This window comes from Acanthochromis polyacanthus, chromosome 21 (genome assembly GCF_021347895.1).
Source record: "Acanthochromis polyacanthus isolate Apoly-LR-REF ecotype Palm Island chromosome 21, KAUST_Apoly_ChrSc, whole genome shotgun sequence".
Lineage (NCBI taxonomy): Eukaryota > Metazoa > Chordata > Actinopteri > Pomacentridae > Acanthochromis > Acanthochromis polyacanthus.
The window spans coordinates 2,160,205-2,302,518 of record NC_067133.1 but is presented as its reverse complement, the minus strand read 5'-3'; the positions used below and the strand labels follow the sequence as shown (position 1 = coordinate 2,302,518).

Here is a 142,314-nt window from a genome sequence, read left to right as displayed (position 1 = left end):
CAAATCAAAATGTATCTGAGTCTCAGCCTGAGATTCAAACAAGCAGCAGCATCTACATTAAAGACGTCTCATGTGCTTTATTGATATTTATTGCTGTTTGTGTGACCAGCAGTGCTATAGCTTCGGGCAGCCGGTTAAATTAGCTCCTGTTTCCAATTAGCACACCTTACCCTGCTTAGCACACAGTGCAGTGACATTATTACGTTTACTGTCTGATTTACGGAGCAAATCAACTTGATTCGTGCATTTTCATAAATTAAAGCTTGTAATTCTAACACTGCAGCCTTCTTGATCAGCTCGTGAAGACTTTCTTTCCATTTGTTTGTGATTAAAAGCAGGCTGATGTCTTCTCACACCACACTACGCATCAACGTATAGCAGTCATATTAAATCTGTGCTATTTTATTCTGATATTTGCATCTTATGTCTTCAGTCCATTTAGCAGAAAATACTAAGTAAAATCAACCTTTTCTGCCAGAAGTGACATTCCTATATAACCGAACTGCATTCATGTCATGAAAAGAAAGCATTTTTTAATCTCCAAACACCCCCCCCCCCCCCCCCCCCCCCGAAAGGTAAGACTGTGATGTAGAAGAAAGTCCGCATAAAGAGGATGGAGCAATTTCACCCAAAGGACTTTCCAATTTTTACTCGCCGTTCGGTCAGATTCAAGGAAATATCACAGTTTGGGTTCAAATACGAGCCTTTCACTGCAGCTTTTTCTTTGTTTTCTGGGTTTCCGAGGCAACAAGTAAGCGCTCCATGTAATAATTTATATATTTAGTTGGCCGAAAAGGAGGCAATAAAGTGATATATGAGAATGCAGTGTGGTTGTACAGGAATACTAAAATATATCGTACGCTGAATTGACTTTTAGTTCTCGTGGAATATTTTCACACACTGCTGCTGTTGCTACCTCAACCGAAGAACTTCTCCCACCTCTGTCTGGATCGCATCGCTAATTGAATCATGTTTTCAGAGCTGAAATGTCTGTTAAGTGCACTCATTTAAAAAAAAAAAAAAAGAAGAAAGAAAAAACTGCCCCTCCTTTAATAGTATTTGTCATTTCTGTGATTGACTTGCCCCGGCGCTGGGACCGTGTGGGGAGGTCAAATTGTCAATTTCCCCCACTCCAGTATAGTTTGCGGGGCATTGGATCATATTAGTGTTATTGTAATGGGGTGTAATAAGATTATTCAAATCCCTCTATTTCACATTGGGCGAATGTGATGCTGGGGCTTATCCATGTAAAGGGCCCTTTGACAGAAACTGTGTCTGTGTGCTAAACCCTGGAAATTCCCAGCCAAGAGGATTCTCCACGCCACTCCCTAGAGACTCCACTCACATCAGCGCCACTGTCTCTCTGTGTCACCGTGTGTGTGTGTGTGTGTGTGTGTGTGTGTGTGTGTGTGTTCGAGTGCAATTTTTCTGTCTCTTCTTCCACACAGCAATTAAAGATCCAATTGATTTCCCTGCCTACACTGATTACCTGCTTCACTAGTTTGGTTTTTCTATGATATCTGATTAATTCCGGGACTTTATACGGGGGGCTGGAAGAATAAAATGAGCACCTTATATTAAAGCAATAATCATTTATAGAGCCGAAAAAGTAGTGGTTTAAAATGAGTATCCGCAAAATGTGTAATGCAGCACTCTGGATAGCAATTAACAGTTTATATGGAATATGTAATGGAACATTTCAAATGATTCCTTCATCATATATGACAGTTAATGAATTTATTTGGGTTTACGTTATCTTTTTAACGTATTTTAGGGAAAAATCTTATTAATTTGGGGGTATTTTATGGATATATAATGGACAGGAGTAATATTTGTGTAGCAATAAACTGGTACTGATGATAAAGATGTCAATAATACACACATTATAATATCTTAAATAACATAGGAACAACACACCATTATGCACTCATATTTTGAGTGCCTAAAAAGAGTCAAACCACACAATAAACAAAGACAAAGTTGACTGACAGATTTTTTTAAAAATTTCTATATATTGTCATTTGTATTTTTTTGGCCACAAAATTAAATTAAAACCTGTTGTGCCAGCTCTTATGGGTATTCAGATGAAACAGTAATGAGAATTCTCATTAACTTTACTGTGTTTTACCTTTTCCGAGTCTTTTTAATTAGATTGCACTATTTTGCATTTAAATCTACTGTGTCCACTTCGTGTACGTTTAAATGCATTAGAACGTAAAGCCAGCATTTTCTGTGTAATGGTGGCATGACTTTATGCAGCGAATCACCTTAGTTTGTCATTCCTCTTACAGGTATGTCATAAACCAAGTCAGATTTGGGTCGTCAAGTTATCACAATTCATCCTGGAAGGGATATTGTGTGAAATGTCATGACAGTCTACCTAATATATCTCAGGATATTTCACCAAAAAGCCCAAATGTCAACATCATGGTGGCTCTGGAGGGGGAAAAAAAAAAAGGAAGAATCACCAAAGACTGGAGGATTTGTCCTTTGGGGATCAACAAATTAATTCACTAAATATTGAGATACTTCACAAGATAAGGAAGAACTTGGACCTGAAACTTAGAGGAAAGTTTCAAACCAACTCCCACGCGTTGTCTATTTTGTAAAGACACATTCACACGCGACCTTTCGGTGCTTCATCAGGCACCCACTGGTTTGTGGAATGTCGTTTCGTGTTTGGAATCTTAATGCCATCGTCAGACATAACAAACAGATGTGGGTCTGACTGAAAACTCAAAGACACGACACTCCAACACATTAGCAAAGTAAAACATACCCTGCTTTATTGTCTGTTTCACCCAAAATGAGACCATAATTTACAAAATAAACAACATGCTGTGTTGAAAGTGGCTTGAAACTGGCAATTAAGACCGTAAACTCGTTAGGAGAGTGTTCACTGAGGTAATAGATCAATGGAGAAGTTCTCATTGGCTTCTATGTAATTAGACTCCTTTTTGCAACCACAGGAGTCGCCCCCTGCTGGCTGCTAGAAAGAATGCAGGTTTATGGCATTTTCGCCTGTACGATACAGCCATCTTTTACAGTTGATGAGTAAAAGCACAAATGAAAATGTTAAACTTGTGGTGACATCAGAGGGATTCATCTTCTCCAGATCATGTTTTTCAATCAGTGCATCGAGGAATTAAAGTATTTCAACCAAAATCGTGGACTAACTGACCAACAGAGCGCTGCTGTTACCCCTAGATCCACGGCTTTAGCATGGGTAAGAAGTTAAGATGCAGTATCAGAGTAATGATCTGTATCCAGTATTTCCACAGATCTCGCTATAACTCCGCTGCCTACACTGTGTATCTATAGTGCTGTATAATCAGCCACACTGCCTACACGCCCAACACTCAAATCACCCCGATTTCATCATTCTTCACTTTCTATCGCCGCTCTGACGACGAGGAACGTGATTAATCTGTTGTTTGTGCCTTACAATATCAAGCCGCCTCTCGACGGGAACGAAATGTGGCCAGCAAACGGTCTCGCGTGTTTTATCTGCGGGGAAAGCAACCCCCCCCCCCCCCCCCCGTCAGAATCAAACCGGTCAGCTGAAGCCACCGACCCACCATCTTCTCTCTCCCCTTCCACGCAAGCCGTCGCCGCTATACTTCTCTCCGTAATGAGCGCAGAAATAAAGCAAACAGAGACAATAGACTCTGAATGAATAAGTATGTCTTGGATTCGGCCACGCGGTGATAGCGGTAATTTCCTCCTCGATGGGTCACTCCATTACAATTACCCTGTAATATTTATCCAGACAAACAAAAGGCCTGGTGCTTGCAGGAGTGGCTGCAGGGATCAGACGGATAGATGGAGGGGAGAGAGAGAGAGAGAGAGGAGGAGATGATGTAGGTATAGAAGGATGGATGTGGAGGAGAGAGGAGAGGAGAGGATGGGGGGAGGTGGAGGGACAGAGGGAGGAAATCACAGTGCAATAAGAGCCCTCTCATTAGGGCCTGTCTTTATCACTGTGCCGCTCCTATGAGACGTGGCAGATGAGAGGAGGGAACAGAAGGCCAGGAGGAGAGCAGGGCTCAGATTAGGATCCTTATTGCTATGATAATCACTGTTTGTCATCCAGTGCGCACGTTTCACACCTGTGGTAAATGCAGATGGGTTAGTTAGTTAGCGGCGGGGTCGCATCGGCCGTGTGTGGCGCGTGTTTGTGGAAAAAAAAAAGGGAAAAAAGATAACGGTTTGCGTTCGTGTGCACGTGAGAGCGAAAGAAAAGAGTGTGAGATGAACAGCGATAACTACGAGCGTGCGTGTGTGTGTGTGTGTTTGTGGCGCATGGAGGGGCAGCGCACGTGAACGCAGAGCGTGGACGCATTTAGAATGAACAAATAGATAAAGATAGAATTAAATAAATAAGTAACAATCACATGCATTGCTCTCGGTGCCTGGCAACCGGATCTCTACCGTTGCCTTGGAAACAGTTGCTACAGAATGTGAGGTGATTGGCAACCGTGACAACGAGGAGGGAATAACATTTGACCCCGCTTGCCGACGAGGGGAGGCAAGTTGAGGGGTGGGGAGGGAGGTGGAGGTGGAGACGGTGGGGGAGGCAGAGGAGGGGAGGGGGGGAGGAGGAAAAAGGGGAGACGCAGGGAGAAAGAGAGAGAATAGCGGACGGAAAAGATGGTATCAGATATGAAGCGCGTTTAGAAATTCATCCTGTGAAGCCGCCTCACTCCTTCTTTAACGCACACAACCTCGTCCCCCCTGGCTCACACACACTCACTGATACTGTAACACCATGCATTCAGACACACACACACACACACACACACACACACACACACACACACACACACACACACACTCGATGCTTTAACATACCAGCACTTGTGCCAACCCAAACTCACACTCTGCCACCCACCACCATCACACACACACACACACACACACACACACACACACACACACACACACACATTGCTGTCTGCAGGACTCAACACACTACATTCCACATCTACACTTCCCCTATCACATGTAGCATCTGCATGGGGTGTGTTTGAAATTGACACACACACAGCTCTTTAAGTACAAATATAACCCCCACACTATACAGCACGGACACGTATTAATCAGGGAAGCATTGTTTTGCTCCTGAAGCCACGCTATGTGAAACAGAAGGCAATGTGAAATCACAGCCGACTCCGCTGCCAAGAAGAAAACCTCTCTCTTCCCCTTCTTCTTCTTCTATCTTTTCCTGCTCCTCGGCTTCCCATCCGATCGCGCTTCCCGTCTTTCCATCCCTCTCCTCACTCTTCCCCTCTCTCTGCCTGGCTAAACTAATAAGGGTGTGATTAATGGTCTGCTAATTGCTGTAATCTCAGTTAATTAGAGTGGAGATTCTTCAGTGGTGGAGTGCTTAGGGAGAGATGCATGTTGCACTGATCTGGAGGTACAGAACTGGCAACGCTCCACGTAGACGGAAAAAGAGACGCACTCGCAGGCTCAGCGACGCCGAATAGTGTCGTACTGTAGTACTATCTCACTCCCAGGCTGCTTTTTTACACATCCAGCCATGCACGCGAGGGATGGCTTTTAATACAGAGAACAGAGGCGTAAGATAAATCACCATTTTGATTACAAAAGCTGTCCCCGCTCCTTCATCTCTATTATCAATTTATCAGCTGATTATTTTCTTACATATTGAATTTTTACAAGAGATAAAACCCCACACCTCATTTCATTTCCCCAGAGCCCAGGTGGACATCGTTATATCCTAATAGTGGTCTTTAAGACGCAGAGGTTTGGCTTTATTTCACAGGAGACTTGCAGCAACCATTTTGTGCAATTAATCCATACCTGAATAGCAGCCGTATGCAAACTAAATGTTCCAGTTCTAGACAGCATTCAGACTGATTTATACGTGTCTCGTCAGTGCAAGCCGATCTAAGGTGTTATCTTTTGCGAGTTTCTTCGTGAATTCACAGTTTTACATTTTCTGACGTATATTTTGTGATACTGGCCTCTATTGTTTCTGCTCATCTTTAACACTCCTCACGAAGACATTTTACACGAAATCACATCAAGCTTTTGCTCAAACAATGAAAGTTAAGGGGCTGTGTAGAAATTATTTGGAAGTTTATAAAAAACATTACATGTTTTGCAGCCCTGTCTCGAAAAAAACAACTGCTTTCTAAATTACATTTCAAGGGGAACTTATTTGTAAGTTTCCAGTCTTTGCGGTTCATGGTGCTGTTTCACTGCCGCTCCTTTTCAGCCAATCAAGCGTGTATTCGATGACGTGGGAGGAGCTTCAAAGTGTTTTGTAAAATTGTCGTATTTTCACAGAAAGTGTGATATTCTCCTAAACCTAAACAAGTAGTTTTGGTACCTAAACCGAAACAAACAGCTTGGGAAAACTGCCAGTAAATGGTGAAACAACAACCTTTATCCTCCTTTATGTTTCCTTCAAGCTGGAAGCCTCTTCCATCATATTACAGTCTTACTTCTTAGAGAGAAAAAACATTTAGTTTAGAACAGAAATGTGGTATAGATGTGGTGAAAAATAATTTTGTAGAAGACAAGTTGTTGTTGAAACATTTTGACTGATGCCTTGACACGTTTCGATATAAACATTTAAGACTTTGAGAACAATGGAAAAACAGTTTTTGAAGCAGTTATTAGATTTTTTATGACAATAATCTGGATTGAGAGATAGTTTATAGATAATCCCCCTGCTTGGATGTCCAGATAGCTGAGCAGGCGACTCATAAACAGGAGCTATAGTCTCGGACGCAGCAATCACGGGTTCGAATCCAGTCCATGGCCATTTACTGCATGTCGTTACACCACTCTTCTATCCACATTTCCTGTCTGTCTCTCTCCACTGCTCTATATAATAAAGGCAAAAAGGGCCCCAAAAAACATTAAAAACAAAAAGATGCCCCTCCAGATGATTCCCTGCTCTCCTGTGTCTGAAAAACATCCTTCACCATAAAAGAAACGGGAGCCTACACTGAACAAACGCACTCGGTGACACATACACCAGTCAGCTACAACATGAAAGCCGCTGAAAGGTGAAGTGAATAACATCGATTATCTCATTACAACAGCACCTGTGAAGAGGTGGGATATATGAGGCAGCAAGCGAAGAGTCAAGTGTTGAAGTTAATGTAACGGAAGCATGAAAAATGGTAAGGATCTAAACAACTCCGGTAAGGATTAAATTGTGACAGTTTGATGACTAAGTTTAGAGCGTCTCCACAATGACAGGTAATGTGAGGGGGTTAGTAACTACCAAAAGTGGTCCGAGGAAGAGGAATCAGTGAATGACGAAGTGGAAGAAGGTGGCCTGATCTGATAAAAGGCATTTTCTTCCACAAAAACGTGTGTGTGTGTGTTCTTTAATTGGATAAGAGACGGTGGCAGGATGTAATATAGGAAGAGGTCAAGCCGGTAGATTCAGCGTGATGCTCTGAGTCCTGGCATTTATGTGGAGGTTATTTTGACACCTGAACATTGTTGCAGACAAAATACACCCCCTCATGGCAGTGGGATTCCCTGGGGGCAGTTTTACGAGAAACTGTGAGATGTGCTGGGAAAAATACAGTGAGTTCATGAAGGCTCCACCTTCAACTTCCAGGACTTCCATGATCTGTTGCTAACTCACTGGTGCCTGTTTTGGTGGCACGGAGTGAACTTAGAGAATATTAGGTAGCTTGATTTACTGCTGTATTCAAAAAATGAGATATTCTTCAACTCGTTTTATTCTTGTTACACACATATGCGGCACAATAATATATATATCATACAAAATTGATATTCTCCTCTACTACCATACAGTTCATAAAAATGTTTGGAAAATGCCTGTTTCATACTCATCCAGATATTATTTAAAGATGTATTTTTTTGTTCAGATTCTGTGGTTAAATTTTAGTGCTGTCATACGATTAAACATTTTAATTAGACTAACCATAGGGTTGCTGTGGATTAATTTTGATTAATCACGATTAAATATGACTTTTTAATCTATAATTAATCGATTTGTTTTTGCATGAGCAGACTGAAGAATATATGTATATATATATATATATTTACCACCAAGACGGCCAGCGTGCTGTTTAGCATCTTCCATTTTTAGTTCTTTGGTTCTGCCTCTACCAGATCAATGCATGTGTGACAGTAAGTCTACTTGGACAAACTGACGTTACAGGGATTCATTCTGCACTGCAGATGGGTTAATTGCATTAAAACTTTTTTGCAGATTAATCATGAGGATGGATTAATCCATGTTATCATGTTAATTTTGACAGCCCTATTAAATATATATGTGCTCGCGACTATGGAAACGTGCCAAAAATCATGCACAAGACATCTACAGTTTCTGTTTAAAGTCAAAGATGCCTCAGGTTTGAAACTGTAAATACTTTACTGAGGGGGGAATATTTACATATATATGAATAAATATTGACTGAATATATTATATTTGGTTTTGCACAAGAATGAGGAGATCAAGAATATAAAGCATCTCAGAGATCGTGATGTTCAGGGCGCAGGAATTTTTAGTTAAGGTCAAATTTGAGGAAAATAACGAGAGCTCATCTGGTTCAAATCTCACCACAGCTGTCTTTAAAGAAAATTAAGACATTACAGGATCTACAATTTACATTTTGTTGGCTCGTCTTAAATGTATTTCCTCATGTATGCTACATTTTTGAAAGGGTAAGCTTGGAAATCTTTCTTTTGAAGCAGTCTTTGACCCACATACACTGTCTGGCTACAGTGCCTGGTGTGTCTTTCTGGGTGTGTTTTTAACTGAGAGGTGTGAAGACTGGAGCCTCAGCCCCGAGGACATACATGTACCCAGTGTCACACACACACACACATTCTCTCTTGCACACAGACACATATGCATACATGCTCCGTTAAGCATACCCAGTCTCCCTCACACACACAAGCACAGCAGATGCGGCAGTGTGGATGCACATGCAGCCAGCGTCTCGCGTCTTGGCGGTGAGGTGGGCTCCAGGTAACCCGGAGTGACAGCTAGGTGTCTGCAGGACGCTGTCCAGACGTGTGAAGAGCGGGACAGCTGGACTGCCTCCCAGATGTGGCAGGATTTGTCAAACGCACACCCGTAAACACGCGGACACACACGCCAGATGTGGCAGCGGGAGTCATAACACAGAAGGCCCCAGCTGTTCACATGTCAAGAAAAAACAGGAGCACCAGCTCCCCTCGTCTGATGGCGCTCGTCAAACTTCCCTGGATGGAGGACAAGCGGGGTTAAATCATACTGACAATAGTTGCCAGGCTGCGTAAGGAATGGCAGGTGCATATGAAATTGTCTCTGCCTTTGTGTGTGTGTTGTTTACTCTTGAAAAGCCTTTCTCCTGCATTTTTTGTTACCAGTAGTTAGTTTGGTTGTGTGGGTGTAGAATGGAATAGATTGCGCATGGCACCACACAAACTTATGGCACCCTTCTTCTTCCCCCCTCCCTTCCCGACGCCTCCGCACACACCCCCACACACATACTGGGCCCTGGCATAGGCTGCGCTGCTACCCATTCGACTCTAACTGCTTTACATTAGTACCACCAATATTATGTAATGTGGCGCTAAGCAAATGTTAAAATTCAGCCTTGCAGGAGATGGGTTCCGTCCGCCGGGATTTGGAAGTTTTTAAGATTATTTGCTCACTCTCTCCTCTCTACTTTCTAATAAATGCAGCCCGTTGTTTGGAGTAGTGCAGTGATGTAACAGCCGCTGAATGAAAAGGAAAGCCACCCCTCTGTGGGCCCTCGGAAGGACTGGAGGATAGCATCAACTGTGCCATCTTGTGTTCATTATGAGAACAGCAGCAGCCTCAAACCCATGATGGAAAATTGCAGCCACCTTTCATAATCACACGGTGTTCTCGTCACTATTCAGTGTGTAATTGCTGCACGGTTGCACTCTTGAACTTGCAGGCTGTGTGAAAATTATTATGCAGAAAGGGGTGGCGGAGGAGTTTCACCTGTTCTTTCTTTTCCCATATTTAGGTTTTAGATCATCCTTTGTGAGATATAATGCATGAAGTAGAGGTCTTAGCGTTTGAGTGCAGACTCTCAAAGCTTCATTTATATATACATATACATGATTCAATAAACCTCTTATGCCAGTTGTGTCAAACATGCGGCACATGGGCCAAAACTGGCCTTCTCGAGGGTCCAATCCGTCTCTCAAAGTGTAAAAATTACAGAGAAGACATTAACTGCAGATTGCAGATTTGTAAAACTATAAATTTAAAATCATTTCTAGACCATGACAAGTTGTTTTTCATCATAAAGTGAAATACTAGATTGTTCATTTGTCATTTTTTGTAATATTTTGTCTTGTTTTTGTTGTTTTTTTGTCTGACTTTTGTCGTTAGTCTCATGTTTTTGTCATTTTGTTTCTCATTTTTGTCATTTTGCGTTTCGCTCTATTCGATGTTTTTGTCGTTTTGTGTTGTTCTGTTTCTCGCGTTTGTCATTTTTGGTTTTGTTTGTGTCATTTGTTTGGTCTCATTTTGTTGTTTGTCTATATTTTTGTCTAATTTTTGTCTCTTTTTTTGTTTTGTTTCATGCTTTTACAAGTCTTTTTGGGCCTCGCTTTTGTCATTTCTGATTTTTGAAATATTTTGTCTTGTTTTTGTTGGTTTTTTTTGTCTGACGTTTGTCATTTTATCGTTCAGTTCCAGATAGCTAGCTGTGACTAAATGTTTTACTTGTCCTTGTTTTAGGCAGGAACAAGTCCAGCTTGCATACATAGTGGAAATGCATTGTTTATGTCTGCATGCCTCGTCTTAAAATCTTTATTTTATTGTTGTTTTTTTTATAAATAAAGGAATTGTTCTGACTTAATTTTGTAATATAAGTGATGGGAGTTGCAGGAATTGTGTTACAGTGGTTCAGCTCAAACCTGCTGCTTCTGTGTGGACTTTGCATGTTCTCCCTGTGGGTGGCTTTCCTCTGAGCACTCCAGCTTCCTCCCCTGGGCCAAAGACATGCATGTTAGGCTAATGGGTGAGTCCAAATTGGCTGTGAGTGCGAGCGTACATGGTTGTCTGTCTTTTTGTGTTAGCTCTGTCATGAACTGGCGTCCTGTCCAGGAGTCAGCTGGGATGCTCTGCAGCCTCCAGAGAACCTCTACAAGATACAGAGGGTACGGCTAGAGACAAATAATAAATAGACACAATGTCTAAGTTTGCAAAAAAGTAAATGATTCAAAAATTTTTCCACAGTCCCTTACTCTTTTTGGGTACTTTACTTTGACTTTGAGCAGGAATCATCATTTAAATTCCAAGTTCACCACAATTCCAAGCAATGAAAATGAGTATGAAGAACAAATTCTGCTTTATCCATATATTCTGATTCAGCCGTGCGGCTATTTCATGAAGCACTTTGTATTACTCATGCACCATTAGTCGTAGAAACACTTTTACATCCTGGATTCTCTGGACCAAGAGAAATCTGTTAGTGTAACTCGAAGTCATTTGCATTTTTTTCCATTGTAATTTCAAATCCCATCTTGACAGAGTTCTCCGAATATCGTGATTATCTGAACCTTTGTAATGTGTTACATCTGTGGGGAGCTGAGAGTGCTGTAGTTGAACTTAAAACCTAAAAATCAGAACAGTGGGATGACTTGCTATAATTTGACTTTGGAAATACAAAGGGTGTAAATTCATTTGTCAACTAGCCGCGGCACGCGTTAGCAGGTCTGCTGCAGAAGTCAGATATTCTGGGAGCTGCTGTAACACTCAGTATGAGCTTCCTGACAGAGATATTGTATCCGGCAAATCGCTCAGAAGAGGCTCCGTTAAATTCATCATCACGTAGACGTGGCTGAATAGCACACGGGGGATTTTCTCGGCCCTTTTGGCTGCAGCTCTGTTGCTGCGTCTTGACCTTCTGTCACAGTGGGAACGCAACAATTAAACTTAAGACGGATTTAAATTGCATGTTTGTTTGTTTGAATAATAGCTGTTCTTGACTCACTACCTGCAACAAAGTGCTAATTAGTCTCCTCCTGAGATAATTAAATATTTGGAGCCTTGGTAAGTTCAAACATTGCTCAGAGGACCCAAGGGAGGTTAATAATTATTGTAATTGCGTAAAGACTGCAGCATAATGATTTATTCTGCCAAGTGGGATGGTTTTTTTTGGTTTTTTTTGTTTTTTTTTTGGTATTGCACTTGATTTTATTGTGTTAAAATGCAACAAACTCTTCTCAGAGTGGAGGAAGAAAACAGCATTCATGTATTAATAATTCGCTTTGGATGCTATTTGCATTATACTTCCATGCAGATGAAGATGCATGCGTGTTTCTGCTCACATTTACACACTGTCATACTAATAATTCATGGTGAAAACATGGAACAAATATGTATGTTCATGCTTCACAGATACAGCTACTTTGTTAAAATATTTAGTTTTCTGCTGCAGGCGTTTCTGCGTTGCCTGTTCTCAAACATTCTGATACTGTCTTCCTCTTGGAGCAGATGGCTCAGTGTTTCCTCATCATTCAGTATGTTCATCCATGTCAAACGTGCTTCTCGGTAAACCTTCATCACTTCTGTTTTTTTTTTTTTTTTTACTCCTCCTTTTGTGTTTTATGCGTGCTATCCACATAATTTCATTATCCTTTGTGGCCTTCTCCCTCTGCCTGATTGTGTTTTATAGGTTAGCCGAGAAAAGATCCAATCAAGGCTCCAAATGCCCCTGACCTCGGGGCAAAGCCGTTGACATTTCCTGTGAGTCCGGAGCTGTTTCTCATGACTGTGTCTGTTTCGGTGAGAAAAGACAGCGTCTGCTGCTCTGCCTCTGCTCTGCTTTTGTCCATTTCCATTTCCAGTGAAGAAAAAGAGCAAAGACTTAAGACATTATTTAACAGCGTTGCATCAGACGCAAGGATTGAATCCCCAAGTACCTTTATGCATGAGCTTTGCAGTGCAGAGTAAAGGGTCATATAGAATCAGCGTTCATGCAGAAACTGTAGGATTTTAGAAAAGCTGAGGACAGTTCTGCTCCAGCAGTCCCCATCCACTTAGAAAATATTACTTTTAATCTTATTTTCTCTTGTTTTACCCCATGTTTATCTTCTACTTCATTCTACTCAATTAAAAATCCTATTTATATGTGTCATTGCCTTGCAATTTACGCCGCATGCAGGGCAAATTGAATTGCATCGTTGAAAGGTGCAATACAAATAAACTTATCTTTACCAAACACAAATAGAAAGAGCTGCACATTGTTTCATTTATTTGGATTTAGATTTTTCATTTTGTCTTAATAACATAAGAATTACGGAGTCCTTTTCTTGTTTGTTTACTGGCCTGAAGCAGTGCAGGGAGAGAGGGAGAGCGTGGAATCCCAGAGTCAGGTAAGTTTTGTTTAAAAATGCAACATCACCTGTAACTCCACAGAAGGATGTGTGTGATGCTGGCTCTAGAGGAAACAAATTCTTCTGTTTTTTGCAGTTGTGTATTTGTTGCACGACAGTTTAAAGTGCAAAAGAATGACTTCAGAGTTAGATCAGCCTTTCTATGTGATGACGGTGGATGTCAGCTTTCTTTGTTTACCAGGTTTTCTTCCTCGTGGCCTGTAGATGCTTTTATAAAAGGAAGTGTTTGTTGTGTCATTTTACTCCTCTTCAACATAAAATGGACCAAATATGTTTTATCTACTCCAGTCTGGAGGAGCAGGTTGATGTAGTGGAGCACTGTGAGGAATATTGAATATTCTCAGTAATAAATACCAGCAGACTAATCAATTTTTTAATCTTTGTTTTATGAGCTGCAATGCCAACAGTGTAAAACAGACTTGGAAGCAAATCGGCACCAAGCATAAAAAACATTTCTGCATTTTCTGCATCTCCAGCTGAACGTATTAAGGTTCCTGTAGCAATGGTACAGTTTTCCTACTGTAACTGCACGGCTTTGTTTCATGGGATTAGTAATGTACAGCTCTGCAGATTTGCAGACACTCACTCAGCTGAAAATCTGCATTGCTTAAAGATAATATGACCAGAAAAATAATTGGTGGAAAGGTGATGCTTCTAACAGCCAATTTAAATCCAGAACCAGCTCCGGAGCAGGTTAGCGGTGCTGCATCAGTTACCATGGTGATCGAACCGGGTATAAGGAGAGACACTGAGAACCTTAGTGTTCTTTCATTGGCTTTTGTGGGGAAAAAAATACGCATATTCCTGGTGTTTCTGTTTGTATTATAAGATAAACCACCACCCACTGTAGTAGTTTCCATAAGAAACCGATGTGTTGTTGACAAAGTTAAATACAGCAGCTTCCATGAAGGCGTTTTTTCTCCTTTAGCTGAGATTTTGACCCAGCTATCAAAAATAGCAGCCACCACAGTTACTGTTCACCTCCTGCAGTCTTTTTCCAGCGATGTCGATGCACAAGACTCTGCAGGCTGTTTGTTCACTTCACTGCATCTTCTCCTGCTGCTCAGACAAGTGTTTTACCAGCTCACCTCGCCGTACGCGAGCCCATAACTGAGCCGCTCCCACACTTGATATTTTAATTTTATATATATCTTGCCCTGCTCGGCATATGGACATCCGCTGTAGGGCTACCGTAAACCAATTGCCTCTTTGTCCTGGGCGACAAGCCAACCACCTTTCTCCTTCCAGCAAACACCCTCAAGGTTGAATTTTTAAAAAATCCACTTCAGCCAGACTTTATGCTTGGACTAAACAGAACCAACAGGGATGGCGTCGGTCCAAACACTCAGCTGACCTGCTGGTTTCTTCGCCGCCATGCTGTGACCTGCCCTTCGTCCTCTTACACCTTGATGAGAGCGGCCCTCTGGCCTGCGGTGAGATGAAGTAGCCCGCTGCATTAAATTGCATCCCTAATATAATAAACAGTGTCACCGTTGTTCTCATTATCATCATCATTACAGGTTAATTACACTAAGTCATCGGGGACATGAAATTTCCATGCTCGAAAATGTAAATCACGGATTTGTTTAGTGAGTCTGACTAAATTAATTAAATCCATCAGATAACTAAAGCTTTCAAAAAGAAGAAAAACCTTGAGAGGTTTTCCTGAATTCAGAGGAGAGACGTTCTGGCTTTGTTTGCTGATTATTAACAGCCAACTTGTACCTGTACCGATTCGGCATCAAAGTGCAGTGAAGAATTTCAATTACCATCCAATTCGCACCCAGTTATGAGTCACTCTCACCAATTTCACACCAAAACTGAGAATCAGTGTTTCGCACACAACAACTCAACAGGAGTACACACACATATGGAAAATGTATTATTGTTTATTTGCTTTATTTGATAGGGACAGTGCACATTAATGAACGTCTATTTAGACAGCAATAGACGTAAATATGAAGGATTATAGCAACAATACTAATTTACATCCGCAGTCCCGAGGCAGGTAGACGCAGGAACAGTCAGCTGATCAGTTTCATGTTGTCTTTACTGAGCTCAAACATCATCAGCAGCAGCTTCAGTACTCGGATACTGTCAGTAGTAAGAGATTACTTCTCTCAGGACTCCTGATCAATCGATTAGCTGTCGACGGCTAAATTCATCAATTTATCAGTCGACTAATCAATCAGTGATATTTCATAAACAGCCGGAATACTAAATAATCAGTGAAGATGTTGAAAAGAAAGTGCAAATATACACTTTTTTATTCATCATAACCACCACAGTGGCGGCACCTGTTCCTGCACACAACACTGTTGTCAGTGAGGGGCGCTGTGGTTCACACAGCCAGGTTTTTATTCCTCGAGGATTTGGCTATTTGACAGCGGGGGTCTTTACCACCATTGAAAACTGCCCTGCTTTTCCAAATTTACATTCTGCCCAAAACACCAACACTTGTTCTGTTTTTATTCTTGAGGTTTCTCGTGATTTTTTGACTTGTTGGTGTGTATTTGCTTTATTTTACAGAATAAACAAATAGTGTATTACAATTAAAAGTCCAGCATGATATATCAAATTTAAGGAATACTTAAAAAATATTATAAGCACCAAACTAAAAGTACTGATTTTGTCCACAGACTGATATATTAAAATACAAAACATCGTCAGATTTTTAATAGTGAAGCATCAGTGTGTCGGCACCATGTTACTGTCATACCTGCTGCAGGTGGAGCTGGTTAGAACTACTTTATGTCCAGTTTTATGTCCAGAGACAGCAGATAAATCTGAGTTCTTCTCACTTGGTTAATGAGAGAAAAAAAGAAGGAAAAACAAAATTCTGGTGCACAAATCTGCTTTCAGCTTTTTTTCTCGAATGTTTGATTTTTTTTAGTGAGATATTGGATCATTTGAATATTTATTGAAATGAAATCATGTGTAGACTTTACAGGAGAAAATCAATCAAACGTGGGGCCGACAACACACTGAAAAACGTACTGCTTTAATCTTGAATAATGTGTTGGAAAAGTAACTAAAACTACCATGTTAAATGTAATAGATCCGAAAGTACAACATTTCCCTTCGAAATGCAGTGGGCTGGAATGGAGTATGGAGTAACATTAAATGGAAATACTCGAGCAAAGTACCTCCAAAATGTACTTAAATACAACTGAGGATCAAATGTACTTAGTTATTTACTGTCAGTGGAGCTACATGAGACAACTGATGCAACTCCTACGTCCATACACTAAAGCTTTTTGTGTGTTGGTAGACAGACTTTGTGATTATTTAGCTACTAAACTAGAACCAGATGAGCTGTGTACCTGAGTTTCAAGCCTCAGATAACTAAGCAGGTGCTGGCTGTAACATTAGAACTGAAAGATATCAATTTTTGCCAGTAAACTTGAGATAAAATAACGCTAACATGCACTAAACAGGTTCAATAGACCCATATTACACAATCTAATCGTAGTTGTTGAGGCTGTGAGATATCTAGCTCTGAGATTTCTGCTTGTATCGTAATACAATGACAACAGTGAGAATATTTTTTGTGGCATGCACAAAACACCGACAACAGCCTCCATGGGGACTTTTTCGTAGAAGCTACTCCTACTGAAAACTTCTCACTGTAAGATGTGTGGATTTTGTGTAGTAACAAGGATGATTTCTGTGAAAAGCGATGCTGTTGACCAAGCTACGAGTGTTTATCTCAACTGTGCTACTGTATCTCAACAACTACTAGAGGGATGGTGGACTTGTATATTTCCCAGAACATGTATCCAGCTGATTTTGCTGATCTCCTGACCTTTGCCAAATTTTGCTTTTTAGATAAATGTCTCAACAGTTAATTTTGGTTTAGACATTCATATGTCCCTGAATATGTGCTGTTACTTTGGTGATTCACTCACGTTTTGAGCCTGTCCAATGTTTTAATTTATAATCAAATACCTGCAAAACTGATAATATTTTTCAGCATCAGCTACAGTTGTGAAAAAATAAGAACATCCAATGGAAACTGTTGGCTTTCTTGACATATTTGGACAAGTAAACATTTGGACTCCGTTTCTTTAGATACAGGTGTTATACTTCAACAACACATCAAGGAAATGAGCCTTTTCCGTTATTTATTCAATAAAAATGTTAGTAGATGAAATGTTCTAGTGTGGAAGAAGATGCTTGAGGGATTTCTTGCACATGCTGCCAGTTTCAAAACCTCCACGCAACATTTCGTGCGATTCAAACCTGTCCACTCCTTAGTGGATTTGCTGTTTGCTTAAAGGGCTACTTCGGGTTCACCTTCAACTTTTGGACAGATGGCCTGACAATATGTTCAGACTTTTTGATTTGATGCAAGATTCCAGGTTGAATACAGAACTGCAAGCTGCCCAGTCCCTGAGGCAGTAAAGCAAACCCCAAACCATAACCACCACCACGCTTCACAGTATGAGGTCCTTCTCCTGTCTGCTGGTACTGTGGCCAAACAGCTCTATCTTTGATCAGTCTCTCTAGAACATATTATTCCAAAAAGGCCTGTTCTTTGCCTGCATGTTCATTGGCAAACTGTGGTTTTAATATTTCTTTGAGGAGCAAAGACTCATTTACTGGCATACCTCCCATACAGGTCAAATTTTGCCAGTCTCTTTCCAATTGTAGACACAGCACTTTAACACCAACAGCTGAAATAGTTACCTGCTGTGAGGAAATTTTGGGCTGCTCGGAGGCTCCTTTTCACATCGGTCTGCTTTTAGGCTGGACAAATTGGCAGTCATTTGAAATCTACACTGCAGATTGTAGATGATTTTCCTCACAGTGGAATGGTTTATTTCAAATCATTTGGACATCTTTTTAAATCCCTCACAGACTCAGAGGCTTCCACAACCTTTTTTTCTGAAAGCCTCAGAGAGCTCTTTAGAGCTTGGTATGAAGACCCGGCACACTTCAATAGCAAAGAGAACACTAGATTAGAGTCAGAGGTTTAAATAAGACAGGTTCCGCTTGTCACTCTCCAAGGAGGTCCTAATCATTGGCATCTAATCTGGAACCTCTGATTCTAATTTACTGGATCTGATTGGAGATAAATGAAGGGTTGTGGGGTAAATGTGGGTTAGAAGAGGGTCATATAGAGGGTTATCCATTAGTTTGAACACAACATAACAAAAGCCTTTTCTGTAATATGGGAAAATGTAAGAGGAGGAGTTTTAAGGGAAGGCACTTCATGGGCATCAATGATTTTCAGTACTGCAGTCTGGCGAATGTAGGATTTTTGATAAATTATGCACACTATCATCTAACACAATAACATGACTACCAGTACTCTAGTAAATTAATACAAAAATGTGATAACTGACAGTAAATTAGTTATTAGTAAACTAGTAAACTAATACAATAAAATGATGGCTAACTAGCAGTACACTAGTTAACGGTAAACTAGTAAATTAATACAACAACATGATACCTAACTGGCAGTACACTATTTAATAGGCTAGTAAACTGATACAACATGATAGCTAGCTAGCAGTAAGCTTCTTAATAGTAAACTAGTAAACTAATACAACAACATGATAGCTAACTAGCAGTACACTACTTAATAGTACACTGTTAAATTCATACAATAACATGATAGCTAACTAGCAGTACATTAGTTAATAGTAAACTAATACAACAACATGATAGCTAGCTAGCAGTAGGCTTCTTAATAGTAAACTAGTAAAGTAATACAACAACATGATAGCTAACTGGCAGTATGCGACTTAATAGTACACTGTTAAATTCATACAATAACATGATAGCTAACTAGCAGTGTAAACTAATACAACAACATGATAGCTAGCTAGCAGTAGGCTACTTAATAGTAAACCAGTAAACTAATACAACAACACGATAGCTAACAAGTGGTAAACAAATGTATCATCATCTGTCTAAATCACCTATTAAATGACTTTATGTTATGCTAAATCATTATGGCATATTAGCTTGTTGTAGCACTAGTTACAACGCTTGAATTCTTCACTACTGTAGGTTAAACTTCTCTAGTTGTGTTTTGTAAATTGGCATTATGATGTCAGGAAAGTCGTAATAAATTTAACAGCATTACATTTATCAGAGCAACATTAAAAAAATTAAAATCTAAAATTAAGCTAATATTATGTTAAAGTAGCAAATTTCTGACCACCTTTTTCTTGATTTTGATTATTACTGTTTTCATTTTTGTTCAAATCTGTCAAAAATGTCAACATTTTTCCCTACTTTTTTGTGACTGCTGGCTACATACATTGTGTTCTGTGCTAAATGTTAACATGCTAACTTGTTTAACTGAAATGGTGAACATATTGACCATTATACTGTATGTGCTTCATGTTAGTGTTGCTGTTGCAAGCATGCTGACATCAGCAGTCACCTGCAACCATGACGCACGGTCCCACAAGGCCACTGGAGCAGCTGCAGACTCTTAGTCCAGTTTATTTGTCATTTGCTTTGAGAACCACACACAAATTCCTTTCACTGCCATTATAATGGTGTGGAGACAGAAAACTGGATTTTCTGGTAATAGCACTGAGTCTTTATTACCTAATTCAACTGGGAACTAATGGCACATCAGCCACTGCACGCATGCTTGCTTCTGTCATAATGTTTGACATTGTGCTGTGTTACTTTTCCCACATCTCTTTAATTCACTGTGTTGCTCCCATGATTGGCATCTGATCTGCTCTAATTGCCAGCTGATGTTTAGTAAATCTGTGAAGCTCTTTATTGTTAGAGTAGGGATTAGCTTCATCCTGTCTCGACACACTCTTTCAGTCGACACAAATATCATTTATCCATCTCTGTGTGCTTTCTCTCAGGCTCGCTCTCTCAGTCAGCTATGCCTTTTGTTTCCTCTCTGCTAAACTGAAAACTGAATTTTTTCATTCAATTAGAATTCTCTTTCAATTTATATTGCATCATGTCACAAACTAATTTAGTGCTTTCTGGCCATAATCAACATATAATACCTGAATTTTTTGGGATTCCACCTAAATACACAGCCTATAAGTCTTCATAAGCCTTCATAAATCTGTCTCTAACACTGCCTCAGGCAATGTCTTACAATCCAATTCTAATTCCCTCTTGTTTTTGCTGGAATTAACCCAAAGCTGAGTCATTTTTAACACTTATTCAATAAAATAGAACCTTTTAAGCTATCTTATGTCAAATGTGCCACAGAATGTAGGCCTAAGGCTTTCCACTAAACACACCGAACAGGTCAGCATGCAAGTGTGAGAAGAAAAATCCTTATATGGGTGTGTGTGTGTGTGTGTGGGCTGGCATTACTCATGTTGTGTGTTTACACGATCACATTATGATAACTTATCTTTCTTATGGGGGCAAAAATCAAGTCTCCGTAACGTAAATCAAATCAAATTTTAGGGTGAAGACATATTTTAAGGTGGTAGTTATGGAGAAAGTTAGAGTAGGTCTCCAAGAAATGATTGCATGTCCAAGTAATGTCTTCTGAAGTCACAGTAAAATGACTCTGTGTGCGTGCGTGCGTGCGTGCGTGCGTGCGTGCGTGCGTGCGTGCGTGCGTGCGTGCGTGCGTGCGTGCGTGCGTGCGTGCGTGCGTGCGTGCGTGCGTGCGTGCGTGGTGGAACCAGACAGACAACTTGACTCATCGTTGTCACTCTGCACAGTGACTCAGAGACCGACAGAACAAAGAGGTCAAACAGTCAAACGGTTGCTATGACTAATGCAACCCACTGCGAAATATAAACAACTTATTAGCAGGCTGTAATGACCCCATGTCAGCTCTGTCAGGACTATTACGACTCAGTGTACAGTGCGAGGGTCTGCAATTGATTATTTTGCCCGCACTATGTTGACGTTACTCATGAATCCACGTTTCCCTGCAGGTGTTCCTATTTCTTTCAACATTCTTGAGTGTAATGGTGACTGAAGCTGTTTCCCTGTTGTCTGTGCAGCATGCTGGGGTAAGTTAAATCCAATGAGACTTTCAAGATGTAATAAAATTCCTGTCTGCTGCAGGATGGTTATACTCCCATTTAAAAGAACCATGAGGGTATTGTGCATAGCTTCACAATCTCAGATGTATTTATCGTTTTATTATGTTTCCTGGCAGCCCTTGGCTATCAGTCATTGCGCTCTGAAATGAGTATCAAATATCAGCCCGAAGAGACACGCTAAAACTTGCTCGAGCTAATCAATCACCTGCATTTGTTTTAGTCAGTTACATAATCGTTTGATGCCCTTCCGTAGCAGATTGATCTGAAAATCCTGCATTGCGTTTCCTCATAATGATAATAAAAACTGACAGAAATGAATGCTTGCAGACTCAAAGAACATCTCAGCTGAAGATCAAGCTTCTTACCTTGTGAATATGTGCACATGGTGTTTTTATATTCTGGAAGACACATCATAAGAGAAATAAGAGGTCACCGTGGCTGAGCATTTCCACCTTGAAAAACACTCTCAGACTTCTGGGGTGTGACTTGGCACTTTTTACAGGATATAGCCATTAGTTATAAATTGGGTTGCAGAACTGTGTAAATAGTATTATTTCTGGGGTGACCACAATAGGCGGACATAGCACAGGATTTCTGGAGAATTTAGAAGCTGTTTTGAGTAAAGTATCTCCGAAGTCTGGCACTGACTTCTCCAATTACACCTCTTTTACGTCTAAATGTCTCCACAGAAGGCAGTTTGACTTACTTTTGGCTATTTCAAGAGCGTAAAAGAAGTCCGGCTGTCTTCCACTGAGGCATTAAAATTACCATGACTTGGGTGACAGAGATTCTAGACAGACAACTCTTTTAATGATCTATTATAAAGGTGTGGGTGACCCAGAATCTTCTTATATGGTCTGTCCTTGAAACAAGCATTTCTTCTAAGAAGTAGTCTTTTTGACATAGTTTTTGGTGTCTATCATTCTATTGTTCTGTTTTTCTATCTATCTATCTATCTATCTATCTATCTATCTATCTATCTATCTATCTATCTATCTATCTATCTATCTATCTATCTATCTATCTATCTATCTATCTAGAGCTGCACACAGACATCTGCAGTAAGGTTCAAGCAGACGCTTATTGGTTTGGGTGGATGATGAAATGCATGTCATGCATATCCTAGCAGCCACACGGAAACCATGAGGTGACCTTAAGGCTGGTGTTATATTTTCCATTTTATAAGGATGACGGTGTGCATACTTGGTCGTAGTGTGCATGCATGGAGTACTTTAACATGACCCATGTGCATTTATGCAGCACAGATTTTCAGCTTGGACACCTGTGGACAATAAAAGTTGTATGAAGCCAGTGTTATAGCTTTTACATCTGCAAGTATGTGAAAGTCCATGTCTGAAAAAATCCACACAGACCCTGCACATATATTTGTGTGCAGCCAAAATTTGTGTCCACAGGGAACGACGCTACGCTGCAGTGGCAATAGTGTACATGCTTGGCAGTGGTGTGCACGCCTTGATACAACATACTGCATACTGGCACGTGTCAACAGGGCAGTTATTGACGTCAGAGGGTTGCTTGCCACTTCCCAGCATTAGTCGTCGAATAGGCGACAGATGACTGGCATATGCTCTCCTACAGTAAACCATGACGGACTGCACCTTCTGCAAACACTGGCTTCACCTGATTGAACAAACACTCCAGGTGTAAGCTGTCTGCTCCTGGATTTCAAACTGGACCAGCATGGTGGCTCATTTGCTAATCTCTCAGCATAATGTCCATCCATCCATTATCTATACACCGCTTAATCCTCATTAGAGCCGCAGGGGGCTGGAGTCTATCCCAGCTGACTTAAAGCAAAGGCAGGGTACACCTTGGACAAGTCGCCAGTCTATCACAGGGCTACACATAGAGGCAACACCTACGATTTAGAGTTACCAATTAACCTGAGCATATTTTTGGACTGTGGGAGGAAGCTGGAGGCAACCCAGGCATGTACAGGGAAAACATCAAACTCCATGTCGAAAGATCCTAGGAAGGTGGGGACGCAAACTAGGGATCTTCTAACCAACAAGCAAAAGCAAAATGTGTTCTCTATAAACATATTTGGCAATGCAGCTGTTGGATCTGTCTTCACTTAAGACTAATTTTAAAAGTTTTTCTGGAGGTCTGGTGGGTGGACGCACTTGATTCGTATAAAGTGACCAACACCTCAACTTTATGGGCATGCGGAGTGGCCAAGAGTACATCATGACACCACCAGAGAGCATTGCATAAGTGCTTAAATACAGTAGATGATGTCTGGGAAACACTGAAATGACAGATTCTGTTGACGCATGCTGTACAGAGTCAGCCAAAATAACACGTACACACATCAGGAAAAGAAAAAACTTGCATAAATGCTTAATTTGCATATGTACTTCTATACATATAGATGCCTCTTTAGAAGTTTGATCAAATTACAATGACACTGTGTATTGTTGTACGATGTTTTTTCCCAACAGATGGCATTACCCTCATGGATGTAGCATCAACAAGTGACGTCTACCACATAACATAAATGTCTGGAAGCCAATGGCCACCACTTTGAACACCTCTTGTATTAATCTCGTGATGTCTTAATAAATTTGGTATTGAAATATTTATACAAGTTTTTCTTTTCTTGATATGTGTAAACATTATTTTGGCTGACTGTATATATGGAATGGAGTCTCTCATGGAATAGAAAAGTAGTATAAGAGCTATATCTATGTGTGTATGTGCACATCTACAACAGAGTATTATCAAGGCTACAACCATTTTAAGACAGGAAGGGATTAATATTACACACAGTCTACAAATTTTGATACACAGAGATAAGTTTTGAGTCTGTAAATCAACAATGTATGCTCATTGATAATCACTGTGTGATAAAACACACACACATTTCTGGCATGCTGGCTTCTGGAATGATTAACTATCAGGTTAACCCTTGTGTTGTCCTGCGGGCCAAAATTTACCCATTTTAAAGTTTGAAAATTTGGGGGGGAAAAAAACCCTTTTCACAGTGAAACTTCTGATGTCCACATTTTCAACATTTTAGGGAAATCTTTCAACATTTTTTTGGTGGAAAAAAAATAAATGTTAAAAATGTTTGTTAAGAACATTCACATAAAATCAACCAAAATCCAGCAAATGTTCTTAAAGAAAATATTAGAAGTTGACTTTAGATATTTTTTGGATTTTTTAAAAATATTTTTACTCATTTTTGGAAAATATTTACAAGAATTTTCTTGCCAAATTTGGGGAATTTTTAAAAAAAACTTTTAAGGGAAACTTTTAAGGAATTATTGGAATTTTTCTTCTTAAAGGTTTTGCACATTTTCAAAAATTTGGGAATTTTTTTTGCTGATTTTTTTTTTTTTTTTTTTTTTTACAGACAAGGAAATAATATTTTTGGTGCCTGTAAATGAAGACAGCAGGAAGGTTAAGACGTAAAAAAAAATAACCCACAGTCCTCTCCCCTTTAGGTATCCACTCCGCTGCAGCAGATCATCATTAATCATATTGCAATGTGGCCTTTGTTTCCTCGTGGGTGTAGCCCCGTGTGGCGGGGGGCGTGTGCACGCGGGGGCGGGTACGTGCCGACGTCACACGGCTCTGTCTTCACTGTCAACGCCAAAATAAAACGAGTAAAAACTTTTTCGTGTCGGACTCGTAAGGTTACAAACACATGGCAGCTGGGGCTACGGGGCTGGAAGGGGAGCCGTTGTTCTCCCGGCTGTAATGGTTGTTCGAGCCGGGCTCTGTGCGCCTAGCAGAGGAGGCTGTTGTTTTCTCTCTCTTTCCTGGGGTCTCACGGGGAGAGCCAGCGGGCTGGAGCAGTTTAGCCGACTTGCTAGCTTAACGTCAAGTTGGAAGAAAGTGGAGAAGACGCCGGCCAGACGGGAGCTTAACCGCCTACACAGACCTATGCGACGGACAGCAGGTAACACAGCTCACTCCAGCACACCTAACACAATGCGGGCTAACGCTTGGTTGTCTTTCTCTCCCAACAGTTTAGACGTTTTTCTTCAGTCTGCTGCCTGCCCATGTCTTTCTGTCTGTCTGTCTTTCTGTGGCAGCGACGTAGCTCCGCGTTACTGAGCAACTTTGCCGTTTAAATCCAAAAGGTTCAGACTTTGGCCGCTGGCTCGGCTTGTTCCAACTCGTCCAACACCTGCCTGCTTTGTACTGGGTGGCGGAAAGAAGCAGTGTTGCACTGTGATAATATCCAACGTCGTTCCCATTAGCTGTCTGCGGTGCTTTATTTGTACCTCCACCGCTCAGCACAGTGGACTTCCCAAGGAGCGGATCGCTGCTGCCACATACGTGCTCCACTTGTGAAGGTGGCTTTTGTGTCGGCTTTTTAAATAACGGGACGTTATTTTATTTATCAGCATTCATGTCATGATCCAACCTGCCTGTGCAGATCGGTGTGATCAAGGATTGCGCCTTTGAACGGAGCGAGTCAGACCGATTGGTGTGGTGTAGCAATGCGGTACACAGGGTTTAGATTTCCAAACGAACAGGGGTTGGTGGAGGTGGGCGGTGGGGGGGAAATTGAACCGCTATTATTTATGTTTTGGTCGATATGTCACGGGGTCACGATTTGCTGACAGCAGCAGGATAGTCCGGCGGAACAAGGTCAAACGTGGAAGGCAGGGAGCAGCTCTCCTGTCCGGTGCTGTCAACCGCAGTGAGGAGGCTGCCTCTCTCTCTCCCCCCACGGGGCAGCATGAACCAGCCTGCCAGGTGAAGAATGACAATGAATTATTCAGGCACATGCTGCATATGATCAAACCAGGAATGTGCAGAGCTACTCCTGCTGCTGCTGGGGACAATAGGAGTCTCTCAGGGTGGTTGTGGTTCCTCTCAACAAGAATGGCCTGCCTCAGCTTCCCTTCTTGATCATGCCAGATTTTTTAGAGAATGGAGCTCAGATGAGTAGGAGTTTGCACTTCTCGCAGTAGTGGCATCCTGTCCATTCTGATGTGTTTTGAAGTTTATTCCACCCTTGCTCCTGAAGCCGGAGTGGAAAATTGTTCAGAAGATTACCTCTGGTGGCTCCGAGCAAAGCTGTAATCTTCGTGGCAGCATTTAAATTGATGGGTTTTTTTGCTTGTGGCACTTTGTCCTGAGGTGCTTTTGTTTTCCTCAGTAGCTCGTGCTTGTGCTCCCTTTCCTCCTGCTTTTGCTGGACAGTACGTATGCACGACATTGGGCATTTTAAAGTAAAAATAGAACTTAATGTCGGGTACATGCCTGCAGTGTCATGTGCTGCACGGAGGAGGCTAAACTACTTAGGCCGCCTTGCAAACAGGATGATTTGGCAAAAATATATGGCTGCATTATATTGTTGTGCCACTCAGTAGTAATCTTGGCTTTGTGCAATACAATTTGTGACTAATAAGTACTTTCATAAACAGCTTGCTTTGTTTTCTGTGGTTAAATCCATGTTGCAGGGCATTCGTCAGACCAGAGTCCAGACCAACGCTGGCACAGTATGTGGCAATAGCTGATGTTACTATAGAGCAAGTGAGAGGTCAGTATGATAATACACAGTAGTATCCAGTTTTCTCTGTGACCTTCTTTTTGAGCTCAGGTACATTGGGAATTGTGCTGTAATTGCAGTTTTATAAGGTGAACGGGGTGAAGCGAAGAAACAAAATCAGCCGATGATTTTTGCGGGCAGTAAATAAATAATGGGAACAAGGAAGGCTGAGAAGTTGCTAGTACTGTCAGGGGTTTTTTTAGTGCAAGTTGATGACTCCATGTTTTGTCTATCAGATTAAGTAAACCAGGTTAAGAGTCAGATAGTTGTTGAGCCAATCCTGTAACTTCCTGTGGGGCAGAACGGAGTCTGAAGATTTAGTTCTGTAGCATCAGCAAGTGTGGAAAACTGATAAGATAACTGCCTGAGCGGTAACATCAGCCTGTAATGAATGAGGACTCAGGGTTTGATTTCTTTTCTGTTTTCATTTGGTTCGTTCTTGTGTCCGTCTTCACTGATAACCTGTGATTTGTCAGCCTGAGTGAAAGCAAACAGATCTCTTCAGCCGGTCTCTAATGTACACAGTTTGTGTTAATTAGTTTGCTTGAGGTTTAGTTTTGCTTCGCCGTTTAAGCAATGAAGAATCAAACCAAATACCACAGACATGCAGCTGATTCAAACGCACATACAGGAATAATAAAGAGTATTGTTCAGGTAAAATAGAGCATAAACACTTCTTATGAGCTGAACCTGTTGCTTCATCGTGAAAATCCTCTTTTCTTTCCTTGCTCAGGCTTTGTTTTCGTCTTAGGGATTTTTTGTGTGTGTCCTAAACAACTCGCTGTAATCTTCTTGCAAAAATGCATAATAATGGAGACCTTGTGCTGCAAATCTTAACGCTCTGCTACATACATAGTCACCTCTAGAAAGTTTGCATCTATTTCTGCTTGTCTTTTCTTTCCCTCTGATGCCCTTAACCTAACTCTTCTGCCTCTCATGTGTTGTTCATCCTCTCTTCCCCTTCTATGCCCTGCTTGGCTAAAGCTCTCATGTCACTTACATTAGACAGCCCTCGTCTTCGGCTTATTTTTTTTTCCTCCCTACTGTCTCTTTCTCTTTCTTCTTTCCTCTGCTGACCGGATGAACCACTCAGGATCCCGCTTCACCCTCTCACCACCGCTGCCACTTCAGTTTCTCTTCTGCTGTTGCCCAGGATGACTGACAGTCATCGATTGAACCTGTCCATGTGTATCACTCTCCCTGTATCTCTTTCCCCCGGCCTCCTTGTGTTTAGGTAAGTGATGGAGACGAGAGAGTTGAGCGTGGTAGCTGGCAGCTTCGTGGGATTCCAGCTTTTCTTCTCAGTGGCCAGCCCGCGGCTCTCCTCCGCCTTCGCACCGGGTTATGGACGACTGCCTCCAGCGAAGCTCACCGAGTGGAACTCCAGGTGTGTTACAGGAAACTCTGCTCTCCCACCATGCACAGACGTCTTCTTGTCCATCCTGTAAATGTGTTTTCATCTACGTGGAAGCCGGAGCTGGACCTTTTCCCCACACGTATTGGGTGGTGCATACTTCACTCTGATTCAACAGTTTGACTTTTACTGTACAGTTATTCAAAAAGAATGAACCGATTTCATTTCACAATATTTTAATAAAGAAAAGCAATAGAAAAATCCAGCTAAGTCGCAGGTATTCTAATCACAATCAACTTTTATTTCCTGTCTTCTGACATTAATGCAGTAAGAGAATTCCTCCCAAACGTGTATCAGCATATCACCATCCACTGAGTCGATCGCTGTTGTTATTCAATGTCATTTGATGACCTTAAACATCAAATAAAAGTTGATTGTGAGTAGAATACTTGTGACTTGGCTGGAGTTTTTTTATTGCTTTTCATTATTAAAATATTGCGTAATGAAATCGGTTCATTATTTTTTGAATAACCCTGTATATTCGTGAAAAATGCGCATTAATAAAATTATACCAAAAACCCACCGAGACTAGGCCTGCAACTAATGATTATTTTTAGGGATGTTCGATGATATCGGCCCACCAATATCATTGACCCGATATTGGCGTACAAATACAGTATCGATCAATATCATTATTGGTTTTTTGCCGATAAATAATGCCTGGATTTTGTTGGGATTTACTGGACTGATAGAGGAAGGGAGAGAGGGAGAGTGTGAACTGTTATTTGAGACAATTTTTTTTAAAAAAAGGCGTACATGTGGCATTTTTTCCGTAACTCAAGTTGAGGTAGTTTTCTGATTTTGCGCAGACAATGTTTACATTTGGAAAGCCTTGCTGCATTTCAGAATGCATCCAATGGAGCCTCACAAAAAAATCAGACATGATGCGTTAATTCCATGACAGGAGATATGTTTAATGTGACCTAAAATTAGCTGAATAGCCCACATATATCAGTATCGGTTGATATCGGAATCGGAAATTGAGAGTTGGTCGATATCGACACATCGTTTGTTGGCAAAAAAAAGCCAATATCGGGCATCCCTAATTTTTTTCTTTGTAGGTTAATCATTTGATAATGTCTCAATAAATTGATTAGTTTGCTCTGGGAAATGGTGGAAAATGGTAAAAAAACGTTCATCAGTGTTTCCAAAAGTCCAACACAACAAATGTTTTGTTTTGTCCACGACCTAAAGATATCCTGGAGGATGGGAACCTGAAGATATTTTCAGAAGCTGGAGGAGATTGGAGAACGTCTACTTTCTTCTTACAAAATTACTCGGACCCATTAATCTATTATTGAAATACACTACCAGTCAAAAGTTTGGACACACCTTCTCATTCAGTGCTTTTTATTTATTTGTATTATTTTCTACATTGTCGATTGATACTTTTTTGCTTACAGCATAATTCCATATGTATTCTTTTATAGTCTTGATGTCTTTAGTATTAATCTACAATGTATAAAATAATTAAATAGAAACCATTGAATGAGAAGGTGTCTCCAAACTTGTGACTTGTTACCAGATCATTTAAAGGTCCCATATTGTGTCCACTTTCAGCAAATTAATCAAAGTGTCACATGTTCCCACATTCAAGTTTTTCATGTTAAAATGCTGCAAATATGGTTCATTTCATCGTGACTGTATAACCCCCGGTTTTAGGGATTTTCTAAACTAGCTGTTTAGCTCTAAACATGACAAAATGCTGCTCTTCCCACTCCCTTCCAGAAGAACACACAGTCTGGAGCTGTCAGCCACAGTTTAAGCTGGACGGCTATTGGTTGCGTGTATAGCACCTGGTTTGAATTCTTACTGGCTCGTAGTTGAGGGGGAGACTTGAGGAATGGCAGAAGCAAATATCTTCATTTCTTGTCAGCTTTTTTTTTTTTTTTTAATCCTCCAACTTTACAACAAACACAAAACACGCTAAAAATTGAGTTTTAGTAGTCGACAACACTTACTGAGAATGCTGCTGTTGTATACATGCTGACCAGACTGACCTCTGTTTGGCCAGCATGAGTGTTTTTGGTGATGCTTTTCTTTGACATGGACCCTGATGAGCCTCAGGCCAACTCATCCTTCTGCACGACTACAGCTGTGCTCTAAACGGCTGGTGGAGCACAGAGTGGTTTAAAGTTTCAAGCAGAAACCTCGGGGGTGAAGTTCAGAGGGCAATAATTTGTACTTGCGTAACGCCTTTCACTGACTATGTCGTACATGTTCTCTCCCTCTCATCTGTTTGTCGTCCACCAGTACTCCAAGATAACCCTTCTTTCATTGAGCCGGAGTTTACATTCGCCTGTTTGTTCGTAATTGAAAGAATGGAGTGCATTGACCAAGGAGCCCAAAACAAGTCAAAGGCAAAGCACTGATGGTTCACTTTAGAGTGGTCCAGTGTTGCATAACAGCCGGCTCTTCAGTATGTCAGTGTGTTGTTTATGTAACCACAACTTAAGTGCAAGGAGAGGAGGGAGAAAGCATTTCCAAAGAAAGAGCAGTCTACGGTTGACAAAGCAGCATAAACTACAAGACTAATGTTACGGTCCCTTTCAGTCTGTCTGCCTCGTGTTTTCTTTGTATTGTCTGCCCTCTTCCCACTAATTGTTCATCCCTTTGTTGTTATGAATATAAGTAGTCACTTTTCTTTATAATAAGAACCAGAGGGAGGCTGCGGGATTTATAGCGTATCCTACACAGATGGCTAAATTGGCAATCGGGTTCACAAACTTCATAGTTAGATACTTCATATTAGACTCGTATAGTAGTCTGTCTGGCAGGCCGGTTTGGGCCAGCGCTCATTCCTGCAGCTGGACAGGGACTGCTGTGCACCAGAGGTTGTACAGTGACGGTGGAGAAACTGATTCTGGTGGAGGGGAGATAAGAGCCACTGGAGCTCTGGAGTATCTCTTCAGTGGTCCAGATAACCACTCCAAAGGTCAGGGTGATGCTGTCCAAGGTCCGATAAAAAGAATTTACACTCACTTGGACACGGAGGACAAAACGGATGTAATTACGTACTGTATGCAAGCATGAACACACACGTAATAAAACAGACTAAAAATGACTTCCAGTGACTGACCGTAGAGCTATTAATCTGTCATCACGGTTACCGATTTGATCTGATCTGTGTGTGTGTCCGTCCACAGGTTGGTGTCTACCGTGCACGCCTTGATTGTGGGCTTGTTCTGTTTGTACATCCTGTGGTTCGATGATGTGGTCAACGCCAACCCTGTCTGGTGAGTGGAACAGAAAGAAAAGCTAATTCGTTAACGGCATACCCGTCACTGTCCATCACTGTTGTAGTACCGGTGAAATGCGACGAGACAGTTTGTAAATAAGGATGTTGTGAGAACTGATATCTCATTATTAAATCAATACCAGCGTTTTAAAATCATAATGGAATCTGTTTTTTTTGTGCAAAAACTGCTGAAAATACCGCTACTTTAGTTTGTGGTTTCTCCGGGATAGCATTAGCAATTACAGATCTGCTGTGGAAAAAACAACTTAAATGTCGTGTATGGAGATATGGGTTTTAGTTGACTATCGGGGACCAGTTAAAGACGAGCAAAATTCAGAATGCAAACGGCGTAAAGTTTGAAACGAGTGTGGAAGCCCCTCAAACTGATCTAAGCAGCTCAAAGACAGACATCCAGATCTGAAGACAGAATTGAAGCTCAGAGTTTCTTTGTATTTACAATGTCTTGTTGCAGTGTTCACATCCTAAAATGTTACTGTCTGTGAACTGTAGCAGCTGAATTTGTTGTAACAGTGTTCCACACGCAACTTTGACAAAGGCTGGCAGTAGTTTGACGCTACCAGTCAAAAGTTTTCATGTTTTTTCTTTATTCTCATGACTATTGACATTGTAGATTGTCACTGAAGGCATCAAAGCTGATTGGATGATTGGTTCTTGTCATAATATGGATTATGGACAACACAACTGATGGTCCCAGCCCCATTAAGAAGGCAAGAATTTCCACAAGTGAACCTTGACAAGGCACACCTGTGAAGTGAAAAACATTTCAGGAGACTACCTCATAAAGCTCATGGAGAGAAGAAGAGTGTGCAAAGGATGGCTGTTTTGAAGAATCTAAAATACAAAACACTTAATTCACATGTTTTGTTTTGTTTTTTTTGCTACATGATTCCATATGTGTTCATTCATGGTTTCGATTAGCCTAGCCACGCTAGACAACCCACGGCAACGAATTTAATTCTCTGCCAGGGTGGGTCTAGTTACCCTCCATAAGGCTCGAGGCTGGATTCTCCTAAAACTGGCCGGACCAATCACCATGAAGTGTAGAGTCAGAAGGTGGGCGTAACGAAGTGACGACAGAGGCGTGACGATTCTGACAGAAACAACCGGCGCACAATAAACAGTTATCTTTAGACTCGGCTTTGGCCACAGCCCTTAAAGATTTGAAGCTAAAATTCAACTTGAAAGATAAACAAAGGACGGCACTGAAGTGTTTCATTGAGAAGAAAGACGTATTTGGACTTATGCCGACGGGATATGGCAAATCCTTAATATACCAGTTGGCTCCGCTGGTTGGGAAGCTAATGGGACTTAGCCACAATCCGCCGGTGCTCTCGGAACTACGTCAGCCTATTCGTTGCGTTGATTGGTTGTATACCTACCCAATTGCTGCAGAGTGATTTGATAGACAACCTTTTAGCCCGCCTCCCTCCCTGTCGAGCTTCCCTAGACCTTTGTGCCGTCAGAAACATGGGTATAGCGTGGCTAGGCTCGGTTTCGATGCCTTCAGTGAGAATCTACAGTGTAATTTATTAGTCATGAAAATAAAGAGAAACCATTAACTGGAAAGACGTGTCCAAACTTTTGACTGGTCGTCAGTGTGATCTGGGTGCTGCTGATAATGTGAGCAGGCTACATATATCTGTGTGTGTGTTTGCAGAAGCTTCTGTGGTTTTTCTAATGATCTGTTCACAACTTTAGCGTGAGGAGGATGTAAGGCAGGAAAGACAAACACACACAAAGCTGACCCTATCTAAAGCTTTTCCTACAAAAGATGTCAAAAAACTCACATCAAAGTCCTCACAAAGAAACTGGAAGAGTGAGTTTTAGAGCACAGTGCTGTTTGTTTTAATATACTTGAAGGCTACATTCAGCTCGTATATTGTTTGTAACGGGGCTATTTATTATTTGCATGTTTTCATAATATACCAGGCAACTGTGTGCTGCAGTAAAAAACATGTTGTGCTACATAAAGTGTGTTGACTGCTATATTTTTTTGCTGTTTGCTTTATCAAACTTGACATAAAGAATCATAGAATTCCACTGGTACCAACTTTCAAATTTCTGGTATCATGTCGTCCCTATTTGTAAGAATCAACTCATATATATATATATACACTACAAAACAGTATATTGTTTTGTTTACTCGCTTTAAAAGGCAAAATGATGATATTTGTCATTTAGGCAGGATAAAACCAAAGCGGTGTGAATGCTCAGGGCGCTTTTAGGAGAAACCCGTGTTCTCGCATCTGCCTTTTCAAACTGGCAGCCTCAACTAGCTCGCATGGGAAGGATATAAACGCACGAAGGAGCGATGATGGGACGTAGGGATTTGTGAAGAATCGTCAGGGTTGGTAGGTAATACCTTTTGGAGTGACAAAGATGGCGCTCCCCTTTATCAGAAAGAAAGTGGGAAGGCAAGAGGATGGATCCAGCGTGTCAGAGGAGTCTCCAGAGATTTGTAGATTCAGTGGATTTAGCCTTTGATTTTTGTCTTCACTGTCTTCTCTCTGTTTCTGTCTTCCACTCTCTCTGCTACTGCTGACTGTGTTGTTTGCGTCAGTGAGTCCTGAAAAAGAGTCATGCTAATTTCTCTCCCTATTTCCAATATCTCAATCAGTCTTCTGAAACATTTTCGCTCTCTTTCGTTTCCCTCTCTCCGCCCCTGTATTCTTACAACACTTCCTCCTCTTCTCTCTCCTCTTTTCCCTTCTGTTTCGCTTCCTCTTTGGCTGTCTAGCGGACTAGAATCTCACCAACAAGACTCCTTTTCACAGCAAACAACAGCAGCCTAGTCTTCTGCCCAACCCCCTTCCCCTCGCCTCCCCCGTACCAGCAGCCCTCGTGAGCCCCCCCCCCGCCTCTCGCTGTCCGTTGTACCCCCACATTTCTGGCTGTCGAATCGAAGCAGCACACCTCCCTCGCTTTTATCTGTCTGTCGGCTCTAGCCGGCTTCGCTGATGGAGCAAAAAAAAAAACGGGGAGAGAAAAGAAAGTAGGGGTGGTTAGGGGGTAGTCTAGAGGGAGGGAGGGTAGAGCGGGTGAAGGATGGGGGCTTCTCTGCCTCCTCCTGCTACCAATCTTCATCTGCTGAGTGTTCAGGTGCTCCATATCTGAGCCCTCCTGTCCAACACTCTTTGTCTTTGAACAGTTTTCGGGACAGGACTTTTTTCTGTCACATAATTTCCCCCTCAGGAGAAGTCGATTCTTTTTTTGAAGCAGTTTCTGTCTTGGCCTTTTCAATCTTATTCCCTCACCTTTTTTGTTGAATTTCTCACCCCGTCATCTTCACCCAGCAGTACCGTAATGCTTTAAAGCTCGTCTCGTTGCAACACGGAGTGGTGCAAGCTTTAATTCTCCAGTCAATCTGATTGTATTACAGCATCATTAAGACCCGTCACACAGCGGCATTGTTCCCTCTGTGCTGTTCTCAGTAGCGCTTGAGTGGCCAGAGCCGCACTGTTCGGCCCGGCATTGTTTTCAGCTGCTGCTCAGCCTCTTTCAGGGTGTCACTCCGGCTGGCAGCGCGGCCCTCGGCTCTTATCATAATCCATTCACTTAACAAGCACCGTGTCTGACGGCCTGGCGTCTGCGCCATTTCTTGATTAGCTTATCTGGAGTTGAACTTCACATGTGCACAGCGCTGTGAGAGGAGTACAGGACTAGGTTTCAGGGTTGAGTTAATCTGAGGTCAACCTGGTGGAAATGTGTTATGTAACTTATTATCCCACCTTCCACGTTGACACTGAAGACAGTGAATGTCACACAAGAACATTTTCATTATCTTATCTTAACCCTCCTGTTGTCCTCATTGACAGGCACCAAAAAATATTGTTTCCTTGTCTGAAAAAAAGTCAAATTCAGCCAAAAAAAATCCCTAAATTTCTGAAAATTTGCAAAAACTTCTGGAAGAAAATGCCAGTAATTCCTTAAGTTTCTCTCAAAAGTTTTATTTTTAAAAAATCCCTCAAATTTGGCAAGAAACTTCTTCCAAAAAAAAATCCTAAAAATGTCTAAGTTAAACTTCTAATATTTTCTTTAAGAACATTCACAAAAAAATCAACCAAAATCCAGTGAAATTCGCTGGATTTTGGTTGATTTTTTGTGTGTGTGTGTGTGAATGTTCTTAAGAAACATTTTTAACATTTTTTTCCCCACTAAAAAATTGAAAGATTTCCCAAAAATGTTGAAAATGTGGACATCAGAATTTTCACTGTGAATTTTCTTTTCTTTCCACATTTTCAAACTTTAGACGGGTCAGTTTTGACTCGCAGGACGACACAAGGGTTAAAAATCTCATACTCTTCTTTGGGCTCTTCACTTGATTCACTGGATTGAGAAAGCTCACTTAACTGTAAATGTGTCATAAATTGCTCACTTGAACTTGACGCTTGCCATCTGTTCATGAGTAGGTGAGAGTGTTTATGAGCATTTATCATCAGCATAGTTGACACCCACAAATACTATATGATTTGCTCCATTTGTGTGCAGGTTTGATTCACAAAACAGGGTTTTTCATGGCTCAGATTGGGCCTTTAGCGGGGTGACTATGCAAAACAATAATCATGATCAGTTTGTGTGCAGTAAACAATATGCATCTGCTACCATATTTGATAGAAATTTGTGCATTTTCATGACATTTTCCATCATTTCATGAACAAAAATATCTATTACGCTTGAGTAACTGAATCATTCTGGTGTATGTGATCTTACTTCGAAATTCTTCAATGCAGTAAAAAACAGACTGCAATGTACCCCAGAAGCTAAAAATATGACTTTCATGCCACAAAGCTGAAATTGTCGCTGTTAGAAATCAGCTGACTTGTAGGAGTTACAGCGGGGGGGGGCTTGTGAAAACGTGGTGGTGACAGATGAGGTCGGATAGCCAAACGGGTCTTAGTAAAGGTGCCTGTGTCAAACTGTGGGATGTAAATGTAAGATATGCCGGGTTATGTAGCAGAAAGAGCCTGCTAAAACATAGTGCTAGGATTTAAGGACAAAAAATATGAACCTCTGCAGGGCTGTTCCCAAAGACTGTATGTAAAAGATGGAAGTAGCTTTGTTATGTCTGGTTTTAAAAGGGCAAAACGACGATGGCCAAATTCAAAATTAAAGACTTAAAAACGGTAGAAGTGACGTTGCAGTTGCTGCATCCATTTTTTATATACAATCTTTGGTTTGTCCTCCATAATTTTGGTTTCTGTGTCTGTACTTTGCCCCTTAACTTCATTCAGATGTGTTTATGTAGTAGCCAGTGTATTCAGTGACTTTAGATGTTTTATTCTGAGTAGTTTGTAGACCTACATGTAGACGTAACGGTCGGCTTTTGGTGAACGTAACATGCGTCAGATCACGCATGATATTTAGATGAGAACAGTCGAAGGTGTACAGCTGTTGCAGAGATGAATGACAGATGTCGCACTCTCGCGTGAAACAAAGACGTTCCACTGAACAACCCGCATGAAGACGAAGGCGATTATTTTCCTACACGCTACTGAATCGCAACTATGATGCTAAAATATTAACGCTCATAAAATTTTAAAAGCCAAAGTAAACTGGCAAACCGCGATGCACACGAAGCCGACATGGCTAACTGGATATGAACTTTGTATTAAAGTTTTAGTTTGTCTCATCCAGTTTTGTTAACTCTGGAGATTCAGATTCCAGGCTTATCATCTGTAAAAAGAAAAGTTATATGTTTTTAATAACAGGCCACAAAGTTTAAGCATGAAGGAAGTGGTGAAATTCTGTTAAATATCTTATCCTCTGTGGGACTGAATTCCAGCCTCTTAGCCGTACATTAAGAAAAGACTATGGGTTTCTGTACATTTCATAAATGGAAGTTGGATCACACTAATACGATTATGGAGAATACTTTGGACTCTGAGACGGCAGCCTGGAGACTCTCCCACTATCACACTATCACTTAGGTTGGGTGTTATCAAACCTGATATTTGCTCGGTGCATTTCTGTCTGAGTGCAGCTGGTAAAGTGATACAGCTGGTCGGTTAACAGGGGGAGCGCTCCATGCGAAACAAACATTAGATGAGATTCATAAAGAAACCGAATGCATCATCGACAGCATGACCAAGCTGCTGAGAAATTGCTGATTAAGTTATGGACGAAGTTGCTTGTTCGAGATGCCTCAAGCGATGAAAGAAAAGAAGCATTTATGTCGCATGCCTATAATGCAGTGGGAACATTTTCATATGTACGCAAAGTACTTGGAGCGACTTATTATGGAAATTGTGGTTGAAATATGTCGGATAAACTTTGCCCGTGGTGATCCCAGGGTGATGCCGTGGATAAGTCGAGCTGTCGTACAGTAGCTTGTGTGTGCGTGTTTATACTAAACGTGTGTCGGGAGGTCTTGTTACACGAGCGGTCAGCCAGTCATTTGCTACACGATACCTGTGACTGATACCAGAATCGGATGTCCATTGAAGCAGGGACACCTCCATTGTTATTTTGAACAGAGGTTATTTGCAAGGACACCTAACGGTCACCGGAGCAGGTCGGGGCTTTCTGTTCGTTGGCCGACTGATTCCTGTTTATTCAGAGATGCTGTCAAAGTAGGGAAACAAACGCAGCCGGTAATGGAGGCTCCTCCTTCTCAGAGAGCCGTTTGTCATGTTACGGACTCACCATAAAAACAGTTCTTCTTCAGCCTTATCAACATGCTGTTCTTTCTAATCAAGACCTCACCACATACAGCAAGCTCATTAACGTTACCCAATCAACCTTGAGTGACCTTTCCGCATGATTCGTGATTAGCGTGTTAGCCGTGTTATGTTAATTAGTCCGCAAAATGACATCACGTTTTCTTTGCAGAAGTCGATTATCGATCAGAGGAGGACTTTTTTCTAGAATGCTAACCAGCTTCCACCCTCTGGCTTGTCTGCCTTGAATGTGATAGACTTACAGCCGTGTTGAAAGCGCTGTTACACCGTGTTCTTTGCTGTTCCCACAGGGGTGACCCCTATCTTGTCAAACTAAATGTAGCCATAACCTGTGGCTACCTCCTTTACGGTGAGTCTGCTTTTTGTTTTCCCTTTAATTCTTGTTTGGTGTTTTTTCTCACACACAAACTGTGATAATCATTTTATTTCCTGTAAACACACAAGTCAAAGGACGAGGAGGTAGAAATGTAAAGAGCTCCTTCCTTGTCAACTAATTTAGCCCTCCCAGTTCATGTCATGGTATTTATTGGAAAAAATGTTGTGAAGTTAATGGGACCTCACAAAATCCTAAAGCTCGATTACAAAAATGTGTGGCAGAGCTGTTGTGCTGCGTTGCATAGATCAAAGAATTATACTTGGGTCGATCTATAAATGAGGTACTTTTGGAGTCCTTCCATACATTGTCATAAAAAGTAAAACAACTAATGTTTTGCATGCTTATTCCATAATTATTTATTATGGAAACAATCACTTATCAATAAAAAATGACCGGATATCACTAAAATGTCAACTAAATAATCATCCCAATTTAATAACAACCACCTTCTAATTAGCTAAACAATAATAAAATGAGTTTATTCAGAATTTGTCTTTATGGAGTTCTTCTTATTAAGTTGAGATAATCATGACAGATATTGCTTTTTTGGCGATATATCAAATTTAATATGGAAAATAACTAACCGTATCTGTGTCTGAGAAATTCCTCATGACAAAAACTCCTCTCCAGGAAGTGTGTTAATTCCAGATCACATGACCTGCTCCACATGATGTCATTTCCTCCTGAAGAAAAGACTGGAAAGACTCCAAGGCTTTCTGAGTTATTTCATATAAATATAAAGCAGTCAACAGGTTTACTACAATATCTTTATAAATAACTTTTAATTTAAATTGTATATATAATATTTAGAAGAATCTTTGTGTAAAAATGCCATGTGGTGTTTGCTTATAGGTTGATTTTAGGCCTGAAAACAGCAAAAATGTCGACTATGATGCAGAAAGTCCCACAATTATATATATTGGCTCACTTATAGAATTATATGATTAGAGTGGCTGGTAAGTGAAAGTATTGCAGAGATTAAAAACAAACCTTGAAGTCAGCACAGTACAAATACACGCAGTACCTAGAAAACAAACAAATCACTGGATGCAGTGTTAAAGTCAATAAAAGTAATAAGTAATCATTTAATAAGCTATTAAGTGATTAAGCAGTAATATACTCTGTTATCATAATTAACTCGTTACAATATAAAAGTTGGATTGCTGTTGCAGTAAAGTGAATTTTAAATAATCTTTCAGAAATGTGCAGTCAGAATATCTTTAAAGGTCTCTGCTCAGAAGCAACGTTTAGCAAGATCTGTGGAAATTAGTTTTCCAAGCAGGACCAGTTACCTTCCAAAATTTGGGTGCAGCAAAATGAAATGGAGTGCAGATTTACTTTTTTTTCAAATTATTGTTCAGTGCTCATTTGGTTACAGTAAAATATTCAGCTACAACTGTTTAGTTGCAAATTACTGTCAGGGTTTTGAGGATTTTCTGCATAAATTTCAACCCAATCCAATCAAAATTAAAAGATTAATGAGGCCGAGGAGGAATCGCTGTCAGGACTTAGCTTTGAAAATGTGTAGCTAAAAAACTGTGGAACAGAGCTGTGAGATTTTACAAGATCACCTGAACTTAATGGCAGATTTCATAGGATCTTCTTTTAGGAAATTTCAGCGGATGAACTGGGAGGGCAAAGTGAGCTGGCCTAAAGGCAGCGCTGGTCGTTTTCGCTGCCACTTTAAAAGGTCTATTTTCACTTTGATATGTAGATTTACAGCTGCACTAATAAAATGAAATGCTACAAAATGAATCGCACAGTCAATTTCATGTTCATGGGTATTTTTTCATCCCATGTACATTAGAACTGCCACGTTGTCTTCCACAATATTCTGTGTGTTCTCTCTCTTTTATTTTCAGATTCAATTCTGGTGCGTTTGGTGATTTACAGTGTTTATTATTAATTATATAATGTACAAAGTTTTGGATTCAATGCATTACCAACAGTGAATGAGTCTACACTGAAGTGAATAATAGGAATCAGAAATTCCTGTTCGTGGAGCCTCTAAATTCTGCTCTCACTGGTTTGGAAATTAAAGGGTGTGACTCCAGTTAAGATGTCAGATTACATGATTTGTCTGCCCTAATGTTTTATGTATTGTATCAAAAAATAGCAGCACAGCGGCACCAAACTGATGGTTCCTTGCTCTTCTTTATCATTGGTGAAGCCGCTCTTTTGTTGCCTTTAAAAAACCAATGAACAGGATCATTCTTTTCGACCAGGGGTGTCAAACATATGGCCTGCGTGCCAAAACCGGCCCACCAGAGGGTCCAGTCTGGCCCGTGGGATGACTTTGCAAAGTGTAAAATTTACAGAGAAGGGGCAACCCATTAATAAGGGCTGTAGTCCCCTGATGCTGCGGTCATGAGTTCAAAGCCAGCTCATGGTTTTTTGCTGCAGATCCTTCCTCAATTCTTCTTCCCACTCTTTTGCCTCTCTGTCTTGAAAAAGGCCCCAAAAAAAAGCCCTTAAAAAGATTGAAAAAAGTTACTGACATCAACTGCAAACTGTAAATTTGCATATAGGTAAAAAAAAAAAAGACCTTGACAAGTTGTTTTGATCACAAAGTAAAATACTAGATTGTTCCGTTCCAGATAGCTGCGACTGAATGTTGTGTTCCTGTCGATAAACTGTGATCTGTAAGTTGTAATGTGTAAATGATAAACTGAGGCAGAATGCTGTTGAAATTTAACTTGTTTTTCTGAAGAAATTCCAGGTTGTTCATGATGTTTTGTAGGAAGATGTGAACACTTTCAGAATGTACTTTGTTGCACTAAAACAAAGGGAAACACGAGGAGTTGTGGTTGTTTATAGGTTATTGTGCTGTGATTTTACTGGTCAATGAGGTCAGACTGGGCTGAATGTGGAACTAAAATGAGTCTCACACCCCTGTCTTAGACTTTAATGCCACCTGTGTGACCACAATGTTTGCCTCTTCTCTAGACCTCGTGCTGCTAGCATGTAACTGGAGCACGATGGGAGACAGCTTTTTTGTCTGCCACCACTTGGCGGCGCTCTACGCCTATGGATATGTGTTGGTGAGTCTGTCATTGTTCAAATCCCAGCATGGACATAGGTTTATTATTATATTATATTCACTGTTCCTCCTGTTTTGTGTCATTCTGCTGCCTGAGTTTCTGATAATCTGTGCATTCGGTCCTTACAGACACGTGGCGTGCTTCCCTACTTTGCCAATTTTCGTCTCATTTCAGAATTATCCACGCCGTTTGTGAACCAAAGGTGAGTCATTCTCTATTAGTCAGCACTTTTCCCAGGATTCACATCACACTCATTTGACTTTTCTTTCTCACAATTTCTTTCCAGGTGGTTCTTCGAGGCATTAAAGTACCCCCGCTCACACCGGTTGGTGGTGCTGAACGGCGTTGCCATGTCGGTAGTGTTCTTTCTCGTGCGCATCGCCGTCATGCCGTCCTACTGGGCCAGTGTTTTCGCCACTTTCGGCACTCCAGAGTTCGATCGGCTGGGTTTGGGCGCTCAGGTGGCCTGGATCACCTCCTGCATCGCCCTGGATATCTTGAACACTATCTGGATGTATAAGATCACCCGCGGCTGCTACAAAGTCCTGACCGGGAGAGGAGGGCGAAAGGCGAAGGAAGGGGCGGAGGCGTCGTCTTCCTCGGACAAGAAGCACGTCAACAACCACACAGACTGAAGAGATTTAGAGCAGAAAGGAAATGAAGACAGAGACCTGAGCAGGGAGGGAGGCTGGACACCCAGGAACCTCACAGCCTCTCTCTTTTGCTGCAGCCTCGACGTCCCTCCCACACCCACCCTCAGTCTCTGCCCTTGATCTCCTTGAAGTCGGATAGCAGACCGGGCAAAGAGTTCTCAGGTTCTGACCCCGACACGGTACGAGGAGACTGCTCTTTGACTCAATCAAGCACCAGCGCTCGCAGCCTCAGTGTTCTCACTGACTGATTAGCATCCTGCTGTGTGATAGCTTTCAGACGACAAGGTACAGCTCACAAGCACACTTTTACCGCCATCTGTTACTCTCCTCTTCTGTCACTACTCACCATTCCTCTGTCACCTCCTCTTAGTCCACTTCAGCCAAAGCCCAATCCTCTGAAGTGCCTGTGAAACACAGGAAAGCAATAACAGTGGAGGAGTAGGATCACTAACAGAGTTTAGCCCCTTCAGAAGATCTCCCTCATTGTCACCCCCCGAACCCCTCTCGCTCATTCTGCACCCACACCTGAGGAGACGTTGCCTACAGAGGGAAGAACTCTCACATCCGACCCATACAGTGTTTGTGAATCTATAGGGCTCTTGTCTTAAACTCATCAAACCTCACAAAAAGAGACAGAAAAACACCATAATGCCTCTTCTACAGTATCACCTGCTGTGGCCTCCTTGTAACAAGTGGCGCCTACCTATATCACCAGCCATGCCCCTCCAACCTCTTTATAATTTGGATTTTTTTTAATTCAAAACACCAAGAATATGCATGCAGGGGAGAGACAGACACACTCTCCAGCATCCTTAGCTTCTCACAGGACGGCTTTGTGTTGTCAGTATTCATCGTGGTGGCATCACTGTGTTTTTTTTGTTTGTTTGTTAGTCGTCTAAGATGGTCTGTAGTAATTTCAGTAGTCTATCTTTCATTGCAAACCTCTGCCTCACTGGGTAGGACTCCACTGTCCAACTTGAACGTTTTTGTTCTACCTCTGCCTTACAAAGACGCTGTCAGTCGACTCCTCGTGAGTTAATCTGTTGGGTTTTTTCTTCTTTTCACTGTAAAAAAACGTGACTTTATGCTTCAAAACATGATCCATTGTGATATCACTGGCTCAGAGGTACTTCTCCCTCCCCTCGTCCTCTTCCCTGTAGCCGTCTTCAGAGCTTATTCCAGCCAATGCAGTGAAACAGAGCAGCATCACTTTCCTCACAAACTCTGTCCAAGTCGGCGCAGTCTGGCTTCTTCTTCCATGTTTCTCCTCTGTTCTCGGTGACTCGGAGAACCTAATTGATGGAGGGAGTAGGAAAAGTTCACACGCGTGCTCCACTTCTTTTCATTTTTTCTTCTTTCCTCAAACTTGCACATGCACAGGTAGCGTGCAATCAAAACACTGTATTTGGTGCCCTTTTAAAACGCCAACGTGGTGCTCGTCCTTTTGCAGAATGTCAGCGATGGGAATGCTAGCAATATGCCTTTTTTTTTTTTTTTTTAAATTCTCTATCGAATAATCGGATTCGTTTGGATGTGCCCGACATGTGATAACGATACGCTGTCGAAAAGCAACGTGGCAATCTGCATGTTTGTTTTTATTTTTCTGTATAAACTGTAAATCATCACTGTAGAGCATGGTAAGGTTGACATATTTCTGTGATGCCTTAGAGAATAGTAGATGAGCAACATCTAAATATTAATTGCATTAATCCAATGCTAAAAAAGGGGTTTGTCTTCCAAAAATGTTTCTCCCTCTCAGAGCATACTCAAAGCATGGACGTGTAGTATTTTGGATTATTTCCTCCTCTCCCTGCATGTCTGTACAGTATATTCACATACAGGAGCTATGCAGGCGCCTCCTGCACACTGTATGTCTAACTCACTAAATGTTAACACATTCTCTGTACGCCAGTCGGCTTTACGTAGTTTCACAAACTCATCACTTCTTCTTGTCGTACAGTCTGCCATCGGCGGACTCTAATAACTACATAGCTGATACCAAGACGGACAGAAACACAGGAGGCGGCTCAGGTTTGCCTCACATGTAGAAATAGATGACCAGGAATGAGATCTACAAAGAAGACGTTCGTACTTGCAGGTTTACTCGTGTTTCTGCCAGAGAACTCCATCAGTTTAGCATCACACTCTCATAACGCTGTCAGACTCTTACTGGACGGTTTTTAAATGGGCATTAATTTGTATTTCCATTTTTGCTTTGCTGTAGTGGGATCGCACATAGATCAGAGGTGTCAAACTCGTTTTAGTTCAGGTTCCACATTCACCCCATTTTGATCTTCAGTGGCCAGTAACATCACAACATGTTAGCCTATACACAACGACAACTCCAAATTTTTCCTTTGTTTTAGCACAAAAATGGTACGTTTTGAAAGTGTGCGCATTTAAGGAGTCATCTTTTTACAAAACATCATGAACATCCTGAAATTCTGAAATTTCTTAAGAGAAATAAGTTCAGTTTCCACAGTATGCCTCATTTTACTAGTTACACATTACAACCTACAAATCATAGGAACACAGCATTTAGTCACAGCTATCTGGAACTGAATGACATAGTGTTTTACTTTATGATCAAAATGACAAAAGTCAGACAAAAAAAGACAAAATGCAACAAAAACAAGACAAAACATTGCAAAAACGAGACGCAAAACAACAAAAAAATAGGTAAATGACACGAAAAAAAAGACAAAAAATTACACAAAAAGTTACAAAGCGACAAAAAATGGACAAACAACACAAGCGAGACAAAACGACACGATGAAAACGGGACAAAAAAACTACACAAATGACAAAAACAAGAAACAAAATGACGACAAAAACAAGAAACAAAATGACGACAAAAACAAGAAACAAAATGACGACAAAAGTCAGACAAATAACAAAAAGAAGACAAAATAGTACAAAATGACAAAAGAACCATGGAAAATATAGATCTATAAATTATTTTAAATTTATAGTTTTACAAAATTACAGTTTGCAGTTAATGTCTTCTCTGTAATTTCTACACTTTACAAAGTCGTCCTGCGGGCCGGATTGGACCCTCTGGAGGACCGCTTTTGGCCCACGGGCCTCATGTTTGACACCGCTGACATAGATCAAGTGTGCAGGACGCAACAAGGAGTCAAACAGTGGAAAACCTCATGAAAATATGGCGTTTTTATTTGTGTCATCATGACTTCACAAAAATTAGATGTTTACGTCTCTGCGGCGGAAGTCTCAGCGGTTCCCAAAATGGGGGTTAGGACCTTCTCAGAGGTCACCAGACGCTGAGTAGGACCACAAAAAGATTTCCAGAAATTATGTAAAATAGAAAATGTGTATTCTGGCCATTAAACTTCATAATTGTTGCAAGAAGATAAAAAACTAGTAGTTGTGGCTGAACAATTAGTCAGTTTTCAAATCAAAATCACAAAATCCTGCAAATTAAGACAAACATTTTTCAGTCCGTCTGATCCATAGTTTAAACTGTTGTCAGTGCTTTATATAAATTCCTGGCGTCTCATGTAGTGACGCTCCATCATTAAGCTTCACTTTTAAAAAAAAAATATTAAAAATCAAACTCTTCTAACTTCAAACATCCATTTTTGTTGTGTTTGTTTAAATTCTCTCCTACGGCTTAGTGCAGCTGTTTTTTCCACATTTACAGACTTTGGCGTGCTGGACTGGTGGAGTTTGTGCGTTTGTGGCCGAACAGATCGTTAAAATAGTGTGAGAATGCGTGGGTCGGTGCCGTCACTGTGGAAATCTAAAGCACACTCCCTGTGGAGCCGTTACTGTGATCTTCTGTGTTTCTGTCTGTCGCCACAAAAGGAGGGGCTACAGTATCTTGTGCCTTTTACATAAACGGTGGATGTGATGCAGTGAGATTTGGATTAGCATGAACTTTCTAATGTAATATCAAGTGATTATCTCCTCTGTATTCCTTGCGTATACTCTGTGTATATATTTTTATAACCTGCCTGCACAATGATTAATCCGGCCAAGTATTATAATCCAAAGCTGATCCCTCCTGGGGGAGCCTGTTTTGTGTTGAGTTTTTGTGCTCTCCTGAGTAGAGGGGTGTGTCTCTGAATGTCGTGATGGGTTATTTAGTGGCATTAGGATGATCTCACATTTGTCCGAGGTGTTGAGAAATGGAAATCAAACTATATTTTTTTGACGTAAACTCTATAAGCTATACAGGTAGTCGACGGGAAGGCTAACATCTCATTTCTCTGGCCTCCTAAACTCGAAGCTGTGAATATTCAGAGCGTGGGAGACTTTGCTGAGCCCGATGCACTTCTCATAGCGGCGTCCTGTGCTTCCTGGTTGTCTTTGAGTTTAGACCGAGACCGCGCCGTTGGCGAAGGTCTCACGCACAAAGTAGAAAGTACACATCTAAGAAGTACGTGGCCTGGTTGTCTGCAGACTGGACAGACAGAGTTTTTGTACTCGTCAGGGTTTTCTACAGAGTATATTTCCAGAGCAGGTATCTGTGCTCGATCTCACACCCTGGGGCTGTTTGGAAATTGACAGTAGAGTTAATGTTGAGTTTCATTTGGCTGCTATTAAAAGGCCGTGATCTGTACTAAGTATTGTATCAGGTTAGAACAACCTCATGGCCCCTTCTCTTTGGGGAGGCTTGTTCATTTTATTTAAATATATATCAAAAAGGTATATATGAGTCACCTTACTGTCCTTCCATGTGATCAAAGTATTGACCTGTTATAGGTACAATATTAACAAAGCTGCACCTGAATTTGGTTTTCAAACCATGTATTTTACTCGTCCGCTTAAGAGTACACATGGTACTTATAGGCAGCAGTAATTTCTGCCCCGTTTTCTAAATTCAAATTTGATCCTATGTGTACAATGAACTCTAATCAGCAGAATCTGAAAGATGACAGCATTATTATTATAATGGGTAAAAAATGATAATCAAATGACTTACCAGTTTCTTTTTTGTTGTTGTTTTCCTGTGAATGACTGGCCAGTGTGGCTTCTTCTCTTCCTTCCCTTCTTCTTTCTCTTTTTGACTTTTAATGCAATGCAATTTCTTGTTATGATCTTGTTCTGTTGTTGTTGTTGTTTTTTTCTGGAGATTTTAATGTGAAGCAGCCTACACTACTCACAGCCCTCGGGGGGTTCTTGTCTGAGCGTTACCTTTGTGGCTCGGACTGTCGTCGTCTACAATGACCACTACTAATGATCACGTAATTGTAGTGCTGAAAGCCCAGACTTACTTGAAAGTGTTGTTCTTCAATAAAGTTGAAGACGAGAGAAAGTTGATGGTGGACTCTTATTGCGACCCAAATGCCGAGTCTTTATTCTAACAATGATACTTTCAGGTTTGCAGAACATACTAACAGAAGCAATAAAACCTTAATAAGCAATACCATGATGACATCACGTTAAAGTTAAGTCTAAAAATGGCTTTATAAAGTGACTCTTCAAGCCGTATCTCCTCAGGCAGGTTGTTCTGAGGCTGAGGCGTCCTGACAGCAACAACACTGTCACCTCATATTTAAGCATCGACTTTGGAACAGCTAGAAGAAGAAGAACCTATGAATCGAAGGATGTGAACCAGCTCATAAGGAGTCAACATTTCTGCTGTGTAGCTTGTGACCCAGATGTGAAATCTTAAAATCAGCTGTAAAGCAAACAGGTAGCCAATGGAGAGAAGCCAAGATTGGGGTAATATGATGTCATCTGTTAAATCCAGTAAATAGCTGAGCTGAGCAGAAGGGAGTAAGTTTGTTGAGTCTGGAGAACATAAAAGCATAAATGACTTCTTCCAGGTGGGAGTGTGAAAGCATCGGTTTAATTCTAGATGTTTCTTCACTCAAGGAATCAGGACTTTTCAGCTTTTTTCTCTGAATCGCATAGCACTCCCAAATTTCTGACAGTGTTTCACATTATCGGACGAGGGACCAAAGTAGGTCTTAATACGACTGGTGCAGTTTGGGGGACTGAGCAGAAGGATTTCTGATTTAGACAAAATTTCTTCCATTAGTTGGCCTCACCAAGACTAGAACTAAAGCAATTGTTTTAAGCCCACTAGGAGGAAAGGTACATGTGCGTGTCATCTGCATACCATGAAATGATGTTGCGTAATGCTGCATATAAATAGGAAAGAAAACTGGACCTAAAATTGAGCCTTGCGTTACACCACAGCTGATGTGAGGTGTAGCAAATGGTGAAGCAACAGCTTGTTTCCAAAAGGTGGCAGTAAAACTAACACCAGAACAGTGTCAGTACATTCTGGGGAAGGAGTTCCAACCAAATCTGGTGAGTATGGCAGGTGAAGAGCAATGATTATTGTTGTTTTTGTGATCAGAAAGCCATTACTTTGCTGTGACCAGGCACACCAGGCCTTGGAGCATCCACATGTCATTGCGGTACATTTCAGGTCATTTGCACCAGATGTTCTTCCTCAGGCTCAAATCAGTTAAAAGTAGCTGGAAAAATGTGTTTTGCTCCATACCTCTTAATAGTCATTAAAATTCTGAGTACAGCTGTGTCAATTACCACTGTAAGAAATGTGGCAGGAATGACAAAAAGAGTGTGCGTGGCTGATCATATATGGGATGTTATATCAGAGAAAAACGACGGTGTTTGAGGTTTAAAATTTCTAAAACAATTCTTAATGTCCATACTGGCATGTAAAACACAGTCTGTGAGGTAATTTGTTGCATTTAATTTTGTGCTAATTCTTGGGTTTTTCCGAAATTATGTTATCCTGCACTGTAAAAAATCAATGTTTTTTTTTTATAACAGTTTACTGTTATGTTACAGATTTGTTAAATTACAGATAATACCTGGTCAAATCCCTGGAGAAAAAAGTATTGTTTACTCATTAACCAGAAAAACCAGGTCAAAACTGTCAATGCTTTTCCATTTCTACAAATAGTAAGTTTTTTTTTCCAACGTTTGACGATAAAATGAGTTTATTTTTCACTATTTTTGAATCTCCAAAAGAGTTAGATTTTACAGACACTTCCCATTGTTTGAAAGAAAAATGGTGAATATTAGGAATTGAAAAATGTAATTACTTACCAATTATATCTGGTAAAATTACAGAGAAAAAAGCATGTTAAATGTAAAAAAAAACAACCACAAAAATATGCCAAAACCGTAGCTAATGTCCACATTAAAAAATATCTATATTTTCACAAATAGTCATTTGATTCAGAAAACTTTCTTTGTCCCCAGGGGACAGTTAAACAGGCATGAAGAGCAAATTGAGTAGAAAACAAAGAAATGAAAGATAACCAACATAAATACAATAAATAGGGATACGTATATATACAAATGTACAACAAGTAATATAATAAGAATAAAAATAGAATGAAAAGAAAAAATCACAGCTAACTGTATTTAAATCAGCTTAAACATAATTATTTTACAGATGCGTGCTGTTATTTCCACATTTTCACAGTTTTTCTTACATTTTTTAAGTGTTTTATCATATTTCCTGGCACTCTTGCTGCCAGATGTCCACCGTTTCCTCACAGAATATTGTTTTACAGTGTAGCGACAACCTGTTGTGCAGCATGCAGTCGTGAAACATCAGCAGAATAAACCTGTCCGGCCATTTGTCAGCAGCGGACCAGCTTTATGACACCCAGGCAAGCCAAGACCAAATACCGGTAGCTGGCACCATTCCTCGGTGGTTGTGTTTTTCCGTTTAAACTAGGTTTGTGATGGTGTTACTCAACAAAAAAGGAACGACAAAACAGATACCGAGACCCTCGAAATGAGATGAAAGGGCGAAAGGAGAGGAGCGCCTGAAATAGGGATGAAAGAGAGATGTAAAGGAGCGTGGAAAGTGAAAGATGTGGAGGAGGAGGGGGGGGTCTGAGCTGCAGCAGGTCTGTGATTGAATCCATCTCGTGTGTGTGTGTGTGTGTGTTGAGTGTGCAGCAATCGGTCAAGGGGCTTGGTCAGAGTCCGTGCCTCAGGAGCTTTACCAAACATGGTCACATAACAGAGGCTCAATGAAAATTTCCTTCTCGCTACTACAGCACACATTCACAGCGGTTTGGAGCGACCGCAGCCGAGCTCAGGCCCAAAATCATCACCTGCGTGTTTTGTACACACAGAAACACACCTGCATGTTACTAAAATACAGCCTCTGTCGTCACCCCGATCCGTCGTAGTACACAGATTGTGCTGTTTTCGTAGCGTGGCTCGTCCTGTACGACCGCCAAAGCCTCCTCTGTGTGTTTACCTTGTGTCAGTTGTGTGTTTGTCAGACATTTTAACTTAATGAATTCATGTCTATAAATGTCAAGCCTCCGCTTTTCCTCATTACGAGGGCCAATATCTGCTCCTTGTACACACCACAAGTCACTCTGCCGCAGTATTGAGCGAGTAAAAACAAATAGATTATAGTGATATGCCTATTTGAGGAGGAATTTATGCCCAAGACCTTTCCCAGACTGGGGGAAACAAAAACACATATCAAAAAAAAATATATAAAAATTGGACATTCCAGACTTTTGGAGAAGCTATAAACGGAGCCCGTTTTACAAGGTGCTTAAACCCTTGGCAGGAGTTGATTGAAATGGTTTTAAAGCCGTCTTGTTAACAAGCAGCACCTCAGTGTCACCACCTGCCTCAGCCAAAGGTGTCATGAGTCCATGAGTCAGAGCCAAGATTAGGACGTGTGAAAGCGACTGAAAGGAAGCGACAGGCTCTATTTGGTGCTGCCTTAGCCTTCCTTCAAGTCCCAGTGGCACAAGGCGGAGAGGAATGACATTCACCACATCCTCATTTAGTCCTAAGGAGAGTTTTTCAGGAGAAATTGTATCTAAAAACAGTTAAAATGCGGAAACAGTTGAGGTTTCAGTCAAATTTATGACGGTAAAAGAATTTGAATGAGCAGTTAAAACAGAAGTGGTGACAGAAATGGAAGTTTAAGTGATGTTTTACATGTTTTTTTTGGATTTTTTTAAGTTACTTTTTTGGCTTTATTTGAAAGGCGAGTCAAGAGGGAGACAGGAAAGTAGGGAGAAGAATGGGGGAGGACCTGCAGCAAAGAGCCGTGACCTGGAATCATGTTTTACAGGTTGAATTGAAAGTGATGGAAGGAGGAAGTCTTACACGTCTTCACAGTGTGTCAGCTCCTGGTTTTAGGGCTGTTCTAAACAAACCATTTGAGCTGCTGCTGTTCCCGCCCCTTCCAGGAAGAACATCTCTGTATAAGCCGGATGACTATTGGTTAGTTAGGTTTTAAATTTGGGTAATTAATAGTTGGAAATAACACAGCATCTGATATTCTTAAGATTTAATAGCACCACTTGCTAGTCCCTGTCCATCCTGTTCCGTCTTGTCCACCCTTTGTTTCCCTTCACCTCACCACTCAGGTGTAGCACTGCCCTCCCTGGCTCTTAACGGGGAATTGTAATAAAGAGTGTCAGCTTAGCTTTTAGGGAGGGCTGGTGATGGTCACACGCATGCACTAAATAATAAAATATTTGGCTGCAAGACTAAAATATGCATTAATCTCATAAAGTGTTGACACCCCTTCCGTGGAGTTAAACAATGAGAATAAATGCAGACAACAAAAAAAAAGGAAAAAAGTTAGGTTTTAAATCACACTTGGGCTGAATTCGAGGCTAGCTAGTTATACGTATATCTTCTAGGGCCCGAATAACCAACAAAGATGTTTTAAAACACAAGTTATACACTACTGAGCAAAATTAGGAAATGGCAAGCAGCATTTTTTGGCACAACATGGGGAAAGAGACCCTGGAATATATCGTCACAAGGCGGAGAATGAAAATGTCAGATGGCTACACATGGAACCATCATCACTCACAATTCAGAAAGCAAAAGATCGGATTTGATGGGGAGAAATGATCGCCTACGCCGAATGGTATGGCTCTTGATTGATTGAGTCATGGGGCACCTTGAGGAATGGCAGAAGTGCATATTTTCATATCTTAACAGCTTTTGCTATTCACATCCACATTTATAACAACATAAAAAAAGAATAAAAATGGATATTCACCATATGGCACCTTTATATTCCAAACATTGAAAGGAATTGAAGTGTCTGCTGAGGTGCAGTTGATAAATTACAGTCAGAGTCGGCTGAAATGGAAGTCCTGGTAGAAATCTGAATGTTAGCTGTGGCTAAATTGAAAGATGTCAGCTGAAGTGAGAGTAATAAACACTGAAAGCAGTTGAAGTAAACTATGTGTACAGTGGCGGTTGTGGAGACTTTGATTCAGACTTTTACGCTGAAAGGAGTTGAAATGTCGACAGAAGAGAATCACATGAAAGCAATGGAAACGCAAGTTAAAGAGCAACAACTGGATTGAGTAACTACTTGAATGAACTTGAAGTGTAAACACTGGAAAAGCAAAAGATGAAGTGATGCATGTGTGTCCAGTGATCCAGTGAAAGCAACTGAAGTAAACAACAGCGGAAGCTTTTGGAGTTAAAAACACGAGGAAGTTAAAAACTCAAATGGGAGATTTTGAAATAAATGTAGCATTAATTTAGCAGCAAACAACCATCTGCTACATAAAGATGTAGTGGAGTAATGGTGTCCCTGACAGAGAATAAAATCAAACCTCCTTGAGTAGCTTGTCCAGCCATGTTTGCACATTATTGAACGTTAGTGCATGTGAGACCTTCCCTTTGAAATTTTTTTGCTTTTTACTTTAGAACAGCGTTACTTCTTTTACCGACGGCTAAATAAGGAAAAGATCATTTCACCTTGCTGACATGTTTCAACCATGTCTGCAGTCTTCCTTAAAGCGTCATGTGACGAGTAATGACGTGTTGTTTTTATCAACCGCTGTCCGATAGTCTCTGGAGGATGGAATCTCAGGTATGCCAGAGGGTGTAGCCCCCTCATCCCGGTTCATGGAACTGCTCGCCTGTTTCCTGGCCCCCTTAATCCATCGTCTGTATTTGTTAGCCTCCGATGTTATGATCCTCTCCTTGTCCCAGTCCATAATGTGGTTGTTTCTTTTGCAGTGGTCCGTGATGGCTGATTTTAAGTTTTCTTTTTCGGCTTTGTCTTTTAGTGTTCTCGTGAGTCGTCCAGTTGTTTCCTTTTCATGTTCTGCCTGATGTTGCTTTTTTCTTGTGTTGTATGATCTACCTGTTTGCCAGTGTATGGGATTCCATCCTCCTGTTCCACTAGAAGTCCTAAGACTTAAAACCAAATAGATAGTTTATATTATTTACCTAATGTATATGTTCTTGTTTCATTTCAGCTCAGTGTAAGAGTCTCTACTGATGTTTTGCAGCTTTCCTCTGCTTCTCATTCTGAACTTTGTCTGTTCTACTCCAGTCTATTTGGGAAACAGAAACACATGAAGTGGAGCAGAACAAACACAAGATGAGCGAAGGAGTGACAAGTGATTTTAAAATGCTAGAGTGTGTTAAAGCTTTGTTGGTTGTTGTGTATACAACCAGTCTGTGTATGAACGAAACGCTAAAGGAAGGGTCACTTTCAGAGCACGTTTACTTTTGATTAACCTTTTGTTGAAATATGAATACGAGAGACCCGAAAGGAATAAAAGGACATCAGTCAAAAAGAAAAAGATAAACTTTGTTGAAAGTGTTTAGTTGTAAAAAGAGTTGAGCAGTAAAAAATAAAGGCAGAACAAGATGAATGACATCTGCAAATGTCAAATAGAGTGGTAAAATGAACAGAAGTTTAAGCTTAAGTGTAAGATCTGGAGATTAACAAGAGAAAGCAGTCAAAGTTAATGAAGATTGAAAGCTCAATAAAGTTTCCAATTCTTCAAAGGAATGGTGATTTTTTTCAAGTGGAGATATAAACACAAGAACATGATTCCAACTAGTGATGGATCTGAGCTGACGTTTGCGGTTTCATTGACCAAATCCAGGTTTGTTTGAAGCTTCCTGTCCTACTGTAGCGACAGGTTGGAATTATGATGCCATGAACTCAGAACTCAGAGCTCCTGTGAGCTGCGAAGGATCCTGAGGCCTTCTACCATAAATAGCCAGACGGAGCTGAGCGAGCCGAGGTTTCGGTGGGTGGAGGGACAAGCGGCTTACAGCGAAAATGCTTCTGAAAGTTTCTCAAACTGCACTAATCTCCTCCATTCCCTTCCTTCCTTCCTGCGTTTTCGCATCTTTCTTCCTCCACGGTTTTTGCCCTCTTGCCTGCATTTTGTCAGATTTTACGACTCCTTCTCAGCCTCATGCCGTAACAGCATTTCTTTACGTTCACCCTGGAGCTCCAGCATGCCTCTCCGGTGGGGTTTTTGTCTCATGACGTATCCCTGCTTTCTCTGAAAAGTGTGCACACTCAGGTTCCATCCCATTAGAAATTAGAAATAGTAAATCAGAGGACAGTTAAACCTCTGCTTTGTTTGAATCGGCCGTTCGAAGTAAGCTCTTTAAAAACGTGCTCTCATAAAACACAGGCAGCTATTTAAAGCTAAAATACTGTAAATACAAAGCACATAATCCCTAAATTTCTCAGTTGATAAAACTCTGACACGTTTATTGTCTTTTCCACAAAGACGAACTCCTTGCTCATCCGCTTCAATCCGCACGACGTTTTGCAACAAAATAAATGCGTCCAGACGTGACCTGTTAGCTTATGTGTCAGATGAACGCAGGGCCAATGTAAACAGTCAAGCCCAAATATCTGACTTAGTCTGTTATTTTTAGTGTGAGGGATTCCTCCTTCACAAGACATTACATCTGCAGCGCTCTCCCAGTCAGCTCAGGCCCTTCCCTTCTCCCATCATGCCCAAATAAAGTGTCCAAATTCCATGTGTGTGCTTCTTCTTCTTCTTCTCTCTGTGAAATGTTTAAAAGACCCATGCTTAGTTTGTCTTTCTGTGTGTGTCTGTGTGTGAGTGGGGGAATGTGACCGTGCATAAATAAGCATGTCTCTTGGACGGCGAAATTAATGCCGAATTCTACTTTCCAGCAGGCTGTTTATGGTAATCTGCTGTGCTTCGCTGCCGTATCGTTATGTCGTTTCACATCGCAAATAACAAACACAGAAATGTAGTAAAAGTCCGAGAAGTTTAGTGTCTGCAGTGTTTGGGGTTGAACTTGATGATTATTTCATTTTCATGCTGTACTACTAGTGAGCTCAACAGGGGCATAGCCAAGATTTATGAAAATACTGAGTGCAATTTTATTAACAAATGCTTTATTTGTCACATCTTATTTTTATTACAACATATGGCTCAAAGTCCATGTGATATATCTTGCATACATTTTTATTAAAAGTAAAAAAAACTCGTGTTTTTATGTTCATTGTGGTCATGTCTTTATAAATTCCATCATTATTTATTATGGAAACAATCACTTATTAATAAAAAATGACTGGATATCACTAAAATGTCAACTAAACAACCATCCAAATTTAAAAACAACCACTTTCTAATTAGCTAAACAATAATAAAAATGAGTTTAATCAAAAATAGTTTGATTGTGTTCTTTTCATTCAGTTGAGATAATCATGACAGATATTTATTTATTGGCAATATATCAATTTTTATTTGGAAAATAATAAATTGTATCTGTGTCCGAGAAGTTCCCCGTTACAAAAACACCTCTCAAGGAAGTGTGTTAATTCCAGATCACATGACCTGCTCCACATGATGTCACTTCCTGTAAGACTCCAAGACTTTCTGAGCCATTTATTATATAGAAGTCAGCAGGTTTACTACAATATCTTTATACATTACTTTCAATTTTAATTTAACTCAGTTGCATATATAATATTTAGAAGAAATTCTCTGTAAAAATGCCATGTGGTGTTTGCTGATTTTAGGCCTGAAAACAGCAACAATGTCAATTATGACACAAACAGTTCGGCAACTACATATCGATCCCTATCATAATTCAAAATAAGCCTTTTCTACGCTGCCAGGCTGTATTTATGGTGGATACAAAGTAAATGTCTTCATTATAATTAAAGGTGGAGTGGGTGTTTTTCATCACTTTTGCTCTAAGTGCCCTCATTTAAACTGACGTAATGGGCAACAAACGTGCACAGAAAACACTGGAATGAAGATGCACGAATTAGCCCAAGACACTTGATTTCAACACAGAATGGAAAGCTAGCAAATGTGTATTGGATTAGAAATACTGATTCCACCTTTAGTTACTGGCTGGTTAAAAAAAAATAGCCACCTGGTTTTAACTAAGTAAACAGGTAAGAGCCTTCCATTGGATAATTACTGCAGTGATGAATAAGTTTCAGCTGTTAGCCTTCAAGGGCTGCACGGTGCCGTAGTGGTTAGCACTTTCGCCTTGCAGCAAGAAGATCCCCGGTTCGAATCCCGGGGTGGGCCTGGGATCTTTCTGCATGGAGTTTGCATGTTCTCCCTGTGCATGCGTGGGTTTTCTCCGGGCACTCCGGCTTCCTCCCACATTCCAAAAATATGCTAAATTGCCCGTAGGTATGAGTGTGAGTGTGATTGTGTGTCTGTATATGTAGCCCTGTGACAGACTGGCGACCTGTCCAGGGTGTCCCCTGCCTTCACCCGAGTCAGCTGAGATAGGCTCCAGCACCCCCCACAACCCTAGTGAGGATAAAGCGGTGTATAAAGAATGGATGTTAGCCTTCAAATGCTGCCACGTTGAATCAGAGCAAAGGATCTGACGCTTCAACTGCTGTCGGCGCCAACTGGAACTTCAACTGAACGACGTGCACATTTCAACAGGTTTCGGCTCAGTTCGTTCAATAATTTGAGTGCTTTTATCTTTTACTCCTTAAGTGACAGTTCCATTGCTTTCAGCACTTAAGGCGCTTTCAGAGAGCCGGCGGCATCCGTGGCTCCCTGCTGCCTAAATGGTAATTGGTAAGTGGTTGCATTTATGCTGGGCTTTTACCCCACAAAGTGCCAGTCTGACTGTCGGGACCAATTTGAGGCTCAGTGTCTTTTCCAGCAACGCTTTGACATGTGGACAAGAGGAGCTGGGGACTGAATGACCAACCCTGTGATTAGCCCCCATCTGTTTGCTCCACCGCTGTGTGACTTTGGTGTTTTAAATCCCCCCTGTGGTCATTGATTAAACCCCTGAAACTTCATCTCTATGTATTAAAGCTACACATTTACATGTTTTTCTTTTATTAGTACTCTGTTGCTGCCTTAAAACGGTTTAAATGTGACTCTGTTTGCTTTGCAATGTGTACATCTTTGAAGTCTTTCTACCTCCCAACTCACAGCAGCTCACCTGTTAAAACACTAAAACTGCACTACGTTACACAATGATGAGTTGCAATATGGGAGTGATGCAGGCATACATGCATGGATGAAAAGTGACGACACAGAAAACCCCGTCCTGTAAGTTGACAGGATCTGTTTCTTAGGATTATTTCATAAGAATCCCTTGAAGTCTGAACTCATGTTTTAACCCTCGTGTCGTCCTGTGGGTCAAATTGACCCGTTTTGAAGTTTGAAAATGTGGAAAAATATATATATTTCACAGTGAAACTTCTGATGTCCACATTTTCAACATTTTTAGGAAATCTTTTAACATTTTTTGGTGGAAAAAAAAGAAATGTTAAAAATGTTTCTTAAGAACATTCAAATAAAAATCAACCAAAATCCAAAATTTTGCTGGATTTTGGTTGATTTTATTTGAATGTTCTTAAAGAAAATATTAGAGGTTTTACTGATATATATATTTAATCACTTTAGATATTTTTAGGATTTTTTGGGAGGTTTTTACTCATTTTTTGAAAATATTTGCAAGAATTTTCTTGCCAAATTTGTTTTTTTTAAATAAAATTTTTAAGGGAAATTTTTAAGGAATTATTGGAATTTTCTTCCTGAATGTTTTGCAAATTTTCAGAAATTTGGGGGATTTTTTTGCTGAATTTTTGGATTTTTTTTTCAGACATGGAAACCATATTTTTTGGCGCCTGTAAATGAGGACAACAGGAGGGTTAAATATGAATTTTCTGCAGTGTATTGACATATACTGTACTTCCTACAGCCTCACTTTAAAACTAACTATCCCTGTAACAGTCCAAATGATATTTTTAACTGCTTTTAACTTTTACAAAATAACCTCCCACTGGATTTTTCTCTCCAACAAATAAAGCAGGACTTGAGCTGACCTTTAACCGCTGTCACTGCTTATACACCGACTGATGCTTCAACTATCAACTGTTCGGAAACTTCACCTGTCCCTGGAACTTAAAGTTGAGCTGAAAGTCAACTCTTTCTGTCATTTTCAGTTTCGCTTACCTTCCTACTGCTTCCGTCTCTCACTCTTCGGCTGACATTTAAATTACTTTCATTGTCAAGCTGCTGACTGACATTTCATCTCTTTTTCACCTCACACTGTTTAACTGTTCAACACCTGCAGCCCAAACGTTCAAACAGTTCAAGCTTGAGATTAAAACTCTGATTTGAAACGCCTTCAGCGATCACAGTTTGGCTGTCTCCTTTCAAAACCTTTCAGTGGAAAGTCTATCTCTCTGAATGACGCTATTAAATGTATTTCAGAGCCTTTCTCCATGGTGAATCTGTCACATAGTTCTGCTGTGAAATGCTCATATTTAAAGACACTAAGTATGAAATTACAGAAATATAAACTCACTCCCAACTCTAAATTCCCACAAATATTCTGGGCTCAGTGATTGCTACGAGCCTCCATCTCATCTCATGTTTGCAGTTCTCTGTAATTACCTCACAGGTCTGTCATATTTCAAATCTGTTCATGGATGAAACTTTGAAATGTTGCTAAGAGTCCCACTGCTCTCCATGTAGCAGATTTGTCTACATGCATTTGGTGCTCCAGGATCAGTATTTATTCATTTTTTACCATGTGTTTTTATGAGGTTTTCAGCATCACATACATTCTCCTCAAGGTACAAATAAACCAATTCTGTGTTTCTCCACAATATACCCCCCTACACACATAGATGAAGATAATTGTAGGTAACAAAAACACCAGCATTGACAATAGAAGCAAAACAAAGCACAACAAAAATATACCAGACAAATAAGTAAACAAAACAAAAATAAAACTAGTGAAAATGCAATAAATGAATTATATTAATAATATATAAACTTAGGTATGGTCCAAAGATGACATAGTATTGATTAAGGACAGAAAAGTCTTCCAAGTCTTCTTAAAATTGTCTGAACAAATTCTTTTTTTTCTTTCTCCTTTTTTTTTTTTCTCTTCTTTTTCTGTGAACAACTTCTAATACTGAACTTAATTTTCTCTAAATCGGGGGTGTCAAACATGCGGCCACGAGCCAAAACTGGGCCTCCAGAGGGTCCAATCCGGCCAGACTAACGACTTTGCAAGTGTAAAAATTACAAAAAAGACATTAAGTGCAAATTGTACATTTGTAAAAGTGTGAATTTAAAATAGTTTCTAGGCCGTGACAAGTTGTTTCAATCATAAACTCAATTGTTCATTGTTCTTTTGTTGTTTTGTGTCTCACTTTTGTAATATTTTTGTTGACTTTTGTCGTTTGTCTCGTGTTTTTGTCGTTTTGTGTCTCGTTTTTGAAAAATTTTGTCTTGTTTTTGTTGTTTTTTGTCTTTTTTTGCAGGTTTTTGCTGTTTATCTAATGTTTTTGTTGTTTTTTATATCGTTTTTGTGATTTTTTTGTCTGACTTGTGTTGTTAGTTTCACATTATTCTCGATTTGTGTTTCCTTTTTTGTCGCTTGTTTTTTGTCTTATGTTTGTCATCTTGTGTTTTGCTTTATTCTTTGTTTGTGTACCATTTTTGTCGTTTTGTGTCTTTTTGTCTCATTTGTTTGTCTCTTTTTTGTTTTGTTTCGTGTCATTTGTCTCATTTTTTTCCATTTTGTTTCTCACTTTTATCATTTTGTGTCTCGTTTTTGTAATATTTTGTCTTGTTTTTGTTGTTTTCTTGTTTTTTTTTAAGTAAAATACTGTATCGATCAGTTCCAGATAGCTTTGACTAAATGTTTTCTTCCTTTGTAGACACTCTGTGATCTGTAAGTTGTAATGTCTAAATGATAAACTGGGGCATAAAACTGTTGAACTTGGATTTATTTCTCTTTAGAAATTTCTGGTTGTTCATGATATTTTGTAAAAGATAGTTCCTTAAGTTTTCAGAATGTACTTTTTGCATGAAAACAAAGGAAAAATCTGGAGTTGTGGTTATTTCTCGGTCATGTTGCTGTGATTTTACTGGTCCGGCCCATTAGAAATCAAACTGGGCTGAATGTGGAACCTGAACTAAGACGAGTTTGACACCCCGGATCTAAACGAATGAGGGACATCAAATCTTTCAACCAAGAAGCAAAAGATGGAGGCTTTTGCTCCTTTCAGTGAAGTACAGGATCAATATTAATGAGGTGCTGAGCTCCTGAAACTGAAAAAGAACTTTACGTTTCCTGCAGAAAAGGTCTTGTGATGTATGTTTTTCTTCTTCGGTCACCTGGCATTTTCATTCCTGAAGTACCGTGACAGCTGCAGAGAGCTGCATTGTGAACATAACTGGACCGCTGTGGTCAGTGAGAGTCTGTCATGCAGACCGTTGCTCTGCGCTCATTATTCTCAGCTGTGTGCAAATCCTCCACAGGCTGATTAAAGCCCTTTGCACTGCTGCTGGCTAAGAGCGTACGTCCACTATAGTCTGTCATTGTGTGTCTTCACGGACACGCATCCCTCACTGATACTCAGATCTGTCTTTCATCCATCGCTGGCCTTTTACAGAATGTTCCTCTCTGACTCCAGCGGCATGCCTGCCATGATAGTGACAACGAAGCACACACAAAGGACAGAACAGAGGATGAATCATGCTGCCTCTCTGCTGCAGACCCCCTCAATCTGCTGCATTCCTTTCCATGTCGTCTGTCTGCCTATGGGGGGAACGAGGAGGAGTAACGTACCGGAGTAAAACAGGAAAACCGCCTCACTGTTCCCGGAGTGACGTCAGACACTCCACAGTAGCTTTAACGCTCAGTCAAACACATGTCAGTCAGTCCTACAGCAGCGTATGGATGCGTGTACGGTGTGTTTTTGGAGTGTTTTAAGGCTTTATCATCCCTTTTATTGGCTCGAAAACTCCAGTTTAAACAATCACTGGATACAAGCTAAAAATTTCCAGAACAGTTTCTGCGTCCAAGGACAAGAAATAGCTGTTAATTTGAGTTTTACTCAAAATTAGTCCTTCAAGTGCTCAGAAGAGTGGAAAATGGAACAATCAACAGTTCCATGTGTGGAGGCAGACTGTGGGATGCATTCAAAGCTCTGCTACCGACCTTGTGGAGTGCTTGTTTCCTCAAATTTCTATCACTGCAAGCAACTAGGCTTATCTCTTATACTAAAGGGGGGAAAACACAAATTTAGAAGTTGCTTGAACTGAAGTAAAACAAGATTTACTCGAGATAATCTTTCCTCCTGTTTGTTCCTTTAAATGATGAGGGACACAGTTCTCAGTCTTAGTTCTGTAGCGGTCAAAAAGGTATTTTCCAAAGTTAATTTGCTATTTCACTAAACTGTTTTTTTAAAATTGTAGTGTTACATTTAAGTTATGTTAAGTTATCTTGAATTCTCTCTCTCTCTCTCTCTCTCTCTCTCTCTCTCTCTCTCTCTCTCTCTCTCTCTCTCTCTCTCTCTATCTATCTATCTATCTATCTATCTATCTATCTATCTATCTGTTAAAGGAGTAATGGGTCATTTTTATGAAAAAAAAGTCCCAATATGTAATTTAGATTTAAATATGCAATGATTATGGCAATCCCTTTGGCTCACTTCTACCTCCAGTCTTACTCCTGATAGTAGTGAAATATCTTCTTGGGATTAAAAATCTTTGATGTCGTGTTATGTGACAACTGATTACGACGCCTCCTCTGTGACTTCTTTGGAAGTTTTATGGGCATGTCCAACCGGAAGGACACTCCATGGTACACCCAGAACTCACTGCAGGCATTAAATATCTCAGGATCCTTCGAGATCGCCTAGAAGGAGGTGGAAAATGTTTCCGGGAAGAGAAGTGTCTGCAACACCCTGCTTAGGGCTCGATTATACTCCGTGGCTACATGTACTGTATGTAAGCTAGACTCAACACAAAGTTGTTGAATGTCATGACAATAATACTAAATTATTTAACAATGCTCACTCTGAAATTATGAAATTGAAGAATATGTTGCACTTTAGGAAATGTAGCATTCAGTCAGTTTCCCATTTTCATGTAAGCTATAAAAAAAAATAACGTTTTGGCTCCATAAAAGATGAACATGGTAGTTTGCATCAATACGTTTTGATTTACTGCAGCTTAAAATTACCAACAAACTAGACAGTACCTGGAAGATCTGGTTATTACCACTTAGACATTTATTGGCTGCATTAACATAAGTTTTTAAGGGAATTGCCCCTGAAAGAAGTAGTTTCAAGCAGTATTTCCATGTTATTTAAAAGGATTTTTTTAAAGTGTTATGTACAAAAATGACCCTAATTATGAAGAGAGATGTTTAAGTTGACAAATGTTCTTAAAATTAGGTGCTCAAGTGTTGCTAGTAGGTATGGGAGGGGGCTTGAAATCTTGAATTTAGTTTTAAAATTGTTTTAAAGTTTAAAATACACACAATATTAAGTTGATGTCAACCCAACTCATCAAAATAATCAATAAATCTGAATTTATTATTTTACATTTATGCATTTTATTAGGAATTGGCCCATTGAATTACGTTTATTACACAATCTTAGAATCGTCCAGATGTTTTCATGTAGTCTTCTTTGTGCTATCATAGAGTATTTCTAACATAATTAAGATTTTTTTATGTTAAATTCTAGATTTGCTCCACAGTTGGTGACTCATCTCAAAATACTAGGTTATCAGTGGTCCTAAAACGTCTTTAACACAATGATAGATGACAGAACCGCAGCTGAACATGACAATGACATAAGCACATCGCATCATCTTCATCATCTTCATCCCCGAAGGTGGAAAAAGTGACACTGATTAAATCTAATACCGAAGCGGTGACATCACTCCCCTCGATGAGGACGCTGCGCTCTGATTGGCCGCCGCCGCCGTCCAATCAGAGCTCACACACATGGGAAGCGTTTAAAAAAGATTCAGAAAAGTTGTCGGAAAGTTGTTCCTTTTAAACCTCCCGAGAGGCTGCTGCGACCGAAAATACCAGGAGAAGAAGACGAGCAGCAGCAGCGGATTAGTCGGGGACGTGTCTCTGTGCGTTTGCCCGCCTCGGACACAGAGCTGTAACCTGCTTCTCCATTTTTAAAGCTCTCCTCCTGTAAATAGACAAGAAAGGCAGAAGAATGACAACACACTTCAGGAGCGGCCCAGCCTTCGGACTGTCCGCCGAGGTCAAGAGTAAGGTCGGTTTACATCCTTCACATCGCTGTATTTTACATTTTTAAAACACTTACAGAATATTAAACACGCCGTGGAAGGACTTCTGGCTCCTCAGGTGGGTTAGGGGTCCTTCAAGGGTCAATAACGAACTCTGGAAACCGGATATTTGACCCAAACGACAGCTAGCTTAAATGTAATGAAACAAGCTAGCTAGCAGTGTTTGTTATTGTGACCAAACGTTCTGTTTTCTCAGAATTTGGCCTGGTTGTTTATTATAAAGTGATGAAAATGTCCTGCTTTTCATTGTTTTTCTTTGGGCCACTACATTGAACTACACCTAGCCAACAAATTTTTTTTTTTTTGTTATTTTTTGTCAGTTTGTAAGAGCTATTTTTGCTAAATTTGGATTGCTAGCACAACAGACGTATAATTTATTTTCTTATACAGAAGAGACATTATTTCTATCATTATTTTTTAAACTTGTCATTAATAAAACATGTCGAGTAAACTCTGAGAAGCCTATCTGAATGTGTGCCTTGACCCAAGGTTATAGGTGTCTTTGGTAATATAACAATTTTCTATCCATACAAAAGAGGCATACTTCCTTTTAAATGTATTGACATTTTTATTCATCTTTCAGTAAACTTTTAGTGTATTTGAGCATCTCATTGCTAGGTTGAATGTCCTGGTTTTCGGTAATCAAAATATGATCACCCTACTGCTTGTAGCCACCAAATTAATAATGGTAACGGCAAATAAATGGATAAAGCCATAGCTTCTGATGTTTCAAACCACTTTTCCTCCACAGCGAAGCTTAATTTAATGCAGAGTAGCTGATTTAATGTCTCATATATGGTGTGCTGAAGCCCTTTACAAAAACAAATATGGGATATTATCTCAATCTGACCTGTGCTTCTTCACTGCACGCCTGAAAAGGAGCTCAGATTATACCTATACATGTTTTTACTAGAATAAAATAAGGTCTGGTCTGATCTCATTCCAGGTTGTGTTCTTGAGAAACAGCTCCAGTGACACACTCCTGCTTTTTAGTCATAGATCACACAGTGAAGGAGGTGATTGTTTTGGAGCTGAAAGTAGGTCTTGGCGGACAAATTATTTGTGCGATTATGAAGGGTCAGGGCATTGAGTCTGTGAGAGAGCAGCATAACGGGGTGGAAGCTAGACTTGTGCAGCGTTCGCTCTGTTATTCTTGTGTTTATTGGATCATTTATCTTCTCAGCGGTGATAAAATAACACGCTAAAACATGGACATGAGTGTGGTTTGAGTAAGTTTTTGAATTTTAGCTTGTAGGAACATGACAGTGTGATGAAGGTGCTTTCAGATTTGGTGAATTACTTAGTTTGTGGGCAAGTTCTTAAAAGTGTGCCACAACATTCTTGAAATGTAATATTCAATTACTATTTTAACTTGCAGTAACATAAAAGCAATTTTTTAATGTTTTGTTGGTTACTTAATCTAAAAAAATGAATCGGTTTTCATAAACCTTTGCATTTAAATAGCTACTCTGTAAAAAAAATTTTTTTAAATTTTGATAGTAAAATTCCGGCAGAACACTGGCAAAGAAATGTCTTGATACTGTTGATTTTATCTTTAGAAATGTGTTTCATCCCATATTTTGTTGTAAAATTTTAACCTTTAAAGACAGAAATTTTAGTTAAACGCCACATAAAATAAAGTTTGTGTGACCTGTTATAAATATTACAGCATTTTTCCATTATCAGCACAACAGTTAGTGTATTTAACTTTTAATATGTGTATTTTTAGCAAACATTCCGATTATAGCTGTCATAAATATTAAACCAAATGTCCGTTTATCAAGAACAAACTGTATTTTTTTCTTGAAATAAATGCAAAAATCGCCACGTTACGTGTTCTAAATATTACAGCATGTTTCTATTATCAGTAGAAATTATAAAAACTGGTATTCTTTGTGAGAAATAAATGCAAAAATCACAGTATTGATGTTATCCATATTACGACATGTTTCCATTAAATGACTGCAAGAGAAGGGAAACATAAAATAAAATACAGTTTTCTACTGATTAACGTATTTATGGTGATTTAGTGTTAAATAAACCGCATCAAACTGTTCTGGATTTTAGAGATTTTTGCTGTCATGGTTTGACTGTTTTTCACCATAAAACTTACAAGCATTTTTTTACAGTGTAGTAAGAATAAAAATGGTCAAAGTAAGAACTTTAAATTCGGACTTATGTGTTGGTGGAACTGTCCTATCACACATTCTACCTCTAAATGGTGTTGTACACGGGAAAGCATAAAGCTATACAATCATATTTTCATGCTGTTAAGCTGTCACCGCTGTGAGGCAGCTGGGTAATGTTCAAACAGTGATTGTGAATAGGGTTTTTTTTTTTGTGTGCGTGTGTTTACCGCCTTTGTGGTGACAGTAGTAAGTCTGTATGTTGGGATGAGTCAGAGCTGCTGACAGCCTGTGTTCAGGATGAGAAAGGTCAGCTTGTGACTGTTCCAACACCCAGATCATCATCATCATCATCATCCTCGCTGTTATGGAGGGATGTGGCCTCTTCCCCGAATCGTACCGTCTCTCAGCGGGGCTTTAAACTCACACAGAGGTGCTCTGCTCTCTGCGAAGCCCACATTCCTTTCATTACCGCTATTCAGCAGTCAGCGGGCTCTAGTCGAGCTGCTACTCTGTGCCGAATCACAGAGTAAGTAGAGCAGAGGAGGGGAATGAGGTTTAATTTGAGGGCTTGCGGGTCACGCTGGGATGGTACGTTCCAGCAGCGTGACATCAGAGAGGAGCAGGGATGCAGTGCAGAGGCCGACAGGTACATCGGCATCATCTAATGGCCTTTTATGGAGTGACCGGGCTCTGGCTTGGAACTTGAGAAAGTGTCCTCACTCTAAACAGTTTACACCAGAGTCGAGGATGACAAAACAGTGTCCTGACACAACACAGGTGGACAGGAGAGGGATGGCCGGGCCAGCAGCTAGCACAGCAAATCATTTCACACCGCAGGAAGGAGACGCAGCACAAAAACGAAAACGGGAACTCACCGGAGATATTTCTCTGTATGTAGACCATTCCACACATCACCTCCAAACAGTTGGACGTATAGATTATTTATGCTCATGGTCTGTTCCCTGGTACTGTACCCTTTATGGTAATAATATGAGCCTGTGAGATTCAACACATGTTGTCGAACAATTCATGCAAACATTCCTTTGTTCCCTGAGGCATTTTGCTGCTGCACATTTACTGAGTATAGATGGCTTAATGTGTGAAATACAAATTGTCACCCAAGTGGCATTACATGACAGTTTAGGTTGTTCCTTATCCTACAGTTGTGCAGCGTTTTAGCATTTACCGCCGTCCTGTAGCAGCTGCTTCAGGCTACATTTCAGCAGAAGCTCCTTCATGCTTTAAGGCAGGTTATCAGTGAACATGATTTAATTATTACTGTTTTAATTCTCCCTCCTTTCAGTACTTCCCTGTAAGGAATATAGATCTGGTTTTAACATTTTTAGCAGCAAAAGTCTGAAATGTTACCTAAACAAAAGCAGTTGTTCTACAAGTTTACCTGAATAAAAGTGGTAAATTGGAAAAGAAATTCTTTAGGGTTACTTTTGAGTATTTTTATGGCTTTTATTTCACGTTGACATCGAGAGAGAACTTCTAAGACCAGAGCCTTTGGACTCACTGTTCAGGCGTTAGTGGCCACATGGTAGACAACCAAACCAGACCCCTGCTAGATCACATTTTATTTTTGAATTGAGAAGCTTCCCAGATATTTTTACCTAAAGAAATGAATATATATAAACTTGAAATACAATCCAACCATCCCTTTTTTGATGCTGTGACTGTTTGCGACCCTGTACTACGTGTTAGATGTATGAGTTCTTAGAAATAAAGAGTAGCCTGCAGTGGTTTGATTTGAGTCAGTCTTTCACACACAAGAGGAAAAACTATTATACATTTGCAAAAATGTAAATATAAAAAAAATCGAGAATTGTGTGGCAGATTTTTGTTTTTGGGCTTTTTTTTAATTGTCCCACAGTCCCTTCATATTTAGACAGATACTTTATTAATTCTGAGCATCATGTGAAAGGATTGTCGGACAGTTGACGAAGGTCCAAAAAACCACCTCTATTGGGAGGAAATTATAGCCTAGCCGTGCTCGACCCATGTTCTGAAGATGCAAGGGTCTAGGAACGCTCGACAGGGAGGGAGGCGGGCTAAAAGGTTGTCTTTCAAATCACTCTGCAGCAATTGGGTAGGTATACAACCAATCAGTGCAACAAATAGGCTGACGGAGTTCCTAGAGCGCCGGCGGATTGTGGCTAAGTCCCATTAGCTTCCCAACCAGCGGAGCCAACTGGTATATTAAGGATTTGCCATATCCCGTCGGCATAAGTCCAAATACGTCTTTCTTCTCAATGAAACACTTCAGTGCCGTCCTTTGTTTATCTTTCAAGTTGAATTTTAGCTTCAAATCTTTAAGGGCTGTGGCCAAAGTCGAGTCCAAAGATAACTGTTTATTGTGCGCCGGTTGTTTCTGTCAGAATCGTCGCGCCTCTGTCGTCACTTCGTTACGCCCGCCTTCTGACTCTACACTTCATGGTGATTGGTCCGGCCAGTTTTAGGAGCATCCAACCTCGAGCCTTATGGAGGGTAACTAGACCCACCCTGGCAGAGAATTAAATTCGTTGCCGTGGGTTGTCTAGCGCGGCTAGGCTAAGGAAATTGATCTCTCGGTTGGAAACCATTGTACTATACTGCTAAACTGTACCTAAAGTACAGAACACAAGCTCCATCTCAGCCGGCTACGACAAATAGCAATCTAATAATGTTATATATTCTCAGAGTCCTTTTACTGATAATACTTGGATGACATTTTGCTAATAATCTTGACTACATAACCCTCTGATTTAACTAGAGTTTTAATTTTGATGGAGTTTTGCTAAAGAAGAAAAAACACAACCTGCCTGCAAGCTTTGTAGAAGAAAATTTAAAAGGTGCATTAACCCCTTAAAACCCACTGTTGCAAAAATACATCATCATTTTTTTTAACTTATATATTTAATTATTTTTCTTCTTTTTATTTTTAGGTTTTTCAGTGTTTTCAGGCTTGAGACACGTCAGATTTGCCCATTGATGGAAAATGATTTAGTAAGATTAGAAGAAACAACCTATTTTTTTATGGTATGTTTTTGCTTTTGTATTGTTCAGACCTGAAATATGTCACATTTGCACATTTTCTGTTAAATTCTGTAAAAATATTAGCAGAAACAACCTATTTATTTATGTATAATCGACGTTACTATGTTTGTAAACCCAAACATAGAAAAAAATGAGCAAATAATTGTATAAAAATAAAACTAATGTTGTATTTTTGCAACGGTGGGTTAAAGAGAAATGATTCAGAACACAATTTTTACTTCTGCAGCCTATCTTGGTCTTCTATGACCGTTAGCATATGGTGGCCACAATTCTAAAGTCAGTTTACAGATTTTATGCCTGTGCTCTTCTTGATGTTTTAACATTTTCTACCTTTGTGTAATTGCCAGTTCCAACCACAGAGACAGTTACAGTCTCACCTTCAGTAAACAATCATCTTCTACAGCTGCTTATTTGGATATTCTGTGCCGATGACAAGTTATTTTTTATCATATTCCCCCTCCATTCCATTTGACTATTAGTGCTTGGTGTGTCATCCATCTTTTATAGCTCAGAGAACAGCCAGTTCTGAATGTGTTCCTGAGTTCTCCAGGTAATATAAAAAAAAAAAAAAGACTCCGAAACAACACAACTGAATCAAACTCTGAGCTAAACTACGTCCTCTGGAAGCGGGACCTGTCGATCTTGGCCCCGTCTTTATCGGACGCCGGTTGCCTGAATAGTCGGCTCGCTGTAAAAGGGCAGGTTCTGGAAAACCCAAAGGGAGAGAAGCGAGAGAGGGAGAGAAATATGAGCCGAGCCAATGGGAGAGGGAGAACGAGACGGCGAGGAGGGGGGGGAGTGTTTAGGAAAGCTGTTTCTCCCAAGTTTGGTGTGATGGAGTGGAAGCCACGCTATCCCTGCTGCTTTGAAACGCTTGTTTGTGTTGGCTGCCGATCCCAGACTGTGGAGACTTATCTACAGAACATTCAGGAAAAGGGGGCGAGAGCTTGTGTGGGTGTTCGGAGGGAGGGGAGGAGGGGAGGCAGCCTTAAACCCCACGCCAGAATTCAAAGTATTAGGGCAGCGTGCTTGTGCCAATAAGGAAATAGATGGAGAGAGGAGAGGGAGGCCGGCGTGTTTCTGCATGCAGGAATGTCCTTTTTCTTCCTGTTCTTTATGTACACCTCATCTCTTTATTCTACAGAAGGGCTTTCAGCTATGGTGTGGCATCCTTTAAGAGAGAAGACCAGGCTTGTTTTAGTCGCTGAAAACCTGAAATTATGCACAGAAGAAGCTGTAGCATTAAAGGGAAGCTGAGATTTGTATGCACGTGCATTTGGATTAAAGTTTTGAGCAGTTTTCTTACATTTGTCCTGTAAAAACACTGCGTAGTTTTGTTCAAACTGTAGAGAAAAATACACCAGTGTTTAATTTGTACAGTTAATTCATTCATTGATTCAAATTACCTTCTAGTGAATATTTATATCAGTGTCCTGCTGCTCACCTGAATATAAAAAAGTGAATTTGTTAAGCTAATTTGCTAGAAACCACCAGAATTCTTCTTCATACTTAACTCTTTTTTGTATGTAAGGAAGATATTGTCTCTGCAATTCTAAACAAAGCCACATAGCTGCTCCAGAAAACTGGAAATCTGACTATACAGAAGCATATTATAGCATGCAGAATTACAATACCAAGCAGGTTCACAGTTATTGGCAGCCTACAGGGAGATAGAATTAGTGATAGAGGCCTAAAGGCACATACAGCTGCAGAAGAAAGAAAGAAATGTCAGATTTAAAAACACATCCTGACAAAAATGAACATGTCCATGTGGAGTTTCTCTTATGGGTAAAAATAACAGAATATCTGATCAAAAATTCTCAAATATTGTTCAAAATTACTCCTGGTTTGTCCAAAATCACATGCGCTTCTCCAAAACATCTCAAATATTTTCCAAAATGAGTCCAAAAATTACTAAAAAAAAACGTCCTAAATCACAAGAACTTAACCCAGAATGTACACCGATCGCTTAAATTTCAGCATCTCTCCTAATGGGAGCTGGTGTGAGAAGGCTGAAACAGGAGTGATGTGATTGTGCCTCCTGGTTGTGGTTAAAAGCCTGGCAGCTATACAGTCTGGAGTCGATCGATATATTTTTGGTTCAGGCAGGTAGAAAGGCTGTTTCTGTAATCCAGCCATGAGGAGATAAAAGCAATCCATCAAAAGAGAAGAGCACCGAAGAAACACTGCAGCACAGGGTGATCTAATGGGCTTTAAGATGTGAGGCCTCAGTGTGTCGGAGTTCAAAGAGGAAATGGATCATAAGCCCTCACTATATGCAGATATATAATAGGAAGAGGGATGGCATCGTTTTAATCCTGTTGTTTCGTGTATGGACATGAAAAAATATTGTTTCCTTGTCTAAAAAAAATTCCACAAATTTCTCAAAATTTGCAAAACCTTCAGAAAGAAAATTCCAATAATTCCTTAAAAGTTTTAATTTAAAGATCCCCCACATTTGGCAAGAAAGTTTCTTGGGAATGTTTTCAAAAAATGAGTAAAAATCTTCCTAAAAATATTTAAAGTGATTACATATCAGTGAAACTTGTAATATTGTATTTAAGCAAAATTTGCTGGATTTTGTTTGATTTTTTTTTTTTTTGTGAATGTTCTTAAAGAAACATTTATTTTTTTTTACCAAAAAATGTTCGAAAAATTCCCCGAAATGTTGAAAATGTGGACATCAGAAATTTCACTGCGAAAATACATTTTCAAACTTTAAAATATTAAAGTTGTTTCCTTGTCTGAAAAAAAATCGTCAGATTTCTGAAAATTTACAAAACCTTCACGAAGAAAATTCCAATTATTCCTTGAAAGTTTCCTTTGTAAATATTTTCAAAAAAAATGAATAAATATTTTCCTAAAAAATCCTAAAAAAATTTCTTCACCGTGAAAATGTATATATTTATTTTCCACATTTGCAGACTTTAAAACGGGTAAATTGTCCCGCAGAGCAATACGAGGCTGAATAGTATGAGTTGCATTTTTATGTTTTTCTGTACTTTTGTGTATAAAAAACACAAACACTATAAAACATAGCAGATATATAAAACGTCTGTTTTACAGCCTGTGAATATGAAACAAATCTGCATTTTAAATATCCTCGTCTCTAAAGGCTTCTAATACTTCTCCTTCTCTTTACCTAAAAGCCCCTGAAGAACAGTCTCCTGTTTACTCAGGTTTAAGTCAAATTCAAGGCAAACAAAGGAAATGAATATTTTTCATATTACTAGTACCAAATGTACCAAACATAGTTTTTGCCCCTGAGCTTTTTCTAAAGTTGTACCGTCAAATTGAAAGTGCTGGATTTAAACATAACTTTAAAATGGATTTATGTTCCACTGGGTAACATTTGAGTGTGCGGTGAGGATTTGCTGTGCATATATTAAAGCTTTCTGCTCTTCCAGAAGCTACAAGAGGCTGTGGACTGTTTTCTACGTGCCTTGCCGTTTCATCGCAAAGGAAACAGATTAACACCGATCGAGTTTTTGACCCCTGTTCTTCTACCTCCCCAATCAGCTCGCAGGAAAGTACGACCCGCAGAAGGAAGAGGAGCTGAGGCTGTGGATTCAGGATGTGACGGGCCAGAGGATGGGGGACGGCTTCATGGAGAGTCTGAAGGACGGAGTGCTTCTGTGCGAGTGAGTAGAGGATGCAGAAACGATCGGTAAACCCAGAAACAAAAAATGAAAGTGTCTTACGTTCTCTGTCTTTCTCTTTATAGACTCATTAATGTTCTCCAGCCAGGTTCTGTGAAAAAGATCAACCACTCCAGTCAAAACTGGCACCAGGTAAGGCACCAGCTCTATGGAAACAAAAAAAGAAAAAAAACAAGTCTTATTTGTCCTGCTAGACTCAAAATCAGGCTCGTTTTCCAGACCATGTGGAAGTCAGCTTGTCTGCTGCACTGGCATTGACATCACACAGTTTTATTTACATTCCATAAAGTAGCTGCCATATCGAATGAAGTCCGTCTCAGCATGGCTTTTATTAGCCTTTTATAGCGCTGAAAAAGCAAACGGAGCTTTTAAGGGTTGATTAAAGCACTTTCCCCCAAAAAAATGTTTTACTCTGATATTGACACTGCTGCAAATGAATGCATGCATAATTAGACTGCCAGACAGAGTCAATAAGGGCCGAGAACAGATGAGGGGAAAAAGTCCGGAGAGGCTGATGATATTTAGCTACTGTCATTTTTAAAGGACCGGTGTGTAGGAGTTGGCGTCTTGCAGTAAAGTTGCAGACTGGAACCAACTGAATAATCCTCCACTCTGCAGTGTTATTCAGTGTAAAAGTACAGAAGCTGTATTTTATAGCCAGCGTTTGATTTGTCCCTTCAAGGCTACTGTACATTAAGCAGCAACTTGCAAAAATGGAGCTGATGCAGAAGCACCAAAAACGGCTCCTTGAGCGTCCACTTGAGGCTGGCTCCTGAATAGTCAGTCTCCATAGACTCTGGTGGTGTGCGATACTGCAATTCCAATAATTCCGTTTCATCTTCTGCCCGCTGTCTCCCTCAGCTGGAAAACATCGGGAATTTTGTCCGTGCGATCACAGAGTACGGCCTGAAGCCACATGACATCTTCGAGGCCAACGACCTGTTTGAGAACGTCAACCACACTCAGGTCCAGAGCTCACTCATCGCTCTGGCTGGAATGGTGAGAGAACACACACATATCACAGGAAAGCCTCAGAATGCCGCCTTACTGTTAGGGTGCTTTCACACCTGTTAGTCCGTTAGAGTGGTTCGTTTGGACCCAAAAGTTGTTACAATGTTGCTAATTTCAACTGGTTCAGTTTGCATTCACACCAGTGTTTTCGCCGTTGAACCAACTACGATGAATGTTATATCTCCCCCTGGTCGTTTGGCGGCGCTGCTCACAAAATAAGGTGTTTTAGATGACGTAGGTGAATGCTGATTGGCGCAGCATGTGAAGAGGGAAAAATGCCGGAAGGTTTATTCGTAAACAATGAACTATGCTCTCCTGTTCGTTCTTGTTGCCATATATTCGTATCATTGCTTTATGCAGCAAGCACAAATACTGCTGTTGTTCCAGCATGAAGCTCGCATTCGGTACGAGAACATTACACAGTCGTTTTTGGCACGGAGAAGATGCATTGCAAGACGTTATCGTTATCCCAAAATTCCCTGTGCAGGTTGCTACGGAAGCTCCCGTAGACCAAAAAGTCTGCTGCGCCATCAAACCAGTCTGAATGGAGACAGGTTTGTGTTCTCACCAGGAGTGAACCGAACTGGAGTTCACATAGAAGCGGGTCCGGTTCTTTAGTCCGCACCAAAAACATCCGGTCTGCTTTCACACCAGCCCAAACGAACCGTACTTGCTGGTGTTGCGGACTCCAGTCCACTTTAAGCGGACCAAAAGGCGTATGTGTGAAAGCACCCTTACTGTACTCACCACCGGCTGCACATTAGTACCTGATCTTGATAATAATATTCCATATATCATGTTGCACGGACTACAGTATGGCAGCAGCAAGAATATATAATAAAACCAATATGGGCATGAAGAATTGACTCTATTACCACCATTTTCCTCTCTGTCTACGCCACTTCTCTTCCTCAGGCCAAGTCCAAAGGTTTCCACTCCAAGTACGATTTCGGAGTGAAGTATGCCGAAAAACAGCAGCGACACTTCGCTCCCGAGAAGCTCAGGGAGGGACGTAACATCATAGGACTGCAGGTAGGAGATGCAGAAAAGCTAAACCTGTACTCTACTCCTTTATGGAGACTTTGATATGCGTCTGAGGATGCTCGGCTGGCCAGGAAGCGTCATAGAGGTTTGTCATAGTGCCCCCTGCTGGATTAATCGTCCCAGAAACCTCTTTTCTCACCTGCTTTTTTTTTATTTTCAGTAACTTCAGAACAATATGTGGGTCAATATATAAATGAGGGGCTTTTGAAGTCCATCTTGCATACATTTTTAAGTTTGTTTTTTTTATGGTCATGTCTTTACAAATTCCATAATTATTTATTCATGAAACAATCACTTATTAATAAAAAAAAATGACTGGATATCACTAAAATGTCAACTGAATAACCGTCCGAATTTAATAACAACCACCTTCTGATTAGCTAAACAATAATAAAATGAGCTGATTCAGAAATGTTTTTGATTGTGTTGTTTTTATTAAGTTGAGATAATCATGACGGATATTTCTTTTTTGGCAACATATTTAAATTTTGTGTGTCCGAGAAATCACTTTCAACGACAAAAACAGCTCTCCAGGAAGTGTGTTAATTCCAGATCACATGACCTGCTCCACACGATGTCATTTCCTCCTGAAGAAAAGACTGGAAGACTCCAAGGCTTTCTGAGTTATTTAATATAGAATAGTGTGTGAGTCAAGTGTGGATTTATGGCATGTCAACAGGTTTACTACAATATCAATTTCAATCTTACTCAGCTGTATGTATAATATTTAGAAGAATCTTTGTGTAAAAATGTCATGTGGTGTTTGGTTATAGGCGGCCATATTGATTTTAGGCCTGAAAACAGCAAAAATGTCAACTGTGACACAAAAAGTCCCACAATTCTGCTAAATGATAGACGATAAATAGGTGATCTGCCCCCATGGGTGTAACAAGCGCACCGTCAGTTATTTACTTCCCTCCATTTTTTCGTCTTTAGATGGGCACCAACAAACTCGCCAGTCAAAAGGGCATGACCTCTTATGGGACACGACGCCATCTGTACGATGCCAAGATCGGCATGGACAACCCCATGGACCAGTCTACCATCAGCCTACAGATGGGCACCAACAAGGGAGCCAGCCAGGTGAGGAGAAACGTCTCATTTTGCTCTAAAACAGTGCTTGCGAGCATCCTTTTTCGAATATAATGCAGATAAAATATCAGCCATTAGACCAAGCGCATGCGCTGTGCTTTAAGACTGAGGGGTAAATCAATGTAATGGCTGTTTTTACAACTATGTTGTTCCCATGAAAAGACGAGGCCTGACAATAATGCTCACACGCTTCTACTGAAGAATCTTTTCAGATACAGATTTAAACATATTTGATGCCATCGCAATGATTCCCAATCAGGAATACACTGGAAGGCTTGTCCAAGTGCAAGGAGAGGTACATGGACAAATGGAAGTTTGGTCAAATAATATTTAAAAAAAACAGTAGGAAATTTAAATGAATCAGTTATACTATAGTTGGCTAAATGTAGTAATAACCAGCTGAAATGGCTAAAACTAGTAGATAAATGTTCTTATCTTGTCTGTATCTGAGCAGAAGTAAATGCAGCTAATGTCAATTAATTCAGAACTGTATCATCTTACAGCATTAGTTCTGCATTCAACAGTTGGTTTTTTGTTTTCATGTAAAACTGAAAACTAAGGGTTTATATTTATTACTGTATTTAAAATGAAGGCCCCACAGTAGCAACTCAATGCAACAAAAGTCAGTACAATACTAAGATTCTAATCTTATTTTAGTACCTCGTATTTATTTTAATTTGTTCTATTTGACAGTCTCAATCTTCCTCTTTATTTGCTCTTTGCTGGAGGGGTTGTGCTGCTCTACCTTAAGCCAAACTCTTGTGTGATTTATTTTTTTTGCTCACCTGCTTTGGGTCATTATAATGTTCGAGTATTCTTCTTCTGCCAAGCTTCTGCAGACTTGGTCACCTTGTCTTACAGTATTTTTATATATTCACAGACATTCATGGTCCATCTATGAATGTCATCTCTCCAACACCCTTTCACTCATACAGCTTCGTATCGTCACCCTTCCATCCCTTCGCTGTCAGGACGATGCATTCACCGTAGTCGTCCCGACAATGTTCACATTGGACATGCTGGACCCATCTGAGCCAAACAAATGTGTCTTTGCATGCTCCTTTTCATGGTCTTTAGCTTCATCATGCATCTCTTATTTGATCTTTAAGTGATGTTGCACGGGAAGAATGAGATGTCGCACGTTACTGCACCTGTTTTCTAAAACCCTCCGTCTTGCGTTTTGTCCACCAGTCCGGCATGACGGCTCCGGGAACCAGGAGGCACATCTTTGACAAGAAGCTGGAGCTGGAGACCTGCGACACCTCCACCATCTCTCTGCAGATGGGCACCAACAAAGTGGCGTCCCAACAGGGCATGACCACCTACGGCCTGCCCCGCCAGGTCTACGATAACAAGTACTGCGCCAACCCCGCCGAGGCCTACTACAACAACGGGAACGAGGTGGAGTTCGACGGCTACAACCAATACTCCGACTAAGGAACCCACGGACAGCCTCACATCCCCCTCTTTACCTCCTCTTTGCTTTAACTTCAGACAACCGACCACAGCTGTCTTTGTGACGAGCAAACCTTCCAGACTGTTATTTAACGCCGACCGCCGTCTTCATTCCCCGTTTTTTTTTCCCCTTCTTGGGAACCTTTCCATGAGTAAAATGAAAAACAAGTGTTTACGCTGACCTTAAAAAGTTTGGCCATCCCTCTAGAAGCACCCACACAACACTCAGAAGTTGAGTTTTATCGACCTTTGCTATTTATAGATTTGTTTTTTTTCTACAGCTTTTTATACTTGCACTGTAATTAGAGGTTCAAACTGTCCCTACCCCACCAGTCACCTCACCTCACCTCACCTCACCTCACCTCACCTCGGTACCTTTCTAATCCAGTTTGATCACTGATAAAGCCGTTGAAAGTCCTTCGAGAGGAGACGAGCCACTACGATGGTGCTATTGAACTTGGGCCCAGTTGGAACAAAGTCCGCTTCCAGATTGGAGCTCCGCCGGGTCTCGGATTCCACTCCACGGTACAACCCAAGTCCACGGACTGATCCGAGTGCACGATGCTGGAGGACTTGTAGCTTTGTGCGGACGTTGCGTTATTTTTGTGAGCACCTAGCGCTAAGAGATAGTCATGTTAACACGCCTGACGAGTTACCCATCGTGCTAATTTACGTGGCTTGTGTGCAGCATTTTTGAGAGGGTATTTTGGAAACAAATAGATGGTTCTGTGCTTTTATAAAGGAGGAAATGTAGGTGTGGTGGTTAAGTTTAGCCCGCGGTGGCTTTTGTATTGCATGTTTTTCTTTCTCGCCATCCTTTAGGAAACACTTTCTTCTTGCCTGGTGCCTTCTAGTGAACTTTGGCTTTAGTGTTGTCGCTCCGTTTGCACTTTACCCAGCCTGGCCTTATGTGCAGGAAAACAGTGGTGGGATGTTACAAAGTACATTTGAGGCATTTTTACTTGAGTATTTTCATTTGATGCCACTTTATAGTTTTACTGTGCAGCAGATTAGACGGTAACATTGTCCTTTTTGCTCCATATATTCATCAGTCACTGTTCAATTAGCTTATTTGTAACGAGGTTATGAGACGTTGTGATACTTGTACTCGAGTAGAAAGTGTCCGAGTGCTTTGTCCACCACTAAACGACAATATCAAAGCAGATAATGTGAATCATGCCAAATATGCAGATCATTTTAAAACTTCTGTATCATGCTGTTAAACCCACCGAATGTCTTGAATGTAGCGTCATTGAAAGGTTACGAGGATTCATTTCTCGTATAAACAGGGGAGGCTCAGGCACCAGTCCTTTTTACGCTTTCAGACTGGCTTTGAATTATGCAACATGGTTCACGCTATCACTCTCCGCTCGTTCAAAAGCAGCCCTGATTTAGGAACTATACAAGTGTGCCATCTAGTGTTCTAAGACCTTTCTAGTGGGAGTTTATTTACTGTATTTCCAGTCCCCCAAATGTCTAAATCCTTTCTTTTATTCAATCAAACATAGGAATGTAGATTTTTTTTTTAAACGGTGCATTAATTTATCATCATTAATACCCTCTGATACCCAGAATGGCACTGAAATTGAGTAAATGTATAGTAGCATTTTAGCATTTTATTGTTCAAACTATGCATCTTTGCTAACCCCTTGGTTTTTTTTTTCTATATGCCTTTCACTAAACATGACATTTGTGCAATAAAAACACTTTAAAAATATGTTTGACTTGATTTTTTTTATTTTTTTTATCATTGCTGTCAGCATCTCAGAGTACACGTGAAATTTCTTAGTGTCGTCAAAAATTACATGATTGTAATTTTTTTTTTTTTTTTTTTAAAGGAAAATCCAGCAGTACAAATATATACCAGTACGAATAAAACAGATTTGGGGAAAAAATATAAAGGTTGTCAGTGCATTAGTGACAGGGTTACAAAGAAAACAAAAACTACCCGTCATATAAGAGCATTGTGTCATTGTAATCCGTAAATACAAAAATCTAAAGAAAAACAATCGGATTGTTTCCAGAAATCACAAAAAATACCAGTGGAGGACATGGAATGTTCAACACTTGGAAGTATTTTTCAGGTTACATTAAAATATGACTGTTTGGTCCAAAAAAAGCATCACGATTTAATCCAACATTTACACTGAGAAGTGTGACTGAGACATGGCAACGCTCTGGCCCAGCCGGAGGGAATGTGTCGTAGTCAGAAAACCACACTGTAACAAAGTGAAACGGACACTGTCACACACTTGAAGAGAGAAAAAAGAGGTTTGGCTACATTGTGCTATCTCAATAGGAAACTAATTCACCGAGCGGAGAGTGAGGTTAGAGGAGGAGGTGAGTTTAGGATGACGTGGTTACTGGTTGGCTGCTTCACAGGCATCGATCCAGTCGCTGTAAACGTCCACGGGCTCGGACAGATCTGAAGAGAAAAGGTCAAGGGCGTGTCGGATAAAGCTGTCCCCACCGGCATATTAAACAATGTTTGAACTTCTTGTTTGAGTAATAAAGGGCTGTCATATGTATGTGCAAGCAGAACTATGTTGCAGCTTCGCTCCCAAGTCTGAACCAATAGATCATTTAAAAAAAAAAGTCAGTGTGTGGATGGATGTGTGAGGCAGGAGTTCCTCAGTTACACCCCGAGTACAGAAAAATGGAGAGTGACACAGAATGTGCCATGCTCCTTTGAATCTTCTCCTCCAAAATCCTCTGTAGTGGACAGAAACATGGTGGTCCCGAGCCACATTCAGCTCCAGTTTGAATCCTGAGTGGGATCAAATGAGGGTCTGAAGAGAGAGAATGCAGTCTGGAGGTGTTTCTACAACCGTCAAAAGCACAACGGCGAACCACTGTGCCAAAACTGTAGTGGTGCAACGGTTCACTAAACTCACGGATCGGATCGGTCCTCGGATCAAGAGTCACGTATCGGATCATTTTTCATGATCATGATGATCCGTTTGCACCACTACAAAACTGACAAATACTAATTGGAGGGTTGGCAAAAATGTAGCATAAACTGGTGTGAAAGATGAGCCTTGAGCAGCATATGTTTGAAAATTAGTTTCACAGTCTCCAACTCAAAGGCAGGAGCTGAGGGATGTGAGCTGCCCACCTCTGATCAGAGGGCATTCACATTATTCTTTGAAATACAAATTTCATGATGCCAAGTCCCAAACGGTTGACTCTGTCAGTACTGGCCTTGCAAAGTTCAGGAAGATTTCAAAGAGTACGTGATGCTTCGGGGAATTTTGAACCCATGAAGTGCTGATTTTTATAAAGTTGGTAGAAATGTCAAGATCAACCACAGCAGGGTCATATTATTTAGCTGTAAGCTCAGAAAATACGTCTACGTGTTCGGTACCTCAGAGTGATAAAAAGTCATGGAATGCAGGATATTTTTTAGAGGAAATTCTCAAAAAATAACTAATCTTACACCATGAAGACGTGCATTCTAACACTGTATATATAGATAGATGGATACTTCATTAGTCCTGAGGGAAATTCAAGAACTGCAGTTGTAGCATCTTCTGCTAGTTAAAAGGATACATGTTATAGGAGTCTGGAACTCCTCCAAGCAAACGCTGCAGGATATAATTCCCGTGTTGCGGGTCCGTTCCCTGAAAAACAAACAGTTTATTAGTGTTACACTTCATGTTTAGTGCATGTACTTCTGAAGCACCGGGAGTTACAAAGAGGTTAACTTACATTTTGACGTCACAGGATTTCTCATGGTTACAGAACGGGCAGGTAAACTGGGTGTCCAGGTTCCCGGTCATTTTTTTCTTGGGAGGCGGCTTTCTCTTTGACTTTCTGCGCCCCATTGTATGTTTGCTGAAGAAGAAGGGGAGAAAAAATGAGCTTTTTGTTCATTTTCATCAACTGTGGATTTTATTTGACACATCCACGCCAGGATGTTAAAGAAAACATTCCAATTGTAGTGATGGTATTTTTTATTATTATTTCACACTAACTACAATAAAACAGATCGTGTGATTTTTTTTGCTGTGGTCTGTCCCAAACAAGCATGTTCCTGTATGTCAAAAGAATATGATTTCATAGCACCACAATACCGCCTTCATAGTGTTATGTTGTGACACGTTTACCTTAATCAAAAAAAAAAGGACGAAGAGATGGAGGAGGAAATGGAGGTGGTACAGAAACACAAAAAGGTTCAAGGTGGTGGTTTTCAGAAGAAATTCCGAAATAACAATTGGCAGTCAGGGTGCAAGATACAAGGATAAGTGCGAAATGGAAATTGTGAGGCATCTAATTGTCAATGTAAAAAGTCCAGCAAAAGCAGAAGCTGAAAATATTTCTCAAGATCTTCAACAAAACTGAACACTTCTTGATTTCTTAACATTTTACGTGCATAAATATGAATGGATATTTACGTTTTTGTATTAGCTCCTGCTTCTGCTATCTGGGTATGCATTTAACCATATTTAATTTAAATATTTCAATTAAATGTTCATATCAATTAATAGACACCTATTTGAGTGTGTGTTTTTGAATAACTGCCACTACTTCCCCCTTCAATGACTTCTACTACTATGAATTACACCAAACAGGAGACTTATAACCTATTACCTACATAACTTACTGTGTACACACTATTATCTAGGCATTGAAATGAAAACCAATAACTATTTATCACTAACAGCTCTCTGAAAATGAACATTACACATAACATTACACCGTTATCTCAGTGAGAGTGATGAAAGTCGCTTCCAGTGTATATGACAAAACCTGAATTGTGATTTATTACATCTATGGTTCCTGCCTGTAGCTAAAATTTCCTCCAAATAGCTCAAATAAACACCGAAATATTCAGAAAAACACTCAACACCGAAGCGCCAAAACGCTACAGCTACGCGCTAGCAGCTAAACCGCTAACAGCTACTAGCATGTGTGTAAAGACCACCTGAAATAAAAAAACTAGCTTTCCCAAACAATACATGATATCAAAGGAAAAGCTTTCAGGGTGTTTTCCATCTGCTTCTACGCAGCATTTTTTTGTCATTTGAGTTGACACGAGACGGTTGTCTTACCGGAGAGATGTCTTCTTGCTGAGGATGCTCTGTATTCAATTTGATCCGGATGCAGCATCCGACCGAGGCCGCCTCTGATTGGTCAGATGGGAATTTGCTCAGGCTGTGATTGGTTAAAAAAATATTCAATAGCGGATCTGGTTGTCTTAATCCCACCTCCTCAGAGATGGAAAGGTAAACAGATGCTCCCCAACAGATGTCAAATACACATCCAAATTCATAAGTAAGAGTTAGAAAACATAGAAGGACTATTTTTCTTTAAAAGAGGCTAAGAAAATAGACATTTAAAAATAACAATAATATCATAATAACTTTATTTATGTAGCACCCTTAAGAACAGCGTTCACAAAGTGCTTTGACAGTTAAAACATGCAAGACAATCATACAAGCTATAGCAGACAAGTCAGAGCAGTCAATTAAAAAATAAATAGTTAAAATGAAAATAAATTAAATGAATAATTCTCTATATTAACACAACTCAAACAAGGGAACTAGGCAGTTTGAAAATTAAAGAACAAGATTAAGGGTCAAAATTAAAAGTTTAAAAAAATGGAGAATGTGGTGGGACACTCGTTGAGACTATCCGAGCCGGTCAGTGTGGGGAAAAAAGCACGTTGGGCCGGACTTTGACACGGGGGGGGGGGCAAGTTGCCCCATCCTTTTCGCTAGCTGAGCTGCTAGCTGAGCTGCTAAGCTGCCTGCTTGGCTAAATACTGGAGCTATGTCGAAATTTCATTTCTCCATCACTCACATGTATGAAATGACATGAAAACAGACCCCAGGTTGAAAAAAACCGAAGTTCCCCTTTAAAGAATTAGACAGAGGACATCACACCAAAGAACCAGGCGGCTAAAAGTAAAATAAACCATGAGAAAACATCTAAAATAAACAGAACATAATACAGAATAAAACACTAAAACTAATTAAAGCTAAAACTAAACCTCTCATAAGAGCAAGTCTGTAAAAATAGGTTTTTAAAAGTGACTGAAAAGAAGTTACTGACTCTTATTTGCGGATTAACAAGTACGTCCACCTTGAAATCACACAGTGATTAATGGTCTATATTTTGCATGTATTTTCTCACATTCTTTAACAAGAGAGATTCAGCCAGGCCTGAAACTTTTCTGATGGCTTGTCTATTACCAAAAATGGAGTCCAAACCCTCACCATGGTGTAATTTAAGAGAAGTGCCAAATGAAGCGCTTGCCAACATGTCAGTTGGGTACTCTATGCTGACAAACAAGCTTCCAACTAAAACTTTGTCTTGGAAAAGTGGACTTCCATCAGTGAAAATAATTCCTCTTGACCACACTGGCAGCTGTAATTGAAGAAAATATCTAAATTCTTTATGGATTATCCAACTTCAATCAACTCACAAGTTCTCTTGGTTTGGCAGCAATATGCCAAGAAGCACGTTGATAAAATGTTTCTGCCACCCAAAATGCTCCAGATCTTTGACATTTCAGTCTAAAGTTCAGTTATTTTAAAATAAATTGGCAAGTCTCTGTGTGTAAAATTGCAGTGTTCAGGTTTTACAAGGTGAGTCTGTCAATTTATATTAATAAAATCACCTTGAATATACAAATCAACAGCATTAAGAAAGGGGTATCTTGCAAAAGTAAAAAAAAAGCTGTAGTTTTCCCTCTTCTCGTCATCATCACGACAGAAACTGCTATTGATCTGCAGATGACAACAGGTTTTGCGGACAGTTAAGGGGGAGGAGCTGTGAGGTAAACATAGCGAAGGAACCAATTAAAAACATGAAAAATGATCCATGCCATTATCGAAGAATATGATTGGTCCGTCATGACAGCAGGGGCGGGGCTTAATTTTCGGACAGAGGAAGTATTTTGGCTGTAGCCGCTGGACCTTGGACCAAACTTCATTTGATGTGTCATTCCGAATACCGTACAGGATAAGGAAAACAAGGTACGTATGAAGGCTTGTGTAAGACGTTATTTTAATTCTTCATGTGAAGTTCAAAATGAAGCCGGGACCGCCGCTGAGTTCAAACTTGTAACTTTAAGTCTCTCTTAGCTCCAAGGCTAACGCTGGTTAGCATGCCAGCTAACATTGAAATGTTTCATTTTGTTATCGCTGCACAGGTCATGTTTTCACCTTTACGCTATTTTCCTTCTGATAAGTCGATGCCTTCAGGTTGCTTATATGCTTGTAATTGTAAATGGATTCAGAGATGTATTTTTCCCGCTCTGCCTCTGCTCTTATCTCCTCTTGGGGTTTTTATCAGGTCTGCTGCACATGTGGGGGACCAGCCTCAAATGATGCACATGACATTTATCTCTGTGAAAAACGGGTTTTTAGAGCATTGATGTGTGTTTGGGCTTCCACAGGTCATTTTGACAGCTCAAAAACATGCCTAACGTTGGGTTACATAATCACTTTACTTAATAGTCAGAGAATTACCTATGAATGTGCTGTACTGGGGACAAAAAATGACTTTACCTCTGTTTATTGTTTGAATGTAGTGTTAAATACTATCAATCTCTTCATGCTGTGTCTGATTAATTACTGTTGAATTAACCTAAAGGGACTATTTTGACTTTGATTAATTGGTTTGAATATTTTAGAAGTAAAGTAAGTCTGTGTCCTCTAATTCCAGCTGCTTAAATTTGAACATTTTCTGATTTCATATGATAGTAAACTGAATATCTTTTAGTTTTGGACAAAGCAAGACAGTTGAGGAAGTCATCTTGGCTTTGAGAAACACTGATCAGCATTTTTTTAATTATTTTCTGATGTTCTATAGACCAAACTGCGAATCGATTAATCCAGAAAACAATGAGCAGATTCATTGAAAATGAAAATAATTATTAGTTTCTGCTCTAATTGTGATTTATCTGTGTTTACTTTTGATGCAGCAACACCACTCCTAAATCCCAAATAAGCTCGCCTTGATTTTTATCATTTGAATTTTAATGAATGGATTGTTCATTTGAGGCTGAGAGGAACTGGGAGCTGGACTGCAAACAAAATACTGTACATTTTGGCATTTTTGAATGACTTTGTCCCAGAAGGTAGTATGTATTTCTCATACACCTATCAATCTAGATGTCCGCTTTGGAGAGAGAAGTCAAGCGTCAGTTCAATATTCACTGTGTCATTGATTTGAAACATGTAATGGAATGTTATAACAGAAGATTTTATCAAAAGTGTGAATGTCACACAACAAGGAAGCAAGCGTAAATTTAGAAACCACTGACAACATATTATACGCTGGGTCAGATGTGCTGCAAAATGTATGAAATATGGCTAAATTATAGATTGATCAATGGGCAAATAATCCCTAAGACTTTCAATCTGCTAGAATTCAATAAAACTGAACATTATTGCGATCATTTAGTAGCCACATCTCATTTATCCCAAATTTCAGCCTTTTCAATTTGTTATTTGCATGTTGAGAAACTGTTTTGCCCTATTTTGCACTTATTGTTCTCTCACCCTCACACAGCAGTGGAGTCTGTAGGACCCCAAACAAGAAGGGAAATAAAGGGTAAATGCAGGCTAATGTATACTCTGTATGTCTGTGCTTTGCAAAGTGACGCCATGGCAACAGAGGGGGAGCCAACCGACTTGGTCAAAGTGTTGCACCTCCTGGTGCTCTCTTTCTCCTGGGGCATGCAGATCTGGGTGTCCTTCATTGCAGGTTAGTGGGACACACACAGAAGAGTCACGGCTGCAGCTTACTGTATGCATTCATGTTTCAACACCATATTTGGTTTCTGCAGGCTTTGCTCTGGTGCGGCAGGTAACCCGACACACCTTTGGTCTAGTGCAGAGTAAGCTCTTCCCTTTATACTTCTACAGCCTGCTGGGAAGTCACTCTGTCAGCCTGGCTGTGTACGCTGTGTACCACCCCAGAGAGCTGCTGGACTGGCATGAAAGCGTGCAGGTAGAACGTCACACTGAACACATACTGTAACTATTAGAATAGAAGCACAAACAGTCTCAGACACATACAGTGCTGTCCAACACTCAGAAATAGAGACCTCTTTAATTTTATTAATCCCGTCGTGTTCCCTCTGGTCTTGCAGATGTTTCTCTACTTCGTGGCGCTGATCATGGCCGGTCTGAACGCTCAGTGGTTCGGCCCCGCAGCCACTGAGGTGATGTTCCAGATGAGGAGGGTGGAGGAGGAGCACGGCCTGGGGAACCAGGTTGGCCTCGGCAGCCAGAAAGAGGGTTACGCCAAGCTCAGAGAGCAGGACCCCAAGTACAAAGCCTACAGGAGCACTTTTGGTCGTTACCACGGGTTGTCTAGCCTCTGCAACCTGATAGGGATCATCTGTACCACCACTAATTTGGTTTACACAGCTCTGAACTTGTCCACCATTTAGAAAAGAGTAGGTGTCATACTTCAGTTTATGAAAGGACACAAGAAGCTTTCACATTGTTGATCACTTGTACTCACTTAATTAGCGGGCGAGTGCAAGTTTGAAGTCCATTTTAACTGATGATTAACTGAATCCAAGTGATAAAGAATGTGAGATTTCAGTCCTATCATTGTCACTTACACAACTGCTCATAAGTCTCACTTGAGTAGAACAACTTTGCGTGCTCAAGCCGTGAAAAACATCTCAATGTCAATTTCTCACTCATCACACTTTCAATATAAACCTTCAAAAATGAAGCTTGAATCAAGAACAACCGGATTTACATAACAGTGACATCATGTAGATGAATTAATCAGAATTTTGCAGCATTATATCTGTCCCAAGTGTCCTTACCTGCAGGGATGTCTTTGTTTCCAGAAAACTCACCACTGCTGTTCACTTTTTTGTGGCTGTCAGTCACTTTCGATTGTTTAAATGACACAATTTCAAAAGAAAGAATGTGTTTTTGCATTTTTATATTTTACTTTTTGTATTTAATTTTATTGCTCACAACCAGACTCCCTGTTAAGAAGAAATATCTTTAAAAACACCTTTAAAAAATCAATCCTCCAACTTCAATTGCTGTGTGGGCAGTTTACCAGCAGGGGGTGATGTTTGGACACTGAATAGTCAGACATCACATTACATTTCATTTGTAACATGTCTTGATAATGTGAAGGAAATGTGTTCAGAATTTGTCAATTCTGCTGATTTAACACTATGATTAGAACAATAAACAGATTGTTTTGTAATCCTTCCATTTGCATCCACTCGTGTTCATATATCTGTTCACAGTTTTCAAGTTTGAACATTTAGCAGAATTGGTTCAGAAAGAAACTGTTCTTTAAATCCCTGATTCACACCGATGAGGGAACCCAGATCCAGCACACAGCGTCTGGATTTGGAATAGGCAGGTTTTGATTGAATTACTGGTGACGCATATCAGCTTTTGAGAGGAGCAGCCTTGAACGCAGAGGATGCTGCTTTGCTAAACGAGGGAGCCATTGTCACGATTACAGATACAATATCAGCACTAATGGACTGTAATTGAGTCATTTCAATATAAAAAGAACAGACTGAAAGTAAACGGATGAGGTTTTCCTAAATGCAATTAATGTTGGCCCTTTTAAAGCTGTGATCAGATTTGTATTTAGTTTTTTGCCACTGAAAATTCAGCTCAGTAGAGACAGACCTGATTTCCTCCAAACACAGTTTTATCTTCTGTTATGTGTCTCGTTATCGGTTCACTGAACAAATAAGGAAGTTGGTGTCTCGAGGAAGCGTAGCAGCGACACATTCTGATCATTCTGGGGAATGTCAGATCTGAAACTGTCCGCTCAGGTTGACTGTTGCAGTAGCACGAGAAAATAAAACTTGTTTGACCGGAGATCAAGTTTATCTACTCATCTCTTCGTTGTACTGAAGAGAGATTCCAGCTGCCGTGTTCATATCTTTAATACGGGCTGAGACGTGACAGAACTGCAGGTTAGTATAACTCAGGGGAGCCAAACATACGGCCTGTGGGCCAAAACCGGTCCTCCAGAGGGTCCAATGCGGCCCTCAAAGTGTGAAAATTACAGAGAAGACATTAACTGCAGATTGTAAATCCATAAAACTATAAATTTAGAAAGATTTCCACACCATGACAAGTTGTTTTGATCATGAAGTAAAATATTAGATTGCTCATTGTTCTTTTGTAGTTTTGTGTCTCGTTTTTATAATATTTTGTCTTTTTTTTTTCCTCTTGTCTCATTGGTCTCATTTTTGTAATATTTTGTATTGTTTTTTGGTCTTTTTTGTCTGACTTTTGTCGTTTGTCTCATGTTTTTTTCTCGTTTTTGTCACGCCTGTGTTTTTTGTCTCATTTTTGTCATTTTATGTTTTGCTTTAGTTGTTTTCTGTATTGTTTTTGTCTTTTTGTTTCTTTTTCTCTCGCTTTTGTCGTTTTGTTTCTTTTTGTCATTTTTTGTCTCGTTTGCGTCGTGTGTAATTTGCTGTTGTGTTTGTCCATTTTTTGTAACTTTTTGTATCTTTTTTGTTTCATGGTGTTTTTCTCATTTTGTGTCTCATTTTTGTAATATTTGGTCTTGTTTTTGTTGTTTTTCGTCCTTTTTTGTCTGGCTTTTCTTGTTTTGATAATAAAATAAAATACGACATCACTCAGTTCCAGAGACCTGTCACTACATGTTGTGTGCCTTTGTAGACACACTGTGATCCGAAGCTGTATTGTGTAAATGTTAAATAAAGGCTGTTATTTGTAGGTTATTATGCTCTGATTTTACTGGTCCGACCCACTTAAGATCAGATTGGGCTGAATGTGGCCCCTGAACTAAACTGAGTTTGACACCCCTGGTATAACTCAGGAAAAATGTCTAAAGCAATATAACAATGCATACATTCTTTGGATCACAATGTATGGACATGGGAGCATGGAGAAAGCACTGTTTTTTATATACTGCTATAGAATTCCTGAGCTCTGTGTGTGCAAAGTAAAACATGAGGAAGTGGAGAAACAAAAGGAAGCATCGGGGACTTGAGGCAGACACCATCCCTCCCTCATTCCTGACCGACACGAGGAAATGAGTTTGTGTTTGAGAGTCTCTGCTGCAGTCCCACGCTCTGAACTCAGCCTGCTGCTGGTTTTGGGACCATTATTTGGAGCCGTAGTGATACTGCAGAGCAGCCCTGCAGTAATATGGTGTGTTAAATTAATTATGAGTCTGGGAGCCTCAAGCTGCTTTATTCAGTCATCTCTAATGTGGAAATGTAGACCTCATTTACAATCGTCTGATTACAGTAATGGATAATGCACCTATGCAGCAGAAAAACACTGAGCTGAAAGTATGTTTTTTCAGGAGACTTGGCTGCTTAGTTTGATACAAACATTAACCACAGATATATACCGGGCTTTGCAAAAGTTCTGTTACACGGTTTCATGATCTTTAGAGACGTTTACATGTCGGAGTGAAAAATTCCATTAAACAAACTGAAAGTTCTGCCTTATGGGCAGGTGTCATTAACACAAATTTGTTCTCCGGTGAAGTTGTATCAAGATGGAAGTCAAAAGAGTTGAGATACCTGCTCTCCTTCGTGCTGGCCACAACAAGTCTGACAGAGCCAAATAGCTGAGCATCAGCCGGATGACCGTCCACAGAGTCGCGGAGAGGCTCAAGAACGGTGAAGATCTGTCAGGTTTTCACCATTCTTAGGTTGGTTTAAAGGAATATTACACCTTAAATCTTTGAATGTTGACCTAAAAGGTTGGTTTCAGGAAGTATTTCACCTACAAGGTCCTCACACATCCACCTTAAAGAACATTCCACCAAAAACCCCTGGACACGCACCTAAAATGTTGGTTTAAGGACTACAGATGGAAATTAGCTTGAAGCTAAATCTGGTGCAACCATCTTTTTAATGTAACTGCACGCTGTCCTTTTACAAATAAACTTGAAACTAAACTAAACTTTAACCGAGTATTCCATCCAAAATCCTCAAGGAGACCTGAGGGGCTGGTTAAAAGGAATATTCCACCTAAAACGTCAAATATAGACCCGCAAGAGTGGTTTCGAAAAAATCCTTCAATGTAGAAAATAAGTTAGTGAATATTCCTCCTCAAATGTATATACACAACATATCTATAAACTATTTTGCTACTTTTTTGCTTTGTATATATCAGAATCAGAATCAACTTTATTGGTCATTGCACATTTTCATATACAATGAAATTATAATTATTTTGCTGTTTTTGCTCTCTTTTTTCTATAATTGGGTTTAGATAATGTATGTCGTATTTTTCTTTTTTTTGCTTATTTTTTCAATTTTTGGGTCTTACACGGTTAAACTTACTCGTTTTTTAACTTCAAACTATTCTCTCTCCCTCACTGGCTGTGTGACGAATTGATTCAACTAAGTATCTGAAGTTTATTGCACTTGTTTTCTCAAGTTTAACTCAACTCAGTTAGGTTTATACTCTCACAATCCACAAGATGACTGAACTAATTAAACAACTTTAGTCAACAACTTCAAGCTGAATTAATTTTTAAAATGGCCAGAAAGTTATTGCAGTAGAACACTGGGGGTCACTTAAAGGGCCCACAGCTAATTTTTGCCCTGAGGCTACCTGGGCCACCTGGCATGTTACTCCAGCCCTGCAGATAGAAACACTTTATAAAGACTATAAACTCATATTGAGGCTTCAGACTCCAGTAGGAGATAAAATACATCAACTACAACTTAAACAAAACCCTACAGGGATAAAGTATTAATTTATGTAATCGTTTTTAGGTACTAATGCTCATCTACAGCTGCGGCTCAGATGGTATAAATATCTGTTGTTTCTTCAGGGTGTGTGCGCGAGCCTTGTTGATGTGGTGCCCCGCGCGCACGCGCCTCGGACAGCCCTCTCCTGTCCTCGCGCTGCGCTCGCAGCAGCAACAACCTGGCAGGCAGCGTTCAGCGGCCGTTTCAGTGAAACTCAGCCTCCAGTCTATACACAAACACAGGTCCGGGAACCGCTCCAGGCCGCCGACACCGGACAAAAGTCGCCCGTTGAGGAGGAAGAGCCGCCGGTGCCGCCGCTGGAGCAGGAAAAAAAGACTTCAGGTGCAGCTTGTTAGCGTACTTTGATAGTGCAGTTTGTGCGGCATCTTACTGAGGACGGAAGATATCACAGTCGAAGGAGCCGAGTTTCCCCTTCAATAAGGTAAGTTTCTGAATCCAGCGGCTTTTCCTGCCTCCTACTTCCTTCATGTCCGACTGCTAACAGGGAATCAAACTCAAGCTTACATACCAGCAAACAGGAACCGTCAGGGAACCTACAAGGAACGTTTCCTGAAGCGTATTGTTTTGGGTTTGTTTTTTTTTTTAAATAGACTTTTACAAGAAAGTCGCAGTTTATTAACAGTAACCTTCAGGGAACGTTCCTTGAATGTTTCCTAAAGGTTAGTTTTGTTAGAATTTTGTAAGAAAGTCAGATTTTATTGTAAAAACAGTCTAGAAAAGAGGAGCTTTCAAGAAACTTTTATCACAGTTTGTTGTATACACAATCCAGAAAACGGTAACCTTCATGGAAGCTTTAAGGGACGTTCCTTGAATGATTCCTAAAGGTTAGTTTGGTAGAATTTCGCAAGAAAGTCACAATTTATCATGAAAACAGTCTAGAGAAAAGTAGCATTCAGGGAACCTTGATCACAGTTCATTGTGCACACAACGCAGAAAACGGTAACCTTTGGGGAACGTTACTTGAATGTTTCCTCAAGGTTAGTTGGGGTAGAATTTTGCAACAAAGTCACAGTTTATTGTAAAAACAGTCTACGAAAGAGAAGCTTTCAGGGAACCTTTATCACAGCCCATTGTACACACACAACCCAGAAAACCGTAACCTTCAGGGAACCTTTGCGGAACATTACTTGAATGTTTCCTAAAGGTTAGTTGGGGTAGAATTTTGCAAGAAAGTCACAGTTTATTATAAAAACAATCTAGAAAACAGTCTATATCAAAGAGAAAACTTCAGGAAACATTACCAGAACATTCTCTGAAGGTTAGTTTTGGTGGAATTTTGCAAGAAACTGAGTTTGTTGTGAACGCAGCCCAGAAAAGAGGAGCATTCAGGGAACCTTCAGGGAACATTGCCGAAAGGTTTTTTTCTTGTAGAGTCTTCCAAGAAAGTCCCAGGTTATTGTAGACACACCCCAGCAATCAGGAACCTTCAGGGAACATTATCAGAACATTGTCTGAATGTTTGTTTTGGTTGAATGTTTCCTGATGGATAGTTTTTGTTGAATTTCACAATAAAGTCACAGTTCTTTTGTAAACACAGCCCCAAAAAGATGACCCTTCAGAGAATGGCACTTGAACATTTCCTGAAGATTAGTTTCTGTGGAATTTTACAAGAAAGTTCCAGAAACGTTTAGGGAACAGACATAAATTAAGGTTCCTGTTTGCTGGGATGTTGCCTTAATTTGAAGGCTAACAGATCTATCACCACATGCTTTTATCTTCTCGTATGTACATCTGTTTTTGCTCTTCTCCCTAGTTTTGCGATATTTGTCCTATAATTCCAACATAATCCTTACATTTAAAGCCTTGTTTGTGTCCATCGATGTTCGTGTCTCGTCCTAATGAGAGAACAGATGTGACAGCTGCCAGCTAATCAATAGTGGTCATTTCCCATCCAGTCTGCTTTGCTGGCTCCTGGCTCAGCAAACAGTGCCAGCTGAGAGACCTGGCTGCACCACCGTCAGCTCCTATATGCCATTATGGCTTCTATTTGTTTTTCTGGAGATAATGACACTCCTTTGTGCTATAAAGGAGCTGCTCGTCTCATCCGTCCTACAGCTCCGTAAATGACTAGTTTCACCACATGGAGGGTTTGTGTCTCTTCTGAGATGACTGGCATGATACCGTGGCAGGTGCTGATGTGGGACTCTTTATTAAAGCCACTGAAGCTGTTCGGCCTCTTTTGATAAGTTGAGTCAATGCTGTTGTTGCCTCATGTTGCTCTACAGTGTTCCCAGACATCATCAGTAATTGTCAGAAGGGAGAAAGCTTCATAATTGCCCTCAGCTATACTGCTATAGTGTCTTCAGTACTTTACATACCCAGAGGGAACTTGACACCACAGACTTAAGCAACTGCATACCCGGAAAACTCTATAAAATCTTCTAGTTCATACAACATGTTTATAAAAAAGGGGAAGATGGTTTAAGAAATGTCAAAACTAGACCATCTTTGCCTGCAGACATCATGAGCTTCACAGTAAATACAAAGGACATGTGACTGGGTTTACCTCAGGCTTAAGCTGAGCTAATGAGAGAGTTGAAATCAGAAAATGTCATTTTAAAGGGGATGATTCAATGCTATGTGATGTGTAAGTACAGAAAAATGTACCTCGGGGACCCCACAGGGATCATGTGATTTGAGATTAGAAAGACTTGAGAATTATGGCTTTATGTAATACTCAGAAAACACATTTCAGAGGAAAAGGGTTGTTTTACAGTGAATGTACCTAGGCTTTGCATTCGTGACAAAAAGTTGTGAAAGAGCATTGTGTCATTTTTCTCACCATCAGTCAGAAGTGGTGTTTTATTACGACATCAACCACATGAGATTGCACGGGATGGTGTGTATAAAGTCAATCAGAAGAACAAAAAATTACATTTCATGTCTGGATCAGTCCTTAAAATGAACTGCAAGTCTTTCAACAAGTCTCAGCGTTGCAATGTTTTCACCAGGCTTATAGCATATCTGAAATTACTACTAATTACTGGAGTTGCTGCTGCTGAAAACTTCAATCTGAATGTTCAGTTTGACATTGTTGTTGCTGGAATAGTTACAAGAAAACTGTCTGAGATTTTATGTTGGAAATCGGTGCATTAAGGTGTCTCTCTTTGTCTGTCTGTCTATGGTTTGTGTTGCATTATTACTGTTGGGTCGGTAGTAGGTATAGTTCAGGTTAGGCTAAGTCTCCAGTGACAGTAAACATGTGTATACGTAGTAAACAATTTGCTCAAGGCTTCTTTAATCTCTCAGTAATGATCCTCCTCTCTTCCTCTTTTTTTCCATCGCCCTTGGTGGTGGTGAGATAGATATCTCTATCCTGCTCTGGAGACCTCCATCTGGCAGGTTAAAAGCTGTGCAAACTCACTGCTTTGACCGCTAATGGATCTTGCAGGCAGCTGAGTCCTAGTCTGGTCTCCACGGAGACGAGTCTCGGCGGAGAGAGGCCGAGCTGCAGCGATTGATCAGCTTTGTGTGTGTTAGAAAGAATAGACATGGCTTACTCTCTGCTCTCTGCTCTCCTTTTCACACCCAAAGCTGAGCGGCTGCTCTCCTCCTCCCTCTGTCTGGATGACTGACAGTAAAAGGCCTAATGGCAGGTAATCTCATACCTGCCCCCAGAGAGATTACATTGAGATTAATGGTTATAATGGAGGCAATTGGCATAGCTTCCCATTCCCATTTTAATAGCACTATTCCTAGCTGTAACTTTCAGAAATATTTTATAAATGTGAGTTTGAAACTCTAAGTTAGTTGTTCAAGGTGATTTGTGGAGTTTTCAGAAGCATTTTTGAATTATTTAAATTATACATTGTTTACATCTTGCAGTCCTCTTTTTTTGCAATCACAAAAAAGAGGACTGCAAGAGGACTGCAACAAAACTCTACTACCTCTTCATGAAAACACTGCTTTGCAGCAGTGGAGCTCAACAGGGAACCTTAAAGGCACCATCGATGAACTGCAGCATCTGGCCAGATACCTGTGCTTCTCTCACAACCCAAAATAATTTAATGTAAATTGGCTTTAATAAAATTTGATGATTAAAAACTCATCAAGTGAGGAAAACTGGCGGTTGTTTCCTTGTTCTAGCTACTTTCAAGTGAGGATTTGCTGCTTTTCTTATTATGATATAATGAACTGTACTGTATCATTTGTATGACACATACAGTCATTATTAGATCACTGCAGAGGACATTATATTGACTTATTGTCCTTTCTTGGAGCCTTCTTCTAACCCAAACCATCACTATGACTTTGCATGTACTTTTATGCTGGTAGTTTCTGCATAGTGTGGTGTGATTTATGGTTGTTTGCTCTTTCATGTATCCATCATGAATTGGTGTTCCTCTTCCACAGAATGGGGCTGGTGCATTTTTCCAGGAACCTTTTACAAAGTTAGCCTTCTATTATGAGTAACACTGTTGTACCTGGCAGTGATGAAGTAGAATATGCTGGCCATCAGCCCAGGTAGCTGGTTAACTAGCATTTAGGACACTTAGTAAAAGCATTATGCAGAGAACACTTAATTCATATAGTGTGTGATCAGCAGTGCACCATTATTATCAGATTTTATTGCTTCTTCATTACAGAAAGTTCACATATGCATAGAGAAGGGAAGCACAGGAAAAGATCTGTACAAAACCTAATAATTTCTGTGACAAATTAAGCAGTTAATTCACTTATCTTACTGTTGACATGGAAAAGTCATCCATTTCTCTTGATATTGTTCCTCCTCGTGCTCTTATCCCACAAGTTACCTGCTACATCTCCAATATTTCATTCCTGATTTTCGACCGTTCATCTTTGTTTGGGTTTCTGCCTTCTACCATCTTTCCATGATGGCCTTTTACAAGCTGCCAACAGGATTTCATCAAATATCAGTCTTCTCTTCAGCCTTTGATGCAAAAAAAAAATGGGTCAAAAGTAACCCAAATCCACTGGACAATGGGTATCTCCTGTCCCACACTGTGCATCAAAAAGTTAACACAATCCCTACTCTTATGATACCAAAGTACATATCTGTATATTACATAGGTATGTCCTGGCCCAAAATATTTGATAATAATCATATGAATATTTCACCAAAACTCTGCAATTCCAAGACAAAACCAAAGTATTTTCGTTACCCTACATTGTGTCCTACATAGTTGTGCCGCAGACAACTATTTACTCTAAAATTTTGTTGTACTAAAAATCGGATTGTCATTCTTCCAACAGTGTTCTATCCAAGTACGTGACCATAGTGTAAAGTTTCTTCAAATATGTAACTCAAATTCGTCTTTTGAAATGTTCACACTCAGTTCCTTTTCCATTTATGCTTTATGTATAAAGTTGTTTCATCTTCTCTCCCTTAGATGCTGATATAATGTGGCTTTATTTCTTTAAATTGTGAATTTTAATTTGGATTCGTATTACCCCATTTTTATCCAAAATGCTTAAAACAAGCATTTGATTCTTTACATTGGGATCAGTACTTGTCTAAATATTCTAACCTCACAGTTTACTCACCACTTTTTCTTTGTGATCATTTCAGCTCTTCCTGTCAGGAAACTGATGCATAACTGATAATTTTATGTGAGTGCAGAGTGTTGGTCACATGATAAGAGGTGGTTAATGTGGGGGATTGTACCAGTCATCGCCTGGGTTCAAATATGGTGTTGGGGTTGATTGTGAAAACCCTTGAACTGTCATACACCGTGTACCGCTACTTGATATCATATGATCTGTGTTTCATACCGAGGCCACAACATGACTGACTCTTGACCCGGTTCCATTCAGTGGTGATGACTGTGTGCTGTGGTTTCAGAGGTTGACAAAACTACCAGGTGAACCCAGTGTAGAGAATATTTTGTCACACGGTGAATGCGTTAAACAATAGGTAGAATACATTTTTCACTGATGATGGGAGAGTCGGACCGCTGTACAAAGTCTTCTCCAGAACATCCCAAAGATTCTCAGTGTGGCTGAGGTCTGGACTCTGTGGAGGACAATCCATCTCATGCTCCCTGATCCACTCAGTCTCAATGTGACCCCATGAATCCTGGCATCGTCATCTTGGAACATGCCCATGCCATCAGGGAAGAAGAACTCCACTGATGTAAAGACCTGGTCATTCAGTGTAGTCAGTGGACCTCATCAGTGGTTTTCTTAGGCTTACACAGCTGTTTAGTCACCATCCTTTGAGTTCCCTTCATGTGGAAATGTTCTTACTTTCACTATTAAACAGCCGTGAGTTCTACTGTTGATTTCCTACGATAGCTTGTTCCTGGAAGATGATGGTTTTCCACTATCCTTCAGGTTTTAATAATGCATTGGACAGTTCTTAACCTAAGTTTCAGAAATCTCCTTAGTTGTTTTCTTTGCTTGATGCAGGCCAATAATTTGACCCTTCTGAGACAGATTAACATCCTTTCCATGACCACAGGATATGTCTTCCAACATGGTTACAAAATGAGAAGCTCTTCACTGCTTCGGCTAGGGTTAAATAAGTTGTTACAGCTGAAATGTATTCATCACTGCAGTAATTATGCAATGGAAGGTTCTTACCTATTGGCTTAGTTAAATCCAGGTAGTGACTTTTTTTAGTAATTGCAACCTTTTGCTATGTCGGCTATCCTTAGTTATTTTGGCCACAATGCTGTAAAATGCTTCTGGTTGTAGCATTTCCAGCAAATACTTTATGGTATCCTAAATTTTGAGATTGATTTCTCCTTCTCCCCACTCTCTAGATGGCATCAAATGACTCTCGGCTGCAACAGCAGCCCTCACAGAAGGATGCAGCTGACCAGAACTTTGACTACATGTTTAAGCTGTTAATCATTGGCAACAGCAGTGTGGGGAAAACCTCCTTTTTGTTTCGCTACGCAGACGACTCCTTCACCTCTGCCTTCGTAAGCACCGTGGGCATCGACTTCAAAGTTAAGACTGTCTTCCGCAATGACAAGAGGATCAAGTTGCAGATCTGGGTGAGTTATTTAAAGACGCAATGCTTTGTGGTTTTGACTTCTGGTGTTAGACTGCATCACCCCACTGCCATTTGTAACAAAGAGTATAAAGAACAGTTTTTGTCTGCCATTGCAACCAAACGAAATACTGCTCATTTATCACTATCCCAGTCTGCTCTAAAGCTGAGCTGTATGTGCATTCTGCAGAAACAGATTGTTCCAAAGTGGATGCTCTGTTCATTTGTACATTTTATTGCTTTGTAAGTAAAGAAACAACAGAATATAAAAAAATGAAACGCTTGTTCGCATCAGAACAGTTTTAATGGACGATTGTCTGCAAAAATAGAAGGCCTAAGAGAGGACTTCTAAGATGTTTGTCTTAAACTGTGTTCATTGTGCAAGTTTAACCTGCGAATTGTGCAAGTGTAAAAAGTATGACTTCCTCATGTTTTCAGACACATTCTTACTCCCTTGCTGGAAGTCAGGGTTGAGTGATTGTGAGTGACGGTCTTATCTTAGATCTGGAGGTACTTCGGCTTTCAGAAAATGTTTTCTGATTGTTTTGACCACTTGGGTGTCAGTGGAAATAAGCTGAAAACTTTTTCATCACTGTCTTTATAGTAAATTAATTAAACTTAGCTTAGAGGATATTTCATCTTTAGCATTTTGCTGAGGCTGCGTTTTGATATTTTTGCCTTTGTCCTCAAAATTGTTAGAGCAATATCTGGTACGATTTGACATGAGCAAACAAGCAACACTTCTAAACTGAGAAGTGGTCGGTTGACATGGGTTCGTTAACTGCAGATGGCAATTATTAATAGTTAGGTGGCAGATAACTGACATAAAATGCCTTTTTAGGTTTTTAGCAGCTATAACATGGAACAGTTTGGCAACATATCAACAGATGAGCAGTTATGGTAACAGCATAGAGCTGATGATAATAAACAAACCACAGTGTTAACTTTTCTAATATCTAAGTTTAACAACTGGACTTGCTTGCTGTCCAACAACCATCCTTTCTGGCAAATTTCATAAATTGCAGAGGCTAGAGACGCTCCTACAATAGTTTTTAGAATCCTTTTAGCTAGTTTAGCTGCTAGCAGTCTTGCTAGATTACAATTTCAAACTAATTTAAAGAGTTTTTCTAACCAAAAGGCCAAAATTAATCTAATTATAGAGATGTAAACACTGTGTATGGTGTAATAAGTGGCCAATTAAGCATCCTCACCATAAAAGCTAGAGTTTAAATCTTTGCGTTCTCTCTCAACACTGGGACATTCGCCAGTGTTTCACCTCGCCCACTGAGTATGGTGAAAGCTGCCACCACTCCAGTCTCTGCATTCATGTTTTATTTACCAGCCTTGTGAAATAATTGGCAGGTGACGCAATGAATTAATCAGCCACTGCCTCTGACCTCAAAATGGCATTTAATTGGCCCGATTAGTGAGTCTTTCACTAAACTCGAGGCCCGCTTACCAGAACTTTGGCTGCATGTTTAAGCTGCTGATCAGTGGCAACAGCAGAGTGTTTCAAAACTTCTACCTTCTCTTAAGCGGACCTTTTATTTCCAAGTTTTCCTACTTTCATTCTCAAGATATTGTGACGCCTTTTAGTTGTCTGTAACGATGTGCTGTGTGGTAATTATAGCAGGCAGGGTGTGAGAAACCGCTTATGAAATAATACAACAGTGCTGCTGTCGTGGTATTTACAGTAGCAGACAGGGTTTCTTTGTTGCTTTAAACCTTCAGGTGTTGATTCAATCGTTTTTAAAGTTGCGGTTTTATTGTGCTGTGACGAATAGCGTTGCCCTACTGAAGACTGATGTTCCTCTTTGCTACTTCAGTTTGTCATTTGTGTTAAGCATACACCTACTTTCTCACTGCCATATTTCATGAGTTTCTGGCTCTTATGTAGTGAGACAGATTCAGTCAGATGGACAAGTAAGATGAAAACAATCCGCTTTAAAAGGCAGCTCCACCAGATATTACACAAGTCAGATTGCTCATCATGAGGAGTACTGTTAAGCCTGTCAAAACATTGTATCATGTCTTCTGTAGGTTGGGCTGTTGTCTTCACGTCTTGTGCAACCTAATGGAGACAGCTAGGTCTAACTTCTTGTTTTACTTTTATTGAACATTTGCTCAGAATCTGCTCCAAATTAACTGATGCAAGATCAAAGAAGTTGTTGGTGTGACTACATTTTGTTACAATGGATGGCCAAAAAGTCAAGCATGAACTCTGAAAACAACAGCTTATATAACGTCTCAGCAAACAACATGACAGATTATCTAAAATCAGCAGTTCTGAGTTATGTTCCTCAGCAGTTCTTGAGCTGGGATCACCTGCTGATACAGGTCTATTTTCAGAAATCAGAAATATTGGTGCGCTCCAGGTCTGTTATTGTGATATCGGTGTAAAATGACCAGGTTGAAATCATTAAATATTGCTTAGAAGACTTATTTATAAGACTAGCAGGCAGGTAGATTTAGTGAATGTGGAGATAATATGTCAGCTGATTGAAGAGTAGATATAGTCTCCTTCTGAGTCTTTTGAAAGGCGAGGACATTTAGGGAAAGTGTAACAAGAAGACTCAATCTAGTTGCATTTTGGAGAAGTGTAGAATTCATTGCTTTTAGGATTTGATCCAAACTAGGGACAAAAAATCTAATCTTAACCTCAGCTGTTTTGTTTTTGCTTCCTCATGTTCTCATTTTAACACCCCACTTTTACAGAAGCAGAGTAGCTAAATTTACACCCGCTGTCAAAAGTTTTAGGACACTTTCTCATTCACATAAAGTAGAACCTGTTCTACAACTTTTGACAGGGGGTGTATCTACCAAATTTGGTACACATATGCAGCACATCAGGCTGAACAAAAAAGTCAGTGACAGCCACATTCCAAACCCAACAGGAAGTGAGCTATTTTGCGTTGAATGTCAGATTTTGCCCATTTTTCATTTTTTTCTAGAGCGAACTCCTCCTAGGGGGAAACTCCAATTCACCTCAAATTGGGCCAGTACATACAGGAGGCCTTAATGATCCAAAGTTATTAAAATCTTTTTCCAAAGTCAAAGGGCGTGTCCGTGGCGGCCTCTGGAATTTTGATCCTTCACCATGAAATTTCAAATGCTGTGTAAATGCCCTGAACATGCTCCAATCTGCCTGAAACTTTACATGTATGATCAGAGTCCTGCCCTGATCACATCCATGTGATGAAATACACCCCCTGTCAGAAGTTGTCGGACAGGTTCTACTTTATTTGAATGAGACAGTGTCCTAAAACTTTTGACACCTGTAAAGAAATGGTTTAACTGGTTGAAAAAGCTAGTTGACATTTGATTATCTTAGCTTAACGACTGGAAACAGCTGGCTTGCTTCTACAAAATAAGCCGGATCAACACCTCTGACAGCCTCAGTAAAAACTGAACCTTTGTGTTCTTTGTGCGGGTGTCGTATTGCACGGCAAGGTGTATCCTTAATTTCTCCACCGCGTGCACGTTCCTTACGCCACACTGCATATCCTATTGATATACATTGCTGACGCTGCTCAAACAAGATGATTCATTTGAACCAACAATCTGTGAACTGCTGTATGATATCCAAACAGTGAGTGAATTGAATCAGCAGCAGAGGAGCCAACACCAAAACACACACTCACCTTCCTGACCAAACATGTGTCTCTTTATAAATGAAGTGCAGAGTGATATTCTAGCAGCTGAGGAGGGAGAAAGAATTAACCGTAATGACGCAGGGATGTCAAACATGCTGCCCGCGGATCAAAACCGGCCCAAACTAAAATTTTAAAAATAATTCTGAGACCTTGACAAATTGTAATACTAGATTGGTCTTTTGTTATTCAGTGTCTCGTTTTTTGTAATATTTTGTCATGTTTTTGTTGTTTTTTTGTCTGACTTTTATCATTTGTCTCATGTTTTTGTCGTTTCTTGTTTTTGTCATTTTGTGTCTCATTTGTGTCATTTTTTGTGTTGTCTGTTTTTTTTGTCACTTTTTTCTCATTTCTGGCGTTTTGTGCTTCCTTTTTGTCCTGTTGTTGTCATTTTTGTTTCAATGTTTTGTGTGTCATTTTGTTTAACATTTCTGCATTTTTTTTGTCTTGTATGTGTTGTTTCTCCATTTTTTTTTGTCATTTTAGCTTTTTTGTCTAATTTTTTGTTTCATTTTTGTATTGTTTCTTGCAGTTTGTCTAATTTTTTGTCAAGTTCTTTCTCGCTTTTGTAATATTTTCTCATTTTTGTCATTTTACATCTCATTTTTATCTTGTTTTTGTTGTGTTTTGTCTTTTTTGTCTGACTTTTGTCGTTTATCTCGTTTTTTTTCTCGTTTTGTTTCTTGTTTTTGTCATTTTGTGTGTCCTTTTTGTCTCGCTTGTGTTTTTGTCATACTTTTGTGATTTTGTGTTTTGCTTTATTCGTTGTTGTGGTTTTTTTGTCTTGTGTTGTTTGTCCATTTTTTGTTGCTTTGTAACTTTTATGCCTAATTTTTTATTTTTGTTTATCTCATTTTTTTGTCATTTTGTGCCTCACTTTGTCATTTTGCGTCTCATTTTTATAATATTTTGTCTTGTTTTTGGTCTGACTTTTGTCAATTTGGCCATAAAGTAAAATACTGTCTTGTTCAGTTCCAGAAAACTGCCACTAAATGTTGTGTGCCTTTTGTAGACACTCTGATCTGTAAGTTGTAACGTGTAAATGATAAACTGAGACTGAATGCTGCTGAAATTTAACTTATTTTTAGAATAGAAAGATAATTCCTTAAATTTGAACATTTTCAGAATGTACTTTTTGCACTAAAACAAAGTGGAAAAACGTGGAGTTGTGGTTATTTATAGTTTTTTATGCTGTGATTTTCCCTGGGCTGAATGTGGCTCCTGAACTAAAATGAGTTTGACACCGCTGTTCTAATGTGTATTCTGTAGTTACCGGATAAGCGGATTTTTGAGAAGGTTGGCAGAGTGTGTGTGACGCAAGTACTGAGGGTGCTGTTGAATGACACAAAAAAATGGCATTTCCTCGTCTCAGGAAGCAGAGGAAGTTCCCTATCAGCTTCTGACGGGGACATAATGAAGATATACTGCAGCACAAGTGTAGTTAAAGGGCGTGGGAGCAGCAGAGTCCTCCCTTATGTGGGTTAATAATCAACCCTGTGAAATTTCCTGACTGTTAAATTCATGTTGACTACCATCTGCGAGAGATTTCACCAGATCCTCAGACAAAGAGTGTTGTTGATGAGCCCACTCTGCCAGCTGCTCGCCTCGCTTCGCGTCACGTATCGTGGAAACAGGTTTCCAGATAACACGCCACATGGCCCCCTGCACAGCGAATACACAGAGCTCCAGCATATGTACGATGTGTTCACACTGTGTGCTCGTTTTGTTTACATCCCTCCTTTTTTTTGTGGCACGGAAATATGTTTCGGATCTTTAAGCAAACACGCACACCTTTAGCACACTTGGTATCAACACATATATTGTGTAGGTAACCCAGGGGGTGATGTCCGAATATAAACGCAGGTGACGCAGGGTCCCAAAGACGTCAGAGTCTGAGTGTGCGGAAGCCTGATTAAACTCCTCCCTATCTACATATATATATACACGAGGGAGCAGCTTTTGTTTAGCGTTTGAGGCTGATTGTAGCAACCCTGGAGACAGTCTATTTGGTTAGTCTGCCTTTTATGCTGCCAAATATTTGATCATCTCTGCATGGATGAGATAAAGATGGACCTGGAATATTTCATGCGTCGCTCAAACAAAAATAAACCCTGACAGCTGGAAGACTGTATAAAGGCTAACGAATAAATCAGGGGTTCGTCTGCTGTGCCTGATGGAAGGATTTATGCAGCAGACTGACCTCTGTTCTCGTCCCTTTTTTTGTAAAGTGAGATGGATCGTTTGACAGTCCGAGCTGTCATGGAACATTCATAACCCTCAATGGCCTCTGGTTACCTGGACAACTCACTCCTCCTCCTCCTCCTCCTCCTCCTTTTCAAAATGAGGAACACATCAAGCAAACACCTCAACAAACACACACACAGTGGCCCCTGATGCAAATGAGGGGCTCAAACGGGTTACCAAGGAGCCGTGATAGTGAAGTTTCTCTCCCAGCTCAGTCTACCTGTTTGATCTTTTTTGCTTTGAACACCCACGAAACTATACTGAGCCGCTGACTGCGATATGGCACACCGCCTCCGTTTAATTAGAAGATGCTGCTGATAGACGGGTCACTCCTTATGGCTGGAAGGCAGCGCTGCGCCGCGGACACGCCTTCTCTGTACTCTGTGAGGCTTTCTTATCTGTACGTTTGCCGCCGCTGGCTGCTTATTGAAGCAAGCCAGGAGTCCAGATTTGATGAAAAAAGACTGTGGCAGGAGCTGATATCTAAATGCCATCTTTTTGTAGAGCGTGCGGAGTGGGAAAAGTGGCATTTTGATGTGGTAATGAAGCCAGCTGCTTGGGAAGGCGAGAAACGCATTAAGGTTTAATGCAATCAAAGCTTTGCCCGTCTACACAGGATCCACAGCTGTCCTTCTCAAATGTTGGAACCAAACATAAAACTGACTTGAATTTAGTTAGAAAATGCTTTAGATGACCCGGATTAAGTATAACAAACTTGCTGTCAGTGTTACGGCAGTTAAAACTGATGCCGACCATTATCTGTCATCATCTACACCAAAATATAATTTAACAGGGTTGGGTGTTTTTGAAAGAGGTAATGTGAGAAATAATGTCAAATACAGATGTGTTTCGTATTATGGGATGGACTTAGTGATGATTAGAAACTGTGTAGATCTCTGTTGAGTTTCAAAAAAGCGTTTGAAAGGTAAAAAACTTAAGGATTACAATGTGAAATGATTAAGAAGTAAATCTTGTTTTGTGTTTTTCTTTCATTTCTTGTATTCCTGATATTCTGAGTTATTTACATGATGGGCTGAAATACGCCTCGGCTTCAGCCCATTCCTCTTTCGGTTACTGACCTTGTTATATTTTTCTTTTTTAAAATTTTTCGTTTCTTTTTTGTGAGTTGGGGGAAAAAACATTTACTGCAAGAATGTCTAATAATTAATTGTCAGTTGCATGCACAAAATTAAATTGTAACTGAAATAAACCATTCATTCATTGAGTAGTGTTTTTCAAGTTAGGTAGAGATATGGGATAATTCTTAATACCGATGAATGGAAATCAGTTGATAAATAGCTATAATAAAATATTGAATTAATGTTGAGCTTCTGCCATTGCAAGTGATAGTATTACAACATCCAGTTTAAAATGATTTCAGATGAATATACACTCAAAAATATAAACGCAACACTTTTGTTTTTGCTCCCATTTTTTTATGAGATGAACTCAAAGATGTAAAACTTTTTCCACATACACAATATCACCATTTCTCTCAAATATTGTTCATAAATCTGTGATAGTGAGCACTTCTCCTTTGCTTTTCAGAGTGTCCTTTTACTGTGGGCAGTCTAAGCACACCTGTGCACTAATCATGGTGTCTAATCAGCATCTTGATATGGCACACCTGTGAGGTGGGATGGATTATCTCAGCAAAGATTTAGAAAGATTTGTGAACAATATTAGAGAGAAATGGTGATATTGTGTATGTGGAAAATGTTTTAGATCTTTGAGTTCATCTCATAAAAAATGGGAGCAAATTTTCTCGGAACGTCCCAAGTTACACACTTTCTAATGAGGTCCAGGCTTCCCTCTGTAAGGTCTTCAATACTCAAGTTCCTTTGAGCTTTGATGTTCTGTATTTGGGCCGTATGTATTTTTTGGAACAAAGAAGTCGGATTAAGTTGTTTCAATTGCTTTTGGCGGCTAGCAAAAAAAAAAAAAAAATTACACGAGGATGGTTCAACCCTGTTCCGCCATCCTTAGATGATTGGACTGGAACAATTCTCGAGATATTTCGGATGGAAAAGTTGACTTATCAACTAAGAACTCAAATTGACAAATTTTATAAGATCTGGAACAAATGGATTATACTGTATTTGTTACCCCCAAAAGAGCAGATTTTATTTAATCTCACTGGCAATATTGTTTTGTAACCTAAAGTGTGCTATTCTCTTGCTTGATAAGGCAGTGGCAGTCAGCCCCAGGTTCTGTTTTGTTTTTGTTTTGTTTTTTTGTTTATTTGTCTGTTTTTTAGGAAAATGGAAGGACTTTAGTGTCTATATTTATAAGAGTTATTTAAATTGTACTATTTTCTGTCCTTTCCAAATAAACACAAAATTAAAAAAAAAAGAAAAAAAGGGAGCAAAAACAAAAGTGTTGCGTTTATATTTTTGTTGAGTGTACTATATATGCAACATGATGGCTGATGTCAGTAAAGGTTTATTTCACTCGTCTTTCAGCCTCTTCATGGGGGCATCAGAAAATAAAACATAGACCACTTTATAACCCGTCCATCTACAAGTCTGCGTTCTGGTTCCAGATGTTTCTGAATTCAAGCACGGCATTAGAAAAGACCTCTCACTCTAATATAAAACTGCTGAATGTGCTCCACCTGGAGTTTGTTGTTGGCGACTCAAAGCTGACATGATTTGGACAATAGTGCCCTCTTGTGGTTCAAAATCTGTTTTTTTGTTTGTTTGTTTTTTTGTGCTTGCTTGCCCACCTTAATAGATGTGAAAAATAGTTTGGATGTGGTGACTGATCATTCTCTAAAACGTGTTTGTGTGGATGCAGGATACAGCAGGACAGGAGCGCTACCGAACCATCACCACAGCCTACTACAGAGGAGCCATGGGCTTCCTGCTCATGTATGACATCACCAACCAGGACTCCTTCAACGCTGTGCAGGACTGGTGAGTTGGAGGTGTTTTCTCTCTAACACTCTTAACCTGTTTCCATCGATACTACAGTTAAAAATGATCCCAAAGTGAAGCTCAGAGTGTTAATACCGACACCAGGAGCTTGGGTTTCTGGTCAGATGTGTGGGTTTGTTGGCTTATCTAAAAAAATTCTCAAGACTTTAATGGAAAAATGTGAAGTTAGACCACAGACAGATGGGGAAGTTGTCAGTTTATTTGTCATTTGCAGTATAAAACCACATTGGAAAGAGGTGCAAGAAGTGCACTGTCAACATCTAAAAACAACAAACACAGGAGAAAAATAAGACCAGAGAACAAATGCCACATAAAGTACTAAAATCCAATAAATAGTTCATAAGAAAATTTTTAAAAAACATATTAGAATCAAGGTGCATTATTTAGAGCCATCACAGCGTTTGGTATGAATAGCGCCACCATGTGGTCAGTTATGAAATGTGAGGCGTAAAAGCAATCTGCCTCTGCTTTTCAGAATGACTCACAGCTTCATGGGTGCATACATGTCATCTCTTTCTTCCCGGAAAGATTTCTGCCACTTTTGCATAATTACCTCCGCCAAGGAGGTTATGTGACACCCGGCGTCTGTCTGTCTGTCTGTTAGCAAGATAACTCAAAAACGCCTGGGCAGATTCAGATGAAATTTTCAGGGGATGTAGACTATGGTAAGAGGAAGAGCTGATTTAATTTTGGTGGCAATCCGGAAAGGATCCTGGTTTCTGGATTACTTTGAATTTTTTAGTATGTGGTCCAAAATATGACGAAAACATCATAGGTTAGTATGTCGTCCAACAAATTGGAGCAAGGTGTCCAGATAGCTCAACTGGTTAAGAAGGTGCTTCATAAACAGAACTGTGTCAGAGACGCAGGTTTGATTCCAGCTCATGATCCTTTACTGCATGGGTTTCCTGTTATCCTCTCTATCCTTGGTGGAGCTCTGCACTCTCTGTGGACTTTTTGAGTATTTTATTTTTTTCACCTTATTCTCACCAAATGTTACTCAACATGTCTGGATGACCTTCACAAAGTTGTATTATCTAAACAATATAATTTGATAGTTGCTAACACATATATACATACTAATGTTCTTTCCTTTTAATTGCACTAAACAAATGTTATAAATGTATGTTGTTTTTCGTTCATATTTTACAAATGTCATGTATTTTACCTGCTTTTAATCTTGCAGACTTGACACCTTTGCTTCTGTCTTCCAGGGCGACACAGATAAAGACGTACTCATGGGACAACGCTCAGGTGATCCTGGTTGGCAACAAGTGTGACCTGGAGGACGACAGGCTTATACCCACAGAAGACGGCCAGCGGCTGGCGGAGGAGTTAGGTAAAAACCTCATCTCGTTAGCTGGAGACGGTTCTAGCTTTGGGTCGATGTATGTTCTAGCTTCCAGACGTCTGTTTTTAATTGCACGTCGATTGAAATCACATTTAGCTCCTCGCGTACCCTTTCTACCCCTCAGGTTTTCAGTTCTTTGAGGCCAGCGCTAAGGACAACATCAACGTGAAGCAGGTGTTCGAGCGTCTGGTGGACGTCATCTGTGAGAAGATGAACGAGAGCATGGAAGGAGACGTCAACCTGGTGGCCAACCACCGGAACCAGAGCCTTAAAGACTCATCGTCAGAGAGCCACGGGGGTTGTGCTTGCTAAACCATCTTCCTTTTTACCAAGTCTCACACACACACACACACACACACACACACACACACACACACACACACATAGAGTAATATTCACCTTATTAAAAACAACTTCTTCTCTGTGCCTGATCCGTGGGAAGTGCTGCTTCTTCTCTTTTCACCTGAGCCTCGCCAGGTTCTGCTTTGTCCGCAGCGAGTCGTAGGACAGTTAGCTGAGATAATCTTCATCAGCGCTGTCGGGCCCTCTCCTCCCCAGTCCTGCTATCTTTCCCCTGAGAGAGGCCCTTTCTCTCTGTCTCTGTCTCTGTGGTCTTGACCTCTCTGTTCTGCTGTGAGCTGATAGTTCACTAAAAACTGCCTGGCACTCTGACCACTGCTGCCACATCTGCTTTTGAAATTTACAGTATCTGAAACATCCATTCAGTCGGTGAATGTTTTTACAGTGATTCTAAACATGTTGAAGTCGCAGTTAAACTGCTGCATCTTTGTCATCTGTTGTTTCGTTTGAGATTCATGCAGCTTTGGTTTACCTTGTAGAAACATTTGGCACAGCTTTACGACAGCAGCCTTGCATATTTGTGCTACATGAGGTGAGACAGACAAGACTGGATTGATGAACAGCTATTTAAACTGCTGAACCATAGAAACAGAAGGTGTCATGCTTCTGTAACCGTAGCACTTCTTTTTTTTTTTTGCCTTACATTTATTCAGAGTGATGGGTTTTAGCAGCTTCAGAGAGCGGTACGCTGTCCAGTCACATCAAAAGTGCTTCATTCTCTGGACTGACCGATGAGGAAAAGCAGAAAATAGTTTTTTATATCTTGCGTAAAGTTATGTTATGCTTTAGAAGTCCTACTGGACAAGTTTAACAGTTTGGGAAAACCAGGAATCTGCTTTCTGTGTGATAGGTAAATGAGAAAACACCGGGTGAAAACAGATGGGTGACAGAAAGCAGTGTCTTCGTAAAGTGTTGTCCCTCCACAGGCAACCAAAACAGCTTCAGGGCTTCTTGGCAAAGATGTTAAAAGTCTCTATACTCTACTGGAGGGATGAACAGTTTGGTGTTTTGGTGTGGAAAACACCTCTGAGCTTGCATTGTGACGAAAGAGGATCTTCTTAAATGTGGAAAAAATGTACAGAAAAAGAGAAAACATACACTGGACACATTCCAAAATCTCAAATCAGGATAGAAATAGTTTATTATAGAACAGAGGTGTGAAATGTTTAGATTTATGCCTACTGCTTGCAGGTGGTTAGCTTAGCCTAGCTTAGCCTAGCGTAGCCTGCTTCTTTTTTCATAAGATTCAATCCCTACAAACTCATCTCTCTCCATCAAAGCTACATATTTAGGAACTTTCTTCCTTGAAAATAATCCCTTCTGGCTTTAAAAATGGCTTGCATGTGTGGAAAACTAATCAGCATATCTCCCAAAATGTCAAACTTTTCTTTCAAATCCAGTCTAGCTCTGCCTTCTGCCATTTTTTTTTTTTTGTGGGGGTTCATGTTGAGGGTAAATACTGAGCTGTGTCCTCATACATGCGTCACATCCAACGTGAGGAAGTCGTTGGTCACGTGACCTGCTTCATGTCCTCGCTTACTCCTTTGTGCTACTCTTTCTTTAATGCCCGCTCCCTCTTGCACATGCTTTCACCATGATAAACACACAAACACACATGAACACGCACCCAAACCGCTCCCATGGCTGCAGCACGGCAGAACAGTTGGCATGGCAACCCTACTAAAACTGAGTATTGACTAAGTGGTAAATTACCTTTTTTTTGTGTGTGTGTGTGTGTTACTGACATAATGACTGTTTAGTAGAAGTGCAGCGCGGTCTGTGTGTGTGTATGTACACAGAAAGGGGGAAAAACGAATAAGTCCTGCTGAAAATATCAGGAAGAACGACGACTTCATTCCCCCATTTCTGCAGCATTTGTCCTTTTTTTTTGCTCAAATAAACGCAGTTAGGAATTTTAATCGCGCCACGCTTTTGTCAGCAGTTAATTGTACATTTGATTGTTTGTGTTGTTTTGACATTTCAGTATTGAACCGACAACCCCTTCTGAAAACTGTGTCGAAATTTGAAGTGTCTTTGTTTGTACCACGACTCTATAATGGAAAAAACTTGCTAAATTTTGTGGGTTTTTTGCTGTTAATCGTCACATGCAGTGCCATTTGACCATCACTGTCCACGTGGTGACTACTGACTGTTTGTTAGTACGAATCCTCGCCTCTGTACAACGATAGCAACCTCATGTTTGCATGCCAAAGCCTTTTACTGTAACAGGCCGGGCTGCAGCTTTCTTACCAGCCTGTGGTCAGTTATCTCTCCTGTCAGTGTGTGCTGCTGAATAGTGATAGAGGTTTACAGATATCAGATAGTTATCGTCTCATCTGCACCACACTGAGCTTTAATGCAGAGATCTGGCGTAAGAGAGTTGCGTGCAAAGTCTCAAAACACTATTTGTGCAGTCTTGCAGTGTATTAGAACTGAATGCTGAGGCTTCTGGGGGCATAAAATATCTGTGATTGTTTCTCTAAAGGAGCTTATGATGGTGGCTGCTGCTTGAAAACGTAGTAAATGTGCTTAGATGGCACTACTCTAATAAGGAATTTTAATCAGTTCGTCCAGTATCTGCCATGTTGAAAACTCCTGACGCACTTGTACAAACACGTCTGTAGCATCAGAGCTGTTAGTCTTGCATGTGTTTCTTCTTTCTTACACGATACAACAAAAGTGAGTACACCCTGTGCAATATCACTTCAATACTTTGAGTATTTCCCTCTGGTGAATAGTCAAAAGCAAAAAATTCCAGGAAGACTTTATCGAAAACAAAACGACCAAAGTCGAAACTCGATGCAATGAGAGTGAAAACACCTGTGGTCACTGAAGCCAATTCCTTGAACATGGCTCAAAAATGACTTGTGACCTTTTCGGTTTTGGATTTACTTGCTGCGTTTATTATTCAGAAGACCTGAAAAGCTTGACTGAGACTTCACAACAATGGATAAGGAGACGGGACAATCAGTGACCAAGTAAAAATCAGTTGAATCACGGTCGCAGTAGTAACCAAAAGGTGCAACATGAGCCAAGTACCTCTAATCAGAGCTGCAGTTTTTATCCTCTTAAAGTGACGCCACATACGGTGGACCACCTGCAAATTTGAATTCTGACGATCAGATCGGCAGGGAGTTATTACTGGAAATTAGAGTTTCTGTGATGGAGAGTGAGAAGGACATCGTATAAAATCAGTGTCGACCTGTGAACGTGAAAAAGGAACATTAAAACCACGTTTCTCGGTCAGATGAAGCCAAGATCAATTTGTTTGGTTGAACAAACATGTTGGGGTCGTTCACATTTAGCTAAAGAACACATAATCCTGACAGTGAAGCGCAGATAGGTTGGGCTGCTTGAGTGCATGAAGTGTTGGGAAGGTGTCATTTGTAGATGCATCATGACTGTCTGAAGAAATCAGACAAGAAGACTCCCAGTCTACAGAAGCTTCCATGAGGAACATTCAGGCACGACAACAATCCAAAGCACGCTGGCAAAATCACAAGAGTTTCTGAAGAGGAAAGACGGATCCTGCAGAACAGCTTTCAGAGAAATATACAGCAACACAACCCATTCAGCAAAGAAAAACAAACAGAATGATGAACATCTCCGTAGAAATGCAGATGGGGACTGGGTCTGTCATCAAAAATAAAGGTTTAAAGATTTAAACTGGAAGGTGTAGTAACTTTTGCTGGACTGAGTTTCAACTGTGGTGTGTGTCTGTTTGCTGTTCTTTTAATAATTAATGCAGTTATTGTGAGGTGATGCGACTTGGACTCATTTGGTATTTACCTGACATTGCACAGGAGTGTACTCACTTGTTTATTTATGCTCTCTTTGTTCCTTTCTTAAAGACAGGAGATCACTTCACTTTCTCTCTTTATTTTAGATTTTGAGCGTGTTGTATGAAAGCATTGTTTAAAAAAACTGCATCTTGTAAACAACAAGGATAAATGGAATTTGTTGAAATGTGTACATGTGAAAATAAAGAATATATTCATTAGAAAAGGGAGAGCAGCCCTGCCAGTCATTCAGTGTTCGGTTCATTTTATGGATCACGTGTTCATGGCAGCTCGTTCTTTGTGGTTACGGCTGCAACCAGAGTGTGATTTATGGCCAGCCATCCCACCACCTAACCCCAAACATCAAGCCAGGGATTTAGCTTTTCACGGTTTATCTGAAGAAGCAGAGAAACCACACTCTTCCACTGTCCTTTACACCAATACAGGTTTCCTCATCCTCTTTTCCTGTCACCAGATACAACTATACCTTTCTTGTGCAGGGCCTCAGCTTCCACAGAGAGCTTCTAAACTTGACCTAAAGTGGCTCAGAGGGAGTGGACTTGAGTGTGTGAAAGCTGGTTTAAAGGTGTCATCATGCAGCTTTTCTGACTTTTTTTTTAAGTGATGTAAAAAGGCGCTGAATTGCATTTAAACTGCCGGGGATGGGCCGCTGAGCCGCCTGAGGATACTTATCATGGGTGAAGAAAGAGGCTTGTCTGCAGCTCTGATAATGTCAGGCAAACGAAGAAAACATACGGCTGCTGTCAGGAGATAAGAAACCGTTTAGGTCTGCTGCTTTCTGTTTCATGCAGGGATTAAAAAGTTCCTGAACTCCACCTCCTCAAATCTATCCATCCATCTATCTATCGATCTACACTGTAGAAAATGTTTGTAAATTTTCTGAATCACTGTAAATAAGTTAATCAGGAGACAACTATTTTGTTTTATGGAAACATGCCATAATATATTTACCATCAGTACTGTAATTTTTGCGTCTATTTCTTGAAAATAATACTAGTTTTCACAGTTAAATGTACGTGGAAAATGTCAAAAAATATTTTAAGAACATTTTTGCATTCATTTCATGTAAAAAAAACAAAACAATTTGTACCAATCCGAGGTACTTTTGTGTTAATTTCAAACATATGGTTTAATATTTATGACAGCTATGAACTCCATTTTGCTAGAAATACACATTAAATGTTAAATACACAAACTGTTGCGCTGATAATGTAAAACAATGTTGTAATATTTATAATAGGTCACAGAAACTTTATTTTATGTAGTGTTTTCATGTAAATTTTCAAGACAAATTAAAATTTCTTCAAAGGTTAAAACGTTTTCAAACAGTAAAATATGGAATGAAACACATTTTAACTGTACAATCAACAGCTTAAATACGTTTACCATAAATAAAGAAAAGGGTTTTACTGTAAATCTATCCATCTATCCCAATCACATCACGTGTGCGCTTTTACGCACGTCCAAGCGCCACCGTAAACAAACCGCACATATCAATGACCTCGTGATCCCCCACCCGTCACCAAGTGAGTAAAAACTTCTGTAGTACGTTGTCGCCCCACCTCTTGTTCTTCACTCATTCGGGTACAAAGTAAACAGCTCGACCTTACGCACCTTATCGCTCCCCAGCAGGCGCGTAGCCGCGTTGCGCCATCCACGTTTGGCTATCTAAAACCAAAAACAAGTTTCCCTCCGAAAGAGAGCTGCGGCAGACGCGTTAGTGGCAGGTTGTTCTTCCAGTGATGCAGGTGGACATCAGAGGCCGCGAGTCTTTCTGTTCACAGAGAAGACAAAAGGATGACATGTGATCACCTGAGTCGACTGTTGGCACTTTTTGTGATTTTCTGCGCCGCGCGAACAGGTTCCGTGGTCCAGGGCGCACGAGATTTCGAAAAGAAAGGTAGGATGATCCTTGCTGGGCCTTTTCTTGCTTGTATTCTGAATAAAACCGAAATCTTTAGGTAAAAATAAGTGGAAATATCCATATAGTATAAATGTCATGTGGTAGTGATCCTAATGGTGTGTTTGTTCACATGGTGCTGCTACTTCACTGATGCCACCCAAATGTCACCTCCTCAGCCTCCATGCTGCTGAAAGAGGAGTCAGAAAACCCCAAATGCTTTGCTGAAAACAGGAAGGACTTCACGTGTTTCTGGGAGGAAGATGAGGAGAGAGCTGGCTCTGTGGATCAATACACCTTCACCTACAACTACCAGTGAGTCACAGTCCTCATCAGACACAGGATCCAGCGTTAACCCTGTTGTCGTCCTGCGGGTCAAAACTGACCCGTTTTAAAGCTTGAAAATGTGGGGAAATTATAGATTTTCACAGAGAAACTTCTGATGTCCACATTTTCAACATTTTTGGGAAATCTTTGAACATTTTTCAGTGGAAAAAAGAAATGTTAAAAATGTTTCTTAAGAACATTCACATAAAAATCAACCAAAATCCAGCTGGATTTTGGTTGATTTTTATGTGAATGTTCTCAATAGAATGTTAGAAGTTTTACTGATATATATGTCATGACTTTAGATATTTGTAGGATTTCTTTGGAGGATTTTTACTCTTTTTTGGAAAATATTTCCAAGAATTTTCTTGCCAAATTTGGGGGATTTTTTAAAATAAAACTTTTAAGGGAAACTTTTAAGGAGTTATTGGAATTTTCTTCCTGAAGGTTTTGCAAATTTTCAGAAATTTGGGGAATTTTTTTTTGCTAAATTTTGGGATTTTTTTACGACAAGGAAACAATATTTTTTAGGGCTCGTAAGTGAGAACAACAGGAGGGTTAAATACAGTTAGAATTGTTGCAACCAGCAGACTACAAACAAATATTTCAGAGTTAGCTACCAGGATGTTTAAAGAATTCCTTTAAGGCTTTGCTTTTCTATATGTTCACCTGCCTGCTATTCAAAAATATAAACAAAATAGTGTTTATTCAATAGAAACAGCATTGATCAGCATTAATGCATTGCCAAAACAACAACACAAAACTCCCTGAACCCTCAGTGTCCGTCCTCATCTGTCCTGATAGGAATGAAAACGGCAGTCGGTGTCCGCTGAGAGTCGTCCCGGCAGCAGGCGGGAAAAGGCTGTTCGTCTGCCACCTGAACCGATTCCAGATGTTCGTCCAGATGGACATCCGAGTTCATCGGGAGGGAATGCTGATCCACAATCGCAGCCTCTTCGTCGAGCTTGTCTGTAAGTCTTTCTACTGCATTTAATGTTTATTATGTCATGAATTGCATTTGTATTCACTGCATCTGGACTTCCAGGTTGTGCTATTATTACTGTGCAATATTTTGTATGAGAAATAATTAGATGACATCAGTTCCCCTCAGAAGCATTTTCCAGTTCTTTGTTTTGGTTTTACAGTCTACAAGTTCGATGTTTTGGTCATGTCCGGGTTGTTTTGGTCCCCGCAGCAAGACATTTTTAAATGGAGAAGCTTTTTATGCTACCTGTCTAACTCTGAACAGCACATAGACAGTTCTCAGGAGTCTGTGGTAAACAAAACAGAGCTAAAAGGAGCTTGAATACACAATTTACATGCATCGAGTAGACATGACTCCCACTGAATGCTTAGTGGTGCCATTGGATTCAAGCTGCAAAGATTGTTTGATTCGTTGTCAACTATTTTGGCAATCGGTTTAAGTCGTTTCCTAAGAAAAAAGTTCAAATTCTCTGATTCTGGCATTTTTATTGTGAATGTTCTCTGGTTGTTTTCCTCCTCTATGACAGTTGTTATGGCCCCTCCCTGCTCAACTCAACTGAATATCTTTGAGTTGTGGACAAGACAAGATATTTGAGGGCGTCTGCCACTGATTGACATTTGTCGTTACTTTCTGATATTTTGTGAGCCAAAACATTAATCAGTTATTTTAGAAATGCATGAACAATGGGAGTGATTGTTAGTTCAAGCCATAAGACGTGTGCTAGATATTAAACAAGCTGTGAAAAAAGTTCACTACGAAACCATATGCATGTGGCATTGGGGTATCTTCGGTTGTATGAGCAGGTTTTCGGGGTTTGAAAGACTCTTTCTGGGGAACAGTCCTCCTTCCAAACATCCTCTCCAACCTTCACCCTCATGTCTGTCTGTCCGGCAGTTTTTCTGGACCCTCCCGGTAACGTGACGGTGAGCGGCACCGGTCAGCAGGGCCAGCTGAACGTCAGCTGGGTGCCTCCTCCTCTGAAGTACATGGAGGACAGCATGATGTACGAGGTCATCTACGCTCCTGAGGGCCACCACGTTGGGCAGGTATGGTGTTATTTAGGTACCAATGAAGGCTGAATAGGGACACATGGACTTGCACTGATGAGTTAAGGACTATTTTGAAGGTGGAGGTGGCACGAGCAAGCTCAGAGCTGATCCTGAGAGGCCTGCAGTCAGGTACAAAGTACGAGGTTCAGGTCCGAGTGAAGCTGGATGGGCTGAGCTACAACGGCTACTGGAGCGCCTGGAGTGACCCAGTGTTCATGGAGACTCTGCCAGCAGGTACAATATAAAATTTGCCACGTATTCCCAGCTGCATGGGGATCTCTAGGATTTAATGCCTAACTGTGCCTTCTCCAGAACTCGACCCGCTGATCTTGTCCCTGACTCTCGTCATCTCCTTCATCCTCATCCTGCTGTGCCTTGCCATGCTCCTGTCCCATCAGAAGTCAGTCAACCAAGAACACCAAACACATGGCTTCATTTCTAGCCACAAAACAATGTTGTACTGCTAAAAACAAACCCAGAATGATATTTTCAACATCTGCTCCCACTTCAGGTTTCTCATCAAGAAGATTTGGCCAACTATTCCAACTCCTGACGGCAAATTCCAAGGGCTTTTTACTGTTTATGGTGGGGACTTTCAGGTAAGAACACGACGCTGCTTCATAAGTGAGGCTTTAGTCTAGAACAGGAGTGTCAAACTCACCTTAGTTCAGGCTCCACATTCAGCCCAGTTTGATCTTAAGTGACCAGTGGAATCACAGCATAAAAACCTACAAAAAATAACTACAAAGACACATTTTTCCTTTGCTTTAGTGCACAGAAGGTACGTTCTAAAAATGTTCACGTTGAAGGAATTTTTTTTTACACAACATCATGAACATCCTGAAATTTCTGAAGAAAAATAAGTTCAATTTTAGCAATATTTTGCCTCAGTTTATCATCTACACATTACAACTTCCAGATCACAGAGTGTCTACAAAGGAACACAACATTTATTCACAGGTATCTGGAACTGAGTGATGCAGTATTTTACTTGATCAAAATGACAAAAATCAGACAAAAAAACAACAAAATCGAGAAAAAATAATGCAAAAATCAGAGGCAAAATGACAAAACTGAGACACAAAACAACAAAAAATGAGACAAACGACACGAAACATAACAAAATTAGACAAAAAATGGACAAATGACAAAAATGAGACAAAAACAATTACACAAATGACCCAAAGAACACAAAATGACAAAAAAAAACGAGAAACAAAACGACAAAAACATATGACAAAGGAAACAGACAAAAAAATAAAAACAAAACAAAATTTTACAAAAAATAAGACACAAAATAAAAGAATAATGAACAGTCTAGTATTTTACTTTATGATCAAAACAAATTGAAGCAACAAGAAATTATTTTAAATCAATAGATTTTCAAATTAACAATTTTCAGTTAATGTCTTCTCTGTAATTTTTACACTTTGAGGGCCGCTTTGGACCCTGTGGAAGGCCGGTTTTGGCTCACAGGCTGGATGTTTGACACTCCTGCTCTAGCACATGTTAGCTTTGAGTTACACGCTAACATAAACATGCTAACCTTCCCTCATGGATGTGTACAGGAGTGGTTAGGGCAGACCAATGGAGGCCTGTGGTTGACTCCAGCTCTCGTCTACTCAGAAGAACGTCCGTCTCCTCTGGAAGTCCTGTCAGAACTCAGCCTTTGTCCTCCACTGTCCTCCCCTCCTCTGCCGCCCAAGGCCTCCAAAGCTTTGAGCGCCGTCAGAAAGGAGGACGTGAAGAACGGGCTGGAGGAGAGAGAGCTGTTGGAAAGGGGTAATTCAGCTCTGACGGATGGGTGGAGACGCTCACCACATGACCCCCGGCTGATGGACCGCCTCCGGGCGTTCCACCAGCCCCAGGTCCCCTTCTCCCAGCTGTCTCTGCTGGAGTCTCAGGACGCCTACGTCACCCTCAACACCAACAACCAGGGTGAAAACGGCCACGTGGATGACAACTTTGAGGAGGCCCTACCCCTTGAGGTGCTGTTTGCCTCCAGAAAGACGGTGTTGTGTGAGTCCCACTCTGACCTGGGATCGGTGCAGCAAAGCTCCGGGTCGGGTCGCCTTTCGTCACAGTCCAGCTTCGAGTACCCTCACCAGGCCTGGACAGCAAAAGGTCCTTTGTACACCTACATGGCGGTTGCAGACTCTGGGGTCTCTATGGATTACAGCCCCATGAGCAGAGTGGACGACATTGGGAAGGCGGTTTTCTACGCCCACGACTACAAGAATGAGATCTCAGCTCACAGAAGACCTCTCCTGTCACGGCAGTACCCGGTTCATGATAAGGGCTGAGATGGAGGTAAACTGGACGGGCTGTACTCGGACTGAAGGCTCTCTGGATGTTCACACCAGGCCACACAGGCTTTCATCAACTGTTAAGAGAGGAACCAAGGAGCTGAAAGCTAAAGGATCCACTGGATTTATCTGATCTGTACAGGACACTACCACGACACAGGAATGGCAGCCAAATACTGATTCTCTGATCATCGTCTGCATGCCGATGCATTAGCCCTGCTGTTGTCTTTGTCTACGAGCACCAAAAAATATTGTTTCCTTGTCTGATAAAATGCAAAAATTCAGAAAAAAAATCCCCAAATTTCTGTAATTTTCAAAACCTTCAGGAAGAAAATTCCAATAATTCCTTAAAAGTTTTATTTAAAAAAAAAAGACTGTTAACAAAATAACCAAATGTTCTTTCCTTGTTCTTCTGATATGTGGTATGTTGGTGATATTCTGAAATTTTTCTATTGTCAACAAGCTGAATTCGAATACCAAAACTGCCAAAGATTCAATCTTTTTACAGTAAACACCCATGTATCCAAAGCCTGCTGTGGTGGAGGAAGTACAACGATCTTTTGTGAAAAATAGCAATACCACAGTGTAAAAGTCCTGCTTTCAAAATCTTAAAGCCTTAGGATTAAAATTCTACTTTAAAAAGATTAAAATACACTTAAAAGTCATTTCAGAATAATATCCATTACTGGATTAATTGATAGTGGTACTTTGTAATTGTAATTTTATTTACTGTATATATTGCTGGGTAGCTAAATCTATAATATTAGCATTTTATTATTTTTATTATTTTCAGTTAATAATATGACGTGAATATTAAACTGCAGAGTAGTGAAAGTTGTCAAATAGTTGTTGTAAAGTAAAAAGTACTATATTTGCTTTGAAAATGTAGTGGAGAAGTGGAAAGTAGTAGAAACTGGAAAGACTGAAGTCAAACAGAAGTACCTCAAAATTGTCCTTAAGTGAGTAAATGTACTTAATATTTGCATTCCTTGACAGAAAGGCTGTCAGATAGTAGCTTATTCCTTGGTAGCATGCACTTCTATTTTAGTCCAACAAGACTGAAAGCATACAGCTCTGCTAGCAGGCATGAGTTAGCTACTTTAGCATGCTAACATGCTAACGTCGCTAACTCACTACTGCTAGGAGTATAGGGACATTAGCGCTGAACTCAAATTACAGCTGATCTGATGAGAGTGTCTTTAATTTTGAAAGCATCTGGTCATAAAACCACAGCACTAAACAACAACCACAAAAGATTATGCTAAATTAAATGTTTTGGTTCTTTAATCTGGGCCAAAGTGATGCATATTCAGTAGAGCGCTAAATGTGTATTCATCCGCAGACAAAAATAAACCCCAACAAATGCACTATTGACTCATGTTTGACTAATATTTGTTAAAAACTACACTGCAAGCTCTTTAACTATATATTTGTTTATGTCCTCTTTGGATTTGTTGATGATACCAAAAACACACACTATTACCATCTTTACCATTTAAATTTTACTTTGCCTCCATGGCCACTACACCAGTGTCATTTCCAAATCTGAAACTCACTGTATTTGTATATAATGTGTATTTTTTTATGTTTAATCACAGACCAGTAAGCAGTTTTTATTTCCCAAACACAGACTTCTGGGACAAATGAAATGATTCCTACTGTAGGCGCTGCAGAAAAGCATTAAGGTAGTATTCAGGTGACTGTAGCTGTTGAACTCGTTTTCTAGTCACTGCTGCCATCTACAGAGCACAGCCACACATTTCAGGACATTAAACTGAAGAATTTCTAGACTTTTTTATCCTTGTTTGCTTTCGTGGCTAAAGGAAAATATCTTGTAAGTGAATTTATAGCAACTCTTAAAGTTTGTAAGTACATTTGTAAAGATTGTTGATTTTTGATTTTAAAAAAGTTGTAATATAGTGTGACACAACAGGGAAACAACTGGCTGTCCTGTAAGTTTCTTTTTCATAATAGCTTTTTTCTTACTAAGAAATATATATTTGTTAAGATAAAGTCTGATCTTTGGATGAACATTGTAAAATGTCTTTTCTTATACTATAATGCAGAGAATGCATAAACTTAAAAACAGAGTACTATGTCCTTTCATGTCTTTCATTAACCCTCCTGTTGTCTTCATTTACAGGCACCAAAAAATATTGTTTCCTTGTCTGAAAAAAAAGTTCAGCAAAATTTTTTTTCCCAAATTTCTGAAAATCTGTAAAACCTTCAGGAAGAAAATTCCAATAATTCTTTAAAAGTTTTATTTTTAAAAAATCACCAAATTTGGCAAGAAATTCTTGTAAATGTTTTCAAAAAATAGTAAAAAATCTTCCAAAAAAATCCTAAAAATATCAAAAGTGATTTCATATATATCAGTAAGACTTCTCATATCTACTTCACATAAAAATCAACCAAATTCCAAAATTTGCTGGATTTTGGTTGATTTTTTTTGTGGATGTTAAGAAACATTTTTTCACCAAAAAATGTTGAAAATGTGGACATCAGAAGTTTCACTGTGAAAATATATTTTTTTCCACATTTTCAAACTTTAAAACGGGTCAATTTTGACCCACAGAATGACACGAGGGTTAAAATGAACATTTATATTGTCTCTTGAATATGACTTTGTTTTCAGAAGATTTGTAAAATACTTTAACTGTGATATCAGCCCCTGAAATCTAATGTTTCACGCATGTTGATTAATGGAATAAAAACATTAACATGACATATGAAATGTTTATTTTTGATGCATAGTGCATTACTTTTTTTTTTAACTAAAATGAGTTTGACACCCCTGCTTTAGAGGGAAGACTGTGCCTTCTGTTGAGAGGTAAAAAATGTTGGAAACCACTGTTCAGTTAAAGACGACCAGATTTATTGATGTCAGTGTAATTATTTTTCAGTCTATTCATGTATTTCACAAACATTAAAGTCATTCAAAACTCTTTAAATGTTACAACTGCTGTTAACTGGCGTGAGAGGCAGATTATAGTCTTCTGTATCAGTGAAAAAGCAACAAGATTTGGTAAAAGTTCGACTTTATCAAACATTTTCACAACAGATTAGTTATGCTTCTTTCCTTCATCACCTTCTGTTGAAGTCTTTGATGAAGTTAAACCAGGTTAAACTCCATTAAACCATCTGGATGAGTGAAGAGCTGCCACTCCTGTGCTACAGCCGGCTTCTCCTCACGGTCTTTGGTGAAAGAGGCCTCAGTGATTCCTCTCCCAGATAAGTAAATGTGCCACACCTCCTGTACTCCAGCTGCTGCAGCTCCGTAGCCTCTGTCTGGGTCCAGAGTGCAGCGAACCTGGAAGTAGCGATCGAGGACGTCCAGAAGGGGATCTGTGCCAGAGGGATCCTTACTGCCCTGCCCAGAGTCCACTTCTGACAGAAAGGAGACGATGAAGCGACAGGGGCCCGAGTTTGACCCTCGCTGCTCCAGGATTTGTGTAAGAAAGGCAGCGGTGTCGCACAGCAGCGCAGACAGATGTGCAGCGCAGGACAGCTGTGCTGGGTGAGATCCACCGTGGCTGCTGCCTCCAGCGCCGCACAGGAAGCCCTCCAGTCTGTCCACGATGATGAGGGAGGGAGGTGTGGGAGACGTGCTGGTGGACTCATGAAGGCCGGCCACCTGCAGGAGGAGCTCCTCCAGCGTCCGGGGGTAGGAGAACTTGATTTTCTAGAGGTAGGGGAGAAGAAATGACAGAAAGAAGCCGAGTGAGTCAAAGTAGCTGCTTCACTGGAACTCAGATAGATAGATAGATAGATAGATAGATAGATTTGTGTGTTGATTGGTCAAGTTTACATACTGTCACTTGGTGTTTCAATCATTAATCTAACACTTTCAGGTAACTTTACTGTTAATGTTACCTGTTATTTATTCAGTTTAATTGTTCAGCTTGTTCTTTTTTTCAGATGTTTAACTATCTAAATTGTTAAATTCTGAACATAGTGAATTATTTTGAGTATTCATTAATTCATTTTAATGTTTACCTCTTACTTTCCATTTTACCTGTTCATACAGTGTTTATGTATTTTTTCCTGAATTTTTGGATTTTTTTCAGACAAGGAAACAGTATTTTTTAGTGTCCATCAATGAGGACATCAGGAGGGTTAAGGTTAGTATAAACTTTTAAAAAATTGCTATACAATAAACAAAATATATCTAATTTTACACTCTACATAACTACTAAATGTATTAAGAGTCAATAAACAGTATTTACACATTAAGGTACAGTGACTTAAGTGACTTCAAGTGATTTGACCGGTAGAAAGAAAAAACGTAACCATAAAACGGTAAAAGCCAACTGGGAGAAAGACAAGAAGAGAAGCTGAAATCAGACTGAAAATTACCAAAACTGTTTAAATTAATAACTGGATTAGGAGTGTGTATGACTAGTTTTTTAAAAACACAGATCAGATAACCTTCAGCTAAAAACTAGGCGCTGTTGAAATAGGACAGATCTCTCAAAAATGCTTTTCAGATGTATGAAGAACCTCTAAATAATTAATTTAAAACTGATTCCCATTAGTTACCGTTTATAAAGAAACTTCTACCTTCAGGCTCTCAGGGCTCAGATTAGGAACACATCTCTGCAGGGACACCGGGAGGCTCTGGATCTGAGTCTGGGTGAAGAACACCACTCTCATGCCCAGCTCTGAGGCCGCCGTCACGGCCGCCAGCAGCAGCACGGAGCGGCTCAGCTCCGGGTCTCCGAGCAGGAGGCTGCTGCCGGCGGCTGGAGGCGGAGGACGGACCGGCAGCTGCTTCTTCAGACCCACTGGAGACGTAAAAGTCCTAAACACGAGGCTTAAAATGTCCGCCATGGCTCATTCTACAATACGAAACACTTTTAATCAACTACGACGTCTGATAAAGTTGTTCCAGTTAGAGTTTACCGCGACTGTTTACATTTTGTACATTGGTGTTCCTGCTGCTGCGGTCCGGGTGGAAAGCATACACTGTAACGTTCCGCTGCGAGGTAAATTCTGGAAAAATTCTAAATATGCAGCTTTTTCTGTGTTTTTCTGTATCTTCATCATTACATATCATGTGTAAAACTAGGCAATAACTCATTTCTTTGCTTTTTGCATTGTATTCTCACTCTGCAATTGTCATTTTGCACTACTGTGTACATATATTCTTTTTTGACGTGTAAATATCTGTATATTTATAATCATGATTATTATTATTCTCTTTTTCTTATTTCTAAAGTGACACCATCACTAAATTTTAAAAAACAGCCGAAACAATGAAAATACTGTAGGTTCAGCACACTCTGTTTAGCAGCAAGAGAAAAACTGTACCAGGCTAAATTAACAGACTAAACACATATACAATGGAAATAGAAGAGAATATATTTTTTCCTGTAAATTTGCAAATTATTATATGAAATTTAACAAAGCAATGAAAATCGAAAAACAATAAATCGTTCAAAACAAAAACAAAACAGTTCATAAAACTAATAAAAACGTTGATTGACCGGTAGGTGGCGGTGTTCACTTAAAATTCGTTCTTGCAATGGGCTGAAAAAAACCAAGCAGAAGAAGAAGCAAACCGGAAGCAGACGCCAGGCTTCCGGTAGGGATCAGGCAGTGATGGCGCAGCGCCTGGCAGAGCTGGAGGTTCCTCTGGACTCTCACCGAGCCGGGGACCGGGGTGAGAACGTCCTGAGGCGCTGCAGAGGGAGACCCAGACTCACGGACTCCGACCGGGCCCAGAGGCGGCTTCAGTCCCGGAAGAAGTACGACGTGAGGCGGGTTTATCTCGGAGAGGCGCACAAGCTGTGGAGCGAGCTCCGCCGGAGGACCAGTCTGAGTGATGCCGGGCTGGCAGAGTACCTGATCCTGCTTAACTCCACCTACGGAGAGAAGTACCAGCAGAAATACTGCGGGTAGGAATGGAGATACTTCATCTGTTTGACCCAGGACTGTCAAACTCATTGTCGTTCAGGGGCCACATTCAGCCCAATTTGATCTCAAGTGACCAGTAAAATCACAGTAGAATGACCAATAAGCAACCACAACTCCATTTTTTTCAATGTCCTTTGTTTTAGTGCAAAAAAAGTCCACTCCGAGAATGTTCACATTTTGGGAATTATCTTTTTACAAAACACCATGAACAACCTGAAATGTCTGAAGAAAAACAAGTTCAGTTTCAAGAACATTATACCTCAGTTTAGCATTTACACATTACAACTTCCAGATCACAGAGTGTCCACAAATGAGCAAAACATTTGGTCACAAGTATCTGGAACTGAACGATATAGTGTTTTACTATATGATTCAAATGACAAGTCAGACAAAAAAACGACAAAATATTACAAAAATCAGACACAAAATGACTAAAAAAATCAACAAACGGCATGAAACAAAACATGAGACCAAAAAATGGACAAATGACAAAAATGAGACAAAAATAATTACACAAATGACACAAACAAGACCAAAAATGACAGAAGCGAGAAACAAAACGATAAAAAAGTAGACTAACAACACAAGTGAGACAAAAAAACCCACAAAACAACACATAAAACAATGAATAAAGCAAAACACAAAATGACAAAAATAAGACAAAAAGGAAACACAAAACGGCAAAAAGGAGAAACGAGATGACAACAGCATGAGACAAACGCTGGACAAAAAAACAAAAAAAGCAAAGCAAAATTGTGCAAAAATGAGATGCAAAATGACAAAACAATGAGCAATCTAGTATTTTACTTTATGATCAAAACAACTTGTCATGGTCTATGAGTTATTTTAAATTTAGAGTTTTACAAATTTACAATCTGCTGTTAATGTCTGCTCTGTAATTTTTGCACTTTGAGGGCCCGTTTTGTTTATATCCAGGGTGAGTGGGGTCTCTGACGATGTTTCCTGTCCTCATTCATGTCTTACAGGAAGAAGATTGCTCCAGAAGTGTCAGTAAAACAGAAAAGAGGTGAGTGGTGCCCTTCATTCATCAGTCATGTTGGTTTGTGAGTTGTGTGAGAACTAGTTGTATTAAATACATTCCAAACAAGACACTTATTCAGCTTTAAAGAGCTGCTGTTTACTTATTTGACTTGATAAACAGTTGAATTCTGCTGATTCTGACCGTACAAATCCAGTTTGTTTGCAATAATAATACCTGAGATCTGTACTAGGAAGCAAGTTTAACATATCCAAGGTATCTTTTTGTCATCTGGCTTAACTAAACCTACAGTCAGGCTAAACGGTCACATGAAGCTGGTTATCCACGCATTAAGTCAAGTCAGGGTTTGTAAATGTAGCTATGAGTATATTCTCATATAAATTGTGGATGTTGGCGCTAGATAACTAAACGTGGACATTTTTGGAGCCGCACTTTTCTCACAAGACGAGCAAACTGCAATCGTAAACTAATATGGGGAGTTTAAAATATAATCCAGGTTTAAAGCTATGGAATCACAGAAGTGCCGTAATAAAAGATGACAAAAAGGAAAAAGCAGTGAGTAAATGGAAAAACAAAAGCAAAAACCAAAGGGAAAAGCAAAGACGAAATTTACCTTTATATTTCCATGTTTTTTAATAAATTAATTTTTTATTTATTCCTCTTTATGTTTAATTAATTCATTTTTTATTTATTCCTCTTTATATTTACACATTGATTTCCTTATTTTTTAAACAGATTTTCTTTTATTATGGCACTCCTGTGATTCCATAGCTAACTGCAGACTGTGTGACTGTATAGTTAACAGGCTTATTGATGTCACTGTGTCGTTGTGTTTAAGTTGCTTAGATGTAGGTTTCATGTTCAGTTTATTATCATCATACATCACAAGATTTTAAATCAAAGTTACAGATGTGGTCCCTCTATGTAAGTCATGTAAAGGATAAATAAAAACGTAGTGGAAATAAAACTATTAAATGGTGATGCGGAGCATGAATTTGGTAATCTCACATTCTTGTGATGTGCAGGACGGTTTAATGTTGACTTCTGGGGTAAAAACTTTGACTGTTATCTTTGTACGCAAATAGTTTTTTCTTTTCTAGGTAAAAATGAGTTTCCACATCAGAAATGTGTCGCGTAACACAGAGTAGTTGTTCTCACTCTCATCAACGTTCAACAAAAATCAACCAGAGATTCCAATGTGATCAGCGGATTTTCATGTGGGTTCAGATATGATCCAGATATCCTGAAAGGCGCCTTTTTTCTCATTCATCTGCCTTGTTGTCCTGCAGGTAGGAAGCAGCGTGTGTTGAGCCTCCAGAGTCTGGTGTGTTGGTACCAGGAACACTCCCACTCCTGCCCCCACGAGCCCCAGCTCAGAGCTCTGGAGCCCCAGTCCAACTTCTCCACGGCCGCTATCTGGCAGTGTGACTCCAACCACTCTTTTGTGCAATATCTTTTCTCCCCACTGAGGGAGGCGAGCGACTCTGAGCATGATGAAGGAGATGGAGAGAATACAGCGGCAAAAACAGACGTGCTGGTGGCTAAAGGCACAGCGAGCAGGAAGAGAAAGAAGGAGGCTCACAAACAGTTTAGAGGTGAAGGTTTGGATTTTGTAGCTTTGTGTTATAGCAAGTTTTGGGTTTTTAGTTAACCATCCTGCTGTCCTCATTCATGGGCACCAGAAAATATTGTTTCTTTGTCTGAAAAAATTTCCCACATTTCTGAAAATTTGCAAAACCTTCAGGAAGAAAATTCCAATAATTCCTTAAAAGTTTTATTTAAAAAATCCCCCAAATTTGGCAATAAAATTCTTGTAAATGTTTTCAAAAAATGAGTAAAAATCATCCAAAATATCCTAAAAAATATCTGAAGTGATTACATATCAGTAAAACTTCTATTTTCTTTAAGAACATTGATTTTTTTTTTGTGAATGTTCTGAAGAAACATTTTCAACATTTTTTTCCACCAAAAAATGTTGGAATATTTCCAAAAAATGTTAAAAATGTGGACATTAGAAGTCTCACTGTGAATTTTTTTTTTCCACATTTGCAAACTTTAAAATATTAGTTGTTTCCTTGTCTGAAAAAAAAATCCAAAAATTCAGCAACAAAATTCGCCAAATTTCTGAAAATTTGCAAAACCTTCAGAATGAAAATTCAAATAATTCCTTAAAAGTTTTATTTAAAAAAATCCCCCAAATTTGGCAATAAAATTCTTGTAAATGTTTTCAAAAAATGAGTAAAAATCGTACAAAAAAATCCTACAAGTATTTTAAATGATTACATATATATCACTAAAGCTTCTAATATTTTCTTTAAGAACATTCACATAAAAATCCACCAAAATCCAGCGAATTTCGCTGGATTTTGTAAAGGATGTTCCAAGATTTCCCAAAAATGTTGAAAATGTGGACATCAGAAGTTTCACTGTGAAAATCTATTTTTTTTTCCACATTTTCAAACTTTTGAACGGGTCAGTTTGACCCGCAGGACGACACGAGGGTTAAACCTGTTACTGACCAGTGTTTCTTTTCTTCATCCTCTCCCTTCGTGTAGATGTGGAAGAAAATGTGGATGTTTCTGACCTCCAACATACAACCCTGAGCTCCATAGAAGAAGCTGCAGATCCAAACCACCAGCCCAGCTTAGAGGCTTCCTCCAAGGATGCTGCACTGCCAGAACAGCCTGTCTGGGAGATGGAGATGGAGATAATGCGACAGCAAGGCTCCCTCACGGCTGAGTTTCGCTCCATTCCTGAAGAGGAGGAGGAAGAGGAAGAAGGGGAGGAGGCTGAGGATCTGAGGCAAGGCAAGGATGGAGAGGAGGGAGAAGGAGAGAGGCTCGGAGAGGAAGAAATCGGGACTGTTCGGCACGATTACGAGTGCGTTACGGTGACGGCGTCTTTAGCTGATGAGCTGGAGAAGGCAGACGAGGACTCGGTGCTGTCACAGAGCCTCAGCGGTTCGGTCCCGCTGGGCGCTCAGACGGAGCTGTCGGTGCCTCCGCCCATGCAGGTACAAGAGCAGAGCGAACTGTTTGACCCTCAGGCTCTGCAGACAGTGGTGACCGGCTGTGAGATTCCTGACCAGAGGACGGCTCTGGAGGGCTCACAGGTAGGAGGAGGAGTAACGTCCAGATGAGATGAGACAACAAGGAGAGTTTTACTGCTGAGTGTCATCGTTGTTTTTCCATCTTTCTTCTCTAGTTAATCATCATCACTGGCCCCAGCTATGAGGCGTTGGCATCAGAGGGGATCCAGCTCAACATGGGCAGCGGAAACGTGGAGGAAGTCACTTGCACCGTCATCGGGGGCGTCACCTACAACCAGGTGTGCACGTCTGAGTCAAAAATCAGAGCAGCAGAGGACGAGGACTCCATGACAGGTGCGCTACATTTGGAGCTACGTGATAGAAAATGTCATTTTCAGACAACAAATCTAAATTTAAAACATCGCAGATTATTGGCACTGTTCTATTCTGTGAGTAAACCAACCCACTGCTCATCCTGCACTGACTTCTAAGACTGAAAACAGACTTTAGCTCACTCTATAATTGGGAAAGATCAGTATCGGCTGTGCCCATTGAATAGGGATGATGTTTACATTGATTTGAATAAGCAGATGCAAATTTCTGCTTCATGCAAACATCCTGCCATTTGATGGGACTCGTGACTGCAACACTGTGCATGTTTGTGTCCAGGTGTGGCCTCAGCTTCAAACAACAACTGCTCTCAACAACAGGGAAAGTTGGGAGATTTTAGAATTTAAGTGAAAGTGAGAATCCACAGCCATTTCAACGAGCACAGTCGAGGCATGTGCTACAAATCCAGATGTTTGGTTTTGGAATTTTAGCGGAGCAGTTACTGGAAAGTTTTGTAAGAGAGCTGCCAGATAAAAATGATACTTTGGCACAAAAGCACAGCAGCACCAGTGAACTCTAAAACCCGTAGTGTTCAATGACTTTATGCATGGTTTGTCACTTTGTCAAGCAAAATGCACGCACAGCAGTCAAGGTTCAAATAATTTGAACTTAGACAACTGTGAAAATAGTCACACGTCCGAAAGAAGCGAGGCGTACGGCCAAAAAGAAGAAAAAGCTGATGTTATGTGTCACTTCTCAGAACTGCATGACACACATGTTCAGGGGTCAGCAGACTCCATGCCACTGAAATCAACTCTCACTCTGTTTGAAATCCTTTATAAAGTCTGAACAGTCAACGTATTAGCAAACTGAATTCACTGCTCATGAAAAGTGTACAGCTGCTTCTGCACCGACGACCTCATTTCTGTTTTCAGTGTACCGTCGTACCGAAGCACAATCCTGATTTAAAGTATGCTCCGTTAGTCGAACACACCTTAATCCACTTCTGCTTGCATCTTCACAAATAGTTAGAGGTGTGAAAAACTGCAGTCTTTTGTTTTCCAAGCTGGACACGAAACATTTGTTTTTGTTGTTGTTTTTACAGTTTTCAAGGAGGGGAATAAAATATATTCCAAAGTCGTTAAAGTTGTTGTTGAAAATGAGAATCAGTTCTCAACTAACTTAACTAAAGTTAAATAAAGGTTAAACAAAGTGAATAAATAAGTAAACTCTGGAGAGTCCCAAGCAAGTGGCCACTGGGCGCCCCTGTTTTTGGGAAAGCACTATTTTATGATGAGGCAAAAACACAACAGTTCCATCATCGAAAATGTTATTTTTTCTTTCATATAATTAGTATAAAAATTGTGCAATTATTGTCATATAAAATAATGGAAGATTCTAGATAGCCAGGACTGTTTCATAAAAAAAGTGTATGTATTCCTAGCCCTTATAATGAAAGAAATGTGGTTAACCATTATGATAGATAGATAGATGGATAGATGGTCTCCATGTGTCATTTTCTAATCCCACTTTCTCTGCAGGTTTGAGTGACAAACAGCTGCTGCAGCCCACCGTGGATCCTCTGCAGCTGAGCAGTGACAGAGAGCTGCAGAGGAGTCTGAGCAGGTTTGTGATCCACAGACCGCAGAGTGGATTCTACTGCATCTCATTCTGCGACATCATACTTAGAAAGGTCCATGACATCAGAGCACAAGTTACTCTTTACCTGTTAATTGTGAATTAAGTCCACAGTGTTTGTGTTTTCAGTGTTCGGTCCAAAAGAAGCAGGCGAGGCCCGGTCATTGAGGCTGATGGGATGCTGAAAATGTTCCACTGTCCTTATGAGGGCTGCAGCCAAGTCTATGTAGCAATTAGCAGTTTTCAGGTGAAATTACATTTTTCATTCAGACTTAAAACTTCAACCTCTTTTTCCTCATTGAAGATTAAAATAACTATTTGTCTGTTATCTGTAGAATCATGTGAACTTAGTTCACAGGAAAGGGAGGACAAAGGTTTGCCCTCATCCTGGCTGTGGAAAGAAGTTCTACCTGTCCAACCACCTGCATCGACACATGATCATTCATTCAGGTGGGTTCATACAGACATCTGGGTAATTATTAGATTGTTATCTGCACGGAGCTCCAAATTTAAATATGAGTTTTTCTGCAGGAGTCAGAGATTTCATCTGTGAGACGTGCGGAAAGTCATTTAAACGCAAGAATCATCTGGAAGTTCACAGACGGACTCACACAGGAGAAACTCCACTCCAGTAAGGGATTTTATTTTTGCACGTTTTTGGTCCGAGCACCTCAGTTTGAAATTCAGATCTTTGATGTTTAGTGTTAAACCAAAAATTTAGAATATTCAGACTCTGTAAGCAGATTATTTTACATGATATTTTATATTCTGTATCATGAATCACTGCATTTTACTGGACAGACTTCAGAATTATTTTGGCATCTCAGGCCAGGTGCTCCAGTGTTTGAGCTCCTACCTGTCAGAGTTATCTCAAAGTGTTTTCTTCAGCAACGTGTTGTCTGTGTCCTGTACTGTCAGGCATGGGGTACCACAGGGATCTGTACTGGGTCCATTGTTGTTTTCTCTCCAACTGACACCTTTGGGTCAAATTTTGCGTTCTTTTGGGATCTCTTTTCATTGTTGTGCAGATGATCTACAGTTATACATGCTGTTGGTCCTTCAAAGTAGATCTCACACTGTTAAACTTCAGGCCTGTCTCTCAGCTGTTCAGAGCTGGTTATCAACTAATGTCCTGCTTCTGAACTCTGCTAAGACAGAAATGATGGTTATTGGACTTGCAGGACTCACTCTTCTGTTTAACAGTTTTACTCTGTCTTTGGGTGACTGTTGTTCAAGAATCCTGGTGTGCTCTTTGATCAACATCTTTCGTTTGAGTTCCATATTAAAGAGGTGACCAGAGTGGCCTTTTTTCACCTCAGAAACACTGGAAAGATTAGACTGATTGTGTCGTTTCAGGATGCTGAAGCCCTAATTCATGCTTTTGTTGTGTTGCGTTTAGATTACTGTAGTGTCCTTTTATCAGGTTTGCTCAAGAAGAGCCTTCTTGGTCTGCGGATGATTTATGCTAGCGTATAAAATTGTAAGTGGAATTGCCCCATCGTACCTGTCGAATTTGCTGAACCCGTATGTGTCCACTCGTGTTTTGGTTTCCCAGGGGACTGGTTTTCTGAGTGTCCCAAAAGTCCGTAGAAAAACGGTTGAGGAACGGGCTTTTTGTTTCCGTGCACCGACATTGTGGAACAGTCTACCTGTTGAAATCAAGCAGGAATCTTCCATTGATGTATTTACAACAGACCCACTGGTTCACTGTTCCATATGAGTCTTAAATTGTTTGTTTTAATACTGTCCTTTTTATTGCTTCAGTATGTTTATGGATTTCTGATGTTTTTATTGCTTTTATCTCTGTGTACAACAGTTAGACTGAAAGCGCTTTATAAATAAATTATTACCATTGTATTTCAGTATTTCCATGAATCTGTTCTTAACTCTTTCTTCCTTCTTCTCACCAACATCCCCATCCGTCAGGTGTGAAATCTGTGGTTACCAGTGTCGCCAGCGTGCGTCCCTGAACTGGCACATGAAGAAACACACTCCAGAGGCCCACTACAACTTCACCTGCGAGTTCTGCAACAAGAGGTTCGAGAAGCTGGACAGCGTCAAATTCCACAAGCTAAAGAGCCACCCTGACAAGCAGGCAACCTGAGGTGTTCTGATGCTGCGAATCGGACCTGAAGCAGCGCAGGCTGGCCCTTAGAAACTAAAGAAAGACTTCCAGTGAAGAGAGAAGACTTTCCTTTGCTGGGTTTTCGTGAAGTTCGCGTCCAGGATGACGTGAACGTCGCCTGTGTTCATCCAGGCTGTAGATGGAGTGGACCAGAGTAACAGCTGTGCAGGACGCAGCTGTGTGGCTGATCACAGGTTTTGAAAATACTGTGTTTGGTACAGCGGAGATGGAAAACTAAATCAGTTTTTGACTATTTGGTGAAGGCTGTTTAGCAGCCTAAGCAAGCTTAGCTAGAGTTGACTTTTCTACTGCCTCCGAAACCAAAACTGCAAGAGTGAAAATGTTCAAACATCAGCTGCATGTGTCAGCACGGTGGGCTAACTAGCAGACTACCTACAGTCGTTATATTTGCTTTCATGGTTCGTTGCATTTTATACCACAGATTAGGTTAAAGTCCATGTTCACAACCAGACATCCACTCATCGTATTCCCTCATTGTGTAGGAGACAGGAGAGCTTCCATTCCAGCAGCTAATCTTGTTTTCTCACATATATTCCATCTTGTTCTAAACATTAAAACCTTTCTTCTTCAAAGGTTGGAACATAATTTGACAAACAAAAGGCATTGGATTTGCTTTTCTGATTATAAAAGCTAAGCAGCTAATATTAGGCAGTTAGACCAGAACAGTCTGTCCGTAACATTTTTCTCATTGTGCTCTAAATACTCGTACTAACTGGTTGTGCAAGAACAGTTCTGCTTCTTAGGTCCTCTGCTTTCTCCATAGATTATAAGCAGAAGATGGTGGATATTTTTTTGAGGGGTTCATTCAACTTTATGCTCGATCTCGTCATGCATGTAGCCGTCAAGTTTCTGTAACCCTTTTACAGGATTCTCATTTTAAAACGACTCAGTGTGGAACATTGAAAATTGACTGAAGGTACTTTTCAGCTAACGCACGGCTCAGCTTTATTATACCCGACTGCGACAACAACTCTTGAGTGGTAAATCTATCGTCTTCACTTTGTAACGACCAAATGTCCTGGATGAGAACATGTGTGGCAACAGTACCCAAGGGAGGAGGCACTTAGCAAAGAGTCGGTTAAAAGTACAAAACATTTTGGCCGCTGCGTCGGACACCAGCCCCTATATACGATTTACCTGCTTAACCCATTGAGCTATACAGGCGTCCCAAAAGTACAAAACATTTAACATTTTTGTAGGCTTTGGAAATTGTTCTACATTGATGCAAAGTCCCGAAAAAGTTGTTTTCACCCCTGATCCAATCTGAGTTATTTAATACATTTTTTTTAGATGATATTTACTTCAAAGTACATTAAAGTTGCATTAAAATTAGTCATGTATCTAGAAAAAACTGCACTCCATCTGCTCTTAAAGCTCCAGAAAATTGTAAAAACCTGTTTTCTCCACATGATATCAGAACATTAGCAGTAGGGCCTGGTTGGAGGTGCCCCTTAGCCTCCAGGCAGAGAGCAGGAGTTTGGCAAGCAAATGGGCACCATGACAGAGACATCAGTGACACTTAATGTCTTCTGTCTGGAGCTAGCCGCTCTCCCATTCTCACATCTGCAGATTTAAGGATTGTGTTTACAAAAGAGTGGACACCATTAAGTTAAAAAAAAAGACTCTGTGGCGGGCCTCAATCCTAATATTTGACATCTGGACATCTTTAAATCAATCACAGTTGTCTTGTGCTTGATTTAAATTATAGGCAAAACTTTACATTTTAAACACGTGGGTTACTTCTCGGACTCGGAGATTGTTGTTTCTCATAGTGAGGATTTTGAAAATGGTGACATGCAAATAGTGGAAGAGGAGGATACAGCGCCATGAAATGCACTCAGGAAATGACCTGGGGCCTCATTTATAAAGCTTGCGTACGCACAAAACAGGGCTAGAAAGTGGCGTACGCCACTTTCTACGCAAAGGTTGTGATTTACAAAAACAAACTTGGCGTGAGAATGTGCGCACCGGTGCGCCAACCTTGATTCTTGATGCTTCCTTACGCACAAAACAGGGCGTAAATCACAAACTTTGCGTAGAAAGTGGCGTACGCTGTGTACGTTGTGATTTCTAAAACAAACGCAATCCTACGCAATGTTTTATAAATGAGGCCCCTGAAGCCTACGATCTGTGACTTAGTCTAATATGGAAATGACTTAAACCTGCCAGCAGGGGGCGACTCGTCTGGTTGTAAAAAAAAAAGAAGTCCTCGCATCTTCACTTGCTCCGTTTTCTCCCTTGATTTGTTACCTCAGTAAACATTTCCCTGATGAGTTCATGATCCCTCGGTACACCACGATGTTTACTTTGTAGCTTATGATGCCATTTAGAATAGAACAGACAATAAAGCAGGATTATTTTTTAGGGTGTGGCCTCTGTCATATGGTTTCAAAAGATAGAGTTGGTCAAACAGTGGGTGACATCATGTAGTTTACGCCAGTCTGTTATATACAGTCTACAACTTTAGTGTTTAATGTGTTCAAACATGCAAAACATTGGTAAAATCCATTTGAAGATTGACGATAAAAACTGTGGCTCCGTACACTGCTAACAAACCAAATGCTGGGACTGATCCAGATAACACTATTCCAGTGAGTTCTACATGTAAGCTCGTGCACAGAACGTGGATTAAAGGTGGAAGAGATGGAGAGATGGTAAACATGCTAGCGAGCTACGACTCCACCTTTAAACAGGCTCGTTCTGTCCTTTATTACACCAACAATAGTGATTACTGATGACATTGTTCTCAGTTTGGTGGGTAAATATTGACAAAGCACTACAAATGTGTGTTAAATGTGTTCAGAATTAGGGCTTTGAAATTGACGTCATTGAGGTTTGACTGTTATGCGTCTCCCCACGCTGCTTGTAATGATACGTATCATTCTTCCATTTCAGTCATTCAAAGTGAGCATCGGTAGTTTTGGCCATGAGATCCGTCTTCATCTTGTGTTTTTCTATTATCTCTTTTCACCATCCCAGTGTCCCGACTCACAGGAAAGCTTGTGAGATTAATGTGACAGTTTCTCAGGAAAATTCACCTCACTCCTTTTGTGTTTCTGTCTCTTGTTCCGTCTGTTTCCAAGCAAATGCACTTTTCTCCGTTCTGTCGGGTTTTTTGACCTGTTGAATCACTAAAACATGTGAATACGCCTGGTGGTTGTGTTGTACTTTTCTTTTACTTTACTGACTCTGATGATGAATAATATTCAGTGTGTTTTTTTCCCTCTTGTGTAAAGCCTTCTAGGGTGTGTGTGTGCGTGTTCATGACGCAGTGTGGGTGTAAGAAAAGACATGAAAAGCGTAAGTGTCATGACACATCGTCATAAAGTCTCTTCACAGATACAGGACCCTTTTAGTCAGATGAAGGCTGGACATGAAAAAGTGTTTTCTGGATGATTAAATAAGAATTTTAGAGTGGGGAGCGTTTGACTTCTACATGTTACATAAAAATGCCAACACTGAGATAATAAAAATGACATTTTGACCCAAATATAGAAGAAAAATGAAGTAAAACAAAATAAAAAATTAGAATGTAGTTAAGTTTATTTATATATATTTATATATTTAAAACCCAAATAGAGAAAAAAGATAGCAAAAAATTAAAATGAAGCAAAAATTTGAAATCTATAAATAAAACCAAAATAAAATAATTGTTTACATATATTTCTAAACCAAATATAAAAAAATTGCAAAAAATAAATAAAGCTAAAATCCAATAATTATATTGACGCACAGAAACCCAAATATAGAAAGAAATTGTTAACAAAAAAACTAAACAAGAAATACAATTTTTTATAATTCCAATAATTATATATATATATATATATATATATACACACACACACGCTCACATATATGTATATATGTGTGTGTCTGTGTGTAAAATATATATATATATATACATACATATACATATATATATATATATATATATATATATATATATATATATATATATACCCAAATATAGAGGGGAAAAAAGCAAAATTAAAAATAGAAAAATGAAACTGGTATATTTTTGCAACAGTGGGGTTTTTACGATTTAAATATTTAGGCACTTAAAATTTTGGTCAGCAGTTTGCTTATATATTTTTTTTCTTTTTTTGTCTGCATTTATTCACATTGTTTAACTCCATGGAAGGGGTGTCAACACTTTATGAGATTAATGCATATTTTAGTCTTGCAGCCAAATATCTTATTATTTAGTGCATGCGTGTGACCATCACCAGCCCTCCCTAAAAGCTAAGCTGACACTTTTATTACATTTCCCTGTTAAGAGCCAGGGAGGGCAGTGCTACACCTCAGTGGTGATGTGAGGGGAAACAATGGATGGACAGGACGAGAGAGGATGGACAGGGACAGGGACTAGCAAGTGGTGCTATTACATCTGAAGTATATCAGGTGTTGTGTTATTATATGTAGTTTGCTTCTATTTTTAGTCTTTTACCTTAAATGAACCCGTTCCTGACCCATTCTCATCAGCTCCTCCAACAGTATGTCAATATTTTTCCAGTATATATTATCTATTCTCCTGTCTTCTGCAGTTGAGTTGCCGCTCTGCATACTTTCATCACTGTTTAAAAGGACTGTAAATCATAGATATACAGTCATACTACTTGTAAGCAGCGAGGCCACAGTCTGAGGAGCATCTATCGCACTGATAACCCAGTTTCTCAGTAATTTAGGAAAACTTGAGGGTGGAGAATTCACCAGACAGAACTTTCACATTGTGGTGATATGTGAAATGTAGAATTATCTTAAAATTATCAAGATATGCAGGAATAACACCGTGCATCTAGCCCACAGACTCCTACAAAAAGCCACCACGTGATACAGTCTAAGCAGTGACAGCATCATGATCATTAAGCTGCTCAGAAACACAGAAGAAGGCTAAAATAGAACTGTAAACCAGTAGAGTGAAGTAATGGAGTAATACTGTATGACTTTTTGTGTACATGTGAAGCTGTGTTTTCAGTGAGCCGGGAGGCTTCCTATTGTTGAGATGAATATCAAAGAGAGCCTTTTACTGTACTGTGGCTTGTGCAAACCAGCACACCCCCTCCACGTCATCAAGGTAAACAACTTCTTTTACTTTACCTTGCAACGCTGTGGAAAAACACCGTGTCAGGCTGTCCACTGAAATGGACGCCTGACCTGTTCAAGGTCAGTTAATGAGGCGGTTCTTCCTATTCAGAGGATAATTTGGTATTGAAATGGTAAAAAGCTAGCCTAGCCGTGCTAGACAACCCACGGCAACAAATTTAATTCTCTGCCAGGGTGGGTCTAGTTACCCTCCATAAGGCTCGAGGTTGGATTCTCCTAAAACTGGCCGGACCAATCACCATGAAGTGTAGAGTCAGAAGGCGGGCGTAACGAAGTGACGACAGAGGCGTGACGATTCTGACAGAAACAACCGGCGCACAATAAACAGTTATCTTTCGACTCGGCTTTGGCCACAGCCCTTAAAGATTTGAAGCTAAAATTCAACTTGAAAGATAAACAAAGGACGGCACTGAAGTGTTTCATTGAGAAGAAAGACGTATTTGGACTTATGCCGACCGGATATGGCAAATCTTTAATATACCAGTTAGCTCCGCGGCTCCGCTGGTTGGGAAGCTAATGGGACTTAGCCACAATCCGCCGGTGCTATCGGAACTACATCAGCCTATTCGTTGCGCTGATTGGTTGTATACCTACCCAATTGCTGCAGAGTGATTTGAAAGACAACCTTTTAGCCCGCCTCCCTCCCTGTCAAGCTTCCCTAGACCCTTGTGCCGTCAGAAACATGGGTATAGCGTGGCTAGGCTAGTAAAAAGCTGCTGTGATTGTGTTGCTACTATTGGCTGGTGAAGTTGAGGTCTGACCCCAAAATAACTGGAGTTATAGTTACAGCTTCATAGGTTGTGTGCCTCAGGAATCAGAACTGGGAGCTGATTCCACGTGAAAGGAGCCTGATAGTTAAAGGTTCTGCCTTACTAGCTGGACTCGAAAAGGATTTTAAACTCTGTTCTGAATTTTAAGGTCAGCTGTAGTTAGGAGGTTTCTAACTTTGACAATATTGTGTCAGTGCAAGACGGTAGTACTAGAGCCTTGTTTCATGAAGTGCGTTCCAAAAAAAAAAGTCATGATCTATGCCTATACAAAACACAACCATATCTAATTTAAATTTGGCCTTCATCTCCTTCGAGTTAGACTTCTTGTGCTGCGATTAACTGCTCCCAGTGCTCCTGCCACACCTGGAACATTTCCTGAAGACCCATTGCTGTGGATGCTTCAAGTGCCATCTGTGATGAGCGTTGGATTTCGTCCACGGTGTCGAAACAGCAACTCTTAAACTTCAATATCATCTGTGGGAAGGGGAAGATGTTGCAGGGAGTCAAATTTGGTCATTAGGGTGGATGGCGGGTACGTTGTCATGGTAGAGCGCCCAAATGCATTGTGCCACAGTCCAGGTTTGTGCCAAATATTCTCCCTCAGACACCTCAGGATGTTGCAGTAGACTTTAGTCTGAACCTGGAAGATGAGTTAATGGCAGAAAACCCTGTGAATGTCAAAGAGAACAACAAGCATTCTCTTGATGTGTTTGTGACCTGGCACGCCTTCTTTGGCCTTAGAGATTGCAGGTTCTACCACTGAAGACTTCTGATCATAACTGTATGCTAAACTCTAGTCAGCAGTGATGTTCCTCCGCATGAAGGTTGAGTCATCCTGGGGCTACTGATGGGATCATTCTTCAACACGGTGCTTCCTCTGCAGCTCCATGATTAAATTACCTACCTCATGCAGAATATTTACTCAGGAAAAGTACTTCTTTCACGTGTTTCATGCACAAGACCGTGCTTTGTTCGTTTGTGTGCAGCAGGAATAGGCTCTTCAGTGTTTGATTTTATGTTGTTATTGTGATTTAGTTGAAACATTTGGTCAAAAATACCTCTCAGGTTTCTCACAATGGTCAAGCCAAGGAAATGTGGAGAAGTTATATGGTTAGCTAGTATGTTTCTGAGGTGTTAAGGTCCAAAATCAATAGCTTCAGTTTTGTCTGTATTAAGAGGAAAAAATTGTCACCCAGGCCTTTATGTCTTTAAAGACTGTACTGATTTGTTTCAGATGATTCATAGATAAATATAGTTGGGTGTCATCAGCAAAAGAAGGGATTTTTCCCGTTGTGATTGCCAATAATGTTGCCCAATCGAAGCATCTATACGGTGCCAAATATCCTAGTACAGAACCCTGTGGAGCTCCATGACTAACTGCTGTATGCACAGAGGAATCATCACTGACATAAACCAGCCTGGTGTGGCTCCTTTAATCCCAGGCGCATGTTCCAGTCTGGGTAATAAAACGTTGTGATCAATAGTTCCACCCGCAGCACTAACATAAAGCAGGACAAGTATTGAGACAAACAGACTGTCTAAGCTCATACAAAGATCACTAGTGACTCTCCCCAGTGCTGTTTCTGTGCTCTGACGTCTATAAATCCTGACTAAACTCTTCAAACAAACCATTTCTGTGCAAATGGCCGCATAATCGATTTTGGTTTTGTGAAGGATTTTAGAAATAACCTTTGGATCAATAGTAAGCTTTTTAAGAGTAAATTTAATTACAGCAACCTTTATAGTCTGTGCTTTATAGCCCCTAAGATCTAATGACATGTTGTTTTAGATGGCAAAATCCTAGATGTTAGCTCGGAGAGATCTGGAGGAGAAACCAGTCTAACTGTAAATCAGGTTCTGAAGTGATTTGGCAATACATCTGTGCCAATTGTGAGAAGGATGTCATGATTTGTTCTATAATAATTCTAATTTTATTATCTAAAAAGCTCCTAAGAATGAGTCGAACGTCACTTCCTTTCCAGGTTTCATCATTGTCTGTTCTGAAGTGCACATTTTAGCCAAGAGAGAGAACACAACTGGTACACTGCAACACCATCTGCAGGATAAAATCCATCTGTGAGAGTAAAATCAAGATGACTGCCCTGCATCTGCACATGGCACTGATGTAAACGAACCATTTCCTTAAATCTGGTTACTCCATTATCTAATAGACATTCAAATGTAAATGCTATTCGAAAATAGACAGAACAAAGAAGGTTTTTAGGAGACACTGTTAGTTCCTACATCAGATTAAAACAGTGAAAGGGTTTGTTTTTTACAGTATGAGAGAAGCCAGTTGAGTAATTAATAATGACTTAATTGCAGTGCTGAGGGCACCATTACCAGTAGAGTCATCCACCGTGATGACGTTGTCTTTAAGAAGCACTAAATCAGATTAAAAACTCTGAGTAAGAGGCGAGCGGATGATATACAACAACATATGGGTGTGAGAGGACCGCAGTGAGGCTTTCGAAGGAGTTACAGTGAAATTTAGATCGATGGTTGGTTGCTAAGCTTTAGTGGAAGATTGCGGCATCCTCCTGCAATGATAGGTTAATAAATATCTTTAATTGCCCTGTTAAACTGAAAACTTCATTAGTCACCATGGCAACAGCAAGCAAGCTGTGTCCATTAGTTTTTTGTGCCTGATGTGTCAAATTCCTGTATTTGAACGTGTTCTTCTGTCAGATTAGTGCAGATGTTTGCGTAATTTGATTGTGTTTTGTGCAAATGTGCATTTTCAGGAGCTATAGTCACACGTGAAGCTTTTCCACACGACACGGTGTCTTTTGTGGATGAAAAAGTTACAACTGTATTTGGCATTTTGATGGTTATCTGTATTTAAATTTTCTGATTATAGATAAATGTTCTACTTCAGGTCTGATGCAGCCACTTCTCTTTCTCTGTCGTCACTCTGTGGGCTTAGAAATGTCTCTCAAGCAGCAAAAAAAAAAAAAAAAAAAAACGAACAACAAACACAAACCAGGAAATTAGCTTCTCTCACGTTGGTCTACTTTTTTGTTGTTTAGTTTTTTGCCTTTGTCATTTCTTGTCTTGTGTAGTTTGTACATTTTTTGTCATTTTAACTTTTTTGTCTAATTTTTTGTCTTTTTGTTTTGTTTCATGTTATTCGTCGCATTTTTTGTCATTTTGTGTCTAATTTTTGTAATATTTTGCCTTGTTTTTGTTTCTTTTTGTCTTTTTTTGCTTGACTTTTGTTGTTTTGTGTTTCCTTTTTGTCTCACTCGTGTTTTTGTCTTATTTTTGTCATTTTGTGTTTCGCTTTATTCGTCGTTTTGTGTGTTGTGTTTGTCGTTTTGTGTTTTTTTGTTTCACTTGTGTTGTCTATTTTGTTGTCGTTTTGTTTCTCGCTTTTGGCATTGTTTGTCTCGTTTTTGTCAATTTTCCATTTTTTTGTCGCTTTCTAACTCTTTTATCTCTTTTTTGTCTCTTTTTTGTTTAGCTTCATCTCGTTTGTCGCATTTTTTTGTCATTTTGTGTCTCATTTTTAGAACATTTTGTCTTGTTTTTGCCTTTTTTTGTTTGACTTTTGTCATTTTGATCATAAAGTAAAATGCTGTATCATTCACTTCCAGATACCTGTGGCTAAACGTCTTTTTGCCTTCGTAGATACTATGTAATCTGTAAGTTGTAATGTTGTGTAAATGAAATTAAAATGATTTTTCTTCTG

The 142,314-nt window shown here is 40.1% G+C and overlaps 8 protein-coding genes across 12 annotated transcripts; 6 read left to right on the top strand and 2 right to left on the bottom strand.

Moving 5' to 3' along the window:
* Positions 1-24,950: 24,950 nt before the first annotated feature.
* tlcd4b (TLC domain containing 4b) lies at positions 24,951-47,625 on the top strand. 3 transcript variants are annotated; one of them, XM_022196449.2, is made up of 8 exons: positions 24,951-25,317; positions 26,834-26,913; positions 28,157-28,309; positions 31,483-31,572; positions 38,563-38,621; positions 41,595-41,689; positions 41,818-41,891; positions 41,976-47,625. In XM_022196449.2, the coding sequence occupies exons 3-8, from the start codon at positions 28,164-28,166 to the stop codon at positions 42,322-42,324; spliced, it is 813 nt and encodes a 270-aa protein (XP_022052141.2). In that variant the 5' UTR covers positions 24,951-25,317; positions 26,834-26,913; positions 28,157-28,163; the 3' UTR covers positions 42,325-47,625. The 3 variants fall into 3 exon arrangements, with proteins under 3 accessions (XP_022052141.2, XP_022052140.2, XP_022052142.2); XM_022196450.2 differs by lacking the exon at positions 24,951-25,317 and adding an exon at positions 25,933-26,123; XM_022196448.2 differs by lacking the exon at positions 26,834-26,913 and having other exon boundaries at positions 24,954-25,317.
* A 15,719-nt stretch (positions 47,626-63,344) lies between these two features.
* cnn1b (calponin 1, basic, smooth muscle, b) lies at positions 63,345-78,946 on the top strand. Of its 2 annotated transcripts, none has more exons than XM_051941273.1 (7): positions 63,345-63,640; positions 72,362-72,483; positions 72,567-72,633; positions 73,363-73,500; positions 74,428-74,544; positions 75,613-75,639; positions 76,840-78,946. In XM_051941273.1, the coding sequence occupies exons 1-7, from the start codon at positions 63,581-63,583 to the stop codon at positions 77,083-77,085; spliced, it is 777 nt and encodes a 258-aa protein (XP_051797233.1). In that variant the 5' UTR covers positions 63,345-63,580; the 3' UTR covers positions 77,086-78,946. The 2 variants fall into 2 exon arrangements, with proteins under 2 accessions (XP_051797233.1, XP_022052137.1); XM_022196445.2 differs by having other exon boundaries at positions 75,493-75,639.
* elof1 (elongation factor 1) lies at positions 78,870-82,284 on the bottom strand. 2 transcript variants are annotated; one of them, XM_022196447.2, is made up of 5 exons: positions 82,155-82,284; positions 80,812-80,937; positions 80,653-80,723; positions 79,416-79,528; positions 78,870-79,322 (listed from the first exon to the last, which is right to left on the bottom strand). In XM_022196447.2, exons 2-4 carry the CDS (start codon positions 80,925-80,927, stop codon positions 79,464-79,466), a joined length of 252 nt encoding a protein of 83 aa, XP_022052139.1. In that variant the 5' UTR covers positions 80,928-80,937; positions 82,155-82,284; the 3' UTR covers positions 78,870-79,322; positions 79,416-79,463. The 2 variants fall into 2 exon arrangements, with proteins under 2 accessions (XP_022052139.1, XP_022052138.1); XM_022196446.2 differs by having other exon boundaries at positions 78,870-79,528.
* A 1,671-nt stretch (positions 82,285-83,955) lies between these two features.
* On the top strand, positions 83,956-87,303 carry tmem205 (transmembrane protein 205). The gene is made up of 4 exons (XM_022196444.2): positions 83,956-84,083; positions 85,712-85,818; positions 85,901-86,064; positions 86,207-87,303. Exons 2-4 carry the CDS (start codon positions 85,719-85,721, stop codon positions 86,507-86,509), a joined length of 567 nt encoding a protein of 188 aa, XP_022052136.2. The 5' UTR covers positions 83,956-84,083; positions 85,712-85,718; the 3' UTR covers positions 86,510-87,303.
* Positions 87,304-90,932: 3,629 nt separating this feature from the next.
* rab3db (RAB3D, member RAS oncogene family, b) lies at positions 90,933-112,352 on the top strand. The gene is made up of 5 exons (XM_022196437.2): positions 90,933-91,247; positions 97,552-97,788; positions 106,475-106,593; positions 107,829-107,953; positions 108,090-112,352. The coding sequence occupies exons 2-5, from the start codon at positions 97,552-97,554 to the stop codon at positions 108,275-108,277; spliced, it is 669 nt and encodes a 222-aa protein (XP_022052129.1). The 5' UTR covers positions 90,933-91,247; the 3' UTR covers positions 108,278-112,352.
* Positions 112,353-113,632: 1,280 nt separating this feature from the next.
* Positions 113,633-121,417, top strand: epor (erythropoietin receptor). Its single transcript, XM_022196443.2, has 8 exons — positions 113,633-114,025; positions 114,205-114,340; positions 115,157-115,323; positions 116,232-116,383; positions 116,464-116,620; positions 116,699-116,786; positions 116,898-116,985; positions 117,955-121,417. The coding sequence occupies exons 1-8, from the start codon at positions 113,923-113,925 to the stop codon at positions 118,687-118,689; spliced, it is 1,626 nt and encodes a 541-aa protein (XP_022052135.2). The 5' UTR covers positions 113,633-113,922; the 3' UTR covers positions 118,690-121,417.
* Positions 121,418-121,545: 128 nt separating this feature from the next.
* On the bottom strand, positions 121,546-123,808 carry swsap1 (SWIM-type zinc finger 7 associated protein 1). Its single transcript, XM_022196436.2, has 2 exons — positions 123,253-123,808; positions 121,546-122,374 (listed from the first exon to the last, which is right to left on the bottom strand). Exons 1-2 carry the CDS (start codon positions 123,520-123,522, stop codon positions 121,805-121,807), a joined length of 840 nt encoding a protein of 279 aa, XP_022052128.2. The 5' UTR covers positions 123,523-123,808; the 3' UTR covers positions 121,546-121,804.
* A 448-nt stretch (positions 123,809-124,256) lies between these two features.
* Positions 124,257-135,900, top strand: znf653 (zinc finger protein 653). Its single transcript, XM_022196442.2, has 10 exons — positions 124,257-124,589; positions 125,595-125,635; positions 126,898-127,203; positions 128,164-128,720; positions 128,813-128,990; positions 130,508-130,592; positions 130,734-130,851; positions 130,940-131,054; positions 131,136-131,235; positions 132,531-135,900. Exons 1-10 carry the CDS (start codon positions 124,294-124,296, stop codon positions 132,706-132,708), a joined length of 1,974 nt encoding a protein of 657 aa, XP_022052134.2. The 5' UTR covers positions 124,257-124,293; the 3' UTR covers positions 132,709-135,900.
* The last annotated feature ends 6,414 nt before the right edge of the window (positions 135,901-142,314 follow it).

Excerpts from the sequence above, each read along its gene's own strand:
- tlcd4b (XM_022196449.2), top strand. The coding sequence starts at position 28,164 with ATGGAGACGAGAGAGTTGAGCGTGGTAGCTGGCAGCTTCGTGGGATTC. Across the intron at positions 31,573-38,562 it reads GTCAACGCCAACCCTGTCTG|GGGTGACCCCTATCTTGTCA; the intron begins GTGAGTGGAACA and ends CTGTTCCCACAG. Across the intron at positions 38,622-41,594 it reads CTGTGGCTACCTCCTTTACG|ACCTCGTGCTGCTAGCATGT; the intron begins GTGAGTCTGCTT and ends CCTCTTCTCTAG.
- cnn1b (XM_022196445.2), top strand. The coding sequence starts at position 63,581 with ATGACAACACACTTCAGGAGCGGCCCAGCCTTCGGACTGTCCGCCGAG. Across the intron at positions 63,641-72,361 it reads CCGCCGAGGTCAAGAGTAAG|CTCGCAGGAAAGTACGACCC; the intron begins GTCGGTTTACAT and ends CTCCCCAATCAG. Across the intron at positions 73,501-74,427 it reads TCATCGCTCTGGCTGGAATG|GCCAAGTCCAAAGGTTTCCA; the intron begins GTGAGAGAACAC and ends TCTCTTCCTCAG.
- elof1 (XM_022196446.2), bottom strand. The coding sequence starts at position 80,927 with ATGGGGCGCAGAAAGTCAAAGAGAAAGCCGCCTCCCAAGAAAAAAATG. Across the intron at positions 80,724-80,811 it reads AAATCCTGTGACGTCAAAAT|GGAACGGACCCGCAACACGG; the intron begins GTAAGTTAACCT and ends TTTGTTTTTCAG. Across the intron at positions 79,529-80,652 it reads GTTCCAGACTCCTATAACAT|ATCTGTCCGAGCCCGTGGAC; the intron begins GTATCCTTTTAA and ends TTTTCTCTTCAG.
- tmem205 (XM_022196444.2), top strand. The coding sequence starts at position 85,719 with ATGGCAACAGAGGGGGAGCCAACCGACTTGGTCAAAGTGTTGCACCTC. Across the intron at positions 85,819-85,900 it reads CTGGGTGTCCTTCATTGCAG|GCTTTGCTCTGGTGCGGCAG; the intron begins GTTAGTGGGACA and ends TGGTTTCTGCAG. Across the intron at positions 86,065-86,206 it reads ACTGGCATGAAAGCGTGCAG|ATGTTTCTCTACTTCGTGGC; the intron begins GTAGAACGTCAC and ends CTGGTCTTGCAG.
- rab3db (XM_022196437.2), top strand. The coding sequence starts at position 97,552 with ATGGCATCAAATGACTCTCGGCTGCAACAGCAGCCCTCACAGAAGGAT. Across the intron at positions 106,594-107,828 it reads TTCAACGCTGTGCAGGACTG|GGCGACACAGATAAAGACGT; the intron begins GTGAGTTGGAGG and ends TCTGTCTTCCAG. Across the intron at positions 107,954-108,089 it reads GCGGCTGGCGGAGGAGTTAG|GTTTTCAGTTCTTTGAGGCC; the intron begins GTAAAAACCTCA and ends TCTACCCCTCAG.
- epor (XM_022196443.2), top strand. The coding sequence starts at position 113,923 with ATGACATGTGATCACCTGAGTCGACTGTTGGCACTTTTTGTGATTTTC. Across the intron at positions 114,341-115,156 it reads ACCTTCACCTACAACTACCA|GAATGAAAACGGCAGTCGGT; the intron begins GTGAGTCACAGT and ends CTGTCCTGATAG. Across the intron at positions 116,621-116,698 it reads CATGGAGACTCTGCCAGCAG|AACTCGACCCGCTGATCTTG; the intron begins GTACAATATAAA and ends TGCCTTCTCCAG.
- swsap1 (XM_022196436.2), bottom strand. The coding sequence starts at position 123,522 with ATGGCGGACATTTTAAGCCTCGTGTTTAGGACTTTTACGTCTCCAGTG. Across the intron at positions 122,375-123,252 it reads TGAGCCCTGAGAGCCTGAAG|AAAATCAAGTTCTCCTACCC; the intron begins GTAGAAGTTTCT and ends CCCTACCTCTAG.
- znf653 (XM_022196442.2), top strand. The coding sequence starts at position 124,294 with ATGGCGCAGCGCCTGGCAGAGCTGGAGGTTCCTCTGGACTCTCACCGA. Across the intron at positions 124,590-125,594 it reads TACCAGCAGAAATACTGCGG|GAAGAAGATTGCTCCAGAAG; the intron begins GTAGGAATGGAG and ends CATGTCTTACAG. Across the intron at positions 130,852-130,939 it reads TAGCAATTAGCAGTTTTCAG|AATCATGTGAACTTAGTTCA; the intron begins GTGAAATTACAT and ends TGTTATCTGTAG.